Here is a 144,179-nt window from a genome sequence, read left to right as displayed (position 1 = left end):
GGCATTGCCTTTCTTTGGGATTGGAATGAAAACTGACTTTTCCAGTCTTGGGCCACTGCTGAGTTTTCCAAATTTGCTGGCCTATTGAGTGCAGCACTTTCACAGAATCATCTTTCAGGATTTGAAATAGCTCAACTGGAATTCCATCACCTCCACTAGCTTTGTTCATAGTGATGCTTTCTAAGGCCCACTTGACTTCACATTCTAGGATGTCTGGCTCTAGGTGAGTGATCAGTCATGTATGGATATGAGAGTTGGACTGTGAAGAAAGCTGAGTGCTGAAGAATTGATGCTTTTGAACTGCGGTGTTGGAGAAGACTCTTGAGAGTCCCTTGGACTGCAAGGAGATCAGGAGATCAAGGACTGCAACCAGTCCATCGTAAAGGAGATCAGTCCTGGGATTTCTTTGGAAGGACTGATGCTAAAGCTGAAACTCCAGTACTTTGGCCACCTCATGCAAAGAGTTGACTTGTTGGAAGAGACTCTGATGCTGGGAGGAATTGGGGGCAGGAGGAGAAGGGGACGACAGAGGATGAGATAGCTGGATGGCATCACCGACTTGATGGACGTGAGTTTGAGTGAACTCCGGGAGTTGGTGATAGACAGGGAGGCCTGGCTTGCTGCAATTCACGGGGTTGCAGAGTCGGACATGACTGAGCGACTGAACTGAACTGAAGCTCAGTGTTCATTGCCTATGACATAGACATGTGTGTGTAGCATCCACTAAGTCCACTCCTCATCACCCCATGGAGCTTGAGAATCCATGCAAACATTTTGTGCTACGACTTATAAATAGACTGTCTAAATACATTTTGCCCCATTGTCCTCTTACCAATCAAATGTATGGAAGTGCAGAACACAAACCTTATTAACTGGTTGCTTGGCCTGATACCCCCTCCCCCAGCTTAACAAGAGAACAAATCAAAAACATCCTGAAAAGGAGGGCAGGAATCGCTGCTACTCTTAAAGACCTAAAGCAGGAGTTGGTAAATTACAGCCCACATGCCAAATCTGGCCCACCAGTCTAAATAAAGTTTTATTGAAATACAGCCACTCACTTGTTTACATATTGTCGATGGCTGTCTTTGTACTACAGCAGCATAGTTGAGCAATTATAACAGAGACTGTATGGCCACAAAGCCTAAAATACTTACTATTTGGCCTTTTGCAGGAAAGGTTTGCTGACTCCTGATCTAAAGATGTCAGAGTATGCGATCTCCATAAATGACTCCGTCTGGCTTCCTGGAAGAAACCAGATGGATCCTGAAGCATGGCAATAAACCACCACAAACTCGACCAAGCAGTAGCCCCAGTTGCAGCTGTCATGCCAGAGGCATTGATTTTGTTAGTGGAAATTAACATGGCCTCAGGCACATGCTATGTGGCCATTGATTTGATAAATGAATTCCTTTATACTCCTACCAGAAAAGAGGATCTGAAACAGTTTGCACTCACGTGGAACAGGCAACAATATGCATTCACAGCTTCGTCTCAGGGATGTACGAACCTACCCCCTCACACACAAAAGAGAACGTCCCATAGACCAGCACATTCAATCTTCCCTTGGCATTGATGATAAGTTGGGTTAGATAAAGAACTGGCTAGCACAGTGGATGCTTTGGTACGACACATATGCTCCTGAGGGTGAAAGGGAAAATCAGAGTTTGCCATATCGATACAAGTGTTAGGAGTACAGCGGTCAGGGGCATGCCAAGACATCTCCTCCCAAGCAAAAGGTAAACAACTGCATCTTACACCTCCCCCGCCATGGAGAAGGAAGGAAGCCCAGAGCCTGACAAAACACTGGTAGATTTTGTCAAGTTCCGGAAGCATCATGTTCCATACTTTGCAGTGGTATTCTAGCTCACAGACAGGATGAAATTAAGTACTGTGTATCTTGAGCAGAGACATCTTGAGCAGAGACAGAGCCATGAAGGAGTCTGCAGCAAGCCCAGGGTGCAGAGAAGCAGCCTTGCCTCTTGTGCTGTGTGACCCAGCAGAACCTTTGTTACTGACTTGATGCTGGTGGTGGGCAAAGATGCTGTGTGAAGCAAATGGTAAAGAACAGGGCAATCACCACAAGGCCACAGCATCTGCAGTGGCGAAGGATAGACGTTTAGAAAACAGCCTCTGGTAGAGACGGAGCACCATGGAGCACTACGTGACCATGAATCCAGAATGTTCCATGATGGTCTTAGCCTGTCATCATGCCTGCAAGTTGGGCTGGCCCAGCAGCAGCCCGACACAAATGAGTGGGATGAGACTGAACAGCATTTGGCCCAAAGAATGCAAGCAGGCTGCATGAACAGATAGCCTAGAGCCTCATGAATTCACCCTCAGCTCATCCGGTACAGGAGCCAGTATGACCAGCTGGAGGGAAAACCCGAGCTTGGTTTACAGATGGGTCAGTGCAACGGGCTGAATATGTGTGTCCCCCCAGTTTCATACATTGAAGCGCCCACCCTCAATGTGAGGATATTAGGAGAAGGGCCTTTGGGAGATGATGAGGTTTAGATTGGGTTCCCTGGTGTTTTAAACAGTAAAGAATCTGCCTGCAGTGCAGGAGACCCAGGTTTGATCCCTGGGTCAGGAAGATCCCTTGGAGAAGGAAATAGCAACCCACTCCAGTGTTCTTGCCTGGAGAATCCCATGGACAGAGGAGTCTAGTAAGCTACAGTCCACGGGGTAGCAATGTTCATCTGCCGGCCCTAGAGACCATGCTGAGTGCTGATATAACAACATACCTCAAAAACTACAACTGGCAGCTCAATCCTTCCATCCTGAAGAGCTAGAAATTCCTTGTAAGAAGAATAGACATATTCCAATTATGGGTTTGACCTGCCTACCGATAATTGAAGCTATGGCCTCAGTCTATCCAAGGACCTAATATGTTTGAGTCCTACCAACTTAATATGTCCCACCAACATGGACCTTACAGAACATTGTTATCATAGGGAACACACGAGCTATTGTTATTGTCACTGAGTCTTGTCCAACTCTTTGCAACCCAGGGGACTGTAGCCCACCAGGCTCCTCTGTCCATGGGATTTCTGAGGCAAGAATACTGGGGTGGGATGTCATTTCCTTCTCCAAGGGGTCTTCCCAATCCAGGGATCAACCCATGTCTCTTGCATTGCAGGCAGATTCTTTACCATCTGAACCACCAGGAAAGCCATCATAGGAAACACATTCTGCAGCCAAGGAAGTATAGAAGTTGGCCCACATGGAACCACTTGGACATATCACATATGAAGCCCCTCAGAAGCTGCCAGCCTCATAGAGCGATGGAAGAGCTTTCTGAAGGCTCTGTTGAAGCACCAACTTGAATGCAATACTCCATGAGGATGGGTGGCACACTCCAGGATGCAGTGACCCCATTGAGTTAAAGACCTTTGTACAGTATTGTCTGCCCAGAAGGAGTACTGCATAGGTCTAGGAGCCAAGAGGTAGAAACAGGAATGGCCATATTTAACATCCCTCCCAGTGTCCCAGGGAAGAACACTGTGCTTCTCATCTCTCCAAAAGCTGGATTTTCCAGAGCTACAGGTCCTGTTTGCCAGTGGGGGTACACTATTGCCAGAACCAAAGCAAGAGCCCCATTAAACTAGAAGCTATGGCTGCTACCCAGTCTTGTCAAACTCTCTGGGTCCAGGGACCAGCGGGGAAGTGAGGGATCTGGATCTGGACAGCGGTACTTGTCCCTGAAACCCAGAAGACAGAGCTCCAGGTCTGTCTTTTGGTCCCTCCCAGCCAACTGTGAAGGTAAATGAGTAAATGCCGCATCCCTGGGTATTTGAGCAGCTGAGCCCCTGAGACCAGCAGGAGTGTTAGCAGAGGGTGAGAGGAATCTAGGCACAGTGGTGGTGCAGAGAACACGGAGCCCCCGGTGGGGACCCAAGACCAGCTGCTGTTCCTTGCTTCTCCCTTGGCTCTCCTAAGTTTCCCCCAGGAAGGGAGGAGCTCACGGGAATATTGGGGAAGCTGCTGGAGAATGCGAATGAAGACGCGGCTCTGAGTGGCGCGAATAGCCGACTGCAGACACAGACGCCCACCGCAACGGCTGTGGAAGAAAGTCCTGCTCCCGCGGGGCTGCCAGTGGGCAGCTCCCGGCTGTCAGCGCCGCAGGCTCGGCCTCAGCTGCAGGGTGACCTCGCCCGACGGCCTGCCCTTCCTAGGCTAACACATCTGACTGCCCACTGTGGGGAAGATAAATCTGGCCTTTTCCACCCAGTGGGGGTAACTCTGATGGGCAAGCGTTCCCTGCGTGGTTGGCCAAGCTTTGGGTAGGTCCCCATAGCAATCCCCCTCAGCCCAGCCTTGCTTTCCTTCCGTCTTCTCCGCGGTCCACGCAGGATGAGCTGCTCAAGAGGCCAGGAAGGAGGGCGTGCTGTCCAGGGTGGGAGGTGCGGTCTGCAAGCTGTCTCTCCCTGCCAGCTCATCCCAGATTTGCGGGGGGAGTCAGAGGTCACGGCCTTCTTGGAGCAGCCTTCGTTCAGTGGCTGAGCAACAGCGCTACAGAGGCAGCCCTCCACAGAAGCTGCTCCACATTACCCTCCTATGAACAGTATTAATTTCCTGAATTTAGTATCTGTTAAGTGAGAAGGGGCTGACCCCTCCTCATTACACTGCACACATTCTGGGTTCTTTTCCAAACAATGATTTGAGTTTCACGTGGCTCCAGTTCTTAGCACAACCATTCTGACCCCATTCAAGACACATCTGATAGAAAATATTGGCTGCAAAGTTCCCCTCTGGGTGGATGAGTCTTTATCAGACCTCATGGGTGTTGATCCCTAACAAATACCTTGTAACCTAAGCTCTGTTTTAGTGCCTGCCCCCCGAGAACACAAATCGCAACAAACAAGAGGAAAATTAAGTGAATTTAAGTCACCCCAAGTCACACCCCCAGCATAAATAGAGACATAATGGTTCTGCCATAAGTATATGAAATCAGCCAAGTACACTGTAAACTGTTAAGTCTCCCTTCTGTTTATTCAATGACAGTGGCAAAATCTCACATTTTTCATCAGAATAAAATATAAAAGGTTGTCAGGGTCACATCTAAGTGATTTGCAGCCCCCAAACCTGTTAAGAATGCTATCTTTGTTATATTATGAAACATTTTTAATTAATCTCCATTCAATGGACTCCAGTTAACTAACAGCCTTTATCCCTCTCTGTAAATCACATGGCTGTGCGGAAGTCCTGCTCCTCCCGGTGGGCCTGCATACTTTCCTTCTCATGGACCATCAGCTCGCCCTAGAGAACAGGTGTCCCGTAATACAGGGGTCCCCCGTCTCTGGGATCTACCACCTGATGATCTGAGGTGGAGCTGATGTACTAATAATAGAAATAAAGTGCCCAATAAATGCGATGCACTTGAATCATCCTGAAACCATCCCCTCCTTAGAAAACCTGTCTTCCACAAAACCAGTCCCCGGCACCAAAAAGGTTGGGGACCGCTGCTAACCTGACTTCCATTATGTCACTAAATTGCCTTCCACAGAAGTTGCTCCAAATTACAGTGTATGGAATTAATTCCCTGTATTTAGTATCTGTTATGTGAGAAGGTACTGGCCCTTCCTCAATAAACTGCACACATTCTGGGTTATTTTCCAAACAACGATCTGAGTTTCACATGGCTCCAGTTCTTAGATGACCCTGGAGTCATGCACAGATCATACATGTGTGAATCCAACTAGATGTTAAAACAACAGGCATGTTGAGGTTTGACAGAAAACAGCAAAATTCTGTAAAGCAACTACCCTTCAGTAAAAAATTAATTACTTAAAACAACAGCAGCAGGCACTGGTAGAGCCTGTTGAGAGCTGAAAAGTCTGCGGCCCACTAAGGACATTTAGACTTCAAACACTTTTCTTCTGGCCCAAGAAAATATTTTTGTGACTCAGATTAAACATGGGCTGTGAGTTTATGATCCATGGTTTATACTTGAAAGATACTTGTTGAAAAATAATTATTGCCTCTGAATATGAAAAGAAGCATTCCCTAAGCAAAGCCAACTGCCTCATACAGCTGGCCCTACAGTCTTTACTCCAAAAATGTCAGATGAAATGGGCTGGCAGGAACTCCAAGATGGACAGAGGGCTCAAAAATTAATAAGCATTCTCTTCTTGGGAAGCAAAAGTAGGTGTCATATAAAGACATGAGTGAATGAGCAAACGGTGACTGCTTTTCTGCGCTCCCTTCCTCCTTACCTGCTACAGGCCTGGAGCTCTCTCACTTTCAGAGCCTGGGAGTGACGGCAGATGCATTTATAAATACACCCACACTTGTCGTGAATCTCAGCAGCTTCATTCCACATCCCTGGAGGACTGACTATAGGAATCCATTAAGTTAATGAGGGGTTGGGCGCAGCTATATCCGTGCAACACGTGACAAGCAGCACCCCCTAATTGAATCAGGAACCTTCTGCAGAGACTCTGAGGGAAAAGTTCTGCTTTCCATTTCTTGAAAAGCAGAGCGCTGGGCACACAGCTGGGCATATAAGGGGAAGGTTTTACTAGGACCTGATGGCAGGTGTGTGAACTCTGAGAACACGAATACTGTATGAACAGGTCCCTTTTCCTCCTCCGTCAAGGAATCCGGTTTGCTGTTTCCCCTCCTTTTCTTTGGGGAGGGGAAGAGTTGTCAAGAGAAAGCCTCTGATTTCAGGTCTAATTGTATTGTCAGGGTATCTGGGGGATGTGGGGATAGTCCCCATTTTTGGCTTTTTTATTTAAAAAGCTAGCAAAGACATGTTTTCCTGTGGTTGTGCCCAAGTCAGGGAGAGGGTCAGGTGCTCACTGATTATTGATTTTCACTGAGGATGTAAGGTGTCATTCTATTACCGATTTTCGTGTTATTTGATTCTTTGAAGAACCGCTCAAATTTAATTTCTTCGCCAGACCTAGAAGGGGCATTAAGAAAAGGACTCCTCTGAAGAAATAGCTCGGGATTTTCCAACCAGTTTTTGATGATCCATGTCCGTCTCCCCTTGGTCTGTTTGCCTTGGAATGCTGATTTCCAGAGATACTATTGTATCTACTTTTTCATCTCAATTTCAGTCCCATTGTTTCATTTGTTTGCTGGCTGCGCTGGGTCTTTGTTGCTACAGGAGGCTTTCTCTGAGTGTGGCCAATGGGGGAGGGGCGGGGGGTGGGGGCGGGGCCGGGGGGCTAATCTTCCCTGCGGTGCACAGGCTTCTCTTTGTAGTGGCTTCTCTCGCTATGGGGCACAGGCTCTAGGTGCTGGGGCTCAGTAGTTGGGGGACAGGAGCTTAGTTGCCCCAGGGCATGTGGGATCCTAGTTCCCTGACCAGGGATTGAACCTGTGTCCTCTGTTTTGGCAGGTGGATTCTCAACTACTGGATCACCAGGGAAGTCCTGCAGTTAGCGCTGTGACTGAACCTAGCTACTGAGACAGCTCAGCAAGCAAGATGTAGGATCCTTGCTCCTTTGGGCGACTGTCTCCTGCTCGCTATATTCCTACGTTCCCATTCTCCCAGTTTCCCTCTTGGCTCTCCCGGGCCCTGGTACTGCCGCAGCTCAGAGATGCAGCTTCACTGGGCACCACTCCCCTGCAATCTTGCATGCTCTTCGATCTTGAAGACTTGATGGTTTTGAGCTGCGGTGCTGGAGAAGACTCTTGAGAGTCCTTTGGACTGCAAGGAGATCCAACCAATCCATCCTAGAAGAAATCAGTCCTGAATATTCATTCATTGGAAGGACTGATGTTGAAGCTGAAACTCCAATACTTTGGCCACCTGATGTGAAGAACTGACTCATTTGAAAAGACCCTGATGCTGGGAAAGATTGAGGGCAGGAGGAGAAGGGGACGACAGAGAATGAGAGGGTTGGATGGCATCACCGACTCAATGGACATGGGTTTGAGTAAACTCTGGGAGTTGGCGATGGACAGGGAGGCCTGGCATGCTGCGGTTCATTGGGTCGCAAAGAATCGGATATGACTGAACGACTGAACTGAACTGAACCATCTTGCACAGTGCCACCTGGTGGTTCCCCTCTGCTATTACAGCAGGACAACAAAAGCCCAGAGGCCGGGGCACCTCATCAAATGAAAGGAAACAAAGCTTTGAGGACCATTGCATGAAAGAAATCAAATGACTGATGGAAAAAAATTCCTCCTTTTGTGGAATGGCCATAAATTCACGAGTTGTATGAATGCAGAGTAAGGATTGATTCAGTAGGGACTAGTTTACAAACATCAAAACTATATACCTATCCACATCTTTGAAAACACCTTTTATACTGTATTTTGTTAGTGACTGAGGGTGACTTTGGAGTGGTTAACCACTCTCTATGGAAGTCCTCTCTTTATAGGCTTCTGAAAGCAAAACTGTAAATGGTTTTCTATTATCTAGCAAATTATGATGAATCATCAATATTATTGACACTTAAGAGTTTATCCTTTCAAACAGCTGCAGCAACCTCAAAAAGAAAATTCCTGCTTCATACAAAGCATCTCCCTCTCACAATGGCTAGCTCAGTACTGTCGTCCTGGGTCCTGGCTGATATTTCGCCACGTGAAAGAAAAGAGAACTAAGTGGCAGTAAGCTTTTTAGCATTTATCTTTTTTTTCCCCCACTTTAGCTGTGCTTTGGAAATAATTGAAAATGTTTGTCGGTGTGATTTTTAAATTTCTCTATTTTAAAACATAGGTGCTGCTTAGTGATTTCTGCTTCATAGTTATTTGTGGTCAATGTCATTCTAGAAATGGAGGAAAAGAAGATCTTTAGCCACCAGCCTCATCTATCCCATTGATGTCCTCGCCCAACACAAGCCCCTAATGGAGCTTGAAATGAAGGCAGCTTTGCTTTGTTTCTGCCTCTTTTGTTGGCACACCTCTGCTGCAGGCCGGCTGTGGTCTAAGCCTGGGGCACTCATTCTGCAAGAAGGCTATCTGCCCTTCCCAGTGCCTGACAAACAGAAGGTAAGGGGGAAGGGAGGGGAATGCCATTCCCTTGGCTAGGCCTGGAGCTGAACTGCAGGGGGAAAGGCTTATAAAAGACACAGGAGCCAAGAAGTTACCAATTCGGGTAGAAAAGCAGGGTGACAGTGCTGGAATGTGGCGGTGGGAGGGCTGCTATGAAAGGCCAGAGGAACTCACTGGCATCTGAAAAACTGCAAAATGAGACAGAGAGTCACAGATGTAGAAAATAAAATTTTGGTTACCAGGGGGTAAGGGAGGAACCCCATGAACAATATGAAAAGGCAAAATGATAGGATACTGAAAGAGGAACGCCCCAGGTCGATAGGTGCCCAAAAAATAGAAAGTTAAGAAACACCTGGAGTAACAGGCAAATTTGGCCTTGGAATGCGGAATGAAGCAGGGCAAAGGCTAATAGAGTTTTGCCAAGAAAATGCACTGGTCATAGCAAACACCCTCTTCCAACAACACAAGAGAAGACTCTACACATGGACATCACCAGATAGTCATCACTGAAATCAGACTGATTATATTCTTTGCAGCCTAAGATGGAGAAGCTCTATACAGTCAGCAAAAACAAGACTGGAAGCTGACTGTGGCTCAGATCATGAACTCCTTATTGCCAAATTCAGACTTAAATTGAAGAAAGTAGGGAAAACCACTAGACCATTCAGGTATGACCTAAATCAATCCCTTATGATTATACAGTGGAAGTGAGAAATAGATTTAAGGGCCTAGATCTGACAGATAGAGTGCCTGATGAACTATGGACAGAGGTTCGTGACATTGTACAGGAGAAAGGGATCAAGACCATCCCCATGGAAAAGAAATGCGAAAAAGCAAAATGGCTGTCTGGGGAGGCCTTACAAATAGCTGTGAAAAGAAGAGGTGAAAAGCAAAGGAGAAAAGGAAAGATATAAGCATCTGAATGCAGAGTTCCAAAGAATAGCAAGGAGAGATAAGAAAGCCTTCTTCAGCGATCCACGCAAAGAAATAGAGGAAAAGAACAGAATGGGAACGACTAGAGATCTCTTCAAGAAAATTAGAGATACCAAGGGAACATTTCATGCAAAGATGGGCTCAATAAAGGACAGAAATGGTATGGACCTAACAGAAGCAGAAGATATTAAGAAGAGGTAGCAAGAATACACAGAAGAACTGTAAAAAAAGATCTTCACGACCCAGATAATCACGATGGTGTGATCACTCATCTAGAGCCAGACATCCTGGACTGTGAAATCAAGTGGGCCTTAGAAAGCATCACTACGAACAAAGCTAGTGGAGGTGATGGAATTCCAGTTGAGCTGTTTCAAACCCTGAAAGACGATGCTGTGAAAGCGCTGCACTCAATATGCCAGCAAATTTGGAAAACTCAGCAGTGGCCACAGGACTGGAAAAGGTCAGTTTTCATTCCAATCCCAAGAAAAGGCAATGCGAAAGAATGCTCAAACTACCGCACAATGGCACTCATCTCACACACTAGTAAAGTAATGCTCAAAATTATCCAAGCCAGGCTTTAACAATACGTGAACGGTGAACTTCCTGATGTTCAAGCTGGTTTTAGAAAAGGCAGAGGAACCAGAGATCAAACTGCCAACATCTGCTGGATCATCAAAAAAGCAAGAGAGTTCCAGGAAAACATCTATTTCTGCTTTATTGACTATGCCAAAGCCTTTGACTGTGTGGATCACAAGAAACTGTGGAAAATTCTTCAAGAGATGGGAATACCAGAGCACCTGACCTGCCTCTTGAGAAACCTATATGCAGGTTAGGAAGCAACAGTTAGAACTGGGCATGGAACAACAGACTGGTTCCAAATAGGAAAAGGAGTACGTCAAGGCTGTATATTGTCACCCTGCTTATTTAACTTCTATGCAGAGTACATCATGAGAAACGCTGGCCTGGAGGAAGCACAAGCTGGAATCAAGATTGCTGGGAGAAATATCAATAACCCCAGATATGCAGATGACACCACCCTTATGGCAGAAAGTGAAGAGGAACTAAAAAGCTTCATGATGAAAGTGAAAGAGGAGAGTGAAAAAGTTGGCTTAAAGCTCAACATTTAGAAAATGAAGATCATGACATCTGGTCCCATCACTTCATGGTAAATAGATGGGGAAACAGTGGAGACAGTGTCAGACTTTATTTTGGGGGGCTCCAAAATCACTGCAGATGGTGATTGCGCCATGAAATTAAAAGACGCTTACTCCTTGGAAGGAAAGCTATGATCAACCTAGACTGCATATTCAAAAGAGAGGCATTACTTTGCCAACTAAGTTCCGTCTAGTCAAGGCTATGGTTTTTCCAGTAGTCATGTATGGATGTGAGAGTTGGACTGTGAAGAAGGCTGAGCGCCGAAGAATTGATGCTTTTGAACTGTGGTGTTGGAGAAGACTCTTGAGAGTCCCTTGGACTGCAAGGAGATCCAACCAGTCCATTCTGAAGGAGATCAGCCCTGGGATACCTTTGGAAGGAATGATGCTAAAGCTGAAGCTCCAGTACTTTGGCCACTTCATGGGAAGAGTTGACTCACTGGAAAAGTCTCTGATGCTGGGAGGGATTGGGGGCAGAAGGAGAAGGGGACGACAGAGGATGAGATGGCTGGATGGCATCACTGACTCGATGGACGTGAGTCTGAGTGAACTTCGGGAGTTGGTGATGGACAGGGAGGCCTGGCGTGCTGCGATTCATGGGGTCACAAAGAGTCGGACACGACTGAGCAACTGAACTGAACTGAACTGATGCTACTGGAGATCAGTGGAGAAATAACTCCAGAAAGAATGAAAGGATGGAGCCAAAGCAAAAACAATACCCAGTTGTGGATGTGACTGGTGAGAGAAGCAAGGTCCGATGCAGTAAAGAGCAATATAGCATAGGAGCCTGGAATGTTAGGTCCATGAATCAAGGCACATTGGAAGTGGTCAAACAGGAGATGGCAAGAGTGAACGTCGACATTCTAGGAATCAGCAAACTAAAATGGACTGGCATGGGTGAATTTAACTCAGATGACCATTATATCTACTACTGAAAGCAGGAATCCCTCAGAAGAAATGGAGTAGCCATCATGGTCAACAAAAGAGTTTGAAATGCAGTACTTGGATGCAATCTCAAAAATGACAGAATGATCTCTGTTCGTTTCCAAGGCAAATCATTCAATATCACAGTAATCCAAGTCTATGCCCCAACCAGCAACACTGAAGAAGCTGAAGTTGAACGGTGCTATGAAGACCTACAAGACCTTTTAGAACTAACACCCAAAAAAGATGTCCTTTTCATTATAGGGGCTGGAATGCAAAAGTAGGAAGTCAAGAAACACCTGGAGTAACAGGCAAATTTGGCCTTGGAATGCAGAATGAAGCAGGGCAAAGGCTAATAGAGTTTTCCCAAGAGAACACACTGGTCATAGCAAACACCCTCTTCCAACAACACAAGAGAAGACTCTACACATGGACATCACCAGATGGTCAATGCCGAAATCAGATTGATTATATTCTTTGCAGCCAAATATGGTGAAGTTCTATAAAGTCAGCAAAAACAAGACCAGGACCTGACTGTGGCTCAGATCATGAACTCCTTATTGCCAAATTCAGACTTAAATTGAAGAAAGTAGGGAAAACCACTAGACCATTCAGGTATGACCTAAATCAAATTCCTTATGATTATACAGTGGAAGTGAGAAATAGATTTAAGGGCCTAGATCTGATAGATAGAGTGCCTGATGAACTATGGAATGAAGTTCGTGACATTGTACTGGAGACAGGGATCAAGACCCCATGGAAAAGAAATGCAAAAAAGCAAAATGGCTGTCTGGGGAGGCCTTACAAATAGCTGTGAAAAGAAGAGAGGCAAAAAGCAAAGGAGAAAAGGAAAGATATAAGCATCTGAATGCAGAGTTCCAAAGAATAGCAAGGAGAGATAAGAAAGCCTTCTTCAGCGATCAACGCAAAGAAATAGAGGAAAAGAACAGAATGGGAACGACTAGAGATCTCTTCAAGAAAATTAGAGATACCAAGGGAACATTTCATGCAAAGATGGGCTCAATAAAGGACAGAAATGGTATGGACCTAACAGAAGCAGAAGATATTAAGAAGAGGTGGCAACAATACACAGAAGAACTGTGCAAAAAAGATCTTCACGACCCGGATAATCACGATGGTGTGATCACTCACCTAGAGCCAGGCATCCTGGAATGTGAAGTCAAGTCGGCCTTAGAAAGCATCACTGTGAACAAAGCTAGTGTAGGTGATGGCATTCCAGTTGAGCTGTTTCAAATCCCCAAAGATGATGCTGTGAAAGTACGGCACTCAATATGCCAGCAAATTTGGAAAACTCAGCAGTGGCCACAGGACTGGAAAAGGTCAGTTTTCATTCCAATCTCAAAGAAAGGCAATGCCAAAGAATGCTCAAACTATTGCACTCATCTCACATGCTAGTGAAGTAATGCTCAAAATTCTCCAAGCCAGGCTTCAACAATACGTGGAACTTCCAGATGTTCAAGCTGGTTTTAGAAAAGGCAGAGGAACCAGAGATCAAACTGCCAACATCTGCTGGATCATCAAAAAAGCAAGAGAGTTCCAGGAAAACATCTATTTCTGCTTTATTGACTATGCCAAAGCCTTTGACTGTGTGGATCACAAGAAACTGTGGAAAATTCTTCAAGAGATGGGAATACCAGAGCACCTGACCTGCCTCTTGAGAAACCTATATGCAGGTTAGGAAGCAACAGTTAGAACTGGACATGGAACAACAGACTGGTTCCAAATAGGAAAAGGAGTACATCAAGGCTGTATATTGTCACTCTGCTTATATAACTTCTATGCAGAGTACATCATGAGAAACGCTGGCCTGGAGGAAGCACAAGCTGGAATCAAGATTGCCGGGAGAAATATCAATAACCTCAGATATGCAGATGACACCACCCTTATGGCAGAAAGTGAAGAGGAACTAAAAAGCCTCTTGACGAAAGTGAAAGAGGAGAGTGAAAAAGTTGGCTTAAAGCTCAACATTCAGAAAACAAAGATCATGGCATCCGGTCCCATCACTTCATGGGAAATAGATGGGGAAACAGTGGAGACAGTGTCAGACTGTATTTTTTTGCGCTCCAAAAACACTGCAGATGGTGACTGCAGCCATGAAATTAAAAGACACTCCCTGGAAGGAAAGTTGTGACCAACCTAGATAGCACATGAAAAAGCAGAGATGTTACTTTACCAACAAAGGTCTGTCTAGTCAAGGCTATGGTTTTTCCTGTGCTCATGTATGGATGTGAGAGTTGGACTGTGAAGAAAACTGAGTGCCAAAGAATTGATGCTTTTGAACTGTGGTGTTGGAGAAGACTCTTGAGAGTCCCTTGGACTGCAAGGAGATCCAACCAGTCCATCGTAAAGGAGATCAGCCCTGGGATTTCTTTGGAAGGAATGATACTAAAGCTGAAACTCCAGTACTTTGGCCACCTCATGCGAAGAGTTGACTCATTGGAAGAGACTCTGATGCTGGGAGGGATTAGGGGCAGGAGAAGGGGATGACAGAGGATGAGATGGCTGGATGGCATCACAGACTCTATGGATGTGAGTCTGAGTGAACTCCGGGAGTTGGTGATGGACAGGGAGGCCTGGCGTGCTGCGATTCATGGGGTCACAAAGAGTCGGACACGACTGAGCAACTGAACTGAACTGAACTGATGCTACTGGAGATCAGTGGAGAAATAACTCCAGAAAGAATGAAAGGATGGAGCCAAAGCAAAAACAATACCCAGTTGTGGATGTGACTGGTGAGAGAAGCAAGGTCCGATGCAGTAAAGAGCAATATAGCATAGGAGCCTGGAATGTTAGGTCCATGAATCAAGGCACATTGGAAGTGGTCAAACAGGAGATGGCAAGAGTGAACGTCGACATTCTAGGAATCAGCAAACTAAAATGGACTGGCATGGGTGAATTTAACTCAGATGACCATTATATCTACTACTGAAAGCAGGAATCCCTCAGAAGAAATGGAGTAGCCATCATGGTCAACAAAAGAGTTTGAAATGCAGTACTTGGATGCAATCTCAAAAATGACAGAATGATCTCTGTTCGTTTCCAAGGCAAATCATTCAATATCACAGTAATCCAAGTCTATGCCCCAACCAGCAACACTGAAGAAGCTGAAGTTGAACGGTGCTATGAAGACCTACAAGACCTTTTAGAACTAACACCCAAAAAAGATGTCCTTTTCATTATAGGGGCTGGAATGCAAAAGTAGGAAGTCAAGAAACACCTGGAGTAACAGGCAAATTTGGCCTTGGAATGCAGAATGAAGCAGGGCAAAGGCTAATAGAGTTTTCCCAAGAGAACACACTGGTCATAGCAAACACCCTCTTCCAACAACACAAGAGAAGACTCTACACATGGACATCACCAGATGGTCAATGCCGAAATCAGATTGATTATATTCTTTGCAGCCAAATATGGTGAAGTTCTATAAAGTCAGCAAAAACAAGACCAGGACCTGACTGTGGCTCAGATCATGAACTCCTTATTGCCAAATTCAGACTTAAATTGAAGAAAGTAGGGAAAACCACTAGACCATTCAGGTATGACCTAAATCAAATTCCTTATGATTATACAGTGGAAGTGAGAAATAGATTTAAGGGCCTAGATCTGATAGATAGAGTGCCTGATGAACTATGGAATGAAGTTCGTGACATTGTACTGGAGACAGGGATCAAGACCCCATGGAAAAGAAATGCAAAAAAGCAAAATGGCTGTCTGGGGAGGCCTTACAAATAGCTGTGAAAAGAAGAGAGGCAAAAAGCAAAGGAGAAAAGGAAAGATATAAGCATCTGAATGCAGAGTTCCAAAGAATAGCAAGGAGAGATAAGAAAGCCTTCTTCAGCGATCAACGCAAAGAAATAGAGGAAAAGAACAGAATGGGAACGACTAGAGATCTCTTCAAGAAAATTAGAGATACCAAGGGAACATTTCATGCAAAGATGGGCTCAATAAAGGACAGAAATGGTATGGACCTAACAGAAGCAGAAGATATTAAGAAGAGGTGGCAACAATACACAGAAGAACTGTGCAAAAAAGATCTTCACGACCCGGATAATCACGATGGTGTGATCACTCACCTAGAGCCAGGCATCCTGGAATGTGAAGTCAAGTCGGCCTTAGAAAGCATCACTGTGAACAAAGCTAGTGTAGGTGATGGCATTCCAGTTGAGCTGTTTCAAATCCCCAAAGATGATGCTGTGAAAGTACGGCACTCAATATGCCAGCAAATTTGGAAAACTCAGCAGTGGCCACAGGACTGGAAAAGGTCAGTTTTCATTCCAATCTCAAAGAAAGGCAATGCCAAAGAATGCTCAAACTATTGCACTCATCTCACATGCTAGTGAAGTAATGCTCAAAATTCTCCAAGCCAGGCTTCAACAATACGTGGAACTTCCAGATGTTCAAGCTGGTTTTAGAAAAGGCAGAGGAACCAGAGATCAAACTGCCAACATCTGCTGGATCATCAAAAAAGCAAGAGAGTTCCAGGAAAACATCTATTTCTGCTTTATTGACTATGCCAAAGCCTTTGACTGTGTGGATCACAAGAAACTGTGGAAAATTCTTCAAGAGATGGGAATACCAGAGCACCTGACCTGCCTCTTGAGAAACCTATATGCAGGTTAGGAAGCAACAGTTAGAACTGGACATGGAACAACAGACTGGTTCCAAATAGGAAAAGGAGTACATCAAGGCTGTATATTGTCACTCTGCTTATATAACTTCTATGCAGAGTACATCATGAGAAACGCTGGCCTGGAGGAAGCACAAGCTGGAATCAAGATTGCCGGGAGAAATATCAATAACCTCAGATATGCAGATGACACCACCCTTATGGCAGAAAGTGAAGAGGAACTAAAAAGCCTCTTGACGAAAGTGAAAGAGGAGAGTGAAAAAGTTGGCTTAAAGCTCAACATTCAGAAAACAAAGATCATGGCATCCGGTCCCATCACTTCATGGGAAATAGATGGGGAAACAGTGGAGACAGTGTCAGACTGTATTTTTTTGCGCTCCAAAAACACTGCAGATGGTGACTGCAGCCATGAAATTAAAAGACACTCCCTGGAAGGAAAGTTGTGACCAACCTAGATAGCACATGAAAAAGCAGAGATGTTACTTTACCAACAAAGGTCTGTCTAGTCAAGGCTATGGTTTTTCCTGTGCTCATGTATGGATGTGAGAGTTGGACTGTGAAGAAAACTGAGTGCCAAAGAATTGATGCTTTTGAACTGTGGTGTTGGAGAAGACTCTTGAGAGTCCCTTGGACTGCAAGGAGATCCAACCAGTCCATCGTAAAGGAGATCAGCCCTGGGATTTCTTTGGAAGGAATGATACTAAAGCTGAAACTCCAGTACTTTGGCCACCTCATGCGAAGAGTTGACTCATTGGAAGAGACTCTGATGCTGGGAGGGATTAGGGGCAGGAGAAGGGGATGACAGAGGATGAGATGGCTGGATGGCATCACAGACTCTATGGATGTGAGTCTGAGTGAACTCCGGGAGTTGGTGATGGACAGGGAGGCCTGGCGTGCTGCGATTCATGGGGTCACAGAGTCGGACACGACTGAGCGACTGAACTGAACTGAACTGAAGGGAGAAAGGGATAAATTGGAAGATTGGCTTTGGCAGATACACACTATTGTATGGAAAATAGATACCTAAGAAGGACCTACTGCATAGCACAGAGGACTCTACTCAGTTCTGTAATGGCCTCTATGGGAGAGGAATCTGAAAATAGAGTGGACATATGTATATGCATACGTATAGCTGAGTCACTTTGCTGTATAGCAGAAATAAATACAGCATCGTAAATCAACTATACTCCAAGAAAAATCATCTAGAAACACAAAACAAGAATTACAAAACTCATCCCAAATGCCCCAAATGGGGATTATGCACACAAAGGAAAGGGGAAGGGGAAGGACATGTACAGAAGGTCTTCCCGAGTTCTCCAGCTGCCTTGGGACTCGCTCCCCTCACTCCCCTTCCTCCCCTCCCCCTCCCTCCTTCCCTCTTCCCCTTCCTCCCCCTCCTCTCCTTCTGTCCTCCCCTTCCTCTTTCCTCCCTCCCCCCTCCCTCCTCCCCTCCCTCCTCTTCCTCTCTTTCTGTCCTCCCCTTCCTCTTTCCTCGCCTCCCTCCCCTCCCTCCCCTTCCTCCCCCTCCTCTCCTTCTGTCCTCCCCTTCCTCTTTCCTCCCCTCCCTCCCCTCCCTCCCCTCCCTCTCCCTCCTCCCCTTCCTCCCCCTCCTCTCCTTCTGTCCTCCCCTTCCTCTTTCCTCCCCTCCCTCCCCTCCCTCTCCCTCCTCCCCTTCCTCCCCCTCCTCTCCTTCTGTCCTCCCCTTCCTCTTTCCTCCCTTTCCTCTTTCCTCCCCTTCCTCGCCTCCCTCCCCTCCCTCCCCTCCCTCCCCTCCTTCCCCTTCCTCTTTCCTCCTCTGTCTCCCCTTCCTCCCCTCCCTCCTCTCCCTCCCTCCCCTCCTTCCCCCTCCCCTTCCTCTCCTTTCTCTCTCCTTCCCTTCCTCCTAGGCTCAGGAAGCAGGAGCCCCACAAACAGCTGAGTCAGTGACTGTGGCCGAGGACCTCATGGACCCTACCAGAGACAAAATAACCCACAACAGGCCCTTTGGATCTGAGATCCCAGTTTTTCCTTTTGGAAGAAAATTGAACGAGGAATTTGCCCTTCTTAATCTCTCCCAGACCCATGCGCTGCTATATTGGGAAGACCATGCGGCATTTCTCCGACTCAGTGTGTGGGTAACTGAAGTGCTCGCTGAGGCAGCTGCTATGAGCCCAGTCTACTCTCAGTGATGTCAGGGGCTGGGGGCTGGGGGCTTCTCTCAGGGCTGCTCGGGAAGCTTAGGAAACGGCTTTCAGGCAGAATAGTGACCCCCACCCTGAGGAATTTCCAGAAACCCATGAATGGGCTATATTCCCCCATTGGCTTAAGATTACACCTGGGGTTCCGCTGCTGGACTTGTGCGTGTGTGTGTGTGTGTGTGTGTGTGTGTGTGTGTGTGTGTGTGTGTTAGTCACTCAGTCGTGTCTGACTCTCTACAACCCGATGGACTGTAGCCCGCCAGGCTCCTCTGTCCATGGAATTCTCCAGGCAAGAATACTGGAGTGGGTTCTCATTGCCTTCTCCAGGGGATGTTTCCAACCCAAGATTAAAACCTGGATCTCCTGCATTGCAGGCAGATTCTTTACCATCTGAGCCAACTATCACCAAAAACATGTTGCTATAAAGGCAGGAACCTGCTACTCTCTATAATCATTCTGAATTGTCAGAATTATGTCCCTCTCGGTAAACGTTTAGTCTAGGCTTCAATATATGTGGGATTGCAAAGCGCCATGAAGAATGTCTGTACCATAAATACATGCAACTCTGCTTCGTGGTAGAGATAATCTCAAACAATCATTCACCACATAAATGTTGAGCAGTAATAATGCCCTTTTAGAGTGTGGAAGAGTTTGAGACAATTTGGATTTAATAAATTTCTTTTTAAAAAATGTCTGGGGAAATTTAAATTACTGCTTTCTTTTTCATATCAATAAATTTCCTCCTAGCAAAAAAATGGAAGCTATTTCAAAGTGTGTAGTCATCACATAGGTGCATTTCAGATGAGGATTCTTCTCAAAGAGAGCAGTGCGCCACCGGATGCCCTGAAGACCTGGCCAAGAACTTTATTTGTGAAGATGGGAAAAGAAAGGATGCCTTTATGACCTCCACGTTTCTTTCGCCCTCCACCCCTCATTCTAACAGATCAGCAGTACTGTTGCCAGCATCAGGCCATCCTCAGCAGAATCTGAGCAATGGTTGCGGGGAGGGGGCTTCCCAGGTGGCACTGATGGTAAGGAACCCGCCTGCCAATGCAGGAGACCTAAGAGACGCAGGTTTGTTCCCTGGGTCGGGAAGATCCCTGGAGGAGGGCAAGGCAACCCACTCCAGTATTCTTGCCTGGAGAATCCCATGGACGGAGGAGCTTGGCAGGCTATAGTCCATAGGGTCGAGAAGAGTCAGACATAACTGAAGTGACTCAGCACGCACGCAGGCACAAGGCCAACGGGAAGTGGTCCCCTTGGCCCCTGGGAGTTACAAGATTTGTGGCCCCCCTCCTCTCCCTGCAAGTGGCTCTCTGAATCGCCCTGGTGCTCCAGAAGCTGCGGCTGGGCTGTGATACAAAACAATCAACAGAGAAGTCCAGGTTAAGGGATGATCAGGCAGAGAAGGCGATGGCACCCCACTCCAGTGCTCTTGCCTGGAAAATCCCATGGATGGAGGAGCCTGGTAGCCTGCAGCCCATGGGGTCGCTAAAAGTCGGACACAACTGAGTGACTTCAGTCTCATTTCTCACTTTCGTGCATTGGAGAAGGAAATGGCAACCCACTCCAGTGTTCTTGACTGGAGAATCCCAGAGACGGGGAGCCTGGTGGGCTGCCATCTATGGGGTCGCACAGAGTCAGACATGACTGAAGCGACTTAGCAGCAGCAGCAGCAGCAGTGACATCAGGTGAGAGGACAGGAGTGAGAAGCGTCTCCAGGGCTCCCAGGATTAGTGGGGCAAGTTTTTGTAGGCTGTGCTTTCCTTCATTGGAAATTGCAACATGAATATTAGGTAGATGCTTGAAAAACATCAAAGAAAGACTGGAAATTATTTGCAAAACCAATTTTCTTTACTTAATATTTGTGTTTATATTGGGTTATTGAGAAAGAGTATTAAACTCTGGCAGGAAAAAAAAATTCAGTGCAGAGAAAATAGGCGCAACAAATTTTAATGACATTTTTCTTGATCATAGAGTCATTTATGATCATTGTAGAAAATTTATAAAACAGAAAAAATTATGTAGAAAAATACAAATCAGCCTAAGTTTCACCATCCAGCGATAAGCCCTCCTCACATGTTATACATAGTCTTTCTTTTTTTGTGTTATCCTAAGTGATAAATCAAAGTCCATATGGGATGAGCACTTTAGGCTAGGAGTCCATGTACTTTAGATACATTATCTTAATTTGTGCTCACTGAAACTCGTGAGTTAAGTATTGCTATTTTCTTCATTTCATATTTAGGAGACTGAAACTTGAATTGAGATCACACAAAAAGGTGAGTTCTGAACAGTGATTCACTTTGCAATCAACTCTAAACCAGAACTCCTCAAAGTGTGGCCCATGGACCAGTGCCAGTGTGTGGACTGTCTGTTATGAATCCCTGCCCAGACAAGTACAGAAAAGTAAAGACAAGCACTTAGTAACGTCTGTAGCAATTTCATATTTGCAACATCAGGGGCTCCTCTGGATGAAGAGGTTTGGGGACCCCGGACACACACAGTGAGACACGGTGTGAACTGCATTCTAGTTACCCAGGAGGTCATGCACCGGTCTGCAATCAGTGAGAAATTCGAAATGAAATGAAATGAAAACCCTGGTCTTGCACCAAGAATACTTTGAGGAGCACTGCTCTAAACCACGTAAACCATGTTTTTCAGTGCAGGTGTTATCATTTATTGTTCAGCTATGGAGAGCCAGATGGATCAGGAGGGCCACTGAAAACACAGTTTGTTCCTCACAGTTCCAAGAGGAGGGGCCACAACATGCCGCGCAGGGCCACTGAGGGGGGCAGCAGGGTCAGGCGGGAGGCAGAAGGCGTAGGAGGAAAATGTGGGCAAGAGCCGTTGTTGTGGTTTCCATGGAAAGGAACAGGTGAGGCAGGATAAACACTTAGAATTCTCTGGTTTGCATAATTCCAACCTCTCCAGGGTCAGGAAGGACTCAGATGTCAAAGTATTAAAATCAAAATATCTGCTTAAGACAAACAATTTGCGTTGCTGCCTAGGGTGATAACAATGAAATAAAGGTAGGAAAATTAGCTGCTAAGAGATAGAAAATGCAACAATATGAAAACAGCTACAGAAACTCTCTGCTGCCCCCACACACATGGTCAGCAGCTTCTGGCAAGTCCTTGTTTCAGACAGTCATTGAAGGCAGGCTGGATGAGGGCTTGGGTGCAAAGCTGGAGGTAGGAGAAAAAAGCCTGCCAAGGTCTTTTCCATCCCCGTTGCGGCAGAGCCTGCCCGTTGTCCCTCACATCTGTCCTTCCCTTCTTTCATGACACACTTCTCAGCTGAGCACACAGAAGGCCAGGATAAAGATTTGCTTCACCCTTCCCTTGCAGCTAGGTGTGGCCACATGACTGTATTCAGAAGAGAGTGGACAGATGCAGAAGCCAGTTTTAGACAGACGCAGACAAACGTGGCCAGTTTTTAAAACTTTTCGTCCTTTTTTTCCCCTGTTGTTCTTCTTTAAAGGCGTAGTTTTATTTATTTATTTCCCCCCCACCGTTTACTCTCTTTACTTCAGTAACCCTAGAAAATATCCCCAGAGAAAAGCAGACCACAATATCCTAGTACTTATTGTACTGACAGGGTGTACTCTCTTCCAGAAGTCCTGCCAGGAGATTTGCTGCAAATCTTCACCTGTTCAGACCCACATTTTCAACTTTTTAAACTAATTTTTGTTGGAGTATAGTTGCTTTACAATGTTGCATTAGTTTCTGCTGTATAGCAAAGTGAATCGGCCGCTCGTATACTATGTCCCCTTTTTTGGATTCTTCCCCGTTTAGGTCACCACAGAGCACTGAGGCGAGTTCCTTGTGCTGTGCAACAAGTTCTCACTAATTACCCATTTTATACATAATGTCGATAATGTACATATGTCAACCCCAGTCTCCCAGTTCCTCCCAGCACCCCTTTCCCCATCTTGGTATCCATACATTTGAAGAACTTTCTTTTTGTGTTTATCTCTTCCTCCACTTTATTGCCTGAAACCTGGGTGTGATGGATCATGAGGAAAGGGCCTCACTGTAGGGTGGGAGAGAGGAAAGGTGGGAGGACCCGAGTCTGTAAGAATCTCGGAGACTTTGTGGACAAACCAGCCCTGGCTATCTGCCTGGAGACTTACACATGAGAGAGGAGGGGCAGCGGGAACCTTGTTTTAAACAAGCCATTGGCATTTTGGGTTTACTGTTGTGTGCAGCTAAACGTCATCCAAACTCAGATACTCCCAAAACCACTGGTCTCTTGATCCTTCTGAAACTTTCCCAATCTGCTTCATCAAGCCTGCCCTGGGGGAACTGCGAAGAGAAGGTGTCCAACCACGAAGAATACATTTGAGGAGAAGTGAAAGAGGACTTGGAGAAGGCGATGGCACCCCACTCCAGTACTCTTGCCTGGAAAATCCCATGGACGGAGGAGCCTAGTGGGCTGCAATCCATGAGATCGCTAAGAGTCAGGCACAACTGAGCGACTTCCCTTTCACTTTTCACTCTCATGCGTTGGAGAAGGAAAGGGCACCCCACGCCAGTGTTCTTGCCTGGAGAATCCCAGGGACGGGTGATCTGGTGGGCTGCCGTCTAGGGGGTCGCACAGAGTCGGACACGACTGAAGCGACTCAGCTGCAGCAGCAGCAGCAGAAGAGGACTCCTAATGGGATGCTGTACAAGAAGCCCACTTGGGGCCGTGGGGCACTCCCCTTTAGCCAGGGTTTTGTGAGGAGATCTCAGCAGGTGGATATTACGATGAATGCTGCCACGGCTTTGGAGACTCTCATCTGCACTTCAGAACTGGTGTTTCACCAGCCTGCTCACCAGGTGGGTGTGCTATGCAGCTTCCTGTTGCCACTGGTCACCGTATTGAGCTGGAAATTGCTGTTAAACAAGGCCATCATTAAACGCTGAAGTATATAAGGTGAAAGTCACTTAGCTGTGTCCAAGTCTTTGCGACCCCATGGACTGCAGGCCACCAGGCTCCTCAGTCCATGGAATTCTCCAGGCAAGAATACTGGAGTGGGTTGCTATTGTCTTCTCCAGGGGATCTTCCTGACCCAGGGATTGAACCTGGGTCTCCCACATTGCAGGCAGATTCTTTACGACCTGAGCCACCAGGGAAGCTCCAAAAGTATATAAACTTGCATTAAATTAACTATATTAAAAACAAAGGCAATACATACTTGCGAGGCAGCACTTCCTAATTTTATTCTCCACCTTTTCCCTATGTTCTTGAGATTATTTCATGTGTGGTCTCTACCTGATAGAAATACCACATCAACTCTTCTCAACCTTGCCTTCAGTGAGGTGATGGCTGTGGCTTGAGATTAGCCATGGCTGAGACAGGTATTGAGTTGGTTTCTGCCATGATGGATAACATGGGACCAGACGAGAAACAAAAATCCGCGGCCCGCGAGAATTTACAATCTCACTGAAATGTCATGAAAAACTACGTAGAATTGGTTACGTGCGGGAGAGCTAGCACTGAACTCAACTAGGAGACAGGGGGGCTGGATTCTGTTCCAGTTCTGAAATTAGCAGTGGGGCTGTGGTCAAGTCTCCTGGACTCTGGGTCCCAGGGTTTTCCAGCTGTAAATGGCCTTCTACTCAGGACTCCAAGCTGCACGAGATCAGAAACTGTGCCTACAGATCCCTACTACATCCCCAGGCGGAGGCCCAGACACATGGTGAGTGATGCAGCGATACTTGTTAGGTAAATAAACGGCCAGGCACTGCTTCTACCCGCTCTTCCAGCTCTGAAAATATGCAGGCCCACGATCCAAACTGAGGCCAAGAGAAGTGACTTAAGACTGAAGGCCAGGGAGACTGACCCAGGCCAGTTTCCTGGATGACTCCAGGGGTGTCAGGGGTGAGAGGGCCACACCGGACTCTAAGCACAGAGAAAGCTGATTCTGTGACCTCAGTGATAATTTCGCTGAAGCACTGGTCAGAACAGAGAAAGGGCATTCTTTTGTTTTGACCCTGAGGAAATATTTTTAGCATGTGTGTCTGACAAAGGACTGTTCTCGTGGATGCCTTTATTCTTAATTGTATGATTTTTTTTTTTTGGTTAAACCTATTTTTATTGAAATAGTTTATTTACAAAGTTGTGTTAGTTTCAAATATACAGCAAAGTGAAGTCATCTTTTTGGTTTATCTTCTCCATCTGGTACCTGACTTCACGCTTTGGTTCAAATCCACCTTAATATTTTTGTGTATGTGTGTAATTTTACTAGAGCACTAGTTAAAAACCAGAATAAAGATTTGTTTCACGCTTCCCTTGAAGCTAGGTGTGGCCACGTGACCATATTCAGAACAAAGTGGACAGATGCAGAAGCCAGTTTTAGACAGACGCAGACAGATGTGGCCAGTTTTAAAAACTTTCTTCTAGTCCTTTCTTTTCCCTGTTGTTTTTCTTTAAAAGGGTAGTGGCTACAAGAAGTGACACAGATTGAGGGCCAGGGGTGGCCGACTCAGGCCATAGTTGGCTTACAATGCTCTCTTAGTTTCCGGTGTACCACAAAGTGACTCGGTTATACACGGATTCACTCATTTTTAGATTCTTTTCTCATACAGGTTATCACCGAGTACTGAGTCGAGTTCTCTGTGCTATACAGCAGATCCTTATACATTATACATAGTAGTATATATTATATATAGTGTGTGTATATTCATCCCAAGCTCCTGATTTGCCCTCTTCCCACGTGTTTCCCTTTGGTAAAAGTGTTTTGTTTTTTTTTTCAATATCATCAAGTCTATTTCTATTTTGTAAATAAGTTCATTTGTATCATTTTCCAGAATTAGACTCCACACATGAGAAATATCATTTATTTATCTTTCTCTGACTTACTTCACTTTAAGCATGACAATCTCTAGCTCCCTCCATGTTGCTGCAAAAGGCATTATTTCATTCTTTTTTATGATTGGGTAATATTCCATTGTATATATGTGCCATATTTTCTTTGGGTTTCCTACTGGTGGGAGTGTAAAGAACCCACATGCCAGGGCAGGAGACAGAAGAGATGGGGGTTGGATCCCTGAGTCAGGAAGATCCCCTGGAGGTGGGCACAGTCACCCAAACCATTTTCACCTGGAGAATCTCGCGGACAGAGTAGCCTGGTGGGCTATGTTCCCTAGGGTGGAACGACTGAAGTGACTTAGCACACGAACACACCGTATGGTCTTACCCGCTCCTCCGCGGATGGGCATTCAGGTCGTTGCCATGTCTTAGTTGTCATGAATTCTGCTGTAAGGAACATCGGCGGGCACGTATCTTTTCAGATTCGGTTGTTAGTTTTATCTAGTTAGGAAATCATTTGCTTATTTCACAGGAATACATTGTCAAGAATTTAAGCCAGAGATGGTTTATGATAAGTAAATTTTATGATTCCTAGCCCCTAAATGTTTATAATATAATTTCAACATTTTGTCAGTAGTTGAATGGTTACAGATTTCTACACTGAAAGTCAGTCACCCAAAGCTTAAATGTTCCATTTCATTTTCTTCCAGTATTAAAAGCTGCTAAAAATTTTGATACATGAGTTCTCTCGTCTTTCGTATAAGACAAAATCACCCTCAATACCATTTGAAGGATTAGAAAATTCCTAACAAAAATGAACCATTTCCCTACTTTCTGCTAGCATCTCCAGTTCCCTGGGGAGCAGTTCCCAAGGCCCTTGCAAGATCTCCTGCTGATAATCCCAGAAACAGTTAGAGCAATTGCCTGGACACATTTCCTCCCTTAGACTAATGTACAATGTTGCCATTTACAAAAGCTACAAGTGAAATGCAAATATACCCCCTTTACTTTGTCTTGTTGTTGTGGTTGTGTGTGTGCACTCAGTGGTGTCCAACACTTTGTGAACCCACCGGACTGTAGCCCGCCAGGCTCCTCTGTCTCGTCCATTGTCTGTTCTCACTATAATATTCCAGCTCTATACACACACACACACACACACAACACCCCTACCTCACTCTGCCTCAGGTATAGCTGTTCACAGCTTCTGCTTCAGAGATGACGAAGTCAGATCATTACCACCTGGCAGATTCTTTTTTTTTTTTTTTTCACTTTATTTTACTTTACAATACTGCATTGGTTTTGGCATACATTGACATGAATCCGCCACGGCTGTACGTGAGCTCCCAAACATGAACCCCCCTCCCACCTCCCACCCCACATCATCCCTCCGGATCATCCCCGTGCACCAGCCCCAAGCATCCTGCATCCTGCATTGAACATAGACTGGCAATTCATTTCTTACATGATAGTATATATGTTTCAATGCCACCTGGCAGATTCTTAACACTCTAAACTGCTTTCAGAGAGTTCAAAGCAGCTGGGTACCAGGTCAGAGTTTTGAATGGGAAAATTATCATATATCACTGAGTTATAAAAATAAGTTTGGATTGACTGAAAGGCCTACACTCTTCCATGTGGAAAGATGAAAATTGAGATTTATGATTATGGTGTTTCTACTGATGAAGAGTGTGCAGGGAGTGAAGATAAATTTGTTCCTTTTATCTTGACATCCCAGAACTAAGGGGATACGGCAAGAATCAAAGGCAATGCAGGCTTACAAATCCATTTAGTAATGCCCGGGTGCTAGAGGGGCCCTTGGCAATCATATCCCAGAAGTTGCTGAGGCTCAGGGGAGGTGGACTGAATTAAAAGTTCCTCTCTGCTGGGTGAATCATCATGGCAGTTTCGCTCTTTTGAGCCTTAGATTCTTCAAATGTAGAAGGTAGGGACCCATGTGAAATGACTGCCAAGATTTCTGAGAACCTGAGAAGCAGTTCTGGTGAAAGTTTACATACATACCTTGGGGGGGGGAGGGGTTAGTTAAATGTGTAAACGGTACTCACAGTTTTGGATTTCCCTGAATTTCAGTTCTGGGTGCCAGGTCCCACTCCTGGTCCCCGAAAGGGGAGCCAAGCCCTTAGCTAGTGTCAGGATGAGAAGGGGCTGTCCCATGACTGGGTATAACTCTGTCCGACCCCTCTGGGGCTCTGCTTCCTGCTTCTCTTTTCCTCCTATTAAATATTCCTGGGGACCTGATGAGGTGCCTGAATAGCTAATAGATTTGATATGCATGAGTGGTCAGTCATTCAATCCCTTTGTGACCCCATGGACTGTAGGTCACCAGGCTCCTCTATCGATGGAATTTTCCAGACAAGAATACTGGAGTGGGTTGCCATTTCCTACTGCAGGGGATCTTCCCGACCCAGAGGTCAAACCCCTATCTCTTGCATTTTCTGCACTGGCAGGTGGATTCTTTACCTCTGGGCCTCCTGGGAAGCCCAAGAGACACTATTAATTTGAGCTAAAATGTTACTGGTTGGTAATGACTTTTGACTTGCTGCCACTCCCATAAACTCCTATATTTTAACCCAAACCGTTCAATGACTTAGCTTAAAGTCATGATTACTTTGGGACCTTCTAGTTTCTCCGACAAACCAAGGCAGGAAAAAGTAACGTGTAAACAGAGCGTTCAGAAAGAAAAGAGGCTAGCGCCAAGCATGTGCCCACTCACAGTTTACCCAGCACCAGCAGACTTGACAATTCCTATCCAATCATTCTTTCTCTTCCAGATCCCAGGAACACACTCAGTTTTCAGAGAGAGCTGCAAGGGGCAGTGAATGTACACAGACCACTGTAAAAGCAGCTGGTTCATGAGGATTCAAACCCAAGTGCTTAGGGACAGCATCCCAAGATCAACTATCATAAGGGTTCCCTGCAGCTCTCCGAGTGAAAGCCCATCTCAATGACTCTCGGTGCAAACTCCCTGTTACAAAGCTAGTGCTACTTCCCAGCAGATATACTTGAAGAATGCTGCTCTGTGGGACTGGTTACAAGATTTCTCTATAAGAGAGCAGTGTCCAAACTGTCTGGCACCAAGAACCGGTTTTGTGGAAGACAGTTTTTCCAAGGACAGGGCAGCAGGGGTGGGGGGGTGGTTTCAGGATGATTCAAGTGTATAGCATTTATTATGTGCTTTATTTCTATTATTATTGCATCAGTTCCACCTCAGATCATCAGGCATTAGATCCCGGAGGCCGGGAACCCCTGCTATAAGGGATGGAACAGTTCGCCAAGTTTCTGTTCCTCCTGGCCATTTATAATGACTCCTCAAGTGAGTCCAAAAAAGGAAGCTTCTGATGCTGGAATGATAACACAGGTCACCTAATAGAAAATGGAAATAGACTGTCCTAGCAGTGCTTATAACAGTGGGTTTACCTGAACTGGGATGAATTAAGGATGGTAGCAACCTCTCCATGATGTTCAGCACAGTAAGAATGTAGTTGGTAGAGAAGCAGAGAGTAAAGGCCAGCCAGTTTCTTCTTGCTTTGGCAGGGAGAGGGCTGATCCCATTGATCAATTGTAAGCCATTTAAGAGACCATAGCTATATTGCAGCTCACATCCCCGGTGTATGCGTGCTAAGTTGCTTCAGTCATGTCTGACTCTTTGCGACCCCATGGACTGTAGCCTGCCAGACTCCTCTGTCCATGGGATTCTCCAGTAAGAATACTGGAGCGGGTCGCCATGCCCTTCTCCAAGGGATCTTCCCCACCCAGGGATGGATCCTGCCTCTCTGTAGTCTCCATTACTACAAATGTGCAGGTCTGTCTTCCTCCTGAACCGTGAACCACTAGAGGGCAGAAAACGTGTGCCTCTTTGTAGGCCATCTCTAGCTCCTAGCACAGAGCCTGGCACAGAGTAGGTGTTCAGTAAATATTCCCAAGTGATGGAGTGAATGGGGGAATGATTGAAACATGAAGCAGCATAGCAGTTGCCTCCCGTCCTGCCTGCTCCTCTTCCAACATCCGAACCATTTATCTCTGAAAAAACAAGGTTAAATGATATCAAATACAACTCCAACACCCAAGGAGGCAGAAGGACTCAGCACAGCCAGTGCTTTGGAGGAGAAATCATAAAGGTCAATTCGTACCACCCCAGGGCTCCTCCGAAGGGGCTCGCTGCAGTCACCTCTGCTCCAAGCCCCTCTGGGACCTCGCTCCGTGTGGGGGAGCCGAGCTGCCTCTCCCATTCATTCTCCAGTGCTTTCCAGAGAGGCCCTTGCATGTAACCTCCCTTTGCTAGCCAGCTGATCATTTCTGGGAAGTTTTCTGATTTCAGGATTGTTTACAATTAGCACAAGAAGAAGAAAAGTTGGGTAATTATCTAATTCCTGTAAAACTTAATGGGGCCCTTCCCACCCCAGGCTAATGGGTGATGCAAAATGTAATTTGAGTTACGCTGTCTAATGCTGGGGAAGTGTAAACTATTCAGCGGGAGAGGGGAGTATTAACCCTCGTGTGAGGCAAATTTTCTAGCAGACATTTAGATCAAGGTAGGATCCGCCCCCCACCCCGGGGGGTATTGATTTTGCCAGAAGAGGGCAAGAGCTGGGAAGATGAAACCCAGCTCAGAACTAGCACCCGGACGGCCCAGGCAGGGTGAGAGCTGTGTCTGCCGCTGTGGACAGAGGAGCCACTCCGGCAGGAATCGGGCTTCTAGCCAAGGCTCCAATAAAGGAACTCAGCGAGCCCTCTCTGGACCCAGTCTCCTTGGGTCTGTCAATGGCGACCAAGAGGACCGCCTTGCGGGGCTGATCTCTCTCGGGGGTGGGGGACGAGCACCTAGCCCACAAATTGCAATCAGCGTCCCCGCCGAAGTTGGCCTGTCTCGGATGTCTTCTCCCCTCCCCTTCCCCCACCACCCCTCCTAATTCGTCAACTGCTGAAACATCTGCCTGGCTGAAACCAGCTCCTCGCCGCGCGTCGGGGGCTGTTCCCAGGTGTTGGTCTTTGTGTGGAAAAACTTTGCGAGAAACCGAGGGCGCTGGACAAAGATTGAGAGAGGGAGGGCGTTTGCCAGGCGACGGGGCACGCCGAGCGGTGCGCGCTCTTCCCTGGGGCTCCGCTCGGTACCCGGACGCACGCGGTGCCCTGAGCCCAGCCTCCCTAAGCGGGGAGTGGCTGGCTCCGGCCACATTCCAGCGCCCTCGGGAGCGAAAAGAAGGCAGGCGGGAGAAGCAAAGGCCGGAGGCTGGACACTGGAGTTGCCTAGAGTGGGAGGAGGAGAGCAGGGGCGCGGAGCGAAGCTGTCAAACTGCGCGCTGAGCCCCGCGCGGGGCGGGGGAAGGGAGGGGAGGGGAGTGGAGAGGAGGGGCGGACGCGAGCTGAGAGCGAGCGAGCGAGCGGGCTCGCCGCGCCTGAGCAACCCTTGTCTGCTGCCGCCGCCGCCGCCGCCGCCGCTGGCCCGGACTCGCCCGGAGCGCAGCGTGTCTGCCCGGCTGCGCGCCGAGGCTCGGGCGCCTGCCGCTGCGCCCCCCAGCTCCAGCTCTTCTCGCCGGCCCGCGCGGGTCCCGGTGGGCGCGAACCCACCATGCAGCTGCAGTTCCGGAGCTGGATGCTGGCTGCGCTCACGCTGCTCGTGGTCTTCCTCATCTTCGCAGACATCTCGGAGATCGAAGAAGAAATCGGGTAAATAAATAGCTGCGCCGGGGCCCGCGCCGAGCCCGGGCGGGATTTCTTCCACACCCCTGCACTCTGTATCCACCCTTGCACCCGCTTTGTTTGCGCGCCGCGCCCCCCTATCACTCGGCAGGAGAGGTGGGGAATGATTTGGACCCGGGGCGGCGGTGCCGGGGGCCCGGGACTGTCTGCGCAGCGGAGGGCGGGGGCGCGGCTGCCGCGGGAAGTGCCCGGGCCGGGAGGACTGGCAGCCGCCAGCTGGCCCACGTAGGGAAGCTGACTCGCCCACCCTGCCTCCCTTCCTTGGCCTGTCCGCGCGCGTTGTCGCTGGGGTCGAGGGAGGGCCCCGGGGAGTGTCTGGGGCGGGCGGAGAGGCCGAGAGTGGAGGAGGTTGGAGTTTCTTTGTCTCCGGCTCGGCCGCTTTCTCGCCTTAGCAAAGTGGGCAGGGGGCGCGCGGGGATCTCTGTGCTGGGGGAGGGGATCCCCGGGGCCAGGGCGAAGGGCGGGGGCTCTCCGCGGGCTCCCGGGAAGGCGAGGATCCCCAGGACACCCAGATGGGCACACGCGCCTCCCGCCTGCCCGGGAGCCTTGCACCGGGGCGGGCCGGTAGCAGCGCGCAGGGGTTAGCTGACACCCTTCCCCACCCTCACCTGGTTTTGGACGTTCAGCTGATTCCGCCGCGCCCCCTGCTCCCTCGGGTTCTTCTGCTCTCTGGGCGCGGAGACGGAGACCTCTGGGCAAAGTCTGTACCGCCCCCCGCGTGTCCTGGCTGGGATTTGGGGCGGGGTTGGGGCGAGGGGTTCCCAGGCACACGGTCTAGCCCTCGCTTTTCTCCCAGTCCCTCTAAGGGCGGGACCACGAGCCCCAGTCCTGGCACAGGACTTCGAGGAGTGCGCACTCGCGGCGCGGGACGCACCCGCTGTGGGTCCGGGAGGCTGAGGCTCGCGCCCCGCCCCGCGGCCGCCCGCACGCTGGCCAGCCCTTTTCCACAAAGAACCTCCACCCCGTGGTGGGCAAGTGTGGGGAAGGGGCTATCCAGGGTTCTGAGAGGCCCTTTGGAGAGCCTCCTGGCCCAGGGCAGAGAGAAAGTGAGGTCACAGAGTGGGCAGAAAGAGTGCCCTTCCTCCGTGGGGCTAGCTTCGGGCAGGCTCCCTCCCGCTGGTCCCGCGCCGCGCGCGCCCCTCCATTGTCCCGCTGGGTATTTCATTCACTCTCGGCGATAGTTGAGGGTCGGCTGAGCCGACAGGTTCCTCCGAAGGGAAATGCCAGCCCTGGCCCCGAATGCCAAGGCACTAAGGTCTGAAACCCGGGCCGGGCTCCGCTGCCTGTTCGCGCCTTTGCTCCTCGCCCCTGCCCGGGTTGGGAACCCCAGAATTTCTTCTGGGAACTCCACTGCTCTCTTCCTCTCCCTCCTCCTCCTCCTCGATTTCTCCAAGAGCTCAGAAAACTTTCACAAATACTGTTCACGTAATACACGACAGGCTCCGACGCGGAGATAAGAGAAACACTCCTTTCCATAGCTGTTCGTCTCAAAACTGTGGATCGGCAAGGAAATCCGGCAGGACAAGTTTTGGGGTGACGGAGAACGCGGTGGGGAGGGCCTTCCTCTCGGCTCCCCCCGACACACACACACCCCCATTCTTCCCCAAGATGTGGGCTCTGCCTGGCCCAGGCCACTTGCTGACCTTGACCTGCGAGGGAAGGAACAGCGACTGCCCATTGTGCTAGGAAAACTTAAGAGCTGGGCGCTGTCAGGCCTTGCTCGCCTGTCCATCCACTGAACTTTTACCGAATTTTCTTCTAGAGGCCAGTGACTTTTTAATTTTTAAAACGCAATCAGGAAATCACTTTGCATATAATGCTGCGCTTTCCTGCCAAATACCTTGTAAACCCACTCCCCACCTTAGGTTTTTCAATAGGGTATCCAGAAATAAGCTCCAGGATGGGAGTTAAGAGGGGCATTTGCCATACGCTTAAAAGCCAGGGCTCCTCTGCTGTGGGTGTGTTTCCTTAGATCTGTTTCATTGGGGCTGGGGAAGGGGCACATTCCTGCTTGGGCCCACTGTGGGGAAAATTGTCAAACAAGTCAAATGTGTTACCTCCTGTGGCACTACCTGCCCCACCCCGAAGCTCCGGTGCCCCTGTCCTCAGGCTGACCCCTGACTTCCTCCCCCTCAGCCCTCCTCCAGGGCCACCCCCAGTCTGCCCCACACATGGTTCACTCATCTGGAATCTGCCATGACTCGGGGAGGAAGAACATGGAGCAGAGGACTGGAATCCAAGCTTACAAGCCAAGTTGCAAGCTCAGTCACTTATTTAATCCTTGGGAGCACCCCAACTTTGGACAGCCAGCGGGGGCTCAGTGCAGTAAGTGCCGTGGCACAGTAGCCAGTGAGGGGCGCCAGGCATCGACTCCTGTCTTCCTCAACCTATGCCCTGCCTTCCCGGGAGAGCTGGAATCAAACTTCAGACCCTGGGGCTATGGCGCCAATCCTGCCTACCCTTCCCCAACTTTATGTTGACCTGTGCTCCAGAAGATTGCAAATCACCTGCCAGTGCTGGTCCCTGGGAGAAAATAGGGGTTCTGTTAAAGGATGACTGTTTCTGGAAGACAATGGTAGGACCTTGTGATCTGTTAAGAAGGGAGGAAGGGAAAAAAAATCTCTTTTTGGAGTAAATTTTCCAAGGATTAACAAATGAGAAGTAAAAGAGGAAAGACGATTTCATGTGTGTTATCTAGAAGAACAAAACTGAGGTACATTTTTGCTAAGCTCTTGATTCCTTTTAGTATTAAGCCTTTTGATGTGGTGTTCTCAGAAGTTCTGTCCTGCCCAAGGAATCGTCTAAGGGATTGTGAAGGGCACGGCTTTCTTCCAGGGGCTGCTTCCCTAGAGACACGTCTCTTGCTAAGTAATGATTTTCACAGTTCCATTTCTAACTTACTTGCTTGTGGAAGTGCCTCCCTGCAGTTGAATGGGAAAAGAAAATATAAAAAGATGGGTTCTTTGCAAAGGTTTCAAAGAGTGAATTCAAATTCTCAATCAGAGATTGGGTGAAACTTTAGTAAAAGCTCCCATCAACTCATGCAGCACCCCCAAATTTTAGAGTCCACTGGACAAAGTCATAAGCCAAACTTTTTCTGATCATCCCCTGAGCTTTAGTCTTGAGTGTAACCTTCAAGAGAGAGTTGTGAGCATGGCTGTCCTGCCCACCATGGTGGGCTCAGAAGCTGACACAAAGAAGGCATTCAGTAGGCATCTGTTGGATAAATATCCCCCTGGGGTCTGGCCCAGTGATGGACATGCACGGCATCCTTAGGGAACTAACAACTCACAGTCTTGGAACAAGAAGGGCGTGCAGGGCTCCGCCTAAAAAACCTCCTCTCTTTTTGTATTTGGGGTAAATTTGACCCAGAGAAGTAGCATCACTTATCCAAGATTACACCCTGGCTGGTTAAGGACAGAGCAAGCCTGCTCGTTGGAGCTGGTCTCCTCACTTTTAAACCCATGCCCCAGTCCCCAAGTGAGTTCTCTAGTCATAAAAGAATAACAGAACTCTGGACAAACAGGATGTGCACACATGCTAAGTCGCTTCAGTCGTGTCTGACTCTTTCCAACCCCAGATACTGTAGCCCACCCGGCTCTTCTGTCCATGGAGTTCTCCAGGCAAGAATACTGGAGTGGGTTGCCATGCCCTCCTCCAGGGGATCTTCCCGATGAACCCATGTCTCTTGATGTCTCCTGCGCTGGCAGGCGGGTTCTTTACCACTGGTGCCACCTGGGAAGCCCCAAAGAGGATGTAGCCAGTAGTAATAATAATAGAAAGCATGGCAATGGCAAAGATGAAGACAATGATGGTCATTAACGTTTATTGATTTATTGAGTGCTTGAAGCAAGAGCTATTCCAAGGTTTTGTAGATGTTAACACATGTCATCCTTGCGGAAACCCAGTGGTCCCCTACTAAGTGGCCCCAAGAGCTACTATTTGTTGAGCACAAATAGTGCCAGACACCGTACTTACTGGTTTAAAGCACTAGTTCAGGGGACTTCCCTGTCGATTCAGTGGTTAAGACTCTGTGCTTCCACTGTAGAGGGTGAAGGTTTGATCCCTGGTTGGGGAACTAAGATCTCACATGCCCCCAGGATTATTTTTGGCATGATAAGATCAAAAAATAAATTTAAAAAATGAAGTCAGTAAATGACTTTTAAAATAAATAAATGAAGCGCTAGTTTACTCGGTCCTCACCACACTTCTTGGAACCAGCTAGGTACTGTGGCTACCTTTAGGTCATCAGTGAAGACATTGACGCTCTGAAAGACGGTATAACTCGCTCATGATAAAGCCAGTGACCCTAATTCTATGAGAAGCCAAAGTCCCTGTCTTGATTGACACCCTAGACTGCCCTTTCTCTGAATTCTTTGCCCTCTGTAGTAGCATTACAGAATAGGTCTCAGATCTGGGCTTCCTGACTCATTCCCCTGTTTTCCAAAGGCCCAGTTTCCCTAAGGATGTGGTCTGACTTAGTAGTAACCACCCGCACACCAGCAGTTTAGAATGAGGGCAGGTGAGTGATGAAGACTGAGAAGGACTTGGGGCTCGTCTCCCAAAAGTGCCCCCGGTCCGGTCAGGTTCAGTGTGGCACTGTCCCCTGGTTAGCAGACAAGTCCGCTGGCCATGGGCTTGAGCCTCCCAGACTCTCGGGTGGGGCCTGGGACTAGAGCTTCTGAAGGAGGGAAAACTCCCATTCCATTGCAACTCTGATTCCGATGTCAGTTGAATGAACCTTCCTCACTTCTGCACACCATGCAATTGAGCATCCAGGCTCCTGGACTAGGGCTGACAGTAAAGATGCTTAACAACTGGTCCCTCTGGGGCTCCACCCTCATAGAACGGACATCTGATTGGTCAGAACTGATGCCGTCTAGAACATCATGGCCAGGGTCCTGGTGCACCCCAGGCAGACATCAGACGCTGTCTGGGAAGGTAATGAATGAACCAGCTCTGATCATCAAACCCGTGAGCTGGCAACTACTGCCATCAGCCAAGGATGAGTGAGGTGCACCTTTTGGTGGATGAGTCCAGGTGGGGATGAAAGGAAATGACTTTGGACAGTTGCAGTCCAGGCACTCCGTAAGAAACACACATACCTGTACAAGACGAGGCAACGTTTTTTATTTTTTTAAAGCCCAATCTTCGCCCCAATCCTTGTGTACTTCGCTCAAGTATAAACATGATTGGAGGATAAAATAGGACAGAAAGAAAGTCTGGTTTTTAACTGACTTGCTCCAAGTCCTTCTTGCCAACTGTTCCTAGCATCAAATTTAAATTGTAAATAGATATCCTTCTTAGAAACCAATTCGCCACTCAGGGCCTCTTTCCCCTTGTAAAGCAGGGTTGCTAGGTCTTAAAATTGCTTAGGTTTTACAAATTGGGGACGTTGTAGATTACAAATTATAAATACTTCTCAGAGAGGGTGGGATTCTATAAAGGCTCCCATTGCTTCTAGTGTGGCATACGAGATAATACGTGATCTGGCCCCTGCCTCTCTCCTCAGTCGCCCTGGGCTCCAGCCATGCTGCATTGCTCACAGTTCAGTGGAACGTACCATGACTTCAGGCAAGTGTGCCTTTGCACGCGCACTTACTGCTTTCTGGAACAACCTTCTTGCACACACTGTTCTTCCCGACCCCACCCCATCCATCCTGCCTTCTTCTGACTCCTCCTTTAAGGCTCAGAGCTAGTATCACCTCCTCTGCAAAGCATTACCAGACCCCAGACCTTCCTTGGACAGTCTGGTGTAGCTGCTCCTCCTCTGTATACCCTTAGCATCCCAGTATCCTATGGAGATGGACTCAGTGATTATGTTTTTCCCCCTTCTCCCGGCCCCTGGTGATAAGTATTGTCATTTGATTGCTAAGTCATGTCCAACTCTTTGCACCCCCTTGGACAGTAGCCCGCCAGGCTCCTCTGCCCTTGGGATTCTCCAGGCAAGACTACTGGAGTGGGTTGCCATGCCCTCCTCCAGGGGATCTTCTCGACTCAGGGATCGAATCTGCATCTCATCGAACCTGCATCTCTTGCGTCTCCTGCATTGGCAGGCAGAGTCTTTACCACAGAGCCACCTGGTGATAAGTATATGGTTTAGTAAATAGAGCCCATAAAGTATTTTTAGAATGAACAAACTTGGGCCTCAGTTCAGTTCAGTTGCTCAGTCATGTCCAACTCTTTGTGACCCCATGGACTCTAGCCCACCAGGCTCCTCTGTTCATGGAATTCTCCAACCAAGAATACTGGAGTGGGTTGCCATGCCCTCCTCCAGGGGACTGTCCTGACCCAGGGGTCAAACCCACATCTCCTGCGCTGCAGGCAGAGTCTGCCATGGAGCCACCTGCTGATAAGTATATGGTTTAGTAAATGGAGCCCGTAAACTATTTTTGGAATGAACAAACTTGGGCCTCAGTTCAGAGTTGCTCAGTCATTTCCAACTCTTTGCGACCCCATGGACTGCAACACACCAGGCTTTCCAGTCCATCACCAACTCCCGGAACTTGCTCAAACTCACGTCCATCCAGTCGGTGACACCATCCAACCGTCTCCTCCTCTGTCGTCCCCTTCTCCTCCTGCCTTCAGTCTTTCCCAGCATCAGGGTCTTTTCCAATGAGTCAGTTCTTTGCATCACGTGGCCAAAATATTGGCGCTTCAGCTTCAGTATCAGTCCTTCCAATGGATATTTAGGACTGATTTCCTTTACAATTGACTGGTCTCGGGCCAAGCACATGGCAAATATAAGCATTCACCCTTCTGCTCCCAAAGGCCTGTGTGTGTTAGTTGCTTAGTGGTGTCTGACTCTTTGACACGCCATGGACTGTAGCCCGCCAGGCTCCTCTATCCATGGAATTCTCCAGGCAAGAATATTGGAGTGGGTTGCTGTATCCTACTCCAGGGGATCTTTGCGACCCCAGGGATTGAATCTAGGTCTCCTGCATTGCAGACGAATTCTTTGCCGTCTCAGCCACCAGGGAAGCCCTCCCCACCAAAGGTCTACACAATTGTAAAGCAGCTAAACACCCTCCACTTGCTCAGAAAGCCCCTTGCTTTTCACTACATGTGTATCCAACACGGAGGTTGCTGCCCAGTTGAGGGCTTTTGCCATCTCAGATGTTGGGGAGCAGGCCACGGGAATGAAAGGGACTTTCTAGTTTGTAAGAGAGGGGGACCCAGTGCTAAGGCTCCTGCTGCCAGTTCAGATAACAAAGCAAAGATGTGGAGCTCCACTTCCAAGACCCTGTCCAGTTCTTTTTCTCCAGAGAGCTCTTCCTAGCTCTGCCACTGCCTATAATGCCAGCGCCCCCACCATCCTCCTCTTGCCTGGAAAGGAAGTGCACGCTCTGTCCATCTTTATCACCTTAAGAGCCTCCACACTGGCAGTGAGAGCAGGCTTAACTTGAGGCCAGCTGTTTCCTTCCAAGGGCTGGTCCCTGGAAAGGATGCCGAACAGAAAGGATGTGCTGTGTGTTTGAAACGTTGAGGGAGAAAGAAATAAGAGGTCAGATCGATGCATTGTTGTTCAGTCGCCAAGCTGCATACAGCTCTTCGCAACCCCATGGACTGTAGGACACCAGGCTTCCCTGTCCCTCACCACCTCCTGGAGTTTGCCCAAGTTCATGGCCATTGATTGATATGCATCATCTCAAAGATTTTCTCTATGAAGCACCTTTAAGTGGTGTTTTGATAAACACTGGTCAAACCAGGGAATCATGATGGATCGGCCAAGACTTCTAAGCAGCTGCGAGGACCCTCCGTGGGGTTCAGGAGCCTGGCACTTTTCAGCTGCCTCAAGCAAAAATGACTTCATAAGGCAGGTGGAAGGATATAGTGAAGAGAGTTGCGGGGGCGGTGCCCTTCCCTGGTGAAACAGTGGTTAGGTATCCCCCTGCCAATGCCGGGGATATGGGTTTGATCCCTGCTCAGGGAAGATCTCACATTCTGCGGGGCCAACTAAGCCCATGTGCCACAACTTTTGAAGTCTGTGCTCTGCAACCAGAGAAGCCGCTGCAATGAGAAGCCCATGCACCCTGGCTAGAGAGTAGCCCAACTTGGCGCAACTAGAGAAGAGCCTGCACGGCACACAGCCAGTAAATAAATACAAAGAATAACAGGGATGGGCAGAAACGCCAGTGGGGGCGGCGGGAGGGGAGTTGGTCAGGAGGCAGCCTCCCACGAGGAGATGGGCACAGATCCATGTCTCCAGGAGAAGCCCCAGGGTGAGACCCTGGGGTGCCATGTGCAAGCAGGAAGCCACCCCCAGTGTCTGAGTGACTGCTGGTCTGGGGCTTGTCCTTAAGTGTTGAGATTAGTCACTCTGCTGGGCGGCAGCTGGGCTGGTTTTAAATTCTCCCCGGTCTCCTGCAATTCGTCACTTGGCTAGGAAACTGCCCAGTGTCCTGACGGGACCTGTTTGTCCCAGCATTTTCTTAGCTTCAGCTGTCGCAGACTTTGCAGTGGCAAAGGGAACTGCTCCAGAGGTGTCTGTATTCCGTGGTGGCAGGGAGTGGCTCCTCCTGGACACTTCTAGCACTTGGAATCCTGGTTGGCTGCTGCTGGAAGCCCCGAGTCCCTGTGCGGGTGTGTGTTTGAGTTCCGAAATTGCTCTTTGAGAAAGAAGCTCTCTGCTCTTTCACAGAGGTCTCCAGCACTTGGCTAGCATTATTGCAGGAGCACGGAGGCACACAGCTCTGGTTCCTGGTCCCCTTTCAAGGCTCAGGGCTACAGTTTCTCCTCGCCTCTTAGTTGATGGTGGGAGGCTGAAATGACCCTGAGGTCAGCGGTTCCCAATGCTGATCTGCAGATGGGTGGTGACACAGAAGGAAAGGAAAGAGAAGATAAGAGATACATTGTAGCCATGACGATTCTGTTAGTTTCACATTTTCAACCTGTCATTTTCTGAGAACTCTTCTATTTTCTGAGATGATTTTCTTTTGGGTGTTGATGTCCTTTCTTTCCTGAAAGAGGGTGATGGTAGATAGTAGTGTTACATTTTTCCTAAACTTAGCACCAACCTTTTTTTTTTTGGTTGGGTGCAGTAGGGGATCTTAGTTCCCCACCCAGGGATCGAACACACGCCCCCTGTGCTGGAAACATGGTATCTTAACCGAGGGACCATCCCGGAAGTCCCTCAGCCCCAATTTTTTTGGAAATGTTATTGATGGCTGAAATCTATAGTCTGGGATCTGAGTTTACCTTGAAGAGTAAACAGAGGGCATTGCTTCCAGAAACAGGGGCTCACTCCTCACACATCTTTTCTCAGAGGAGGCTGATGGCAGCAAAGAATAACAACGGTCTTTTATTATTATTATTATTATTTTTGGCGTATCTGTTGTGTGCATATGACAGCCTAAGCACCTTAGCTCTGTTCGCACCTGTAATATTCCCAACAGTCCTATAAGGTCCGTGTTGTTATTAGCTCTGTTAAACAGACGCGCAGCCTGAGGCACAGAACAGTTAAGCAACTTGACCAGAGTCACACAGCCAGTCAGTGGCAGAGCTGGGATGTGCACCCAGGTTCCAGGAAATCAGAACGACCTATAACTGATGTATGAAGTGACATCCAATGAGGGAAATATGCATGCTCGTTCCCCCAAAGGATAAAGCTGGGACAGAGAGAGGTCTGCAGGAAAGAGAGAAACCCAGGGAACAGCCACACTCGAGGAGAGCTCCGGAGACAAGACGCTAGAGGCGGGGCTGTAATGGAATATGGCAGCCCAGGAGATGGAGGCAATTCAGGGTGGCCAGCTCCACGGCATCTTGTTTTGGATGGTGCTCCCCACGCCGCTTTCCTCCTTCCCTCTCTCCCAGCCCCCTCTTTGCCCCCACCAGGTCTCATCAGAGTGGCTGTGGAGCATGTTTGTTTGATCAATTCACTATAGGAGACACACACACACACACACACACACACACACACACACACACTGAGGAAGAGAAAAAACAACACAAATGATTAAAGCCTGGAATAATTTTTTTTCTGGGGAAAGACAGAAGGGCTAGGGTGGTCAGCTTCCCGGATCCTGGCAAGGAAGAAAGGAAGCAGGTGGGGAGGAGACTTCTGCAGGGAGGTTGTGGGGCCCAGGGAGCCTCTTTCCTAGGGGCTGATATTGTACTCGGAGCTGCCAAGTTGGTTCATCTATAGATGTACTTGGAGGCCCAGAGAGGGACCAAGTCTTGCTGAGGTCACACAGCCAGTGACAAGGAAATGAGGTGCCAACCAGCTTTGCCCAACTCCATCACATGCCTTTCGTAGTGACTTCTGTGTCCCAGAATCACCAGGCTGCCTGCGCCTGTTCCCCCTGCCTCCCACCTCCCGCCCTGAGCCATTTCCTGTACCACAAAGACGGTTTGCAAAGGGAAACTGGAAACACTGGGACTTCAGCAAGGGCTCATGGCCGGTCAGATGAGCCTCCCGAACACCATGGCGACCCCGTACTTGGGTGCAGCACTTCAGCCCACGTTGAGAAGAGGCACACCCCCTTGGACAGTCCAGTGACGCGTGGGTGCTTGCCATTAGGTTTCCCGTCTCCCGTTTCAAGCACAAGAATATTGGCTGCACTCGGAGGAGTGATCCGCAGGATTAATTCACATCTTCTTGCTTAGTAAATGCAGAGTGGGGAGGCTAAAATACCTGGAGAAAATGAACTGGTAATCTGATCGGGCAGGTGACACGTTTACTCTTCTCCTATAAGCAGCAAGCTCTCCCCTACTGCACTCTGAGGCTCCTGAGGTTTGGGAGCTGACTCTTAGGTGGACTCTGCCTTATGTCCAAACTACACCCCAGTCCACAGGATTGGTTTGAAAGAGAGGTAAAGGGGAGGGCGAGAGAGGAACCCGCAGCGGTATGAGGGTCCTGGCCGGAGCTGGGAGCCTCTTCCACCGAAGCAGCAGGGCAGCAGCCCTCTGACAAGCAGCTCCTTAAAGAACAGCCAGCCTTGGGGATGCAGCCAGCCCAAGGTGCCACAGCCCCAGCCCCAGCCTACGGGTGCCCGGGCCAAAGCTCTGCCCTCCAGCATCGGTAGAATATGACCCCCTCAGGTCTTCATTGTAAATCTCTCCCAGCTGCCAGCCTAGGACCTTCCTTTTCTCCTGGCTGTAAGAACTGGGGCTTCCCTGCCTGCAAGGCAGGAGGCCCGAGTTTGATCCCTGAGTCAGGAAGATCCCCTGGAGAAGGGAATAGCTACCCACTCCAGTGTTCTTGCCTGGAGAATCCCATGGACAGAGGAGCCTGGTGGGCTACAGTCCAGGGGGTTGTAAAGAGTCAACTGAGCGACTGACACCCACGCAAGAACTGGCAAGTCTTCCCTACGAGCCAGACTCACTGTTCATGCTTCGAGACACTGGACCGCGCCGCTGGAGTCCCTGGGAGCTGCTACGGGAAGACTAAGGCACTGATCACTGATGCCATACTTATTACCTGTGTGACCTCAGGCAGGTGGCTTCACTTCTCTGAGCCTCGGTTTCCTAAACTTTCTAAAGGAGTTAATGGTATCCTATTCATAGTGTTCTGAGACATCAGTAAAATATAACTGATGGGAATGTGAAATGGTGCAGCTGCTGTGGAAAACAGTGGGGTGGTTCCTCATAAAATTTAAAATAGAATTACCATCTGACCCAGCAATTCCACAGCTGGGTACATACCGCAAAGAATCAAAACCAAGCCTCTGAACAGGTATTTGTACACTTGTGTTTATAACACTATCATTTTCAGTAGCCAAAAAATGTCCATCAGTGGATGACTGGAGAAGCAAAATGTGGCATATACGTAAGAAAGGAATGTTGTTATTCAGTCACTAAGCCATGTCCACCTCTTTGCAACTTCATGAACTGCAGCACACCAAACTTCCCTGTCCTTCACTGTCTCTCTGAGTTTGCTCATTCTCGTGTCCATCAAGTCGGTGATGCCATCCAGCCATCTCATTCTCTGTCATCCCCTTCTCATCTCTCTTTCAATCTTTCCCAGCATCAGGGTCTTTTCAAATGAGTCAGCTCTTCGCATCAGGTGGCCACAGTACTGGAGCTCCAGCTTCAGCATCAGGCCTTCCAATGAATATTCAGGACTGATTTCCTTTAGAATTGACGTAATCTCCTTGCAGTCCAAGGGACTCTCAAGAGTCTTCTCCAGCACCACAGTTTGGAAGCAGCAATTCTTCGGCGCTCAGCCCTCTTTATGGTGCAGCTCTCACATCCATATATGACCACTGGAAAACCATAGACTAGATGGACCTTTGTCAGCAAAGTGATGTCTCTGCTTTTTAATATGCTGTCTAGGCTTGTCATATCTTTTCTTCCACGGAGCAAGCGTCTTTTAATTCCATGGCTATTTAATTCATAACATAATGTCGTACCAAAAAGCATAGTGGGGAAAGAGCAGAGGGAGAAGAAGAGGAAAGAACTGGTACTAAAATCAGAGAAACGTCAATGTGAACCATTACTTGGTTATGAGTATATTTGGATACGCTTGCTAGAGGGGAAGGGCAAATTCCCAAGGCCTGGGATTTAGGACTGTGTATGTGCATGTAAGTGTATGTGCAAACGTGCACTTTTTGTGGACACTGTAAATACTCATTGGCCTGCCTTCCTGTCTAACTTCGGTGGAGGGACCCATATGGCCTAGAAAAAGTCCAAACTGCATGGAAGTCATGGAGTGGTGGGGAAGGGGAGCAGGGGGAAGGAAGGGGAGGCCAAGGGTGCAGACGACCCAGATCACCCGCCCTCCCAGCCCAGGTTCCCAGAGGTCCTTTTCCTTACCACCTGTGTGTGAAAAGCTTTCGTCAGTGTCTGTGGCTCAGGGGTGAGTCTGAACAGAGAGACCCAGAATGCTCATCCCTAGAGATCTTCCTGCTGGGCTGGGGCTTGCTGAGAGGCAGCTGTCTATCCCCTTTGAGGCTCAGGCCAGACAACGCCCATACAACCGCAGACCTGAGCTAGTGCTCCAGTTTCCAGGGGCACGAAGTGCCAGAGCTGGGGGCTGTTACAAACAGTGCTGGCCCCACCCTCGAGCTTCTGATTCAGCAGGTGAGGCCTGAGAACTGGCATCACTAACAAGTTGCAAGTGATGCTGATACCTTTGGCTCCTCCCTCCGAGAACCCCTACTGGGAGAACCTTGTCAATCAAAGTGTTATTCTTGGCCCACCACAGGGGCCTCATCTGGGGGTTGGGTAGACAAGCAAAACCTCAGGCCTCACCCCGGAACCCACATCTGATTAAATTGAATCTGCATCGAACAAGACCCCAGGCAAATTGTATACACGCTCCCTGCATTGGTGGGAATAATTGGTCTCTTGGCCTTTCAGCAGAGCCCCAGCCCAAGGCAAAGACCTTGACCCGTCAAACCAGGGGAAAGTTGTCTGAGGATCCCTGTTGCCCATCAGAGTTGGCCTTCACCCTCAGATGGATGTCAGAAACATCAATAGTGGCTATTATTACAGCCAGGCGCCTGTGTGCACACCAGTTTCCATACACTATTTCACACGTGTATTACAAAGCCCTGGACAAGACTTCCCGGGTGGTTCAGAGGTTGAGACTCTGAGCTTTCCATGCAGGGGGGCACAGGTATGATCCCTGGCTGAGAAACTCAGATCCCACCTGCCACATGACGAGACCTAAAAAAGCATGCACACATTAAAACCCTGGAAAGAAACCATTTTATGGATGAGTAGACTGAGACTTGCGTAAAGTAACTGCTTAATAAACACAGAAAAAAAGAACTGAATTTCATCAAGGTCTAGCTGGTCGTTCCCAGAGTGCCAGGGTTTAGCCCTGTGGATTAACCTGCTTCTCTTTCTTTCCCCTCCCAAAGTGAGGGCCTGGCCATGAAGTAAGGCAAGGAGAAATCTTAAACAAGTGTTGAATTGACGTTTTAAGTGAGCTTAAGGAGGCTGCAATGTCTGTATCAGAATAACCATGATCCACGGCTGGGGCAAGTGATAGAAATTTCCAGAGAAAACTGCTCAGCCACCTGGCCTGTGTCATTAAGCCCTCTCATGCATTTGGCCTGATGTGATCATTCACACAGCTGACGGCCCCACTTCACAGTTGGCACGCACAGTAACAGTTCCCTAGAGTTCTTGGGGTTCCTGAGTGGTTTTGGTGGCCTGCCCAGCCAGCAATCCAATTCCAAACTCCATTCTCAGTTATAAAAAGCAGAGGAATTGATGAGGGAGGCCTCTAGGGGTGATCGAAGGCCAGTAGAGGGGAGCCTTTTAAAACCAATCTGCTACTTCAGATAAAGACTGCCTCGAGACAGGCTGGAAGCCAGGACTTTAATTTTATTTATTTTTGCCGTTACCTTCTATTTAGGGCAAGGGATATTGGTATTCTATTTATGGCAGTGATATTAAGGGTTCCTTTGATGATAAACCCATTTACGTTTTTAAGCTAGTCAGTTTAAAGAAAATATCGTCAGTAGAGTGGGATCAGCGAAACACAGGGAGGTAGACCCCGAAATGACTGCAGTTGACGCCGTGACGCTGTGCTTGCTTGACTTCTCTTTGGGACCCTTATCTGCCCCCTTGGCAGCAGAGCCGTGACAAGTCCTTGTAGAACTTCTACAGAGAGTGAGTTAATCTTCCAGATTAACTAGTTCCAGATACAATGTCTCACTGTATCTGGGGAATTGCCCAGTGCACAAAAAAAGAATCCTCCAGTGAAACAATGTTGTGGACAACTCAAAAGGCGTGGGCGGTTGAGCTCCTCCCCAGCCCCCAGCAGCACTGCTAGGTGAGACCCCTTCGCAGCCCCCCAGGCTCCCAGCATCCTCTGCTGTTGCTGCTAGGTTGCTTGAGTCGTGTCCAGCTCTTTGTAGACTCCATGGACTATAGCCCCCCAGGCCCTTCTGTCCATGGGACTTCCCAGGCAAGAATACTGGAGTGGGTTGCCGTTTCCTCCTCCAGGGGATCTTCCTGACCCAGGGATCGAGCCCACGTCACTTATGCCTCCTGTATTGGCAAGTGGGTTCTTTACAGCTGGCACCTCCTGGGAAGCCCTGTTTTTCGCAACTCACATTTCTTGCATGGTGCTTTTCCTGCCTGCCAGACTGTAGCTTTAGGAGGGCTAGGACCATTTCAGATCTCTGCTGCGTTGGTTCAGTACTTTCAGCCCCTTGCACAGTGCCTGGCAGAGAGTAAGTGCTGGTTTGGAGAACAAAGAAAGGAAAGGAGGGAGGGCAGGAAGGAGGGAGTCAGTTCCAGAGAAATGCTCAGAACAGCCCCTGCCACCTGCATTCCATAATCATTTATTTACTCCTTTCCATGGTCAAAGAGAAAATAGAGTGGGTTACATGGGCTCCCGTGTAACTGTCTGATTTGAGACCCGTTGAGGGCTGTCTGGTTTATAGAGGAAACCTACTTTTCCTATTCCCTCGGTTCCATGGACAGAGACCAGCTCACTGGTAAAGTTTTCCTAGCAGGGTAATTCATGGTGCTATACAAGCTCCATGGCCTGGTACACAGAAGCCAGGAGGATGTGGATGTGGCCAGAATTGGGAACCTAGTAAGCTGGCTCCTGGCAGGCTGAGATCATGCTGATAACAAGGAGATTAATAAGGGTCTGCAACCTCCTCCATCCTGTAGTATCCAGGAGGGTTTTTCAATCAATGCTGGTCTAGCCGGCTTAATGGCACCTAATCTTAAACCTTCTGAAGCTGGAGCATTTGAGAGTTGAGATCAATTGAGATAAAATAAAGTAAAATGTGTTGAACTTTTTGGATTTGGGGTCTTCATCAGAGTTCCATTGTGCAGTGTTGTTTTTATTTTCTGTCTTGAAAATAGGCAGAGATTAGCCACTGGAGAGGGTTGTTCTGCCAGGATCAGATGATGATATATTTGCTTTTGTTCTTTTTTTTTCCTCTTGGACAAGATGATTGTTCATGAGGGAAAGATCCATTCCGTCCTGTTCATCTTCATATACCCAGGACATGTCACCTCGTAAATGCTCAATGACTAAATCTCAAATACAGCGTTTTGGTGTAGCCAGCACACTCTGTGCCGTGGGCCACGTCTGCGGGAAGAGTCAGTCTTCCTGATTTGGTGCAGAAACAGCAGCCTTACAAGGCTTCCAAGGACCCTGGAGAAAACCTCAGGAAGGCTCACGGGTACGTGTTACCATGAGCCCTGTGTAGTCATCACAAAACATCTCATTTGTCACATGCAGGGCTCACAAACCCTGTGCAAGATGCTGGTGACACGCAAAGATGTTGTTGTTCAGTCACTAAGTTGTGTCCAACTCTTCATGACCCCATGGACTGCAGCATGCCAGGCTCCCCTGTCCTTCGTCATCTGCCAGAGTTTGCTCAAATTCATGGCCACTGAGTCAGTGATGCCATCTCATCCTCTGTCCTCCTCTTCTCCTTTTGCCTTCAATCGTTCCCAGCATCAGGGTCTTTTCCAATGAGTTGGCTCTTTGCATCCAGTGACCAAAGTATTGGAGCTTCATCATCAGTCCTTCCAAGGAATATTCAGGGTTGATTAGCAACATTTGTTGGATTATAGAGAAAGCAAAGATGAACTCAGCACAGAAAAAGTGCTCGAAGAGTTTGTGATCTGATGGAGGAGAGAATTCTTGTGTGATGATGAGAAACATGTCGTCATCACAGGTGAGTAAGAGTTGGGAGAGCTGCCACCTCAAAGGCAGGCCCTGAGTTCTGAGGACCTCGATTTCCCCATCTGTAAAGGAGGTTCCAGAAACCACAGATCTTCTCCAGCTCCCCAGCATCACCACTGGGTACCTGCCCTGTTGAGTGAGTTCAGACTTGCTGGAAACATCTAATCCTTTTGCTATGCCTCCAAATTCCTTGCCCTGAAAGGCTAGAGCAGGATAATAAATAGGCGCTGAGCTATTTTCACCTACCACCTGCTCTACATTAAAAGAAAGTCACTCTAAAGGAGGGAGGAAGGCAGACTTACACACTGAGGGGCTTCCACATGCCCAGCATCTCAGTAGGTGTTCTCACATCTCAGGGAAGCCTCTTGATGAGCAGGCAGGATGAACTCACAGCATCCTTATTCCCCACATCTCAGTACCACTTGGAGCATCATCCGGTCACAGCAGGACTGGTGTTCCAGATAAATCATGCTCAGTATACCATGCTTCCCTGATGGTAAAGAATCTGCCCTTCAATGCAAGAGACCTGTGTTTGATCCCTGGGTCAGGAAGATCCCCTGGAGAAAGAAATTGTTACCCACTCCAGTACTTTTTAAAATATATTTATTTTTTAAATTGAAGGTCAATTGCTTTGCAGAATTTTCTTGTTTTTCTATCACAGATTGACAAGAATCGGCCATAGGTATGCCCATGTCTCCTCCTTCCTTAACCTCCCTCCCATTTCCCTCCCCATCCCACTGTTATAGATTGTTACAGAGCCCCTGTTTGAGTTTCCTGAGTCATACAGCAAATCCCCATTGGCTCTCCATTTTACATGTGGTCATGTAAGTTTCCACGTTACTCACTCCATACATCTCACCCTCTCCTCTGCTCTTCCCATGTCCATAAGTCTGTTCTCTAGTTTCTCCATCGTTGCCCTGTGAATAAATTCATCAGTACCATCTTTCTAGATTCCATATATAAGCATTAGTATATGGTACTAATATGGAAGTATACTAAGTATACTTCCCCTTTCTGACTTACCTCACTCTGTATAATGGGCTCTAGGTTCATCCACCTCATTAGAACTGACTCAAATGTGTTCCTTTTTATGGCTGAGTAATATTCCATCGTATATATGTACCACAGCTTCTTTAGCCATTCATCTGTCAGTGGACATCTAGGTTGCTTCCATGTTCTAGCTGTTGTAAAGAGTGCTGCAATGCACATTGGGGTTCATGTGTCTTTTTCTTGCCTGGAGAATCCCATGGACAGAGGAGCCTGGTGGGCTACAGTCCATGTAGTCACAAAGAGTCAGACATAACTGAGCAACTAACTTTCACTTTCATACTATGTTTTAGAAAACACGTGGGTGTGTATAATAAAATATAGAAAAGCTGGCATCACTCGGAGCCCAGCTGGACCATTTTGGAAGCCTTCTTCCTTCAGTCATAATCAGGAAGATTCATTTTTGCCAGCAAGAATCTCAGCCTAGTGACAGTCGCTGGCCTCAGGGGTGAAACTTGCCATGTCATAGAAACAAAAACTGACCATGTGGTGCTGATGGCTGATGACTCAGACCTACAGGAGCGCCAAAGAGGAAGCCCACACAGGGCGGGGAGCGAGACCTTTTCTGGAGAAGGTGGGATTGGTGCGGGACTTGAAGGAATGGTCCAAGACTTAGCTGCAAGAAGGAAGAAGTTGATGATTCAGATGGGGAGAATGGCCTGAGCCAAAGAAGGTTCATGTGCTCATCAAGGAGCTGCTGCTACCTGTGGGGCTTGGCTGGAGTAGGGGCTTCAGGAGGATCTGAGGGTGGAGGAAAACAGGATGGAAAGGGGTTGCAGAGTTAAGTTGTCAGGGGCTCTGGAACTCAAAAAACTGAGATTCTTTGAGGGGTTGCTTTGGTCTAAGCTGGGCTTGAAAGAACTCTAAAGAGCCTGTGATACATTTCAGGAGATCCATAGCCGCTCAGTTGAGTCCGACTCTTTGTGATCCCATGGACTGTGGCCCACCAGGCTCCCCTGTCCATGGGATTTCCCAGGCAAAAATACTGGAGTGGGTTGCCATTCCCTTCTCCAGGGGATCTTCCCGACCCAGGAATCGAACCCAGGTCTCCTGCATTGCAGGCAGATTCTTTACCATCTGAGCCACCAGGGAAGCCCATGGACCTCTTGAAATTTTAGGCATTTTTCTGGACGGAGGAGCCATACATTTTGAAGGATTCTCCAGGGAACCCACAAAGCTGAAGAGGAGCTGCTGTGAACAATTGGGACCCTTGAAATGTTTTGAATGTGCAGATTGTATGTTGCTGAAAGGGGCAGAATCTGCGGGGGACCACCTGGGTCATCTCTAGAAGCAGCATGGAGGGAGGGCTGGGGGGCAGGGGGCTGCGAGTGGAAAGGAAGAGAGAACTAGGGAGTCTCGGTTACAGAGAAGAAATGACAACACTCTGGGAACGTCCGGGATGGCTGAGCCCACTGTGTGTATCAGAATCCAGAGGGGTAGCTGTGCCTTAATGAGTTTAACTTTAAACGTGATGATTTTAAGAGGACAGAGTTCATCTATGTGGGAATGAAGACATTTAAAAATCATTGAGTCACCAATTATTGGAGCTTAGGGACAAAAGAAGCCAGCCAGCCCGATTCCCGGTATTTTCCAGGCAAGACAATGACACTCCAAGATGGGGATGGACTTCTCTGAGGTCCCCTAGATGGTAGATAACTGTGACCAATATGTAAGGAATAATATTTAGGGGAGAGGTCAGAGCTGAGATGGAGATTGCACGCCAGCTGGAGGGAGACAATTGAAGCCATGAGTGTAGCCACCTTTAACGTTGCTGAGATCCCAGGATTAAGCTACGAGAGTTGGAAGCAGGAACAAAAGGAGAAAGGCCATAGTGAAGGACCAAGAAGCGCGAGAACCAAGAGAGCAAAGCAGTCGCCTGGGTGGTCCAGCGTGGGCACAAACACCCCCTGCAGGAGCCTGGGATGAGGGTGCTCCAGGGCCACCAGCTGGGGCATCAGCAGGCTCCTGGGGGCCAGGAGGAGAAGGGGACGACAGAGGATGAGATGGCTGGATGGCATCACCAACTCGATGGACATGAGTTTGAGCAAGCTCCAGGAGTTGCTGATGGCCAGGGAGGCCTGGCGTGCTGCAGTCCATCGAGTTGCAGAGTCGAAAATGACTGAGCGACTGAACTAAACTGGTGCCGTGTGAGTGATTACTTTCCTCGCTGTGGTGAAGTGATGTGAAATTTCAGAGAGCTCCCTGATCAAAGCGGGCCATGATTACAGTCCGGCCTTGCCAGAGGGTTGAGAAGCAAAGAGAAGCAGGTCAGGGGCAGACAAGAGTCAGAAGGAGAATGTTTTACAAATAAAAAAGCGTATTTGTAAACATAAGGTAAGGAAACAACGAGGGAAGAGAAGGAAAGCGGGAGGTTGTAGGAAAATGCCACAACCTTGAGGCAAAAGTAGGACCAATAAACAGGTGAGGGTGAAGATTCACAGGCCATCTTAGGGGGCGAGGAGCTCCCAGAAACAACATAAATTTTCAGTAGGGAAAACTGGGATCCATTAACACATCGGGCTCCTCTTGCTTTGGGACCCTGGCTTGTGCACACCCTTCTGCCTGATGCTCTTCCCATAGCCCTTCTGAGGCTGCCCCCTTGTATTTTAGGGTTCTGAAAAAATGCCACCCCCAATCAGCCCTTGCCTGCCCACTCCCACATACATCCTCAGTCTCGAATCACCGCTTCTCCTGGCTCCTCCTTGGCCTCACCCCACATATGGCTGAGTGGCTATGATTCTGTTCTTTGTTGGGGTGTTTCCTGTGTATGCGTATGTGTGTGCTTCTTGTCTCCAAATCTGTTTTAAGCACCTTCAGACTGGAGACCATCTCCATCCCCCACGGGGAGCCCAGAGCCCAGCCTGGGGCCCATTACAAAGTGGGGGCTCCATGAACACACACTTATTGGAACAAAAAGAAGAGAAGGCCTCTTCTCAAAAAGGTTTACCAGGAACAACAATGAAAATTAAATAAAAACAGGATCTGCCAAGTTGTTTACACAGACTCCTCATCTCTTTTACTCTTCACGGCTTACTCATTTTAAGGGAAGAGGAAGCTCCATTTTAAAGAGTCCACTACTGATGGGAGAGTCAGGGATCTCATCAAAGCCTGTGTTCTTTCTGGCAGCCTCATTCTCTGACAGTTTTGGGTCAAAGAGGCATTTCCATCAAGAGAACTAGAGGCTAGATCTTGTTCCCTGGTCCCTGAGGCCAGGTGCTAGGGAGGCCTTGTGCTCCCCTCCCTGTTCTCGCCGGCAGCATCACACAGTTCCGAATGTACCCATGCAAAGCATTCACATGCGGGTGTCTTACTAGGTAGAAAAAAAGCATTAAATTTCGCGTCCACTTGTCACTCCACTGCGGTCACTCCACTGGGAAGTCTGCAGGTAAAGAGTTCTCTTTGCATCTTTATTTACTTCCGGCCTCACTGGGTCGTCGCCACCACGCGTGCGCTTTCTCCAGTTGTGATGCCCAAGCCTCTGGGTGCAGCGGCTTCTCTTGTTGCGGAGCACGGGCTCTAGAGTACAGACTCAGTGGTTGGGCACATGGGCCCAGAGCCCTGCAGGTGGCATGGGGAATCCTCCAGGACCAGGGATCAAATTTGAGCCTCCTGCTTTGGCAGGCAGACTGTCAACCTCTGGACCACCAGGGAAGTCCCTTCTCTTTGCATCTTGATTATTCTAAGCCCCAGGGAGGGGCCAGGGTGTCCGCCCCTTCACCCTGGCCTTCTCCCCTGGCATTTCCTACAGGAATGTGATAGCAGGAGAAATGGGAAGAGGATGAGGCTCTGAGGGAGCCCCCAGATACCGAGCCCTCAGTGAGAAGTTGGGCCAGTGTCCCCTGGGCACCACCCAAAGCCCAGACCCTGGAGGTAGGGAGCCTGTATCTGTGATGCCACCTTGGGCCCCAGCCCACCCTGGCTCAGGGCAAGAAGAAAAGCAAAGGAGGCAGCACCCTGTTAACCCACCTTTGTTCCTCTCCCTTGCGCTTGTTTAGAACAGAAACCAGTTTCCCAGCCTTCTGCACAGCCTGAACATCCTGTCTGAAGCTGCTGGGAACATTCCAAGTATTAGGGCCAAAGTCTCCTGGAGTGAGGGGGTAGGAATCGAGTCGGATAGGATGACCCCAGGTCCCTTGCACACTCCCCAGGTGGCCTCACACCGCTTCCTCGTAGCTGTGGCAGGTGCTGGCTGGTGGCAGGGGATGTTGCAGGCAGGTGATGCTGCGAGCATTTCTGGAGTCAGGTATGGTGTCCCAGGTAGAAGGGCCGCCTGGCCCTGCTCTCTGGCTTCTCTGGTTTGCTCCTGTTACACTAAGCCCCAGTTGTGATTGAGCTCAGGCTTTCACCTCCACCCCCACTGCCAGCTTTTGCAGTAGTTCCTGATTTGGCGATGATCCATCAGACAGAGTTAGGGTCAAATCCTGCGACGCTTGGATAGGATGCATAACATCTCTAAGCAAAGTAGGGGTCATACAAAGGCCCACCTCTCAGGGCTGCAGTAGGGACAGAGGAGAAAAATCCACAGTGAGAACTTGGTCTGTGTGTGCCCCGTGGTAAGTGCCCCGTGGTAAGTGCCCAGGCAGTGTTAACTCTGTGACGGTCACTCCTCCACTGTCCACCCAAGCAGAGTCCTCCTCAAGCCCCCATTCAGACACCTGGTTCAGCATCAGCCTGGGCACAGCCTTGGGTGCCACCATCTTCCCTGCGCCCACCTGCACCCACCCCCTCACCTGCTACCAGATGCAGTGGTGTTTTTTTGGGTGAAGTCAGTTTCCCTGCCCTCAAGCACCAGGGCTGGCGTTCATTTTCTCCACCCTCAACTCTGGCCCTGGGCTTTGCTGTCTGACCTTTACTCCAAAGCAATCCGAAAGGAGCTCACAGAGAGGACCTGGAGGGCAGATTCCGTCCCCAGTTCCTGTCCAGAGCCGTGGAGTCCTGTAGAACACGGGGTGGGGATGTGGATGGAGACCACAGCTGAGCCCTGAGACTTTAGGGCCGAGGATCCTTCCAGACCCCAGGCCCGCTTCCTCTTACTTGTCTATCGGTCGGTGACTCAATCAGCGAGTCCCAGAAGGCAGCCTCGTGCCACTTCACAGAGCGGAAGGAGCTCCCAAATTTTCACCTCCAGAACGGAGTATTGCCTGTGGGGTGGGGAGGGCGGTGCCCCTGGGTAGTCCTCTTCTGCTGTGATTGACTGTATCAGTCAGCATCTTGTCAGCTGTCACTGAAAGAGAAGTAGTAACTAACCCCTGCCACTTCCTGTTGGGCTTCCCTGGTGGCTCGATGGTGAAGAACCTGCCTGGCAGTGCAGGAGACCCAAGAGATGCAGGCTCGCTCCCTAAGTCGAGAAGATCCCCTGGAGGAGGGCATGGCAACCCACTCCAGTAGTCTTGCCTGGAGAATCCCAAGGGCAGAGGAGCCTGGAGGGCTACCATCCACGGGGTTGCAAAGAGTTGGGTGTGACTGAGCGTGAACACATGCCACTTGCTATACACCCGCGGGTCCTGTAGGCTTGCTGTACCTGCCGTAAGTGAGGCTTCTGGGTCAGGAAAGGTCATGGGGAAGGTGACATGAGCTGACTTTGCTACCTGAGTAGTAGTGGGTCTGGCGATCCCAAACTCAGATGCCTTCAAGGTCTAGGCAGGTCACATCAATAAGTGAAACAGCTCAGTGTAAGACAATAGGAAGTGGTGTGGACTCCCACTGAGGCACAGCTCCACCAATTCACATGGGTCAGGGCTGCCAGTTCTTCTCATTGTTCAAAAGAAGCCAAAACTTGGTAAAAATTCATCCGGATTTTTCCATACAGTGTAACAGTTCAGCACGGACATGCACACACTGCTGTATTTAAAATGGATAGCCGTCTATGGGGTCACACAGAGTTGGACACGACTGAAGTGACTTAGCAGCAGCAGCAGCAGCCAGCAAGGACCTACTGTATAGCCCAGGGAAGCCTGCTCAGTGTTATCTACCACCCTGGATGGGAGAGGGGGTTTAGGGGAGAATGGATACATACATGTGTGCCCGAGCCCCTTTGCTTCTTACTTACAGCTAACACGACATGGTTCATCAGCTATACTCCAATATAAAATAAAAAGTCTTTAAAACGAACAAAGTTTTTGGCCAGCCCAATGTTTTATATTTTATAATGGCTATTCCCTTGAGTTTTTACCATTGGCATTTTAATTATAAAAGACTTAACGTTATACAAGTCTCCCCCCACCCATCACCAAATACATATTTATGCCAGATACGACCTGGGGCTGGCAGGTCATAAATGCTGACTTAAGTAAACTTGGAAAACAGAATAAAGGATTCTGGGGAGAGAGGATAATGTTCAAAGGCACGATCTTGTGACCTGACAAATTCCAGAAACTGCCCCTTGCTCCGTGGAGGCAGCTGGTGGGCGTGTGAGAAGGTGAAGGTGAGGACCAAGAGGGCCAGCTCGGAAAGTGTCTCCTGTGCTGTGCTAAGGATCTGTGCTGGCTCATTTTGAGAGCAGTGGGACTTGATGAGGGAACCCAGAAGAGTTTCGAGGAGGAAGCGCCGTGCATTTTGGAAATCTGGGTCCCACATGGGAGCAGTTGGCAAGGAGTGCTTCTCTGCAGACAGGGAGCTAAGACAGAAGCCACGGCAGAGGACCCAAGGGAATGGCACCTGCTGTCCTCGAGGGGGAGCGTCTGAAGGCTGGGTGATCTAGAGGGGAAGCCTGGGAAGAGAGGGTGCAGAGTGCCCGCAGCACCCTGATTCTGCATGACTGCCATTCCCTGAGAGAAGGCTGGGAGAGAGCGAGTTGAGGTGTGAGTGACGGTCAGGTCTGAGGTCTGTGGGGGGGTGTCTGGGCTCTTCTGTTATTCTGGCGCCTGGAGCGCTCCATGCCTGAAGGTGCATTGGGAGTTCTTGGCATGTAGGTGAACAATGGAAGGGGGAGCTTCACAAGGCCTAAGGGTGGGCTCTGAGCAACTGGGATACGTAGGGGAGGGGCTGAGAAGGAAGGGCGGGGAGGGGCTGAGAAGGAAGGGCTGGGAGGGGCAGCTGAGAAGAGTATCAAAGAAAACCCGAAGGTGTTGACACGTGATGAAGACGGAGGGGATCTAGGACCTAGGGGACGCTTCTGGGTCCATTCAGGAGAAATATGTGTAGTCAACCCACCCAGGGGCTAGGCCATGCTCTGCGGGTCCCACAGGGGCTCCATCCAGCACAGCCTCGTGGCTCTTGGACAGGCCACACCCAGGCCTTGGCAGCATGACTGTCAGACATGCCTCTTGTGCTGTTTAGCTGAGCACGTCTTGCTGAAGAAAAGAAAGGGCATTAATTTACTCCTGGGCAGGGCTCCCCTCTGGGCGGCCTCAGAGCCATCAGACAACGCAGCAGTGGCAGCGGGAATCATGGTTCTGCAGCCCAATTTCTTTTGTCCATACATGCATATGTGCTGAGTCGGAGCCAGGCTTCTCTGTCCATGGGATTCTCCAGGCAAGAATACTGGAGTGGGTTGCCATGTACAGTGGGTTGCCATGCCCTCCCCAAGGAGATCTTCCTGACCCAGGGATCGAACCCTGTATCTTATGTCTCCTGCATTGGCAGGGTGATTCTTTACCAGTAGCACCACCTGGGAAAACCTTTTCTTCCGTCCACTGTGCTTTATTTCTCCCTAATGGACTGCCCTTGGTGGAAGACAATCTCCCTGAGGACAGCTGTTCCAAGGGGGTCAGTGGCCTGCGGCAGTGGTTTATTCTGATTCCCAAGGCAGCAGCCATCACCTTCAATAGCAATATTACAACTAACATTCACGTCTGCCCGGGGCTTCTCGCTGTGATTCCACCATAGGACCCTGCTTTGCAGAGAAGGAAGGACGTCAAGACCTCAAGAGGCCAAGGACTGCAAAGCTAGAGCCTGATGGGAGTCAGAACTCCACCCCCTCCTTGATAGCCCCACTGTCCCCCTTCCCGACGACAGCGCGTTTCCATGAGTGATGACTGCTGCTTGGGACCAGCAGAGTGGCGAAGGGGGTGCATCAAACATCTGGAAGGAAAGTGACTTTAAAGTCCTCCCCAACCCGGAGGCCCTCCAGGGATTTTTTCTGGGAAAGGCTGCAACTGTGTTAGTAGGGACACGGCCTCTGAATGCTGATCCGTCAAGAAGTGAACAAAAGAGAGAGAACAAAGGCCGGCTTCAGACAGAGGCCTTTCAAGTCCCAGCGAGCTGGGTTCAAGAGCGCGGCATGTGGGATGGGCGTTCTGCTTCTCTTTAAAGAGCACGGATTTATCCACACCATGTGACATGAATGAAATGAGTTTTCAGGGCTGCCAAACCTCTCCATGAAGGTTTTGCAGGAGGCAAGGCACTGTCCGTAGTGGACACACACGGAAGTGCGGTGGCTTGAATGTTTTTGTCCCCACCAGATTCACACGTTGGAACCCTAATGCCCAGTGTGATGGTTATTAGGAGAGGGGGCCTTTGAGGTAGTTAGGTCATGAGGGTGGGGCCCTCATGAATAGGGTTAGTGCCCTTATGGAAGAGGCTCCAAAGACCCCTCACCCCTTCTGCCTTGTGAGGATACAAGATGCCTGTGACCCGGGAGGGGCCCTCATCTGGCCACCCTGGCACCCTGATCTCAGACCTCTAGCCTCCAGAGTGCTGAGCCATCAACCAGTGTTGTTTATAAGCCTCCCAGGCGATGGCATTATGTTCTGGCTGCCCAAATGGACGAAAATGCGGTTGAATGAATTTCATATAAAACTCCTCCTAAGCACAACTCTTCATGGCTAGATCATATTTTATCCTTATTGGTGTGGTCCCAGTGGAGAATCTGACTTGAGTATTTTCCCAGTTAGCTCATCACATGTCTCGCAACTACTTACTGAATAACCTTTGCATGTGTGTGTGCTGGGTTGCTTCAGTTGTGCCGACTCTTTCATGACCCCATGGACTGTAACCCACCAGGCTCCTCTGTCCATGGGATCCTCAAGGCAAGAATACTGGAGTGGGTTGCTATGCCTTCCTCCAGGGGATCTTCCCAACCCAGGGATTGAAGCTGTATCTCCTGTGGCTCCTACGTTGCAGACAGATTCTTTACCACTGAGCACTGGGGAAGCCCTGAATAACCTTTGCTTCCTCTTAAGTCTCAAGCATCTCCCTGACTGTATATTAAATCCTTATGTGCAGTAGGCGAAGGGCAGGGTACAGGGGCCAGCGTCCTGCAGGCACACGTGGTTTGACCCATGCAACTCGAATCCCTGCTCTGCCAGTTTATTTGCTAGGGTTGACCCTGGGCAAATCACTTAACCTTTTTGAGCCTGTGTGTCCTATTTATAAAACCAAAATATGCAAATTAACATGCCACTGGTACAGTGCCTGGCACAGGGTGAAGCTCAAGCAAAGGAAGTTATTCATCATCTTCACTGCTCTCTTGGAATCCACATCCCCATCCTAAGGATGGGTTTTGTTAACATGTCTGTTTGCCACTGGGATTGTCACCTGGAACACTGAAGCCATCGCTCTTGGGGAGTAAATTCTGGTGGAGAGGGGGCGAGGAAGCTGTTGAAAAAAAGTTCAACCATATTTAGTATTTGAAAATTTTGTAAAACTAATATATTTTGTAAGAAAAATATTTTCTGTATTTTGAAAGAAAGCAATGCTGGACACAATTTTGTTGGGTGTGAATAGAAAAATTGAGATTTTAATTGGGGAGGGTGCCCTCTGTCAGGGGAACAGAATCAAGGAGGAATTTTGTGTCATTATTAGTAGAACCTTAAAGTGTTTGAGAGGAGATGATTTAAAATAATGGATTTCCAGAGCCAGAAGGAATCTGAAAGATGCCCTGAGGACTCTAACCTTTCTCTCCACTTGGAGCCATTTATCATGTCTCTTCCCAGTAGCTTATTTCCTCCAGGGGAAGAAGGTTTGTCCAGGCCCAATCTGTGGCCAGACCCAGGAAGCCCTGACTTTACTAATCCAGGAAGGGAGACATGCCACCATCATCAAAAGTTGACAGCGTTCAAATAAAATGGAGACAGACTTGCCCATCACAAGATGTTCATACAAGAGCACTTTTGATAGCGTGACGGGGACATGAACCAGAATGGAATGGGAGGGGAGATGGTGAAGCGAGGAGTCACTGGTAGTGCAGACGTCTGCAAATGCTGGCAAGAGACAGAGAAGTAGCGAGGGGTGTATGGAAGGAGGGTCGGGCCGTTTACTGGAGGTGAGACAAGCAAACGTACATAAATGCGAGTGGGGATGAGCCAGCCACATGGCGACGCGACCAGGCGCTGGTCTGAGCCAGCCTGCTGGGTTCAAACCGTGTCACCCCTGCTTGGGGGTTGTGTGGCCCCGGGCAGGATTTCCCCCCTTTCTGTGCCTCTGTTCTCATGTAGAAATGCATCATCATTTCTGCATCCTCAGGCTACCGTGAGGCTTACAGGAACTAATACAAAATTTGCAGACTGGAGTCTGACATATACAAAGACCAAGATAAAGACTAGAATTATCAGGCAGCTGGAAGGAAGCTGTAAAAAGATGAGGAAGAGAGAGGAAATAGTTGATAGAGTAATAATCACGGAAGACTGCAAAGGATGCATTTCAGAGCACAAGTGGAGGTATCGGGTTTGGGTAAGAGGACAGCTGCCTTCTCTGTCGTAACAAAGGATGGGAGGAGGCAGCTTCCTGCTATTTGTAAATATTCACAGACCTTTCGTGATGTCCAGGCTCTAGAGGCATAGCAGTCACTGAGACAGGCACAGTACTTCTGTCGTGGAGCCTGCAGTCCTGTGGCAAAGGAAGACCATGCACGTAATACATGAAATAGTGATGAAAGTGTTAGTCACTCAGGCATGTCAACTCTCTGCGACAATATGGACTGTAGCCCGCCAGGCTCCTTTGTCCAAGGAATTCTCCAGGCAAGAATACTAGACTGGGGAGTCATTCCCTTCTCCTAGGGATCTTCCTGACCCAGGGATCGAACTTGGGTCTCCTGCATTGCAGGCAGATTCTTTACTCTCTGAGCCATCAAGGAAGCAGTCATTTATGGATGTGAAAGCTAGACCATAAAGAAGGCTGAGCACTGAAGAATTGATTCTTTTGAACTGTGGTGCTGGAGAAGACTCTTGAGAGTCCCTTGGACAGCAAGGAGATCAAACTAGGCAATCCTAAAGGAGATCAAACCTGAATATTCACTGGAAGGACTGATGCTGAAGCTCCAATACTTCAGCCACCTGATGCAAAGAACCAGCTCATTAGGAAAGACCTTGATGCTGGGAAAGATTGAAGGCAGGAGGAGAAGCGGATGACAGAGGATGAGATGGTTGGATGGCATCATCAACTCAATGGACATGAGTCTGAGAAAACTCCAGGAGATAGTGAAGGACAGGGAGGCCTGGCGTGCTGCAGTTCATGGGGTCACAAAGAGTTGGACATGACTGAGCGACTGAACAAGTGATGTAAAGATACAAGGAGATGGGAGAGAGGAGGACCTCCATGGAGGAGGAGGACAGCAGGTGCAGTGTTGAATGGGACGGGCAGGGAAGGCCACTCTGAGAAGGTCCGATTTGATCAAGACTTGAAAAAAGAGGAAAGGGAGGAGGGAGCCATGGAGTATCTGTTGGAAAAACTTTCCACGGAGGAGAACAGCTAGTGCAAAGGCCCTGGGTCTGGAGCACGCTTGGCAGCTGTGGCAGGTGGGCAGTGGGGGTGGGAGTGAGGCTGTGGTTTCCCTTCTTCCTCCCTGAGCCATGCTACCGGAGGGGCTGAACCCTTTTCTCTCCAGAGAAGGAATGGCCTCGGCTTTCTTGGCTCATTTATTCATCCAGTAGTCATCTTCTCCAGTATTCTTACCTGGAGAATCCCAGGGATGGGGGAGCCTGGTGGCCTGCCGTCTATGGGGTCGCACAGAGTCAGACACGACTGAAGCAGCTTAGCAGCAGCAGCAGCAGCAGCAGCAGTCATCTTCAGAAGCACATTGAATCTGCAGGAGACACGTGACCTCCTCCGCTCCGTGGCAATACAGAGATGAGCAGGACCTTGTCCCAGGCTTGCCCGCAGTCTAGGCAGTGAAGCCACATGCTAGGTGAAGCTGCAGTGGTAGCTGAGTATAGGAAAACCTTGCTATAGGTGTGACCACGATACCAGGACAGGTTAAGGGACCCTGACTCACTGTAGAGCAGTCTTCAGAATGGGTGGGAGGGACAAGGGACTCACAAAAGGCTCCACAGCCAAGAATTACTGGAGATCCACTGGAGAAGGAAATGGCAACCCACTCCAGTATTCTTGCCTGGAACATCCCATGAACAGAGGAGTCTGGCAGGCTACAGTTCAGGGGGTCACAAAAGAGTAGGACATGACTTAGGGACTAAATAGCAACAAATTACTGAAGAAATCTTCTTTAATGATAGCTTTCACCAGTTCCAACTGCATACATAGATACGTATCCAATTCAACCAACTACCTAGATATGTATCACCTCTGAGTTGTAACTGCCTTGGTTTCTAGGGTTTTGAATGATCTGGATTTGTGATGCAGCATTCTCTTAAAAATCTTTGTATTATAAAGTCTGTCTTCTTTATAAGATGAGTGTAAATTGGAGGGCCATTCCCACATGAACTGGTCATCTCAATTCATGCGTCCTTTCCTGCCTCAGTTGCGGTCTCGGTTTATTCCATAAGTGTTCTGGTCTGGAAGACAAATTCTCTGGTCTCTCTTCTGGTTGTTGGTGACAGTTTCATGATGAGAAAGAGGAAAGATCAGGAGTAAGTGTTAGGGAAATGCTTGGCATCGCAGTGGCTTGTTTATTTTTCTGATGTGCAGATGACTAGCATATGAGACTGGGGAAATTGGCTGGAATCAAAGCCTTCAGCTCTCACGGATGTTTTCTGAGGTTGAGCAGAGGGGAGAGCCAAGAGTGAGCCAGTATCTTTTTGTTCCAGCTGATGGAAGCTGATTCACAAACAAAAGTTTGCTGAAATCACATCCAGCGGATACATCAAACCATATTAAGCATGAAGGGAGAGGGGATGGCAGAAGGAGCTGAGTGTTCGGGAGGAGGGTGTAAGAAGACAGAAGCCCGTGAGCTTGCTGACATGACATCCCATTGGCACTTACAACACCCAGTAACCAGAGATCTCAGTCATCATGGAAACACCATTGTCAAGGATACCACTGGTCTCTTCAGAGCTCTGTGCCCGGTGGTGTTTCAGTATCTGCAAGGCCCAAGGGCTCTGGGGCAATGATCAAACCTGCTGAACAGCAAAAGGCCTCTCAGGGACTGCTGAGTGAGACTGTTAGACCTGAGAAGCCGGAAGTGGAGTGGATGGACCTGGAGGAAGGTAACCACATTGGTGCCAGACACGGGTGGCACTGGGAATAACCCTAAATTTGGTGCAAGCATCATACTATCAGCAGTGTCCTTTGCTGGCTATAAGGCTGAAGAGGAGAAGGGGACAACGGAGGAGATGGTTGAATGGCATCACTGACTCAATGGACATGAATTTGAGCAAACTCGGAGATAGTGAAGGACAGGGAAGCCTGGTGTGTGCAGTCCATGGGGTTGCAAAGAGTCAGACACAACTGAGTGACTGAACAACAACAATAAGGCTGAAGCTGCTGAGAGGGAGCCCCCTATACCATCACACGGGATCCTGGCTGGCAGTCCGAAAGTGCCTGGCCTGTTCCAGCTTTCACTGTGATCCACATAAGGAGCTGGCAGTAGAGGAGTTTGTGGTCCGCACTGTTGGAGCTGTGACTTCAGGAAAGCCTTCCTCTGGCAGTAGAAGCCTACCTCCACCAGAAGGATGTCATCAGGAGACATATGGCAAAGATGCTACGTGGAGGGGCATTTTGCTCCTAACATCCTAGAGAAGACTATTCAGGAAATCGGTCCTGAATATTCATTGGAAGGACTTAGGCTGAAGCTGAAACTCCAATACTTGGGCCACCTGATACAAAGAACTGACTCATAGAAAAGACCCTGATGGTGGGAAATATTGAAGGTGGGAGGAGAAGGAGATGACAGAGGATGAGATGGTTGGATGGCATCACCAACTCGATGGACATGTGTTTGAGTAAGGCCCAGGAGTTGGTGACAGACAGGGAAGCCTGGAGTGCTGCAGTCCATGGGATGGCAGAAGTTGGACATGACTGAGCGACTGAACTGAACTGATCCTAGAGGACAAGTTAGGAAAGCGTAGCTCACAGGTCAGATCTGGGCAGCTACCTGTCATCATGTGCCTCTCAAGTCAAGATGATTTGACTTTTTCTAAGAACAAGTACTTATTTATTTATATATTTGGCTGTCCTGGGCCCCAGCTGCCGCATGTGGGATCCTCGATCTTCACTGCAGCGTGTGGGATCCCCAGCCATGGGAGTTTTTAGCTGTGTCCTGGGGGATCTTTAGTTGCATGAGGGATCCCAACCAGGGATCAAATCCAGGCGCCCCCCCCCCACACTGAGAGTGCGGAGTCCCAGCCCCTGGACCACCAGGGAAGTTCCTGCATTTTTAAAACGTTGCAAAAAGTCAAAATAAGGATAACATCAATATCAAGTTCCTTACGACGTGTCACGTGCTGTTCTACATCTCTGCACTTATTAGCTCGTTAAATCTCTACAGTCACTCCATGAACAAACGTAAGCCTGGAGCAGTGGTCCGAGATCACACAGCTAATGATTAGCTCAGTTAGAATGGAGACCCTGGGAGTATTATCTCAGAGCTTGTACCCTTAACTTGCTTCCCCTTATGACAAGTTCTCCAGCACTGTTAGGGTGGACAGAGTGTAAGTCTAGGAGAGAGATTGAGGTAACACAGTCTGGCAAGTTCACCAGAAAGAAGCAAGGGGACAGAGTTTCTGTTGGGAGGGATGAAAAAATCCTAGAGATGGTGATGGCTGCACGATCTTGTGAACAGAGTGGATGCCCCTGAATTGTACACTGAAAAAGGACAAAATGGACATTTTGTGTTTTGCATATTTTTCCACAAAAAGCCTTTGACTGTGTGGATCACAACCAACTGTGGAAAATTCTTAAAGAGATGAGTATACCAGACCACCTTACCTATCTCCAGAGAAACCTGTATGCAGGCCAAGAAGCAACAGTTAGTAGTAGACATGGAACAACAGACTGGTTCAAAACTGGGAAAGGAGTCCATCGAGGCTGTATGTTGTCAACCTGCTTATTTAACTTCTATGCAGAGTGCATCGTGTGACATGCCCAGACTGGATGAAGCACAAGCTAGAATCAAGATTGCTGAGAGAAATATCAACAACCTTACATATGCAGATGATACCACTCTAATGGTAGAAAAAGAGCCTCTTGGTGAGGATGAAAGAGGCGAGTGAAAAAGTTGGCTTAAAACTCAACGTTCAAAAAACTAAGATCATGGCATCTGGTCCCATCACCTCATGGCAAATAGATGGGGAAAAAGTGGAAACAGTGACAGATTTTATTTTCTTGGGTTCTGAAATCACTGTGGATGGTATCTGCAGCCACGAAATTAAAGATGCTTGCTCCCTGGAAAGAAAGCTGTAACAAACCTAGGCAGCAGATTAAAAAGCAGAGACATCGCTTTGCTCACAAAGGTCCGTAGAGTCAAAGCTGTGGCTTTTCCATTAGTCATGTACAGATATGAGAGTTGAACCATAAAGAAGGCTGAGCGCCAAAGAATTGATGCTTTGGAATTGTGATGCTGGAAAAGACTCTTGAGAATCCCTTGGACAGCAAGGAGATCAAACCAGTCAATCCTAAAGGAAATCAACCCTGAATATTCATTGGAAGGACTGATGCTGAAGCTTAAGCCCCAATACTTTGTCTACCCGACGCAAAGAGCCGACTAATTGGAGAAAGACCCAGATGCTGGGAAAGATTGAAGGCAGGAGGAGAAGGGGGCGACAGAGGATGAGATGGTTGGACCTGACTGACCCTAGATCATCCTTTTCCTTGCTTTTTTCCTCACCATGTGTCCGGGGCACCACATATGTGTCCTTGGATGGCATCACCAACTTAATGGACATGAGCTTGAGCAAACTCCAGAAGATAATGAAAGACAGGGAAGCCTGGTGTGCTGCAGTTCATAAGGCTGCAAAGAGACAGACATGACTCAGAGACTGAACAGCAACAACCACAAAAATAAAAAGCCAGTTTAAAAACCACGCGTGGAGCCTGTTGGGAGCTCTCACTCTTCATGTGACTGACGCTAAATCATTCTTCCCCTTCGTCTTCCCTTACCACGTGTCGTTGGAGAAGCAGCAGGCAGGAACCCCAGTGGTTTCTGTGCACAGGCTGAACACACACACTTCGTATCCTCCTGAAACTGTGAAGGAAGAAGCAGTCACCTGCAAATTCATGACTTGTGCTTCATTTTAATCTTCTATTCTCAGGACTAATCAGCTGTTTAAGTTGGGTCCAGACTCTTAATTAAAGCTGTCAGCTCTTGAAAGTTCATTTACCGAGCCTGACTCTCCAGTGAGAAACCAAGGATGTGGGAGATTCTAACACAGCTGTGAGACTCCAACACACTAGAACGTGACCTTACCTACAAACAGCTGGGCTTGGATGAAGAGGCTAAACAGAAACACAGTTTTCACCTTTGCTCATTGCTTTTCACTGAAAACAAATCCAACTGTGCCTGTCATTCTCTTGTAACATGCTATTTTTATTTACTATCTTGGCTACTGCTTGGAAAGAGTATTACGTTTGTGGTGGAAAGGAGACTAACTTCTCAAAATGTAGCGCTTTGGAGTAATCAACCTCCATCCTAACTATGGCTGAGAATATTGGGCAGGTCACGTGGACATTGGTTGTTAGGAACATTGCACCTTGTTTTATAGAGTTCTTTATAGTGTGCAAAGTGCTTTCCCATATATTTTTTTCACTTGGATGATCTAAGCATCTTTGTTTCTATGATTTCAGAAGTTGATTAATTATCTTTAGCAGATTTTTCTCACCAGATCATCTTCTTCTGTCACTCAACCAAGCAGGTCTCAGCATTCCCCTGTCACAAAGGATGCAGGCTTATTTTAATAACAATGGAGGCCAAACCTAATTAGACAAAAAAAAATCCCTTGCCAATTCATGCAGTTCATTTTGAGCCAAACATCTGCAGCCTGAGTTTCTTTGAATGACAGTATGCCCCATTCTCTGGGTATCTGAGAGGTGAAACAGTGTCTTGCACAGGTATAAATAATATGTGGGAACATACTATGTAAGCTACTGGAAAGACTTAGGAAGAAAAGTCCCACTGAGTAAGGTACTGTGCAAGGCTAAGAAGGTGAACAAGGTAAGGTCTCCCTGTTTTAAGTTTTATAATTTAATAATAATAGATAATAATATCTATTATGTTATTTATTAATAGACATAATAATATCTATTTTAGATAATATCTATAATAATAGTTTATTGTTATTTGAAATAATAATAATAGGCCAACAGATCCGGAAATGGCTGCCATTGAAAACGGTGTTTTTTGTACTCCCAGATCCCAAGAAAGGTGGCATGCCACATCATGCAGGGCTGAGGGAGTAGCCCCAGGTCCCTTAAGAGGCAGAGGGAGGGGAACTGTGGACAAGAGCCTTTACTGTGGCTTGCAGAGGAAGCAAGGGTGAGGCTGGGTGAGCAGCTTAGGACTGGCTGTCTTGGATAACTTCAGCAGACTATGGGGCATAGGAGCTGACCCTGTGTGTCTGGGATGACTGTAATCCCTGGGTTTATTAAACAGTAGATGCATAGACGTCCAGTACCTAGCTCTGCGTTGATTATGGCAGGTGGGCGGTGACCCAGGGTGTAAGATCCCAACAAGGGAGGTGGTGGGGCAGGGGAGGGGTTGGGCTCCAGATTGGTTGGTTTGCATTGGAAAGGTGCCCTCCCAGGCTGGTGGTTTACTATCTCTAGGAATCTGCTAACCCTGAGAAGCTGCCCCTCCAAAGTCAGCAAGCCCCCAGATGTCAAAGCATCAGATACAAGAAAAGGCATGGTTAGTGCACGCCACCCGGGGGCCTCCACTCTAGTGTGGCCGGCAGCCAAGGAAGCAGAAGCCCGAACCAGATCTCGAGACCTTGGTTCCTTCAACTGAAAGAGGAGGAGTTTGGACTAGGTGGATGACAGCGTTCCTTTCATGTCCCCTATCTGTGACCCCATGCAATAACTAAAGATGAAAAGGTGACCAACGCTGTAGCGGAACGCTGTGGAAGGAGAAGGGAAAGGTGGCTGAGAAGTGAAAATTGGGTTTTGAGCGGAAGCATAGGTGTTGGGCTTGGAGTTTGGCATGGGGTTGGGCTTGGGAAGGTGATGGAATGGTTGGCTGGTGAGGGAAACGGGGGCGGGGAGGCACCAGGTGGAAGACAAGAATCTGAGCAGAGGTTCTCAAGCGGAGGTAATTCTGCCTCCCTGCCCCAGGGGACACCTGGAGGCATTTTTGGTTGTCACAGTTTGCGGGGTGTGGGGAGGGCTGCTCCTGCCTTAAAGCAGGTAGAGGCCAGGGCTGCAGCTAAACATACTGCAGTGCCCAGTTAGCTGCCCCAACACCCGACACCAACCTGAAACATCAGCAGTGCTGAGGTCGAGAAAGCCAGGGTTAGAGGAAGCTTTAGAATGAAGCCCCGGGGAAGGGACAGGCTACCAGTTCCAGTATTCTGGCCTGGAAAATCCCAGGGACTGTACAGTCCATGGGGTCGCAAAGAGTCAGACACAACTGAGCGACTTTCACTCACTTTCCTAGTATGAAAAAGTGCCTGGTTTGTGGCACCACAGTCAGCAGGCCTGAGTGCTCCTCAGAACCCGGCCTGGAGGCAAGAGAAGAGAAAGATGGTAGGAGGCAGTTGTACTCAGCATCGCATCCTCTCCAAACCCCTGGTTACAGCAAACCAGATAGATACCCAAATGCAGGGTTCCCCTCACCTGGAGCCCTCTCATAGTCCAAGAAGGACACTGGAGAGAGTTTGTTGAGCTTTGCTGTTTGTATAAGCAGAATTTAAAATTTTTATGAAGCCAAATCTGTCTGCATTCCCTCTTAGGGTTTCTTCTTACACTTCTGATTTTAGGAGTCCTTCAGATTCGCTCCTCATACCTCATCAGGATTTGATAAATATTCTCTTCCATCTTCATACCGATTTCATATGGGTTGCCTTCTTTAAATATTTAACTGTTTAATTCAGTCTTTTCCAGAGGTGCTACAAGAGTTCTTGGCGATAATGTCAGATGATTTTATGAATTCCATTGATAAATATTTTGGGGGGTAATGGTTTTGTGTTCTTTTCAAATGAATATATATTCATGATATGAAACCCATATTTTCACCGATGGTGTTGCTTAGGTTAAGAAGTTTTCAAAAGATGAGTCAATTTGAAAACTTAAGTATATAGTAGAATGGGTGATGGCAAACTGCTGACAGGAATAGGAGCGTTATTACGGTCTGAGAAACACTAGTTAGATCCACTTGAAATTTATAAAACTCAGGAAACACTTAACCTGATTTCCCTCCAACTCACCTCCAGATTATTAATCAACTACTTCAAACCATTTATCGAATTTCTCATGATAATTTTTAAAAGATAATACATCAATTCTAGACAATCTTTTTGTTCCATTAACCTTTCATTAATCTTGAGCTATGACCACACTTTTAATTACAATTCTTGACTTAATATCTGGCCCAGCAACCCTTCCCTCCCAACAAGGAGTGCTGATTTTGAAAACAGGGGTCAGGGTCAGGGCATGGTGAAAGGTCAGTGACTTGTGGACAGCAGCATGCCCAGGAGAGCCCCTGGGCTCTGACCTAAGTATAATAGATTATGGTTACAAGCCGGAGCTGGCCGGGTAGTCCTAGACCCTTGAATTAGAAGTGCGAGTGCTCTGCCATCCCAAGGGGAAATGAAGAGAGACAAGAAAGAGATATTATGCATTGATTGCAATGTGAGGAACCAATGATACTCTGTGCAATTAAAAACTAGACTGTGTGTGATGAAATCTGAGACCTGAAGAGATGCCTGCAAGGAGGCACAGGGTGAGTCATAGCACCCTTCCTGCTGCCGCTCATCCGGCTATGAGGCAGAATGATTCTTATTGCAAACAGTGTCGAAAAGACATTTCAGTCTATCAGGAGAACATAAACACACGTGCCCTCACATACACACACGCACAATGTTATATCTACAAGTATGTGAATCCTAAAGAAATTTAGGATTTCTGGCTTCAAACTTAAAACCAGTGAGGAAATAGGCATTGGCTTCCCCCTCAGAGTTCCTATTAAATCACAAGGTTCTTTAAATACACAGTGATTTTGCAGTGATTTTAATTGTTTCTTTGAAGTATACCAGCACCTCGGCTGAAGGTCTAGATGGAACTTTTTTTTTTTTAATTTTTTATTATTTTTTTTTAATTTTAAAATCTTTAATTCTTACATGCGTTCCCAAACATGAACCCCCCCTCCCACCTCCCTCCCCACAACATCTCTCTGGGTCATCCCCATGCACCAGCCCCAAGCAAGCTGCACCCTACGTCAGACCTGGACTGGCGATTCAATTCTTACATGACAGTATACATGTTAGAATTCCCATTCTCCCAAATCATCCCACCCTCTCCCTCTCTCTCTGAGTCCAAAAGTCTGGTATACACATCTGTGTCTTTTTTCCTGTCTTGCATACAGGGTCGTCATTGCCATCTTCCTAAATTCCATATATATGTGTTAGTATACTGTATTGGTGTTTTTCTTTCTGGCTTACTTCACTCTGTATAATTGGCTCCAGTTTCACCCATCTCATCAGAACTGATTCAAATGAATTCTTTTTAATGGCTGAGTAATACTCCATTGTGTATATGTACCACAGCTTTCTTATCCATTCATCTGCTGATGGACATCTAGGTTGTTTCCATGTCCTGGCTATTATAAACAGTGCTTCGATGAACATTGGGGTACATGTGTCTCTTTCAATTCTGGTTTCCTCGGTGTGTATGCCCAGAAGTGGGATTGCTGGGTCATAAGGTAGTTCTATTTGCAATTTTTTAAGGAATCTCCACACTGTTCTCCATAGTGGCTGTACTAGTTTGCATTCCCACCAACAGTGTAGGAGGGTTCCCTTTTCTCCACACCCTCTCCAGCATTTATTGCTTGCAGATTTTTGGATCGCAGCCATTCTGACTGGTGTGAAGTGGTACCTCATTGTGGTTTTGATTTGCATTTCTCTAATAATGAGTGATGTTGAGCATCTTTTCATGTGTTTGTTAGCCATCCGTATGTCTTCTTTGGAGAAATGTCTATTTAGTTCTTTGGCCCATTTTTTGATTGGGTCGTTTATTTTTCTGGAATTGAGCTGCAGAAGTTGCTTGTATATTTTTGAGATTAGTTGTTTGTCAGTTGTTTCATTTGCTATTATTTTCTCCCATTCAGAAGGCTGTCTTTTCACCTTGCTTATATTTTCCTTTGTTGTACAGAAGCTTTTAATTTTAATTAGATCCCATTTGTTTATTTTTGCTTTTATTTCCAGAATTCTGGGAGGTGGATCATAGAGGATCCTGCTGTGATTTATGTCTGAGAGTGTTTTGCCTATGTTCTCCTCTAGGAGTTTTATAGTTTCTGATCTTACATTTAGATCTTTAATCCATTTTGAGTTTATTTTTGTGTGGGGTGTTAGAAAGTGATCTAGTTTCATTCTTTTACAAGTGGTTGACCAGTTTTCCCAGCACCACTTGTTAAAGAGATTGTCTTTACTCCATTGTATATTCTTGCCTCCTTTGTCAAACATAAGGTGTCCTTATGTGTGTGGATTTATCTCTGGGCTTTCTATTTTGTTCCATTGATCTATATGTCTGTCTTTGTGCCAGTACCATACTGTCTTGATGACTGTGGCTTTGTAGTAGAGCCTGAAGTCAGGCAAGTTGATTCCTCCAGTTCCATTCTTCTTTCTCAAGATTGCTTTGGCTATTCGAGGTTTTTTGTATTTCCATACAAATCTTGAAATTATTTGTTCTAGTTCTGTGAAAAATGTGGCTGGTAGCTTGATAGGGATTGCATTGAATTTGTAAATTGCTTTGGGTAGTATACTCATTTTCACTATATTGATTCTTCCGATCCATGAACATGGTATATTTCTCCATCTATTAGTGTCCTCTTTGATTTCTTTCATCAGTGTTTTATAGTTTTCTATATATAGGTCTTTAGTTTCTTTAGGTAGATATATTCCTAAGTATTTTATTCTTTTCGTTGCAATGGTGAATGGAATTGTTTCCTTAATTTCTTTTTCTACTTTCTCATTATTCGTGTATAGGAATGCAAGGGATTTCTGTGTGTTGATTTTATATCCTGCAACTTTACTATATTCATTGATTAGCTCTAGTAATTTTCTGGTGGAGTCTTTAGGGTTTTCCATGTAGAGGATCATGTCATCTGCAAACAGTGAGAGTTTTACTTCTTCTTTTCCAATTTGGATTCCTTTTATTTCTTTTTCTGCTCTGATTGCTGTGGCCAAAACTTCCAGAACTATGTTGAATAGTAGCGGTGAAAGTGGACACCCTTGTCTTGTTCCTGACTTTAGGGGAAATGCTTTCAATTTTTCACCATTGAGGATAATGTTTGCTGTGGGTTTGTCATATATAGCTTTTATTATGTTGAGGTATGTTCCTTCTATTCCTGCTTTCTGGAGAGTTTTTATCATAAATGGATGTTGAATTTTGTCAAAGGCCTTCTCTGCATCTATTGAGATAATCATATGGTTTTTATTTTTCAATTTGTTAATGTGGTGAATTACATTGATTGATTTGCGGATATTGAAGAATCCTTGCATCCCTGGGATAAAGCCCACTTGGTCATGGTGTATGATCTTTTTAATGTGTTGTTGGATTCTGATTGCTAGAATTTTGTTGAGGATTTTTGCATCTATGTTCGTCAGTGATATTGGCCTGTAGTTTTCTTTTTTTGTGACATCTTTGTCAGGTTTTGGTATTAGGGTGATGGTGGCCTCATAGAATGAGTTTGGAAGTTTACCTTCCTCTGCAATTTTCTGGAAGAGTTTGAGGAGGATAGGTGTTAGCTCTTCTCCAAATTTTTGGTAGAATTCAGCTGTGAAGCCGTCTGGACCTGGGCTTTTGTTTGCTGGAAGATTTCTGATTACCATTTCAATTTCCGTGCTTGTGATGGGTCTGTTAAGATTTTCTATTTCTTCCTGGTTCAGTTTTGGAAAATTGTACTTTTCTAAGAATTTGTCCATTTCTTCCACGTTGTCCATTTTATTGGCATACAACTGCTGATAGTAGTCTCTTATGATCCTTTGTATTTCTGTGTTGTCTGTTGTGATCTCTCCATTTTCATTTCTAATTTTATTGATTTGATTTTTCTCTCTGCTTCTTGATGAGTCTGGCTAATGGTTTGTCAATTTTATTTATCCTTTCAAAGAACCAGCTTTTGGCTTTGTTGATTTTTGCTATGGTCTCTTTTGTTTCTTTTGCATTTATTTCTGCCCTAATTTTTAAGATTTCTTTCCTTCTACTAACTCTGGGGTTCTCCAACTCTTCCTTTTCTAGTTGCTTTAGTTGCAGAGTTACGTTATTTATTTGACTTTTTTCTTGTTTCTTGAGGTATGCCTGTATTGCTATGAACTTTCCTCTTAGCACTGCTTTTATAGTGTCCCACAGGTTTTGGGTTGTTGTGTTTTCATTTTCATTAGTTTCTGTGCATATTTTGATTTCTTTTTTGATTTCTTCTGTGATTTGTTGGTTATTCAGAAGTGTGTTGTTCAACCTCCATATGTTGGAATTTTTAATAGTTTTTCTCCTGTAATTGAGATCTAATCTTAATGCATTATGGTCAGAAAAGATGCTTGGAATGATTTCGATTTTTTTGAATTTATCAAGTTTAGATTTATGGCCCAGGATGTGATCTATCCTGGAGAAGGTTCCATGAGCACTTGAAAAAAAGTGAAATTCATTGTTTTGGGGTGAAATGTCCTATAGATATCAATTAGGTCTAACTGATCTAATGTATCATTTAAAGTTTGCGTTTCTTTGTTAATTTTCTGTTTAGTTGATCTGTCCATAGGTGTGAGTGGGGTATTAAAGTCTCCCACTATTATTGTGTTATTGTTGATTTCCCCTTTCATACTTGTTAGCATTTGTCTTACATATTGCGGGGCTCCTATATTGGGGGCATATATATTTATAATTGTTATATCTTCTTCTTGGATTGTTCCTTTGATCATTATGTAGTGGCCTTCTTTGTCTCTTTTCACAGCCTTTGTTTTAAAGTCTATTTTATCGGATATGAGTATTGCCACTCCTGCTTTCTTTTGGTCTCTATTTGCGTGGTATATCTTTTTCCAGCCCTTCACTTTCAGTCTGTATGTGTCCCTTGTTTTGAGGTGGGTCTCTTGTAAGCAGCATATAGAGGGGTCTTGTTTTTGTATCCATTCGGCCAGTCTTTGTCTTTTGGTTGGGGCGTTCAACCCATTTACGTTTAAGGTAATTATTGATAAGTGTGATCCCGTTACCATTTACTTTATTGTTTTGGGTTCGAGTTTATACACCCTTTTCGTGTTTCCTGTCTAGAGAATATCCTTTAGGATTTGTTGGAGAGCTGGTTTGGTGGTGCTGAATTCTCTCAGCTTTTGCTTGTCTGTAAAGCTTTTGATTTCTCCTTCATATTTGAATGAGATCCTTGCTGGGTACAGTATTCTGGGCTGTAGGTTATTGTCTTTCATCACTTTAAGTATGTCTTGCCATTCCCTCCTGGCCTGAAGAGTTTCTATTGAAAGATCAGCTGTTATCCTAATGGGAATCCCCTTGTGTGTTATTTGTTGTTTTTTCCCTTGCTGCTTTTAATATTTGTTCTTTGTGTTTGATCTTTGTTAATTTGATTAATATGTGTCTTGGGGTGTTTCGCCTTGGGTTTATCCTATTTGGAACTCTCTGTGTTTCTTGGACTTGGGTGATTATTTCCTTCCCCATTTTAGGGAAGTTTTCAACTATTATCTCCTCAAGGATTTTCTCATGATCTTTCTTTCTGTCTTCTTCTTCTGGGACTCCTATAATTCGAATGTTGGAGCGTTTCATATTGTCCTGGAGGTCTCTGAGATTGTCCTCATTTCTTTTAATTCGTTGTTCTTGTTTCCTCTCTGATTCATTTATTTCTACCATTCTATCTTCTATTTCACTAATCCTATCTTCTGCCTCCGTTATTCTACTAATTGTTGCCTCCAGAGTGTTTTTGATCTCATTTATTGCATTATTCATTATATTTTGACTCTTTTTTATTTCTTCTAGGTCCTTGTTAAACCTTTCTTGCATCTTCTCAATCCTTGTCTCTAGGCTATATATCTGTGATTCCATTTTGATTTCAAGATTTTGGATCATTTTCACTATCAATATTCGGAATTCCTTCTCCAGTAGATTCCCTACTTCTTCCTCTTTTGCTTGGTTTGGTGGGCAACTCTCCTGTTCCTTTACCTGCTGTGTATTCCTCTGTCTCTTCATCTTGGTTATATTGCTGCGTTTGGGGTGGCCTTTTTATATTCTGGGAATTTGTGGAGTTCTCTTTATTATGGAGCTTCCTCACTTTGGGTGGGGTTCTATCAGTGGCTTGTCAAGGTTTCCTGGTTAGGGAGGCTTGTGTTGGAGTTTTGGTGGGTGGAGCTGGGTTTCTTCTCTCTGGAGTGCAATGGAGTGACCCGTAATGGGTTATGAGACATCAAAGGTTTTGGGATAATTTTGAGCTGCCTGTATATTGAAGCTCAGGGGAGTGTTCCTGTGTTGCTGGAGAATTTGCGTGGTATGTCTTGTTTTGGAATTTGTTGGCCCTTGGGTGGAACTTGGTTTCGGTGTAGGTATGAAGGCATTAGATGGGCTCCTATTGCTTAATGTTCCCTGAATTCAAGAGTTCTCTAATGTTTTCAGGCTTTGGATTTAAGCCTCCTGCTTCTGGTTTTCAGTTTTATTTTTACAGTAGCCTCTAGACTTCTCCATCTATACAGCACCGATGATAAAACATCTAGGTTAAAGATGAAAAGTTTCTCCACATTGAGGGACACTCAGAGAGGTTCACTGAGTTATAAGGAGAAGAGAAGATGGAGGGGGTAGTTAGAGGTAACTGGAATGAGATGCGGTGAGATCAAAAGAGAAGAGAGCAAGCTAGCCAGTAGTCACTTCCTTATGTGCGCTCTATAGTCTGGAGCGCTCAGAGGTATTTACAGAGTTATACGGGGAAGAGGAGAGGGAGGAAGTAGACAGAGGTGACCAGGAGGATCAGAGAGAGGAACGAGTAGGAGAGAGACAAATCCTGCCAGTAACCTGTTCCTTAGGTGTTCTCCACCGTCTGGAACACACAGAGATTCACAGAGTTGGATAGAGGAGAGATGGGGGAGAAAAGAGACAGAGGCCACCTGGTGGAGAAAAAGGAGAGTCCAGAGGAGGAGAGAGTGGTCAAGCCAGTAATCTCGCTCTCAGGTAAACTGGGATAGTGATGTTTGGGTTTTTAAATGTACAAAATTGACCACAAAAACCTAAGAGCAAAGATTAAAAATCTGTTTTTGAAGACAATGATCTGCTTTTCTGGTTGCCTGATGTCCTCTGCCAGCCTACAGAAGTTGTTTTGTGAAGTTTGCTCGGCGTTGAAATGTTCTTTTGAGGAATTTGTGAGGGAGAAAGTGGTCTTCCCGTCCTATTCCTCCGCCATCTTTCCCTCTCCCTCTAGATGGAACTTTTAAAAACTGAGAAGAGTATGAAAACCATCTCCTTAAACCACATAGCCTACAAATCAGTGGGGAAAATTATTTAATTTAACCATTAGTCTTGATCTTGGGTGGCCTTGCCCTGCAACGGCTTGGGTTCCCAGCCAGAGATTGAGGCCAGGTCGTGGTGGTAAAGGAAATGACAACCCATTCCAGTAATCTTGCCTGGAGAATTCCATGGACAGAGGAGCCTGGCAGGCTACAGTCCATGGGGTTGCAAAGAGTCAGGCATGACTGAGCAACTATCACTCACTCACTCATGATGGTGAAAGCACCAGATCCTAGCCACTAGACCAGTGGTCAGTGACCAGGGCCTGGCCTTCAGCTTTGCAGAAAAGAATTCCCACGAAGATGAAGATAGTGAAGCAAGTCAAGTATTATACTAAGAAGACAAAGAGTTACAGTACATGCGGACAGACACATGGGTGGACTCGGGGAGAAACAGAGTCGCTGAGCCACACCCTCGTGGCGCTTTGAATTGCTTCTGTGGGTCATTTCTTCTGGGTTTCCTTTGGCCAGTCATTATGATTTGCCTGGTTCTCAGTCTCTGTCTGACACACCTCTGGATCCTCCCGTGCGCGCATGCATCTCTTAGCCAAGATGGATTCTACCAAAAAGGCGTCTGGGTAGAACCTGCCTTACCGTGACTCCCCTTCGGCCTCCAAGGAGCCTTTTCTGTGCACGTGTGGTTGGGGAGGTCTCTTGACTTCGGGAATGAAACGTGTGGCCTGAGCAGGGCCCAGCCTCCTCCCTTAATTGTCCTGCTACACTCATCTTGGAGTTTCACTCAATAGGGAATGAATCTCCAATAGCTTTGCCCTGGGTCGGGGAGGTCCATCTGCCTCCTGCCTCAGTCTCACATCCAACTTTTAAAAACACACACAGAGCACAAAGTGGGCTGAATACCAGGGCAGACAGACTCATCTCTCCCCTGACCCGGTGCAACTGGCAAAGTAGGGTGAAACTTCATGGCCCTATAGCCCCCACCCAGAACAGAATGCGACAGAACTGAAGACACGGTGGGACTGGAAAGGCCTTAGAGTGCTTTGACGCCCACAGCTTATCCTCCAGAGGAAGAAGCAAAGGACACTAATACTCACCCATCTCCTGCTCCCCTACAAAGTGACACTGCCATTATTTTTCCTGCCACCAAAAAGCAAATCATTTTCACCCTTGGTTGGAGGCACTGGTGGAGTCGGTCTCACTGCCTCTGTTGAACTTCTGAGATCTTAAGTTTGGAGACAATATGGTGGACAACAGCTCAGCACAAGTTGTTGTTGCTGTTGTTCAGTCGCTCAGCCGTGTCTGACTCTTTGTGACCCCATGGACTTCAGCACACCAGGCTTCCCTGTCCATCACCAACTCCTGGAGTGTGCTCAGACTCACGTCCATTGAGTCAGTGATGCCATCCAACCATCTCACCCTCTGTCGTCCTCTTCTCCCGCCTTCAATCTTTCCCAGCATCGGGTTCTTTTCCAGTGAGTCAGCTCTTTGCATCAGGTGGCCAAAGTGTTGGAGCTTCAGCTTCAGCATCAGTCCCTCCAGTGAATATTCAGGGCATAATTCCTTTAGGATAGACTTGTTGGATCTCCTTGCTGTCCAAGGGAGTCTCAAGAGTCTTCTCCAACACCACAGCTCAAAAGCATCATTACTTTGGCACTCAGCCTTCTTCATGATTCAATTCTCACATCTGTACATGACTGCTGGAAAAATCATAGCCTTGACTATATGAACCTTTGTAGGCAAAGTGATGTCTCTGCTTTTTAATACAGGTTTTGTACAGGTTTTGTCATATCTTTTCCTCCAAGGAGCAAGAGTCTTTTAATTTCTAGGCTGAAGTCACTGTCCACAGTGATTTTAGAGCCCAAGAAAACAAGCTGCCACTATTTACACTTTTCCCCCATCTGTTTGCCATGAAGTGATGGGACTGGATGCCATGATCTTTGTTTTTAGGCCAACCTTTTCACTCTCGTCTTTCACTTTTATAAAGGTAAGTGAAAGCAAAAGACGAAGGGCAGATGCTGAGTCAGGCTAGAGTTAAGGCCGAGTCATGCTACAACAGGTGCTGAGTTGTGCTAAAGCATGCTAGCCTGTGGGGTTAACCAGAGGGGATGAATCCCAGAGGAGTCTGTCTCGAAGTCAGATAAAATTCTCAAGTGGAAACCTAGGTGGGAATTGAAACAGTGCTCAAGTGGGAGGCAGGAAAGGACCAGAGGTCAGCTTCCCCCTCAAAGACGGATTTGTGGCTAGATCAGGATGCTGTCCATTCTGGAGAAGCCGGGGCAATAATGCATCCTCCCTTTGTACTTCTCCAAGGTGGGCTGCAGGACTCTTGGCGACTGAAGAGGGCTTTGTAAAAAAGAGCTGGATTTATAAATAATGCATTTCCTTTGTCTTGCAGGAATTCTGGAGGCAGAGGTACAATCAGATCAGCTGTGAACAGCTTACATAGCAAATCTAATAGGTTTGTAAATTAGATTTTGTGTTCATTTGTTTTTGCTGTAAGGCAGCTATTAATCTGCTTCTCCTCTTTGCTGGATGGTGCCCTTCTTACTTAGCAAATAGATCTGTTTCGTTTCACTTTGGCTTTGCATTTCTCTAATCAGCGTGTGTGTGCGGGCGGGGGGAGGGGGCTGTTGATAGAAGAGCCCAGGAAATGGCCCCAGTCTAGAGGCTGGGAGATGGAAAATTCAGATGGGTAAGAGTCTTTCTGAAAAGGAGCCCACCCACTTGGAGGCACTTGAGCCACCAATGAGCTTATTCATAACTTGAATTTTTGCCAAATATTGGAGACTCTGAAAGGAATCAGGATTTTCACCCAATTTCATAGGGAGAGATAAAGATGGAAACTAGAGCACTCAGAAACTTTGTTGAGACCTCTTAAAAATATTTAGGAAGTCATCTCAGAACTGTTAACCTTGATTATTGAAAGTGAAGTGAAAGTCACTCAGTCATGTCTAACTGTTTGTGACCCCACGGACTATACAGTCCATGGAATTCTCCAGGCCAGAGTACTGGAGTGGGTAGCCTTTCCTTTCTCCAGGGGATCTTCCCAACCCAGGGATCGAACCCTGGTTTCCCACATTGCAGGTGGATTCTTTACCAGCTGAGCCACAAGGGAAGCCCATGATTACTGAAGGTGCACTCTAAATCTTAAAGAGTGTTTCCCCAAATGACAGTCTTTGGCCAGAGGACAGCTTGATGCTGGAGAGTGAGAAAATGCTTTACAAGCCAACAGACCCAGACTTGCCACTGGCTATGGTGGGACCATGTCTAGTCCCAATTCAGAGAATATCTTCCTCTTCCACACCCTCTTTATGTAAATGGGGAAACTGAGGCTCAGAGTGATAAAGTAATTTGCCTGTAGTCTCACAGCTTGTGAAATCTCTCCACTACACCCTCTGCCTCTGTTCATGAAAACAGCAAAAATTGCAAAGGGTCAGGTCTTCTGTTTCCTTTGATAGCTCCCTATAGGCCTGTCAGCTGGAGGAATACTCAAAACCCTTGAATTTTCTGTTCTCTGCCAAAGGTGCATAATTTTGAATCTCTGACAAGTAGTATCAGCCAGAGGAGTCAGAAGTTTGGGGAATGGAGGTATGTGGGGAGAAAGCGAGTCCCCCAAGTAAATTTCTTCTCTACCTACAAAAAGCAAAATAGAGCCCTGGGTTTAGACCTGTTAAAAGGATTTCATCTCTTTTAGCATGGCTGTTCCAAGGTAAATGCAGAGGACATAGATGTTTGGTTTGAATCCTTTCAAGCTCCAGACTTTGGCATCACAAATCCACTTGTCATTCTAACTGAGAGAATGTGCCGTCAGCACACACAAAAGGAACTTGCGATGTGACCCACATGCACCACTGTGGTTCCTGCGCTGCCTTTAGAGATGTAATTGTAACCTGGTTTCTTAGAAACCCACTAGCATAGATTTCCAGCAGCTGAATTCAAGCAGGTCCTGTAATGCCTGAGTCAGGTGGGAAGATGATGGTACGCACCCAGAATTATGTATGAGTGGCCTCAGGCATTCAGAGCCAGCCAGCAACTTCATCCATCCAGGCTCCCCTAGGGTCAAATTCAAATTCAGCAAGCACTTATTTATTGAGCATCTGCTATGTTAGGCCATTGGGGAATGCAGAAACGAGTGAGGGAGGTCCCCTGCTGCCAGTCTAGTGGGGAAGAGAAACAGAGCACGAATAACTCTGGAACAAGGCGGGTATTTGAAGAGGCATCTTACAAACGAGGGATAATGAGATAAGGCTACATCCCATTGCCCCAATATGAGTTTTTGTTTTCCTCTTTATTAAGTTTGCAAACCATCTTATGACACGAAGTTGTTAATGCAAGTGCTCTGCAGAGTTTTGCAAAAGTGGCTTGAAGACGGATTACTATTCCGACAGTGACTGCTAAGTTTCACTCAGAGGAAACATTGTGGGTGGGAGAGGGGAGAAAGACAGTTTATCACTCCTTTCCTGTCTCCCAGAATATATGTAGGTTATACCTGAGGGAGAGAGTTGGTGCATTCTAGAAGATAAATAGACTTCCTTCCCTTCCCAGGTAATAACTGCAATTTTGCTCCTCCGAAGAAGTTTACATTCAAGCTCGTGCAAAAACAAAACTATTAGGCTTGTCATTGGCTTGCTAACAGATCATGTCTCCCCTCTTCCTCTTTTTTTCCCCCCACTTTCAGAGCTGAAGTTGTGATAAATGGCTCCTCATCGCCAGCTGTTGTTGACAGAAGTAATGAAACCATTAAGCACAACATCCAGCCAGCCTCGGCCAAATGGAGACACAACCAGACGCTCTCTCTGAGGATCAGGTAGTGGTAATTACCTCTAGGACAAGAGACAGACTTGGCCTTCTTCGGCACAAGCCAGCAAATTGCTGCTCTCCATCACCTAAGGAAGTCAGGATAGAAATAAAATGTTTACCTCCAGCTGAGGCAGGTTTCATCTCTAAGCGATCAATTGGAAATAAAAACCCAAGACAAGCCCGGCAGCCCAACATGTGTGTGCGGTGACTGGAGTGGGGAGGGGGCAGGAGCAGCCAGCTGAGGTCCTGGGTTTGGAAGGAGCGAGGCTCCGGATCAGCAGCAGAGAGAGCCTGGCAGGGGTAGGGGGGCAGGCATAGAGATCACAGATGGCTTCTTTCCAGAGGAGCCTGAAGCAGCAGTCCTTGCTGCTTCCATCCATCCCCAGCTTTCAGTGGTGAGGGTCTTCCCGTTTGCCTCTGGAGAGTTATCCCCTCCCGTGGTCCTTGGGTCAGCAAGCCCCTCCCTAATGACATGAAAATAAAATGTCTCATCCTAGCAGCAGGTGACCCAGGAGCTGACGGGACGCCTAACCACAAAGGGAGGGTCTGCTTAACCAAAGACCAGCTCTTGTCTTGATCTTTAAAAACAAAAAAAATTGATTAATTTATTTATTTTTGGCTGTGCTGGGTCTTGCTCACTGCACAGAGCCTTTCTCCGGTTGCAGTGCGTGGGCTTCTCATTGCGGTCGATTCTCTTTCTCTCATCGCGGAGCATGACCTCTAGGGCACGTGGGCTCAGTAGTCGCCGCGTGTGGGCTCAGTAGTCCCCGCATGTGGGCTCAGTAGTCATCCTGTGGGCTCAGTAGTGCCCGCGTGTGGGCTCAATGGTAGCCCCGTGTGGGTTCAGTAGTGCCCGCGTGTGGGCTCAGTAGTCGCTGCGTGCGGGCTCAGTAGTCGCCCTGTTTGGGCTCAGTAGTCCCCACGCGAGGGCTCAGTAGTTGCCATGTGTGGGCTCAGTAGTCGAGAGCCTGGGCTCAGTACTCGTGGTGCAGTCTCAGCTGCCCCTTGGCATGGGGAGTCATCCCGTATCTGGGATCAAACCCATGTCTCCTGTGGATTCACCACCACTGGGCCCCCAGGGAAGCCCCTTTTGTCCTGACCTTCACAGAGTGATGTTTTCAGAGCGGTGTGGTCACCGTTGGGCGGTGGGAATGGGGAGCTGTGGTGGAGGGATTCCAGGGTCAGCACGGTGGCCACTTGGCTTTGACAGAGCCGCAGTAGACCCGGCACAGACTGGTCAGTGTAGCCCAGCCATTCCCTTGCAGACGGTGTGGCGGGAGCTGACGTGAATCAGACATGCTCGCAGGAGACCCAAGCGTCACAGAGCTAGAGCGCGGCAGTGAGATGCTGGCAATGGGCAGTGGTACCTCAGAAATAGGTGGGGAAAGCGCTTCATTTTGCAAGGGGACTACGAGAGCCAGCCAGGAGAGAACTTGCCAGGAGCAGTGGGTTTTGAGGGATACTTGGCAGTTTGCCAGGCATGCCACGCTGCTGCCTAAAGTCTGGTGTCTGTGCTCAGCATTGCTGGAGCACCCCTTGGGAGGAGGAGAGGAGGGGATGCTGGTGTGGGAGCCAGGACCAGGCAGGAAAGCTCTGACATCACGGGGAGAAGGCTGAGAACTGGGGGGTGGGGGCCTGGTAGTCAGCCTTGACCTTAGCCGCTGGAAGGGCCACCACGTGGAGTGGGGAGCTGCCCCCTTCAGGTGCCCCCACCCCCTGGTTCTTGAAGCTTGGCTTTGGGACCTGAGGAGGTGTTGGGAGTAGGAAGGATGAGCTGGGAGGGCTGGCAGCTGAGAAAGTGCCTGAAGGAGTGGACCCTTGTCACCTCCCTTCTGCCCCCTCGTTCAGGGTCTCTTCTGAGGTCCCCGTGATGGGGGCCCCAGCCTTCATCTTACACCCCAACAGCTGCCAGCCTGCCCTTACTGACCCCTGGTCAGCAGTCCTGGGGAGCACTAGGCCTGAGGCTGCTGTAACAAATTTCCACCAACTTGATGCTTCAGAAAAAAGAAAATGCATTCTCTTACTGTTCTGGGGGCCCGAATTCTGAGCGTGGCCTCTGAAGGCTCCAGAGGAGACTCTGTCTTCACCTCTTCCAGCTTCTGCTGAGTCCAGGTGCTCCCCATCGTGTGGCCGAGCCACTCGTCTCTGCCCCGTCTTCACAGAGCCTTTCCCTCTGGGGCTGTGTGTCCCCTCTCCTGTCTCTGATAAGGGCACTTGCCATTGGATTTAGGCCCAGCGGGGTAATCAAGATGACCTCGAGATCCTTAATTTAATTACATTTGCAAAGATGCTGTTTCCAAATATAGCACCTTGCCGTTCCCAAGGGTTAGGAAAGTGAAAGTGAAGTGAAAGTCGCTCAGTCGTGTCCGACTCTTTGTGGCCCCATGGACGATGCAATCCATAGAATTATTTAGACCAGAATACTGGAGTGGGTAGCTTTTCCCTTCTCCAGGGAATCTTCCCAACCCAGGATTGAACCCAGGTCTCCCACATGGCAGGTGGATTTTTTTGCCAGCTGAGCCACAAGGGAAGACCAAGAACACTGGAGTGGGTAGCCTAGCCCTTCTCTAGCAGATCTTTCCCATCTAGGAATCAAACCAGGGTCTCCTGCGTTGCAGCCGGATTCTTTACAACTGAGCTAGTTAGTAGGTGGACATATATTTGGTCTGGGCTGTGTTGTGCTTAGTCATTCAGTTGCGTCTGACACTTTGCTGCCCCATGGACTGTAGCCTGCCAGGCTCCTCTGTCCATGGGGGTTTTCCAGGCAAGAATACTGGAGTGAGTTGTCATTTCCTTCTTCATGGGATCTTCCCAACCCAGGGATTGAACCCACGTCTCCTGCATTGCAGGTGAATTTTTTGCCAGCTGAGCCACAGGGGAAGCCCAAGAATACTGGAGTGGGTAGCCTAGCCCTTCTCCAGCAGAACTTCCCAACCCAGGAATCGAACCAGGGTCTCCTGCATTGCAGGTGGATTCTTTACCAGCTGAACTACCAGGGAAGCCTCATATATCTGGGGGAGCTCCTATTCACCCCAGGCTTCCCTGGTGGCAGAATGATAAAGAATCTGCCTGCAGTTGAGGAGACCTGGATTCCAGTCCTGGGTGGGGAAGATCCCCTGGAGAAGGGAATGGCAATCCACTCCAGTATCCTTGCCTGGAAAATCTCATGGACAGGAGCCTGGTGAGCTACAGTCCATGAGGTCGCAGAGTCAGACATGACTGAGCAACTAATACTTTGACTTTCATTCATCCCAGTGTGGCTCAGTGGTAAAGAAACTGCCTGCCAATGCAGTAAATGGAGGTTTGGTCCCTGGGTTGGGAAGATCCCCTGGAGAAGGAAGTGGCAACCCACTCCAGTATTCTTGCCTGGCAAATCCCGTGGACGGAGGACCCTGGCAGGCTCCAGTCCACAGGGTCTCGAGAGTCGGGTACGACCGAGTGGCTGAGCAACATATGCGCAGCACCTGTGAATGAAAACTTGCTGCCAGAACAAGCCCACCTGTGATCTCCACTTGCCCTTTCTCCCACCACCGGGTAGAGAAAAGGATATCCCCACCCCTTTGGAGAAGAACAGACTGTGGCCTTCGTGGGGAGCCTGCAAGCACACAGCCACCTCAGCAGGAACAGCGTGCCTTCACCCAGCGGGGAAAAGGATCTCCTTCATCTTCCTTCAATTAGTCACCAACATTATTCATAATAAAGATTCTGTGAGTGATTTGGAATGCTGTTTAATAATTGGTAGTAATTTCTCATAATTAGTTAGAAATTAATTCAGGCACAGAGGAGTTTCTCTATGGGCTTTCTGGGGGCTCTTTGCTTTTAAATACTCTGGGGTAAGCAATTGCAAAGGTTTCAGCAATTTCCAAGCCATATTAGTTTGTCAATTGCGTCATCTTTGGTAAAGGTTCAGTAAATAAAAACAATGCCTCTGTTTTCCATTAGGAGACAGAAATTATTCATCAAGGGTGGTTTTCCATGCATGAAAACACAAGATTCAGGTCATTAATAAGGCAAAACCAGTGGAAACAGAGCGTCATGCCCTGCCAAGCATTCTAGCCACCCTTGGACAATGCCAAAGGCTCCCAAACCTGGACCCACCTAAGAGTCCCCTGTGGAGCCTTTAAAAGCATGTTGAGACCCGGGCCAGGATTTCTCAGGCGTCAACCTGGACCTTCTGAATTCTTTATGGTTCCTCAAGGATTGAATGTGCACCCCACCAGGATACATCACAGGTTGTGACCATCTCAGAGCCCATAGACAGGGATCAGTGTTACCGTCTGTTCAATGGGGCAGCAACCTTGCAAATCCTTACATTTGCAAAATGTGATGGTCCTGTCCCTCTGGAGCTTGGTGGAAAAGAAGAACAGTCTCATCCTACCTGTTCTATATGGGGCTTGCTTGCTACAGGAAGTGAAGTTCATTCCAGCTGGTCTGGGTACCAGGCTTCCTTCTCCTAATGACTTGAATCATTTCTAAAAACCTTTGGGGCAGTGTATGTGTGTGTGTGTGTGAGTCACTCAGTCATGTCTGACTCTTTGCAACCCCATGGACTGTATAGCCTGCCAGGCTCCTCTGTCCATGGGATTCTCCAGGCAAGAATACTGGAGAGGGAAGCCATTCCCTTCTCCAGGGCATCTTCCTGACCCAGGGATGGAACCGAGGTCTCCTGCACTGCAGGTGGACTCTTTACCATCTGAGCCTCCAGGGAAGCCCTTGGGACATATACAGTTTTTACAACAAAACCTCCAGTTAGGATCCCCAGCCTCTTGGGATAAAATTCCCCAGGGGATTCTGAGAGGATTCCGGTCCCTTTTCAGACCACATCCCATCCCATTTATGTGCTCTGCTAGATGATTCTGGAACTTTCCCCCAGAACTCACCCTGGAGCCAAGAGAGATGCCCTCTTGTTTTGTCCTCAACACATGCTCTGTGGGACCAGACCTCTCTGGGCTTCGCAAATCACAGTCGACAAACTCCAAGCTAATAGCGGCGAGGAGGGCCAGAAAGTGCACAACCCAGAAAGGACCAGCGCACAGGCTTCAGGCCGTGTTCTCGGGCCCACCGAGGGGGAGTGTTGACACACCGCCACTGCACCCAGACAGGGCTGCCAGGGAGGAAAATGGGCTCTGAGGAAGAAGGGACAGGGGTCATCTCGGTTTCCTGTTCCTGATTCAGGACTGCTTGTCAGATGGTGACCCTGAATCCCACTCAGAGAAGGGGGTCTGACATAGGATGACTACAGTCTGGGCTTGCCCAAGATTCAGGGACACAGTTTGCCCCGGGGCACAGAGCTTTCAGTCTAAGACCGTACTTTCCTAGGCAACCCAGCTCGATGGGTCACCCTTCCTTCCAGGTCCCTCCGTGATGAACTCGCTTTGAGTCCTACTGACGTCATTTCCCAGGGCGGGTGTCTTGCCTCTTAGAAAGGGGGTGTGAGCACAGCCACCAGATGGGCCTCTGGACCGTTTTGCCGGTCTCTGCCTGCAACCCATTCTCAGAGGGCATCTGACCTCTCATTTCACCTGGGTGCAGGTCTGCGGCAGTTCTGCAGAGTGACGGAGGAGAAGAAAAGCCAGGCAGGCAAAAGGCAGTTAGCAACAGCAGACTTTTTTCTCATGTGTGTTTGGCTTTTGCAGGAAGCAAATCTTAAAGTTCTTGGATGCTGAAAAGGACATTTCTGTCCTCAAGGGGACCCTGAAACCCGGAGACATTATTCATTACATCTTCGACCGAGACAGCACAATGAATGTGTCCCAGAACCTCTACGAGCTTCTCCCCAGAACGTCTCCACTGAAAAACAAGCACTTTGGGACGTGTGCCATCGTGGGCAACTCCGGGGTCTTGCTGAACAGCGGCTGCGGGCAGGAGATTGACACCCACAGCTTCGTCATCAGGTAACCGCAATAGCTACTCTGGATCCAGAGTGGCAGGCACTGCCAGTTATCCCAAGAGGCTGAAACAAGGCTGGGTGGCTTAGATCCCTGTGCGTTAGAATTGCTCGGGTAGCCTTGAAAAGTCCCAAAGTCCAGGCTGTGCCCCAGACCATTTAAATCCATCTGAAGGGTCAGAGCCCAAGGAGCCTGAGGGCTTCTGAGGTACAAGCAAGATTGAGTATCCTGATCTAGAAGAGAAGCAGGCAGACTCTGTCCCACGGCCTGTTTTTATCAATAAAGTTTTATTGAAACAACAGCCAAGCTCATTCATTCTCGTATCCTCAATGGCTGCTTTCTCACGGCAGTGGATTAGTTGGGCAGAGTTGAAGAATCAAAACAGAGAGAGCATACAGCCCACAGGCCTAAAATAATACCTGGCCTTTTACAGAAAACTTTGCTGACCCCTGGATAGAACCCAGGACAAAAAGTCAGTTAAAAAAAATAGTCTCTTGGCCAGTTTTTGGTCCAAGTTTATAAGACTCTTTTAAGGTGTATTCTACTAGTGTCTTTATTACCCTGTAGACAAAACCTGGGGAGTGAGGGGGCAACAAGGCTGGGTGGCTTAGATCCCTGTGCATCAGAATTGCTCGGGTAGCCTTGACCATTCTTCTCTCCAAAGTGTCAGCTCTCATTTCCCAGTCACCTGGGGACACATTTGGCCCTGACATCTGACCCCCCACCCCAACCCAGACAGACTCAGAAACAAGGCCTTGCTGTCCCCTGATCAAAAGCAGGGCACACAGAGCCTCGAATTTCATCCCAAACACACCCCAGCCCTGGCGGAACCGCATCTCACGTTTCTATTGGGACCGTCTTGATGCAAAGAGAGCCTTGTCCTCGGCTTTGGGAAGCGGCCTTATCACAGAGCTCCCTGGACCTCAGGACGTGGGACTAGATGGTGTACTGACTCCTGTGTCCGCTGTGATGGACGAGCCTCCACAGCCCAGCAACCTCCCATGTTTTAATTTGTTGTCCTCTGCCTGGTTCTGTCTGTGCCTGGCATCCCCACTGGCTCAGTCTCTTTTTTTCAAAGCCCTCGAGTCTAAAGATTGGAGACGGAGGGGAGAAGGGGAGGGAAGTGGCAGGTTTGTCTGATTAGAAGCCAGAGAAGAGGTGAGGGTAGGTGAAAGTGTTAGTCGCTCAGTTGTGTCCGACTCTTTTTGACCCTGTATGGACTGTAGCCCGCCAGGCCCTTCTGTCCATGGGATTCTCCAGGCAAGAATACTGGAGTGGGTTGCCATGCCCTCCTCCAGGGGATCTTCCCGACCCAGGGATTAAACCTGGGTCTCCTGCATTGCAGGCAGATTGTTTACCACCTGAGCCACCAGGGAAGGCCTTGGTAGGAAGAATATTAAAGATGCAGAGGGTCCAGTCACCTCCTGGGGACCAGGGCAGAGGTGGCCTGATTCTCATGGTGATCTTTCTTTGCTCCACCCAGCCTGACCCCAAGATTTCCAGAGGCCACGGCAGGTTCTAGCCAACATTTTGTTTGTTTGTTTTGGACACTTGCACAGAGAGATGAGCAGCGTGGTGTCTGGAGTCTGGTCTTGGCTCTGCTATCCTTTTGTCACTTGACTCAGAGTGTGTCACTCCCCTTTCTGGGCCTCAGTTTCATCATCTGTAAAATGGGTATGTGGGCCGGTGGTCTCTGAACTTCAATGAGCATATGAACCACCTGAGCTTATCAAGAGGCAGGGTCATCAGGGCTGGGGTGAGGCCTGACTAATGCCCTTGTGCTGATGCGTGGACCACACTTGGAGAGATTTGGCCACAGCCTGCTTTGCCTCTTCTGGGACCCACATCCACAGCAGTCTACACACACTTAGAAAAGAGGGAGCCACTTGGAGCAACGTGTGGTTGTCCTTTGACCTTGACTCCTTGGCTCTTGCAGATCTGTGTGTCTGTGGGGCAGACTTGTGAGATCTTTAGGGACAAAAGTCAGACGGCTCGGCTGTGTACACACCCCCATTTGATGCCAGATGCCAGCACCCCTGTCATATAGGCCATTTGCCATCTCACCCTGCTTGCTTCTCCAGCCTCATCCCCACTGCACAATATGCCCCTCTCAGACCAGATCACCAGCCCTCCCGTATGTACCAGCACAGGTCCACACCTCTCTGCCCCAGGAATACATTCATTGGGGCTAAAATGCCACAGTGTGATGTTTTCTAAGCTGCCCGGTTATAAGACTCAGCTGAAAAGCTTGTAAAAATAACTATCAATTCCTCAACTCGCCTGCTGAGTCCAGATCTCCAGGTGAGGGACCTGGGGAGTCTGTATTTTTAACCAGTGCCTGAGGTGATTCTCCAGCTTTTGCAAGCTGGAGAAACACTCTCCTGAGGAGCCTCATCCACAAACGGGCTTCTTCTCTTCCATCCTCCTAGACTTCCCGCACGGTTACCCCCTCCAGAAGACCACCTGAAGCGCCTCCTCCCTGGGAGGATGCTGGAAACTGAACATGTACTGAGCTCTCCCTGTGGTCCAGCAGCTTTTTAAGTACTGTGGGTGTCTGGGGACTGCTTTCATCCCTGGGAGGGGGCCCTGCTGTGTTCTCCATCACAGAAGCTGTTGTGGCTGTTCCTTAGCCAGCGGGGAAGCTCTCAGAAAGCACAGAGACGCTGAGCAGGTTACCTGGAGTCACACAGGTAGAACGCACTAAGTCGCTTCAGTCGTGTCTGACTCTGGGTGACTTTATGGACTGTAGCCTAGCCCGCCAGGCTCCTCTGTCCATAGGATTCTCCAGGCAAAAATACCAGAGTGGGTTGTCGTTTCCTCCTCCAGGGGATCTTCCCGACCCGGGGACTGAGCCTGCATCTCTTACGTCTCCTGCCCTGGCAGGCAGGTTCTTTACCACTAGCGCCACCTGGGAGCCCAGGTAGAAAGTGTCAGAGCTGAATTCTGAACCCAGGAGTGTGTCTTTGGAGCCCAGGCTCTGTCACCTGATGTGAGCTGGTCACACTTGCCTATAACATGGTCACCATGTGGGCTGAGGGCTCTTCTCCAAGATCCTGAGCACCAGAAGGCAGGCACTGTACCATTCGTGGGCCCAGCAAGTTTCTATGAATGTGCTAGAGAGAGAGCATGCTCAGTCATGTCTAACTCATTGCGAGCCCATGGACTGTAGCCCACCAGGCCCCTCTGTCTGTGGGACTCTCCAGACAAGAATACTGGAGTGGGTTGCCATTTCCTCCTCCAGGGGATCTTCCCAAACCAGGGATCAAACTCGCATCTCCTGCATCTCCTGCATTGGCAGGAGGACTCATCCACTGCTGAGCCACCTGGGAAGCCCACGAGTATGCTAAGGACCCGATAAATATACGTAGCAGGAGATCTTCTTCATAGCAGGAACAGGGACGCCAGAAGGGACCAGAAAGTGCAGGAAGATGCCCTGGGTCTTTGTCTGGAGATGAGGAGGAAGCCAAGAGAGTGAAGGATGGATAAAGTGAAGGATACGCAGTGGTGCCTCAGCTTTCCCCGAAGGATCATTCATTGCCGCCTTTCTCTCCGGCAGGTGCAACCTGGCCCCTGTGCAGGAGTATGCCCGGGATGTGGGGCTCAAGACCGACCTGGTGACCATGAACCCCTCCGTCGTCCAGCGGGCCTTCGAGGACTTGGTCAACGCCACGTGGCGGGAGAAGCTGCTGCAGCGGCTGCACAGCCTCAACGGCAGTATCCTGTGGATCCCCGCCTTCATGGCCAGGGGTGGCAAGCAGCGGGTCGAGTGGGTCAACGAGCTCATCTTGAAGCACCACGTCAACGTGCGGACTGCATACCCTTCTCTGCGCCTGCTGCACGCCGTCCGCGGGTGAGCGGCCCCGGGGTGCGGGAGGGGTGGGGGGGCGTATTCCTTTCCCAGCTGCGTCTGCAGCCCCCACTCACTAGTTGTCTAATTTCTGCAAGTCACCTGGCCTCTCTGAGCCTCGTGCCCTGGAGAAATGGGTCGGTAGATGGGCAGCATGTGGAATGCTGGTGTTGACCGAGGGGTATTGCTTGCCCAGAGCGCCGCGTGGAGAATGATCCTCCAACTGCTGTTGAGCGGGAAAGGAACCATAAGGGGGCAGGAACAGAAGCAGAACTATTTGTCAGGAAGCTCTTGCAGGAGTCCAGGCTGGGACTTACAGTGGTTTAGACTGGGATGTTGGGCGTGAATGTGCCACAGTGTGGCCTGATTTGCTAGAACATTTGCAGTAGTATCTAAGTGTTAGTCGCTCAGTCATGTCCAACTCTTTTGAGAAAGCCACAGACTGTAGCCCGCCAGGCTCCTCTGCCCATGGGATTTCCCAGGCAAGAATACTGGAGTGGGTTGCCATGCCCTTCTCCAGGGCATCTTCCTGACCCAGGGATAGAGCCTGCATTGAAGGCAGAGTCTTTGCTGTCTGAGCCGCCAGGGAAGCCATTTGGAGTAGAGGCAGCAGGACTTGCCAATGAATTCTGTTTAAGGACCTCAAGGGGTGAGAGAAAGAGAAAAATCCAAGGCGACTTGTCAAGATTAGAGGTAGAGCAGATGTTCGGTCAATGGTGTCATTTTCTGTGATGGGAGAATTTGGGGGAAGTTTGTGTGTGTTTCGGCATGTTGAGAAACAGAGCTCTTTCTCGGACATGTTAAGTATGAGATGTCTGTTACAAATGTACCCCACCACAGTCCTGCCCCCCATCTGGGTCCTGCATCTAATGACTCGTCCAGTCCCCTGGCAGTTCGCAGTCTTCCCCTGGCGTGGTAAGACAGTTTCCGAGGGATATAGGGATGATCTTCACTTGGGCCTTAGCCTCAGTTGGTGTGACCTGGGAAGCCCTCTGAACCGCCCAGAAGGGACTCATGCTATTCTCATAAAGGTGACCCCTCGAGGCACCCGAGCCTGTGACCCACACTGGTCTCATTAGAGTAGGTATCAGTACAGAAACGCATTGCCCCCAAGAAAGACCCAGAGAAACATGCAGTGAGAGACACTCATGGCTGATGGAGCAGAGAGATACCTGCATGGACCAAGGCTCACTAGCCACATCCCTCATCCTGGAGGCTGACCTGTCAAGCCTCCCTTTAGCGCCCACTTCAGCCCCCTACAGGGAGCTGCCCTGGTGGCTCAGACAGGAAAGAGTCATCCTGCAATGCAGGAGGCCCAGGCTCAATCTCTGGGTCTGGAAGATCCCCTGGAGAAGGGAGTGGCAACCCACTCCAGTATTCTTCCCTGGAGAATTCCATGGACAGAGGAGCCTAGCGGGCTACAGTCCATGAGGTCACAAAGGGCCAGACATGACCGAGCAACTTTCAGCTCAGCTCATCCCCTCCCAGAGCGGGGCTGTTGCAGCATCCCGAACTCATCGGTTCAGTCTCCATGCCTTTAACATCATTTCTTCCTGGAAGGAGGTCTTTATGTGATTTGGAGGTCAGAGGATATAAGGGAAGGAGATGAACTGCCTTTTGGTAAAGAGAGAAAAAGTCCCTTGGCTGGGGAATGGGCAACCACCTGGAAGAAACGATGCAGCCAGAGCTATTTCCAGCTATAATTGACTCACTTTCACCTGTCAAAATAGCATTAAGAGCCAGTAATAAACCCTTTAAACAAACAGGCTGTTAATCCTGAGATTGCCACGTCTTCCTTTGCAGGAACTCCCAGGAGGAAATACTGCAGGAGACAAATGGGGAGGGCTTCTCCTTTTAGCAAGCGGAGGAGGTGGGAGATGAGAGCTCTGGGGGCTTGGGACTGGTTTCTGCCAAGGACCCCCTCCCTCTGTGGGGACTCTGGGCCTTGTGGGGTTTGTATCCAGGAGGGATTGTTGAGAAGATGAACAGTGTCTGTATTGAGAGGAAGAGCTTGCCTCTGTCTTGATGGGAGCTCATCTGGTGTTTACTGCAAGAAGCATGGGCTGATAAGGGGCGCAGAACAAACGCGTCTGAGAAAAGACCAAGGGGTCATAGAGAAGAAGGCTGAGGAGGAAGCTGGCTAAGAGGCGATCTGGCCTAGCATCAGAACCATGGGTTTGGGAGGTAGGGACACGTGGGTTCACATCCCAGCTCGGTTACTCCCTTAGTTTCGTAACAAGCTCGGCCAGGTGGCTTGTCTCGCAAGCCCCGCTTTCTCTCTGTATCCACTGGCGAGCAGTAGCTGTGACAGAAGGTCCCGTCATCGGTACAGGGTGTCCTGTGCCGACACAGGGGAGACAGGCAGTCAGGCACGGCTGCTGTGACCCCAGCAGCTGCCTCCAACCGCCGGCCGAGGGAGTGGACTTGTTCTGTAGGCTCACAAGGTAGAATCAGGATCAGAGGGTGAAACCACAGAAAGGAAAGTACGTTTAGGCTCCGTTTGATCAAGGTTTCTAAAGAACAATGGACCAAGTCAAATTCACCTGTCAGGAGCTCTTCACCTCAAAGTTCCAAGATGGACTATAGTTTGCAGAATAATCTCATTTCCTTATTAAAAGTCTATTTATGAGGTTTTTAATCCAGTCTCACCCCTGTTTATGAGGTGGGACCGGATAAACACTATTTATTGTGGTAAAATATACACCGCATGAAACTTAACCACTTTAACCATTTTTACAGTTACTGTAAAGTTCAGTACAGTTCAGTAGTGTCCAGCATATTACATCGTTGTGAAACAGATCTCCAGAACTTTTTAATCGTTCAAATCCAAAATTCTGTACGCATTAAACATAAGTCCCCTTTTCCTCATAAATCCAAGCTCTGGTGACCACCATTCTACTTCAGTGTCTATAAATTTGGCTAATTTAGATACCTCATATGTGTAAGTTGCTCCGTTGTGTCTGACTCTTTGTGACCCTGTGAACTGTATCCACCAGGTTCCTCTGTCCATGGAATTCTCCAGGCTAGAATATTGGAGTGGGTAGCCACTTCCTTCTCTAGGGGATCTTCCCGACCCGGGGATCTTCCCGACCCAGGGTTCGAACCCGGGTCTCCTACATCGCAGGCAGATTCTTTACCATCTGAGCCACCAGGGAAGCCCATTAGTTCCCCTAAAAGATACTTTACATAAGTAAAGCAATAGAGTGTCTTCTTCTTTGTGACTGGCTTGTTTTGTTTAATGTGATGTCCTCAGGGTCCATCCATGTTGCAGCATGTGTCAGAATTTCCTTGGTTTTGCAGGCTGAATAGCATTCTGTTGTATACAGATGTCATGTTTGGTTTGCCCTTTCATCCATCAATGGACATTTAGATTGTTTTTACCTCTTGACTCTTGGGAATAGTGTTGCTATGAAGATGAGTGTGCAGATATCTCTTTGAGAACCTGCTTTCTGTTCTTTTGGATATACACTCAGAAATGGAATTCTTGGATTATACAGTGGTTCTATTTTTTTATTTTTTTAGGACCCTCTATAGTTTTCCACAGTGGCAGCACCATTTTACAGCCCATCAACAGTATACAAGAGTTCCAGTTTCTCCACATTCATACCAACGTTTGCTATTTGATTTCTCCACATCCTTACCAACATTTGTTACTTTGTTTTTTGAGAGTATCCCATTTTAACCATTTTAAAGTGTACAGTTCATTTAGAAGAAATTCACTATCACAGAAAAACATAGACGAATCTCTATAATCTTGGGTTTGGCAATGGTTTCCTAACTATGACTTGAAAAGAACAGGCAACAACAACAATAATACAGTAAATAAAAATGGACTTTGTCAAAATTAAAACTCTGTGTGTGCCAGAAAAACAACACATCAAGAGAGTTAAAAGACAAACCATAGAATAAATATTTGCAAATCATGCATCTACCAAGGGATTAACATCCAGAATATATAGAGACCTCCAATAACTCAACAACAAAAAAAACAAACAACTCACTTCAACAATGGCCAAAGATTTGAATAGACATTTCTCCAAAGAAGATATACAAGGGACCAATAAGCACATGAAAAGGTGCTCAACATCACTAATCACTAGGGAAATATAAGTCAAAACCACAATGCCTTGCCACTTCACACCCACTAGGATGGCTGTTATCAAAGCAGTGGAAAATAACAAGTGCGAGGAAATTGGCATCCTCGTGCTTGCTGACGGGACTGTCAAGTGGGAATTGACTCTGAGACACCCTGTGCCTCTGCTTTACAAATGAGGAATCCAATGCCCAGACAAGTTTTGTGACTTGTATGAGGTCACCCAGCCAGTGAGAATCACACCCTGCGCTGAACCACGGCTCACTTTAATGCAGTGTCCCAGGTGCAGCAGATTCACATCCACCCACTTCTGTATTGGGGCACACTGTGAGTTCAGGGGGCTGGGAGCTGCTGCACTGCACAAGTGGTCTCCGCAAACCGCAGTGGGGAGCAGCGTATCGAGACTCCACGTGCACAGCACCACTGTCCCAGACACAGGACAGCTTCCCCACCAGGCAGAGCAGACAGGAAGGTCAGCACACCTCGGAACAAACGTATGAGACAGAGTCTGTTTCCAGACCCGTTTTACTCATAAGGAAACAGGTTCAGGAATGCTACGAGAGAGGATCACCCGAGCTCACTCAGATGGGCAGGAAGGGGATCGATCAGAATCCACAATAGAGGTTAATGTTCTCTGCTCCTCCCACCGCCACCCTGTTCCCGTGTCCTTGATGTACAGACTGATCTCTGTCTGTTGACCGCTGATGCCCCATGGTCACTGATTGACTACCAGCCTCCTGTCCAGCCAACTGTCCCATTTTTTTACCTGTGACTTGCATGAAGTCAGGGGCTTCCCAGGTGGTTCAGTGGTAAAGAATCCGCCTGCCACTGTGGGAGACGTAGGAGATGCAGGTTCAATCCCTGGGTCAGGAAGATCCCCTAGAGGAGGGCATGGAAGCCCACCCACTCTGGTCTTCTTGCCTGGAGAATTCCATGGAGAGAGAGGAGCCTGGTGGGCTACAGTGCACGGGGTTGCAAAGAGTCAGACAAGACCCAGCAACTAAACAACAGCACAGACGCACCTGAAGGCGTCAGTTGTCTGATTAGCAAATTCACAGGTGGTGTGGCTTTGGGGGAATTCCCAATACATGGGTCCTCGGCGCTGAATCCAAATTTCTCTTGTCAGGCTGAACTGAAAGTGTCAGTCACTCAGTCATGTCCGACTCTTTGCAACCCCGTGGACTATAGCCCACCAGGTTCCTCTGTCAGTGAAAATCATCTCCAGGCAAGAACACTGGAGTGGGTAGCCATTCCCTTCTCCAGGGGATCTTCCCAACCCAGGGATCGAACTTGGGTCTCCCACATCTCAGGAGAATTCTTTCCCATCTGAGCCATGACAGAAACCCTTGTCAGGCTGAAACAATGAGCCAATCTAAGAGGAAGACATTTCATATGAATGAATGAATTCAAGACTCTCTACTTGGGTTCCAAACGACTGTATGGGTACAGAGGGATCGGCAGTATAAACCATCGGCAGAGGTGTGGTCGCCCAAAGGGATAACATGATCTTAACAGCACACATCCTTAGCAATGGATGGATGGAGAACATCTTTGACAGTCAGGGAGTTCAGTTACGGCTTGGTCAAATCCCACTCGGAGAACCTCATTCAGTTTTGGGTACCAGGCTGGAAAGGGGCCACAGTGGCAAAGAAATTCAAAAGGTGAAAGGATTTGGAAAGAGAAGTCTCCAAGGACCATGACAGCAGTTTTTCTTCATTCAGCAAATACTTACAGACACCTTGAGGGTTCCAGGCCTGTGCTGGGGAAACACAAAAATCATTAAATGAAGGCTCCTGCCTTGAAAGAGTCACTGATTTGGGCTGTGAGGCTGCAGGTGTACAGTGAGTTCTGGGAAAGAATCTATAGCAGCAGTCCCCAGCCCTTTTTGGTGTGCGTGCATGCTAAGTCACTTCAGTCGGGTCCGACTCTGTGTGACCTTATGGACTGTAGCCCGCCAGGTTCCTCTGTCCATGGGATTCTCCAGGCAAGAATACTGGAGCAGGTTGTTATGCCCTCCTCCAGGAGATCTTCCCGACCCAGGAATCAAACCCATGTATCTTATGTCTACCTGCATTGGCAGGCTGGTTACTTACCAAGCACCACCTGGGAAGCCCAACCTTTTTGGCACCAGGGACCAATTTCATGGAAGACAATATTTTTCACGGGCTGGTGTAAGGGATGGTTTTATTGTAGCACATTACATTAATTGTGCACTTTAAGGCTGCCACTGATCTGACAGGAGGTACCAGTCCATGACCTGGAGGCTGGGGACCCCTGATCTAGAGTGAGTCTGGTTTCCTATGGACACTGGGAAGAACATTCCATCAAATACGATCATCTGAAATGATGGTTGCCTCTTAAGAATGGATGAATTCTGCATTCTTGGAGACGTCCAGTCTGCAAGGCCTGCCCCTTCCTGGGCTGTGGAAAGGGAAATCCATATTATACAGCGAGTGTGTTAATTTGCAAGGGCTGCTCCTGTAACAAAGCACCACAGGGGGGGTGACCTAAAGAACAGAAATGTGTTGCCCTACAGTTTGGAGGCTAGAAATTCTTCTGGGGGCTTTGAGGGAAGAATCTGTCCCACGTGTCTCTCTGTGGCTTATAGATGGCTGTCTTCATCATCCTTCCTGTGTGTCTGTCTCCAGCTTTAAGGACATCAGTTGGATTAGATTAGAACTCAGTCTCATAACCTCACTCTAAGTTGGTTATCTCTGTAAAGACTTTTATCTCCAAAGGTCACATTCTGAAGTACTGGGAGATATGACTTCAGCATACGAGTTTTGTTTTTTTTTAATAGTTTTTTTTTTTAAGATTTTTTTTTTATGTGGACCATTTTTAAAGTATTGAATTTGTTACAATACCGTTTCTGTTTTATGTTTTGCTTTCTTTGGCCACAAGGCATGAGGTAGTGGTTTGCCCCAGTCTCCTCCAGCGAACACGGATATGGAACGTGACAGTGTGTTCCATGGTGGAGGTTTAGTCGCTAAGTTGTATCCAACTCTTTACCACCCCTGTTTGGACTGTAGCCCTCCAGGCTTCTCTGTCCATAGGATTTCGCCAGGCAAGAATACTGGAGTGAGTTGCCATTTCCTTCTGTGGATCTTCCCAACCCAGCGATCAAACCTGGGTCTCCTGCATTACAGGCAGTTTCTTTACCAGCTGAGCCACCAGGGAATCTCATGGTGGTGTCACCTAAAGAAAGGGAGGAAGGACTGGAGTGTTAAAGCACGATGGCATTTGGTCATTTTTAATGGATTGTCTCCATTTTTTTTTTTAATAGTAGGGACATAGTCCAAAGAAAAAGTCAAATAGTACAGAAGGATTTCAAGTGAAAAATGAGCCCTTCTCCACAGAGACAGCCTGTTAAACTGGTTTTTCTATGTGTAACCTTCCAGAGATCCACTTTCACACCTTAGGGAGCATGTTTTAAGCACTGCATTTGCTAACTTCTGAAAATTATTCCATAGCGACATGCACCACTTCATCCTGCTTCACAGCTGCCTAACAGTCCACCATATCTGGACCATAATATCTGTAAGCAGAATGCATCAGTGGGCATCACAGGCTTTTCCAGTCTTCTGCTGGTATCATTATTACGGAGATCATCCAAGTCTGAGATCTACACACATATGTGTGTATGTAGGCTTGCTTTTTAGATGCGCCGTTGCTACAAAGAGATGGTTTTGCTACACACATTGTGAGTTTTCCTAGAGACTGCCAAATTGCCCAACCTGGAGGTAAGTACCAATTTACACTCCCACATATGATTATTGAAAATACCTGTTTTCCCTTAACCTCGCCAACATGACATATTATTAATACCTGCTATCTCTGCCAATCTGGTGAAAAAATGACATCTGACTGTTGTGTGAAATTGGATTCCTTCCATTGTGAGTGAGGTTAAATATATAAATATATATTTTCTGTTTGGAGTGGCATCAGTTTAGATTCTTGGAGAAGGCAATGGCACCCCACTCCAGTACTCTTGCCTGGAAAACCCCATGGATGGAGGAGCCTGGTGGGCTGCAGTCCATGGGGTCGCTAAGAGTCGGGCATGACTTGAGCGACTTCACTTTCCCTTTTCACTTTCATGCACTGGAGAAGGAAATGGCAACCCACGCCAGTGTTCTTGCCTGGAGAATCCCAGGGATGGGGGAGCCTGGTGGGCTGCTGTCTCTGGGGTCGCACAGAGTCGGACACGACTGAAGTGACTCAGCAGCAGCAGCTTAGATGCTGGAATCTAGACTGCAGGTGCCTTTCGTTTTGCTTGCTTTTGCTGTGCTAGGTCTGTGTCGCTGCGTGGGCTTGTCTGTAGTTGCAGCCGGTGGGGCTGCTCCCTAGTTGTGGCGCGCGGGCTTCTCGTTGCAGCGTGGCCGAGCACAGGCTCCAGGGCGCGCGGGCTTCAGCAGTTGCAGCATCTGGGCTCAGTAGTCGCGGCTCACGGGCTCTAGAGCACAGGCTCAGCGGTCGTGGCACACAGGTATAGTTGTGAGATCCAAGGCCTGTGAGGTCTTCCTGGTATGTCAAGCCCGTATCTCCTGCATTGGCAGGCTGATTCTTTACCACTGAGCCACCAGCAAAGCCCTAGCCAGAAGGTTTAAACCCCCAGGAAATGGTTTTGCCAGGTGCTTGCATGGCCCCTAGGACAGATGCAATATCTGTGCGAGAGTGGCTGTCTTTTGACTCCCTGAGCAGGGAGCTACTCGACCCGGATGTAGCAGGAAGAACCCCTTAAGTAACCAGCATCTTGTTCTCCCTCCTTTCTTTGGGCAACATGCTGTCTAGGATGCTGTAAGCCTACCTTTCACACGTGAGGATCCAGTGTCTGCCTAGAAGGGTTTAGAGTAAGGCTGGACTCCTTCACCTCTCCTATCAGTTCCCCCAAAGGCAGACACTAGCCTCTACTTGCTCATCTTCACTCATTGCTTCATTAAATAAAGATTGTGAAGCACCCACTTTGTAGATGAGCTATACTGAGATCTGGGGTAATATGGAAGCAGAAAGTCAACCTATTGTCATAGCAATTTAAATTGTAGGGGAGGAGAAAGACAAGTAAACAAGTCATTATAGCATGGTCGGTACTAGAATAGGAAAAGAACAGTGCACAGGACACAGACGCACCCAGGCAGGTCCTGGAAGGCTTCCTGCAGGAAGTGGCATTGAAGCTGAGACTGTAAGGAGTTGCCAGCCAGGAGAAGTAGGAGGTAGTGGTGTCCTGGAAGAAGCCGGAAGTCCCTAGTAATAGTGTGGCTGTGCACACCAGATGGTGGGAGGGATTTCAAGCCCAAATCTCAAGGACTTCACCAGTCGAGCTGAGGGTGCTAGCTGTCCTCCTGTGGATCTCAGGAGTCACGGGGGCTCTATTGGTGGTATGGTCAGACTTGAGGCTAGCCTGGCTCACTGAGAGCACCAACTTGGGTAAGCATGGAGGCCTGGGGACCAGGCATCAGCCTCAAGTACCCCCAGGGCTTGCCCAGCTCTGCAGGTTTACCCCAGCCTCTGAAACAGACCTCCGATCTCCACTTCCACAAAGCTGGAAGGCCACATCCTGAGATCCCCCCAAGATGCCAGAGCTCTCACGTGCTCCCAAGGACAGTGATAGTCTGTGGGGTCCCTGGACCACCACTGGCTGCCGATGTAGATGATGAGAGACCAGGCTGTCTGAGAGCCCTGCTCCTGGCTTTGCTGCTGATCTGTGCAAAGCATCACCAAGAGTCCCTCAGCAACCACCTGTGACACATTGCTGTTCCTTGGGGATGATATGAGCCATATCCCACGAAGTGCTTTCAGCTTAGAGAAAGCCCTCTTGGCCACTTTTTCTGAAAGTGGCAACCACCATGCTTGCCATGTGCTGAGCACGGGAATCCAGGGAGAAAGACAAAAAAGGCACTTTGGTGATGGTTTTTGGCCCTCCTCAATTATTGCCGTCCATGCTCGTAAAACATGGCGCTTAATCGGCTTGGCAATTGGGGTAACCGCTTTGAAAAATAATTACTGCCTTCTTGGAGATTACTTTGCCTTCTAATTAAAACCTCCAGACTGGTATATTAAAGGTGCATTGTCAATGCAGCATCCCGGATACACCCAGCTAACCTCATTTGGGAAGGCAAAATTAATTAGTTTGTGTTTTAACACCTAGCTGTTATCCTAACGAAAAGAAATCGTCTACAAGTCGGCCACGCACACTGTCTCTAAATTGGCCAGGGCGGCTGAGGAGAAATAAAGGAAATGGAGAGTGATTTGTTCCTGCATAACTCCGCCAGCTTCTAGAACACGCTGCTCGTTAGACGGCGGCCCCATGTCCCTGTCAGACCTCGCTGGGGAGTTCTTGTTTACCCAGAGAGGCAGAATTGGAAATGAGAGGGTCCCTCCTGCCGCTGAGCTCAGTTCACTCTGGAGCCTCTTTTGCTCCTAATACCTTTCGCTGAGCAATCCTGGGCAGCAGATCTGAGAGGCTGGGCATTTCTCTTCCTGTCCCAGCCGGTCAGACTCACAAAGCTGTGTGCACTGCTAGCCGCCCCCCTCCTTTACTACTACCTCCCCTTTTGCAATTCCATTTAAGTCCAGCACTTGCCGAGCACCGTGGAAGCCAGGATAATCAATTCTAGTTTATGCTACAATAACAATCCCCGGAGCCCTTGTCATTTCGCACAACAGAAGTTCCTCATCCTTGCAAAATGTGATATAGGTTGGTGGGGGCTCTCTTCCAACCAGCGATTCAAGGACTTAGGATTTTTCTATCTTAGGCTGACATCTTTCCAGGATTCACTGAGGTTATCCAAGGTAGGAAAAAAAGCACTGGAAGAACCATTAGTCCCGCAGGGGGCATTTCCGGCTGCAGCCCATTGGCCAGAACTGGTCACGTGACCCCAGCTCTTTGACAAGGGATGTTGAGAGATGTAGGTGAGCCCGCAGAGAACTGGTGGAGCGATGCTGTCTCTGCCACAGGGCCTTGGCTGCAGCACACACTGAGCCAGGGGCCTCTGATCGGCCCACAAAGGAGCGTAAGGCGTGGGGGAGGTCACAGCGTAGTGGGAGTCCAACCCAGACAGTCATGAAGGATCAGCCCGGGTTGAGAAGCACAATAGGAAACGTGGAAACAAAACTCATGGTAACATCGGGGAGAATGACTAACTCAGTTTGAGCAGAGAAGAGAGGGGAACAAAGGGAGCGTTTCCAGGAAGACGTGATTCATGAGCTTAGTTTGGGGGCCGGGGCCGGGGCCGGGGGGGGGGGGGGGCGGGGGGGGGGAGAGAGTTCACCCAGAGGACATGTCGGGGACAGGCGTATCTATGAGGAGGGCACAGCACAGGTCTGGGTAACCTCAGACCCACCTAGGAGCTACTTGGATGTTTCCCCACTGATTTCATTTTTCCCAGCCCCTCTCTGGTCAAAGCATCGATGGCCAGAAAAAAAAAAAAAGTAATTTCTAAAGGCCTTACCCTGCTAAAGCCTTGCAATCAGAAAATAAACCGCAAATCCCGAATATGGCATGTGGCTGTTGTTAGGCTTGAATATTTCAGAAAGTGAGTAATCTGTGAGATGCTCGCATGCAGGGACACAGCCTGTGGTTCGTGTGTCTCTGGATACCATCAACAGTGGCTGCAGCTAGCTCATCTCAGCCCTGACACCCTCCCCTACAGAATCACTATGGAGCAGAAACAGCCCAGGAAACAGGAGTGGGGAAGCCGCATTTATCCGAGCTCTGTGTGACCAGCTGCGTGAGAAGTTTGCCTCTTCTCGGGCAGGTCACCCTGGATTCTCATTTTTTCCTCTGTAAATTGAGAGACGGAAAAGAGTTCGATCCAGGAGACCCGTGGATTACTCACAGATGTGGTCTATTAACTCACTCAAGAGGGACCCACGTGATTTATTTTTTAAATGTTTTAAATTAGTTGCCAACATTTAAAAATTCGGAGAATTTGCTTGAAAATCCAGATTTCGGATAGCTTTGAAAAAATTAGAAAATTTGACAGCACCACACAGGACAACCTTAAAACTGGGTGCCCTATTAGATGCCACAGGCCATGCTGCTCCCTGTTGCCTTGGCAACACAGAGGTCAGTGTCAAGTCTTCCCTCCACACGTGTCCCAGCTCGTTCAGTTATATCCCCTTGCCAGGTTGCTACGCTGGATGAGCTCCCTAGACCCAGCTGTCTTTAAAGCTCTGTGACTACGCCTCATGCTTACTTTTAACCATCTCTTTTCTCTAAACAAGTCTCCTTCTTAGGTTCTTGTAGCAGAACTGCTTGCCAGTTAGAGCAGGAATTATTAGCCTTGGCTGTACAGTTGAATTTACAAGGGGAGTTTTTTAAAATGTCAGTGTCCAGGCAGCACCTGGATGGTGGGAGCCAGGCCTCGGTCCTCTTAAAGCTGCAGGCGATTCCAGTGGGCAGCCTAGGGTGAGAAGGGTTGAGTTACAGCTGAAAGTGCAGTGGACTAGCTCAGGAGGGGATGAGCTGCCCGTTGCTAGAGGTGGTTAAGCCGACGTAGATAAGCACTTCGCAGGGACCAGCTGCTCTCTTGTGGATTCTTCTCCTCCTTGCACTTTCCCTGCCTTCACCCCACAGGGTGCCCCCAGGCTCCGCTCAGTGCCACTGAGCATGCACATCACACTTACAGGGCTTCGGGACATCCCTGACTGTCCAATAATTAAGACTTCCAGTGCAGGGGGCACAGGGTTGATACCTGATCAAGGAAGATCCGGCAGGCCGTGCAATATGGCCAAAAAATATTTTTAAATCAAAAAGTGAAGGGGCTCAGCATAGGGTAAGTGGAAGGTTTTACTAGAGATAAAGAGGTTGGACCACACTCTCATTCTAAATCCAAGCAGGAGAAAAACCATGATGGGAAACAAGTGATGACAATGAGAATGGCTGTTTTCCCACTTCTGGATTATATGGAACTTGGAGGCTGTCTTTGTTGCTGTTGTTTAGTCACTCAGTTGTGTCTGACTCTCTGTGACCCCATGGACTGTAGCCTGCCAGGCTCCTCTGTCCAGGGGATTCTCCAGGCAAGAACACTGGAGTGAGTTGCCATTTCCTTCTCCAGGGGATCTTCCCAACCCAGGGATCGAACCTGCGTCTCCTGCATTGGCAAGTGGGTTCTTTACCACTGAGCCACCTGGGAAGCCCCTGGAGGCTGTCTTGGTGATCCCTTGGTCTGTGCCCCATCGTTGTATAAACGTGAAAAGTGGGTTCAGCTGGGAGAAGCGACTTGCTCAAGGAACACACAGGTGGCTGTTGATAGAACTGTCACTGAAACCCCTTTCAGCCTCTGTCGCTTAGTCGGTGAAATGGAGGTGGATTCTTCCTTACTGTTTTCCTGTGCAGGTAAACTGAGGCCCTCTATGTATGGAGGGAGCTCAGAGCCTCACTCACAGGAACCCCTTAGCCTAAGGCTCCACTCTTTCCCATACAGGAGACGTGGGTTTGATCCCTGGGTCAGGAAGATCCCCTGGAGAAGCAAATGGCAACCGACCCTAGTATTCTTGCCTGAAAAATCACATGGACCGAGGAGCCTGGTGGGCTACAGTCCATGGAATTATAAAGAGCTGGGCATGAGTTAGAGACTAGACAACAACAAGCACTCTCCCCCACCCCGCCCTTGTCTCCTCTAACACTCCTGGCAGACTCCTTTGCAGAACCCAGCCATATTGGGCAGCCCACATCAGAGGGTCGTGGGGCCTGTGGGCAGGGATGGGAAGGAAATCTGATGATGCTTAGGAGGCAAGGAGGTCAACCCCTGCCAAAGCCAGGCATGGTGCCAGGCAGTGGGCATCACGCAAGAGGCGGCCCCTTATCAGAGCTGGCCAGAGCACCAAGATCGGCCACACCTGTGTGCGTCGTCTGTGGCTGCTTAGTGCTAGGAGAGCAGAGGCCAGGAGTGTGGCCGCCACCTGGCCCTTTACAGAAGAGGTTTGCCAGCCCCTGCTTTAGATTTCAACAGGCCTGGGCTTCCCTGGTGGCTCAGTGGTAAAGAATCTGGCTGCCAATGAAGGAGACACAAGACACTCAGGTTCAGTCCCTGGATCGGGAAGATCCCCTGGAGCAGGAAACGGCAGCCCACTCCAGGATTCTTGCGGGGAGAATCCCACGAACAGAGGAGGCTGGTGGGCTACAGGCCATGGGCTCGCAAAGAGTCGAACTCCACTGAGCACACGCTCACTGTTATGTACTGAGCTCGAGGCAAGGTTGTTTTCTGCCTCGGTGACCTTGAGCAAGCCACTCCCATCTCTGAACCTCGTGTCTGCATCTGCATGTATTCACAGGCTTGTGTTCTTTACATCCAATCACATATATGAAAGCACAGAGCCTAAGGGCAGTTCCAGTACTTGATAAATGATGGCTGTCACTATTTACAATAGCTAGGGCATGGAAGGAACCTAGATGCCCATCGGCAGATGGATGGATAAGGAAGTTATGGTACATATACACAATGGAATATTACTCAGCTAATAAAAAGGAACACATGTGAGTTAGTTCTAATGAGGCTGATGAACCTCGAGCCTCTTGTACAGAGCGAAGTAAATCAGAAAGAGAAAGACAAATACTGTATATTAACACATATATATGGCATTTAGAAAGATAGTGCCAACAATCCTACATACAGGGCGGCAAAGAAGACACAGATGGAAAGAGCAAACTTTTGGACTCTGTGGGAGAGGGTGGAATGATTTGAGAGAATAGCATTGAAACGTGTATATTACCATATGTAAAACAGAGGACCCGTGCAAGTTTGATGCATAAAGCAGGACACCCAAACCCAGAAGGATGGGATGGGGAGGCAGGGGAGAGGGGTTTCAGAATGGGGGGAACACATGTATACCTGTGGCCGGTTCATGTTGATGTATGGCAAAACCACCACAATATTGTAATTAGCCTCCAATTAAAATAATTTAAATGGTGGCCATCAGTCCTCTGTGAAAGGACCTTGGAATCGGCCACTAGATTGGTATCCACAGGTGCTGGAGTGGCAAGAGGCAGGCTGTGGAGCAAGAGAAAAGTTTCCCCCTTCCTGGAAAGGATAATTCATAAACTCATGTTAATTTTTTGTGTTTCTTTTTTTTCCACTTTTTTCCTCCAGATACTGGTTGACTAACAAAGTTCACATCAAAAGACCCACCACGGGCCTCCTGATGTACACCCTGGCCACGCGTTTCTGCAGCCAGATCTACCTCTATGGCTTCTGGCCCTTTCCGCTGGATCAGAACCAGAACCCTGTCAAGTACCACTACTACGACAGCCTCAAGTACGGCTACACCTCCCAGGCCAGCCCCCACACCATGCCCCTGGAGTTCAAGGCCCTGAAGAGCCTCCACGAGCAGGGGGCTTTGAAACTGACTGTCGGCCAGTGCGACGGGGCCACGTAAGGTGGGCGCCCGGTGGGACTCAGTGGCTCACATTTGCTGCCAGCTACACCACAGGCAGATGGGAGTCGGGGCGGCACAGACTCTACAACAAGCAGGCTAGTGGTTTTCTTTGTTCAAGTGTAAAACAGTGACCAGAATATATATATCTATTCCTGCATATATATATTGACCTGAGTATTTATAACTGTGTGGTGTTCATCTAGCATTAGGCAGATAAGCCACAAGAAGAAGGTGTGGAGACCCCACCTGGACCAGATTGAGACTCGGTGCATCTTTGGGGGCAGAAGGACTCGACGTGAAAAGAAGCCAGTCCCACGACTTGGGATGACATGCTGCCTCCCGGATTGGAGAGGTCTTTGGGCTCATGGGTGATCAGAGAACCACCTGTGGACAGCTGCCCTGAGCCTCTGAGAAATGTGGATTCTGGGTGAGCCAAGACCCAGAGGGGACAACTGGACCCATGTCTAACATGGTGCTATTCTTAGAGAAGAGGGAGGTTGGAATGTTCAGCCCAGCAAAGGAGCACATGGTCACCAAGGAGCAGAGGCCAAGTCAGAGCTGAGCACTTGGTTCCGTGAACTTAGAGTTGAACTGCCCACGGGATGAACCATGGTTGACCCGCCTGTCCCAGACTGGCCTCCATAAATCTGGGGAGAAGGCTGGAGAAGACACGGTGGACAGGTCATAGTCCAGCTTTGCAAGAACCCCCAGGAGCCTGGCACGGAGCAGGCAGATGACACCCAATTGCTAGGGTGTCCCAAAACGTGTTTTTGAAAAATCACAACTTCCTATCAAGAGAGTTGGTGCTCTGACCCAGAATAAGGCAAAAGAGTGTCCCAAGTGTGGTGGTGGTTCTTTAAAATGACTTGAGTCCATCATGGAGGAAGGGAGCCTGGGCTTTCATCCTCAGGGTTAGCCTTCTTCCTTGCCCTGTTAGAATGTCCCCAGAGGGACAGTCCTGTTCCCTTCGGCCACCAGGGAAGCCGCCGCTAAAGCTTGAAAGGGCACGGCAAAGATAAATGTCATCCTTTTAAAATCGCCTTTCTGGTTGCCTCAGGAGCCCCAGAATGCGAGGCCGGGAAGAATGGTAAGCGTTGCGCTCCATTTGCCTGCAGCCAGTTTGTTTGCTTTCTGCATCATGCTCGCTGCGGGGCCTCTGCAGCTACACTTCTGTGTCAACGTCACTTTCTTGTTGCTTTCTTATCCTGATGGTCACACTAGCCAGCACTGAGCTCCAACACTGAGGTTTTCAGCTCTCCGGGGAGAGGCTTCAACGTCCATCCCCACCTCCCTGTTTTCACAGAGGCAGTGATTTTAGAATTTGGCACAAACCCTATGAAGATGAAGAGTTCAGACTTTTTTTTTTAAACCAAGTATCCAAATGCAGTATCCAAATACTGGATATAATCTCCGTGGGGAATCCTGGGCTCCATGCAGATAACGTGGGGCTAGAATCACAGGTCACGTGTAGATGAGCGTTAGCCAGCTTGATTTGTTAGCTTCATTCTCTTGTCTGATAAATAAATGTTTTAAAATCTATTTGAAAGATAAGTTTAAAAACAACAGCATTGTCTTGAAGGTGAAGGGAGTTAAGAAAAGGGATCAAGATCTGCTTCCAAGCCTAGGAGGCCAGACATAATCAATGATGATTCAGAGCGGGACATTTGCTCGAAATTAATGCCTGATGGGAAGCCAGTGGGGGCGGTGGAAGGATGCTCAGAACCTCTTAACCCCACAGGCGGACGCTCCAGCTCCGAACCACATCCGCATCTCTGTGTTGTTGCTGTTCTTGTTGACACTTGAAGTCTGAGATTTGGGATTTGCATTGTAAAGTGAATATTGTAAAAAGCAACAGCCCTCACAGCCTCTGTGGGAACAGAGTGGTTTGGACTTCTCACAAGAAGTGGAAATTAACGTCTCGTATTTTACACTTCTCCAGGGCCTTTCACCCTGAGGATCTCAGAGGCCCTGGAAGATGTTTCCTTGTGGAAGCCTCCAGCATCTTTGGGAACAGGCAGAATTTCCAGCCTCAGAGGATTAGCCAAGGCCTTGGGTTCCAGGAGGTTCCAGTGGCGAGTGCAGAGAAGAGCCTCATGTCAGGTCCAGAGTCAGCCCTGCGTCCATGTACCCATCAATGCCGCTCCCTGCAGGGGAATCAAGGGGCCAGAGCTCTTTTTAAAACATGGCTTTCTTTCTGTCTCTTCTTGGTCTTGGTTCCTTAAACTGAAACTACTAGAGTTGAAGGGGTAGGGACCATCTGCCTCTGGGCTCTCTCTAGAGAATGCTGGGGACCCAGGACAGTCCACCTGTCACCACTCCCAACCTGCAGGCCCTGTGCTGCCAAAACACTTTGGCTATGTGATGGCAGGAGCTCCAAGGCCTTGGCTTCCCCTCCACAGCCACCCTTCTCCATCTGAGCACCACAATTAGGAGGCAGCCGTCTTCTCCTCCTACTTAGAACTCAGTTTGCCTGAGAGTCCACTGTAGCGTCTGACCCAGCCTGGCTAGCCTGCAGCCCCAAGGAGTCCCAGTCTGTACCTGGTACCCGGTACCCTGATCTGCTGCCTTGTAACCACAGTGGCCACAGGCCTCCAGGAGCAGGTGCAGTCAGCAACCTCCCCCTGACCCTCAGCATCCCCAGTTCCCTCATCCTCACCCACCCTGAAGCCCCTCAGCCCTTCTGCATTCTCCTCACGCCCCCAAATGAGCCCCACTCTCAGCCTCCTCCTTTGCTGGAGAGATGGAGCCATCTGAAATGCAATGTCTCCTGTGGATCTCTTGACCTCTTTCTTCCCCTTTCACTGCCCTCCTCCCATTTCTGAGGGAACACCCGTCCCCTTGCTGGTCCTTAGCCACTCTGCCCCCTCTGTGTTCTCTCTCCACCAATAGACACACACCCACCCGTCCTGACCCCCGTGGCCTCACCCCTTCATCCCCAGGCCCAGGAGGGGCTCTCTGGTGCTGGTGCCACCTTTCCTCTCAACCCCCTCTTGTCCTCCACGCTCCTGGGGCCAGAGACTCCAGGTCAAAAGCCCCTTCTCATCACCAAGCTCTCTGCATTGCTCAGCTCCACACCGACTCCTGGACGTTCCCTGTCCCCAAGGTGCCCGGAAGGCCACATTCTCATGATTTTCCTCCCCCTTCCCATTGCCCCTTCATTGTTTATTTATGTATTTATTTATTTATGTATTTATGACTTATTTATTGACACCCTCACCTTAATCTAGAGAGTAGCCGTGGTAGACCTGACTGTTGTATCCTTCTCTCCTCCTTGGCCCACACTCAGACCTTCCCCACCGTGGCGTCCTCTCCTCGGGCCCCTTTCATCGCAGCCCTGCATGCTCTGTTAGCACCCCTCGCCTTCCTGTGAAGTCAGCCTCCACTTCCTGCAGCTCAGCACCTCCCTCGAGCTCCAGACTCGACTGTGCACTGCTTGCTGGTCATTCATCCCGTCTGCTCTGGTGGCGCCAGAAACTCAACATCTCTGAAGCCAAATCCATCACTTCTGCCTCCTCTTCTTCCACAGTCTCTCCACCCAGTTCTGAAACCCTGAAGTCATCTTGGTTTCTTCTCCATGCATCCCCTTGTTGCTCTTGCACCATCCTTGCCTTCTGGTTGCTCCGGCAATTTCAACGTCGGTCTCCTCGTGCCGGATCCTCTGGGCCTGCTTGCACGTTCTCTGTCTATCCTAAACATTCATAGAGATTTATCTTTTTAGTCTCCAGCCATTCACAAACTCTTAAAATAACGTGCAAGTCTTTGTCCTGACGTTACAGGCCATCCAGTAAGGCCCGATCCTTCCTTTACACCCTGCACTGGTCCATCTAGAATAGTCGTCATTCCTCAGAAAGGGGCCCAGTCTTCCTGTCTCTGTGCCTTTGGTCTTGCTGTTCCCATCCCCTGGAACACTCTCTTCTGGTTCCTTCAAGGCCCATGCAGAAACCACATCTTTCATGAAGCTCCCCAAATCGACCGACCACTGGGATCTCTCCGTCCACTGAACCACCGTAGCACTTTATTTGTACCTTTCTCACGGCACTTACCATATTCTGCCTTGTATTATAGTTATTGTGCACTTGTCTTATGACGTTCTTAGATTGTAAGCTCGCCAAGGGCAGGGACCGTGTTTTATTCATCTGTGTCCATCATGGCACTGGGGGTGGTGCATAGCACACAGCAATTGCTCAATAAATGTTTGTTGGATTAACTCCTTAATGCCTATCAAGGGCTGTATAATTAAGAAAATCATTTTGCTTCATATGATGCCACAGGAACCTCCAAAGAATCAGTGAGTTGAAAAGATACAGAAATCATTATCCCCACTGTGTAGATCATAAGACTGAGGCAAAAACCACGGGAAGCCACGTAGGTCACCAAGAGAATTTGCATCCAGGTCTTCTGGTTCCCACTCCAGGGCTTTTTCTATTAATCAGTGCAGCTGAGTCGCTGTAAACTGAAAACTGATCCGAGGCACAGTCCTGGCTCTCATGAGTCTGGGCATCAGTCAGAGTCAGGCGAACCTCAGTGTGAACCGCCGCTTGTGTGCCCAGCAGCACAGGCGAAATCTCGCTCTGTTTTGGAGAGGATAAGAGCCCTTCGGGTTTTACCAGGCCCAGGGGGTGGAGCTGTGGGACCTCATAAATCATTCCCGCTGCTGTTGTCACAGGGCAGAAACTGGCCATCCAGATGGCAAGAGAGACTACCAGCTGCAAGGGGGCTGCTGTTTGATAAATCTCGTCATGCCTAATTCAGGCTCCTCTTCCAGAATGAATAGAACAGGAAGGGGAGTGAATGATGCCAGTCAGATGGGGCTCCAGATGCGCGTGCTGCCTCCTGAATGCCCTCACCGCATCCCCAGTGACACTGATGGCCTGCCCCAGCCTGCCCGGCTCTCTTCAGCACTGCTGGGTGTCATCACCCCCTCCCATTTTATCCCCATCCTTTTGTTTTCTCCTCTCTGGGGCTCTTTCCCTTGGTACCCACCAAAATCAAGATGAAGCTCGGAGAGCCCAGTTACAGCTCTTTTGGGGAACCTGAGGCCTGGCCCGGAGCAATGGATCGAGGTGGCAGAGGGGCCCTCAATGCCCTTGAACAAGGAGCTGTTCTTGTGGTGGGGGCAGGGCATCCACAGCAATGGGAGATCTCCGTGGTTACTGTAGAGAAGCAATGTTTTCATTGCCCTTGAGCCTCATGATGAGAGTAGGAGTCTTATTTCCATCCTTAGGTGGTGGGGCCAGTTTCTACATACAGTGCATCAAGCTCGCCAACCTCATCATCCAGATCTGTAGGCAAAGTTCAACAGAACCAGCCAACAAGGACACTGAAGGCCCTTGGTGGCCTTTCTCGGTCTTCCTTGCCACTTCTCCAGCCATCCTTCTCATGTCCCCCTTGAACCTGGGGTGGGAAATGGGGTTCCCAATGGGTTCCAAGGAGTGTGTCAAGAAAACCCCAAATACTGTAGCCATGAAGATGAATCCAGCATTAAATATGAAACATGCTTCTCTAAAACTGATCCAGCACCAGCTGTCCACAGCCAGACCTTGGGGAAGTAATAGATTATGAGGAGCTGGCAGCCAGGCTCTGGGGAGACAGCCCTGTGTCCCGTGTGGACCAGGCAGGGCAGGCCCGGCCAACGACGAGTGCAAATTCCAGGTGAGTCAGGGTGAGACTGATGCTGCAAAACACTTCTTCCTTTTAGTTCAAAGCACCGTCATTTTCTAGACTGAGGTGGTCACACTGGAGTTGCTGGGCCGCCTTTGAGATGGGATGGCTGACTCAGCACCTTTTGAAAGGAAGCTGGCTATTGCAGAGAAGACCATCTGGGGGTGATCTGCTTCACGCAAGGAAAGCCAAGATTGTGCTTTCTCATCCTGATGGCCAGGGTTGGAGCGCGTGTAACTCAGTGTAGCAACTGTGGCAGCTCCTCATGCTCAGGAGTATCTCTGGGCAAGAACTCTGGGACGGGTACCAGAGGATCCAGTTCAAGAGCCCGGAGGACATGGATGAGCCACTCGACATTGGTGCCCTCTCAGCTGTAAAATGGAGAAGACATCTAACTACATCTAACTAGCTCCTTGCAGGAGTTATTGTGAAAATGCAGATAAAGGAAGGGGCAGAGAGAGAAGTCTGGTGGGCGTAGGTGGGAGCAAATGCATGCAGCTCTGAGTTTCAGAATTCTGCTCACACAGTTGCCCTGCTCAAACTTGTCAGTGGCTTTCCTTCCCCCTGGGGAGAAAATTCAAAGCTTCTTTTCATTGCTCATGTGGTCTTGAATGCTCCTCTCCCCTCTGGCTCACTACATCTCAGCTACATAGGCTGTTTTGCTTCTCCTAGAACTTGCCACACCACACTCATTCCGGCCTCAGGACCTTTGCACATTCTGTGTCCTCTGCCTGCAAAGCTTGTTCTCCAGATCCTTGCAGGATACCTACCTCATCTTTCAAGTCTCAAATTAAATGTTACCTCCCAGAGCATCCATCCCTGGTCTCTGAGTCAATCACTCTCTATTACACACACATTGTCCTGCTAGGTGGTCTTTATAAACCATCTGAATCATCTCGCTTATTTCGTAGTTCTCAACCCTGGGCAAGGGCTTCCCAGGTGGCGCTAGTGGTAAAGAACCTGCCTGCCAATGCAGGAGACAAGAGACTGGGGTCTATCCCTGGGTCGGGAAGATTCCCCCAGAGGAGGAAATGGCAATACTCCACTCCAGTATTCTTGCCTGAAGAATCCCATGGACAGGGGACCTTGGCAGGCTACAGTCCATAGGATCACAAAGAGTCAGACACCACTGAAACAACTTGGCAGGATGCATGCAACCCTGGATAAAATTCATAAAAGGCCCCCTTGCCAAGGCCATGGTGGGGACAATTTTAATCAGTATCTCTAGAGATGAATGAGGGGCTCAGTATTTAAAAAAAACAAAAACAAAAAACTTCCAGTGCACAGCCAGGGTTGGGAAACCCTGACGTATTTGCTATTTGCTCCCTTGTTTATTGTCTGCCTACTCTTCTAAAATGTTCAGTGGGCACTTGTTTTGCAGAGCAGTTTCTTGTACCCTGGGAAACGGAAGTGGCCACCCTCCAGGGTTACGATGGATGCCCCTTCTTGGGGTGCTGGCAACAGATTACAATGTGACCGCTTTCCTGGCCCTCTGAGGGGGCACCGAGTAGCTCTGAATTCTGCTGGTGACACTTAGTCCCTGTGGTCTCCCAGATGGATGGCCAGCATAAACCCTTCAGCTGAGCTCCAGCTGCTAGGTGTCCAGTCCACTCATATCCGCCTCTACGTCTTCAACTTGTCTGTTCTCTGTGACAGCCTCTGCTACTGAGGGGAAGAAGCCCCAGGCACTGAGTCCACATACCTTTGAAGGCAGCTCCCCTTTCCTCTACACACACACACACACACACACACACACACGCACACACACACGCACACACACTGGCCCCTCCCCTCTCATATACCCGAAGATTGGTGACCATCCAGTCCTGGGGGAGCTGTTGGGTGTCATCCAAATGCACCGTACCCCACCCCCAACAAAAGGCCAGTCCACAGGAACAGGTAAGGAGGGGCCAGTGTGCCTGCTTTCAGTCATTCATTCAATTTCAGGGACACACTGAGCACCAGCAAGGAGTTAGCCCTGTTCTGGGCATTGTGGGAGATCCAACCCCCGCCCCTGGAGGCTCAAGTCTAACGGAACAATCATGCACAACCAATGGGCTGCCTGCCTGCTAAGTCGCTTCAGTCGTGTCTGACTATTTGCAACCCCGTGGACTGTAGCCTGGCAGGCTCCTCTGTCCGTGGGCTCTCCCAGGCAAGAGTACCAGAGTGGGTTGCCATGCCCTGCAGGGGATCTTCCCGACCCGGGGATCCAACCCATGTGTCTTCTGCCTCCTGCGCTGGCAGTCAGGTCCTTTACCATGAGCGCCACCTGGGAAGCCCAGGCAACAGCAGAGTGAGATAAAAGGGAGCCACCTATCCAAGCTGGGGGGATTTAAAGCAGCTTTTGCAGAGGAGATGGTGGATGAGCTGGGCTTTGAATGAGTGAATTTTTGAGAGATGGACAGACTCTAAGACTACACACTCTAGGAAGTTTTCACCCTCCTTCGTGACAGCAAAGGACAGGGGATGACTCAAGCCGCCACCTGCCATATTGTTGCCAATTTCCGCCAGTTCACAAAAGCCACCGAAGGCATCAGCTGTGCCATCACTGGTCCAGCCACCCCTCTAGATCCAGATGCTGTCCCGGGAGAGAACGCCTGGCTCCATGAGATCCGCGACTTGTGTGTGGGTAATGGTCTCTGCCGAGCCAGGCAGAGGAAGGACAGGCAGCTGCCCTCTCCGACGGCAGCTGAGGTCCTCAGAGTCAGCCTGTTTCTTGCAATCCAAGCCCGCTCTTCATGCCCTCATCATCTTCCCATGGTGCCTTCCTCGGAGGTATGGCTACCTAGACCTCAGTGTTCCACTTCTAGTCACGGTTTCCTTGGCTGGTTTGCAGCTGTTCTCACTGTAAAACCTGTCACCCGTCCAGTCCTTGAGGAAATGCTACAGCAGTTCCCAGAGTGGCAGTTAACCACAGAAAACACTGAAGCCCCATCCTCTCCGGGTCCTTCCTGGGGAGGATGGCAGTCCTTTGCTGCTCACCAATGGGCGTCAAGTGGATAGAAAGGGGGCACTAAGGACGCAAGTAGTGGCAGCTCTTGCATGAGCTGGGGGAGGGGGTGGGCACGACTCCATTCCTTGTCTTGCAGAAGACCCTCTAACTGGAGTGGGCTAGGGGGTAGGAGGGGAAGGGGGGGCTGCTGAGCGTGTTCCTGGCTGCACCCTCTGCTCTACCCAGGCAACAGTCAGGCTGGGCTCCTGACCTCCTCACTGTGGCCGTGCACTGTGTGCCCTCCTCCTAATCTCGCCTTTCTCCCAGTCCCTGCTGTACGGGGATCTGCTCTCCTGATTTACTTAACACTTTTAATTCCACCCAGGTAACGGGCAGAATACATCCATGTATATATAAGGACAATCTTAAGTCTTTACAAACACCCTGAATAGTTTCTTAAGAAATTATCACCAACATGTTCAAGTATTATCAACATGTTCATTACTTATCCTAATATATGTGTGTCCTCCAAAGCAATAGATTATCTGACCACATCGACCCAATGGTAGAAAAAGTTGGAGTGAGAAGTAGCCAGACACCTTAATGCATTCTGGCATGGGAATTCAAAATTATACAAGAAAGATGCCCAACCCAGCAACCACAAGCTCCTCCGACTATGTCCAAATGAGCTCTGAGTCTGACCCCCTCACGTCCGGAGCCACTGGCGTCACTGTGCCCAGTCTCTAGCTACAGCATCTCCATTTCCCACTCCTTGAGGCCTTGACTAGCCTCATCCTCCCTAGTTCGTGTCCATTCGTCATGGCTCTCTTCCGTCTGGCCGGGTACACTGAGTGGACCCCAGAATGACTGGGCACCCTGGCTCATCTCTGACTCTCTCCAAAGAAATTTCCCCTTGGGTGGCTTAAAGTGAAAGTTGCTCAGTCGTGTCCGAATCATTGTGACCCCAAGGACTGTACAGTCCATGGAACTCTCCAGGCCAGAATACTGGAATGGGTAGCCTTTCCCTTCTCCAGGGGATCTTCCCAATCCAGGAATTAGGCCCAGGTCTCCCGCATTGCAGGCAGATTCTTTACCAGCTGAGCCACAAGGGAAGCATTGGGTGGGTTAGATGTGTAAAGATAGGGATTTCCTGACCTTACCCTTAGGTACTCTACTCTCAACCAATCAGATGTGAGCATTGGAGGAAATTTCACTCAAGCTGCCGAGGAAAATGGAAGCTCAGATCGAAGGAGCCACCCGGACAGTTAAAAATACTGAAACTGTTCTCTCAACCCCAATCTGGTGTGGGGAGCCATGAACAAATCATGGAGGAGACACACTCCTGTTACTTCTTGAAGCCTCTCTTCATATTTGCTTCTTTATCTTAATTGATTTTTGTGTGTGTGTGGAAAGTAAGATAACAGATTCAGAGTTTAAAATAAGGTTTTGTCTTAGGGAACCCTCCTACACCGTTGGTGGAAATGTAGGTTGGTGCAGCCACTGTGGAAAACAGTATGGAGATTCCTCAGAACACTAAAAATAGAATCACCATATGATCCACTAATCCCACTCCTGGGCATAAATCCAGACAAAACTATCACTGAAAAAAGATACATGCAACGCTATGCTCATAACAGTACTATTTGCAACAACCAAGACATGGAAATAGCCAAAATGTCCATTGACAGATGAATGGATAAAGAATACGTGGTACATATATGCAATAGAATATTACTCGGCCATAAAAAGAGTGAAATAATGCCACTTTCAGCAACATGGAGGCAACCGGAGATTAGCATACTAAGTGAGGTAAGTCAGAAAAAGACAAATACCATATGGTTGCAATTATGTGTGGACTCTAAACTATGATGCCAATGAACCCACCTATGAAACAGAAACAGAATCGTGGGCAGAGAACAGATTGGTGGTTGCCAAGAGGGAGGTGGTTGAGGGGATGACGGTGTGGGAGGCTGGGGTTAGCAGATGCAAGCTTTTATATATAGGATGGATAAACAACAAGATCCTCCCATATAGCACAGAGAACTATATTCAGTATCCTATGATAAACCATAATGGGAAAGAATATTAAAAATGTATAACGGAATCACTTTGCTGTACAGCAGTAATTGATACAGCATTGTAAATCAATGATACTTCAATTAAAAATAAGCCTTTGTCTTTACTGAAAAACTGCATAGAAGAAGAGGGTGAAGGGAATTCACACAAGTCGAAGACTGACAACCGCACGTTCACTGCTGAATGCATCAAAATTATAGGCTTTCTCTTCCACCAAGTCACAGCCTGAGATCCCCTCCGTGAAGTGCCTTGTGGTCTGTCTGGGAGGAAAGGCTCATGCTTTTCTTCAGATAATAGAAAGACAAATCTTATCATTTAGCAGACTCTGAAAGGGCTATTTGAATGGGGTGCAGACGACATTTATTTAAAGAGAGCCAGGAGGTTTGCCCAGTAAAACGTTAAAGAGATACCATTTCATTGCAATTATAGGTTTCTTCCTCCCACCACAGGTTACGTGGGTGCATCTCTGTCTATTATGGAGTAAATCTCTTTATTTCAGCCTCCCCTTCTCCACCTACAGTCTCATGTACATCAGTATTAGGAAGATTATTTTGCCACTTAGATTACATTTTTCTTTGTTCAATTCATTCTGCTTGAGATCATTCTGCTGTCAAGAATTCTCTGTCCAATGGCAGCAACAGAGAAATAATTTAAAATTTCACTTCTTACCCGGATGCCTGACTTCCCATCCTCTATTCCTCAAGCTCTCCTGGCTAAATCTGAGCTAAGATTTCCCAAGTGTCTATCTTTCAGATTTTCAAATGTTCCTCTTTTTATTAGGAAAGCATAAGATCATTCATTCTGACCAATCTTTCTGTATTTTTCAAACTCAGATATGTTTGTACGATTCAGCCAGGAAAACAGAAACCTCTCTAAGTATTTTGAGCGGGAAGAGATTTAATGCAGGGAGTTAGAGATTTGCAATACTATCGGACAAACAGAGATGATAAAATCAGGGAAAACCAAAACTAACTTTCAAGAAATAAGAAAGTACAGAGACCCCCTAAAATGGCCATGGGTGGTCATCGCCACAAAATACATCATCTTTAGGGGGTGGTCTAAGAAGACGCTGGCAAAAGCTCGTGTCTACTGTCTTCTGAAGTCATGTGATTGTCCAAAAATAATGACTTCTGCTTTCTATTTTCTGCTTCTGAATCACACTGAATGCCTCCCATTATGAGTCCAAATCAGAATCCTGCTGATGAGGGATGCTGGGAAATGTAGTTCTCAAAATCCAACCCCACAAATATAGCAGAGACTTTATAAGGAAACAGGAATGAATGTTAGTTTCCCACAACAAACACCCCAAGTGTCCACATTTTTCCAAGTACTCTGTTAGTGGAGATAGATATAGATAGAAAGATAGAGACGGCTATTCTACATTTTCCACATGAAGAAGTGGAGCTCAGATTTGTTAGGTAATTTGTCCAAGGACATACAACCAACAAGTGAGACCTGATCTCATTTCTGAGCCCACATTCTTTCTACAACATTCTCCTGTCTCATATAAGGTTTAGGACACAAACTTTCATAACCTATAATATTCTCTTGCAGTGCATCTTCAGAGACTATCCAGGAATAAATTTTTCCTACTTCAGGAGCCAGTTTACATGTCTTATTTCACAGCATTTCCGTGCAGGTTTGTCTCCCTCTCTCCAGTGATATTCTGCCTCAGATGTCCTGAGGCTGGATGCCCACATCTCCTCTACCAGTTTCTTTTTTTAAGAATTAATTTATTTATTTTAATTGAAGGATAATTATTTTACAATTCTGTGATGGTTTTAGCCATACATCAACATGAATCAGCCATAGGTATACATGTGCCCCCCCATCCTGAACCCCACCTCTCTCAATTTCAGCTGATCCCTAGTTGTCTGAGGTTTGCTCACTTTCAACTTGATATTGTTAACTTCCAAGCTGGTACACAGAGGAGTCCCCACAAGCCCCTACTTTAGCTTCTAAGGCACCACTTCAGAAGGTCTGTGATGACCTCTGAAAATCTCTGAGTCTCCAGTACAGTCTTTCAGGAAATACTAGAGTTTCCCAAGATTGCTGTCAACGACATAGGCCATTCAGGTTCAACTTGGCTATCTCCTGATCTTTTTCAGAGATAATAGAAGTCCCCTGCCACCTGCTGCGGCTGCTGCTGCTGCTGCTAAGTCGCTTCAGTCATGCCCAACTCTCTGTGACCCCATAGACGGCAGCCCACCAGGCTCCCTTGTCCCTGGGATTCTCCAGGCAAGAACACTGGGGTGGGTTGCCATTTCCTTCTCCAATGCAGGAAAGTGAAAAGTGAAAATGAAGTCGCTCAGTCTTGTCCGACTCTTAGCGACCCCATGGACTGCAGCCCACCAGGCTCCTCCATCCATGGGATTTTCCAGGCAAGAGTACTGGAGTGGGGTGCCATTGCCTTCTCCTGCCACCTTCTAATAGGAGTCAAACTAGATAGAGAAGAGGAGTTGAGGGGGAAAGAAGTGGCAGCTCCATAAATTACTCAGCTGGGCTAGCAGGTGCCTATAATTTTCCTTCTGCCCTAGAGACAAAAAGACAATTCTTGGCGATGAGGAGCAGGGTCTCAGCACCTAATGATATCATCAGTCAGGATACCACTAAAATGAGTTTATCTCCAATTTCCCATCCTGAACAAAGGCATTTTTCTTACCCTGCCCATGGACATGAAGTATATACACTCTTAAATCCAAGCCCCCACCCAGCTCACAAGAGGAAGAGATGAATGCAGGAATTAATGCAGTTTGGTAAATAGTGGGGTGCTTCGCAATTTGCTTTCTCAGTTAAGAAGAAAAGCAGAAAAACTAACAGGAGTGTCTCCCCTGAATCATATCTAGAGATGAGGGTAGAGGACAGAAGAGAAGCTCATGCTACAAAGTGGTGGCTTTTCAAAGCTATTTAAGGTAACACCATAAGTCCCCGACATATAAACCTTCAAGTCTCAAACTTGCAAAGACGTGAATGTGCGTTCCATCAAAGCCAGATGTGTGTGAGTGAAATCACAGCTTGCCCTCCGTCTCCTGTCGCTGACGACCCCTCATCTCTGCCCTCTCCCACCTCCTCTCCCTCCTTCATCACCAACTCTTCTGGCCTGTTCACTCGATGCCAGCCCCTGCATGCCAGCTGTTGTGCTGTACTCCTGTACTTTCCAAGGGATTGTACTAACTTGCCAGGAGAAATAACAACTTCAGACATGTAGATGACACCACTCTAATGGCCGAAAGGGAAGAGGAACTAAAGAACCTCTTGATGAAGGTGAAAAAGGAGAGTGAAAAAGCTGGGTTAAAACTCAACATTCAAGAAACTAAGATCACAGCATCCAATCTCATCACTTCATAGCAAACAGAAGGGGGGAAAGGAGAAGCAGTGGCAGATTTTATTTTCTTGGGCTCCAAAGTCATCATGGATGGTGATTTCAGCCATAAAATTAAAAGACACTTGCTCCTTGGAAGGAAAGCTATGACAAACCTAGACAGCATATTAAAAAGCAAAGACATCACTTTGCCAACAAAGGTTCATATAGTCAAAGCTATGGTTTTTTCAGTAGTCATGTACAGATTGGATAGTTGGACCATAAAGAAGACTGAGCGCCTTCAAACTGTGGTGCTGGAGAAGATTCTTGAGAGTCCCTTGGATTGCAAGGAGATCCAACCAGTCAATCCTAAAGGAAATCAACCCTTAATATTCATTGGAAGGACTGATGCTGAAGCTGAAGCTCCAATACTTTGGCCACCTGATGTGAAAAGCCAACTCACTGGAAAAGACCCTGATGCTGGGAAAGGTTGATGGCAAAAGGAGAAGCAGGCAGCTGAGGATAGAGTGGTTAGATAGTATCACTGACTCAACAGACATGAATTTGAGCAAACTCCAGGAGATAGTGGAGGACAGGGAAGCCTGGTGTCCAGGGAGTTGCAAAGGATTGGACATGACTTAGAGACTGAACAACAACAATTGTAAGAATAAAAATATTTTCTTTATTTTTTTTGTTTTTTTTTAATGTATTATTTGTGTGAAAAGTATTATAAACCTATTACAGTACAGTCCTATATAGCCGATGGTGTTAGCTAGGTACCTAGGCTAACTTTGTTGGACTTAAGAACACACTTTCAGAACAGAATTCATTCATGTGTAGGGAATTTATTATAAACTGACAGGAAAATCAACAAGATTGATGAAAAGGTGCTGGAAGAAGCAAGGTAAAATCGAGACACCAACTTCACTCCTGCCTATGCAAAATCACTTCAGTCGTGTCAACTCTGTGCGACTCCATAGACGGCAGCCCACCAGGCTCCCCCGTCCCTGGGATTCTCCAGGCAAGAACACTGGAGTGGGTTGCCATTTCCTTCTCCAGTGCATGAAAGTGAAAAGTGAAAGTGAAGTCACTCAGTCGTGTCTGACCCTTAGCGACCCCATGGACTGCAGCCTACCAGGCTCCTCTGTCCATGGGATTTTCCAGGCAAGAGTACTGGAGTGGGGTGCCATTGCCTTCTCCAACTCCTGCCTATACCAGCTGGTAAATCTCATCTCAGCCTATTTAAAAAGAACACACACAATGAGGGGGATCTAACCTTTTTCTAGAACAGGGGCACAAAGAAAAGCAGGCACTGCCTGTTTATGACTTACGCATCACCCTTGCCAACCCTGAGACTCTTAAGAGCAATGACTTCTATTATGGAATTACAATGAGGTGTCCCAGGGAAACATTAAACCATAGGTTAGATTCCAACCAGACTTTTACTCCTGCATGTGCTAGAGGCAGAAGGCTGGCCTAGATGGTGTGGAGGACGTTGTTTCAGCCCCATAATTCCACCCCCTGGTTCCTATGCATTACATCAGGTGACTCCCACCAGAGCTCAACTCAGAAGGGCCTTAGCTCTACCCCAGGGAACAGGAAGATGTCAAACATTCGTATGTAAATCTGTTTATAAGGGCTAGACCCCGGATGACTTACCAGTACCCAGAGTTGGTTTAAAAGCAGTGTCAATTAACTGAGTCCTAATAATCTTGCAAGGACTTCCCTGGTGGCTCAGTGGTAAAGAATACACCTGCAATGCAGGAGATGTGGGTTGCATCCCTGGGTCGAGAATAAACCCCTGGAGAAGGACATGGCAACCCACTCCAGCATTCTTGCCTGGAGAATCCCATGGACAGAGGAGCCTGATGGGCTACAGTCCATGGGGTCACAAAGGTCAGATACAACTCAGTGACTAAACCCACCACCACCAGTAATCTTCCAAACCAGAGTTCAGAAGCCAATTTCCCAGCAAACGCACTCGCTTTTCTTCCCTTTGGAAAGCACATATACTGGCTCATTTCTACTGGAGACAAAGCCTGTGAGAGCCCAGTCCAGGCCGTGGCTTCAACGTAGTATCCCTGTGTTCCACACACACCAGCCCTCCCCAGCGTCTGCCTCCACTCTGACATACCCCCCAAGAGAAAGGAAAGAACTGGCTAAGTTACAATGTGTGCCAGAAATCAGCTCCTTTATGACTCCCTATAAAGAGAACAAAGTGGGCTTTCATCAAGCTTTAAATAAACCATTAAATAAACTCTTAAAACCTTAAGAGACACTCTGCCTCTTCTATGTTGAAAAACTTTGTAATAAAGCCACACAGCGGTGGGAGATGGGAGGGAGGCTCAGGAGGGAGGGGACATACCTATACCTATGGCTGATTCATGTTGATATATGGCAGAAACAAACACAATATTGTAAGGCAATTATCCTCCAATTAAAAATAAATTTAAGAAATAAAATAAAAAGCACTTTAAAAAAGCCACACGGTGCTTCTCCTTCCCACTCTGCAGGTTTATATTGCCAGTTATAGCAGAGGCTATGTTTTAGGTCTTGAAGGCATATTGGGTGAATGAATTTGTGATCTGGACAATGAGAAAGGAAAAACCCTTGTCTACCTATATTGACCCTACTCCACCAAGCTTCCTTAAATTAACTATGCTCTGTCATCTACAAAAAAGGTTACAGAAAGCTAAAAAAATCTGCTCATCACCCTTACTAAAGAGGAGAAAGACAGCGTGAGTGAAAATGCCCTTTTCTGCTTCCTGAATGATAGTCGGACAGAGCTGTCCCAAGTTCCAATAAAAACAATTTGAAGTAAGACACAATTCTAGGTGTGGGCATCCCAATTAGAAATGGAGCTTTTTGAAAACTATGAGAACAAGTCTGCATCAAGATGGGGATTTAAAGCATCCATGTACCTCTACCTGCTTCAATATTAAAATACTTTAAAAGGGATACAAATTCGTTGGCACCTACGGAATGGGAGAGAAAATGAGAAATTGGAAAGATGAGAAGCAGATGGGTGAATGGGAACTGACTTGGCTAAGCTGTAAGCTGGCAGCGGGAAAGGCGGCTACAGGTGCACATAACTGGGGTATGAAGATGAGGCTAAAAACAGGAAAATTGGTTAAAAGACCATAAAGAAGTGATTGGGCCTCCCTAGTGGCTCAGACGGTAAAGAATCAGCCAGCTTTGCAGGAGACCCAGGTTTAATCCCTGGGCTGGGAAGATCCCCTGGAGAAGGGAAGGACTCTGCCTCCAGTATTCTTGCCTGGAGAGTTCCATGGACAGAGGAGCCTGGTGGCCTACAGTCCGTGGGGTTGCAAAGATGGGGATGAGGCTAAAAACAGGAACATTTGTCTAAAGACCTTAAAGAAGTGATTAGACCCTCAATTCCCTCTCCCCTCTAAGAAACTGGGTGATGGCTCCACGCACACCTCAACTTAAAGCAGATGAAACCAAAGAGCAGGCACAGGACAGAGGGACCGAGTGACCCGACGCACACTCAGTACTGAGACTCCCTGCCCGCTATTCCAGCTCCTTCCAGAGATGGGCTGCTATGCTTCACTCCCTCGGTGAAGGGGTAGAAGAGACTTCTTCTGGGACATGACCAACTCAAGAGAGAAAGACAGAAAGATGCTGAGGTCAGAGGTCAGTCAGATCTTGTACACTGAAGCTCACAATCCAAAAGCCTGTGGCACAGGGAACTCAGTGTTAGGTGGTAGCCTGGATAGGAGGGGAGTTTGGGGGAGAATGAATACATGTTTATGTATGGCTGTGTCCCTTCGCTGTTCACCGGAAACTATCATGACATTGTTTGTTAACTGATTATACCCCAATACAAAATAAAAAAGTTTAAAGTTTGAATATAAAAAAAAACAAAAGCCTGTGGCAAAGGCAGCAGTGAGCATTCCATTGGTCATCCCGGTGGTCAGTGAGCCCTCCGTCTGCCGTCCATGCTTTCCAGCCCGCTTGCATTCAGTGCTAACTGTAACTAGATCTGGCCAGCTGACTGTAGGCAGACGTGGCATGGTACTTCTGGAATGAAGCGTTAAGAACCAGCACGCAACCATCTGGCTGTCTGTTCCCCTACGAGGTGCACAAACAGGCCACAGGATCCAGATGAAACATCTCCAGGATAAGACACCCTCCGTCAGCCTGGGTCGCTGAGCGTGGAATAGAGTTCCATAGCAACCTTCACTGCCTGTGTTATGTGCGAAATTAACCTTCATTGTGTGAAGCCACTGGAGACTATTTCAAAACACAAGTCTAGTCTCTCCTGACTAACATAAAGCCATGCGCACACACGCAGGGTATGCAAACACCATTTAGGTGTACAATGGCAAAATGCAAGCACTCAAGGATGCTCAGGTATCTGGTCCTTCACCCTTCCAATTGTATCTCTTGCTGAAGCCCCTCTTAGGGAATCTTTAGAGAAATCTTTTTTGACTCCTGAGAAATATACCACACGGTCACCCAGCATCCCTGGTTCTCCCAACCTGGTGCCTTCATTTCTAACGCAGATATATATCAGGCCACAGAGCACTATGTTCCCCACTTCCAGGAAATAATAGCTCTCCAGGGGGTCCTCCAGATGGCTGTGCTCCCCTACAGAGTGTGGATTGGGGTGCAGAGCAGGTCATATCACATACCAACAATTCTCCCCACAAATACCCTCTCTTTCCAATTTCCAGTTTCAATTACTTTATACCTTTGAGATGGGTGACGGATGAAGGGTCAAGACACTGGTTTCTAGGTCACTGTCTTTGTAAACCCTGTTCAGATGTCTAAATCCTGGCTTTGGAATATGAAGGGGCTTGTCTGCTTTTGTTTTGTTCTTGGCTTTCGGCATCTCAGCTAAAAGAAAGAAATTCAATGTGCTGTTACAGGTAATGGTTCAGGCAGCTTACTTGAAAGCCCATGCTACAGGGTCAGATAATGTCAGTGACCTAAGTTTGTACAGCTCCGTCTCCGAGGAACCAGAAAATAGACATCTGGTAACTCGAGAGCCATGATTACGGCTGATTGAAACTTGAAGAACAGTAAGAAGATGTGGGCCATATTTTAGCAATCTGAAACAAGATGAAATTCCATTATCTGCCTCTTGCTTCTGGTTTACAATCTCATTAAAATCAGAATTCCAGATTAGCTGCATCTGTGTTACCATGACATCAAATGGTTTGTTGTTAGAACTGTTCCCTTGCCAAGAAGTTAAACTTCATAGCAATGGGCCAATGGAAACAGAGTTGGCACAGAAGCTCTCCTGGGGTTAGAACATGTTTTGCAAACTGAAGTGTCCTTCTTCTGTGACTGGGAGGTTTCCCAACAATGCCCAGGCTTCTGAAGGTCAATTGTTGAACAAACTGAATCACAGTTACAAAGTGTTATTGCAGAATGGAACTTTGGAGACATTTGAAGCTGAATCAAGTGAGTTAAGAACACTCAGTCTTAGGTCCCAGGCTCATGGCAAACCATTAATTTATCTCACCACGTGGCAGCACCCACAAAACCCAGCCTCAATCAGTACCCATCAATGCAAGATGACAGCAAAGATGAAACTGAATGGCCAGTTCTACCTGAGTCCCTGGTTGTTCAGGTGAGGAACATTGTCCTATTACTTGTTCAAGGTCAAACGCAGAGAAAAGACAAGACTTCTCTGTTCCATGTTCTTTCAATCACTCCACCCTGAATAAATGGGAAAGCAAGCATTTCTCTCTTACATACCTGTGGTCCATTCTTCCCATCAAATCCCCCCAAACACTCAAGGCTAGTTGCAGATGTGACTCAGATGTCATACCTACCAGTCTCTTCCGAGCCACAGTACTTCTGCTTTTCCATTCTGGGGCTACCCACACCCCCGGTAAGAAGCATCAAAATAAGACCTAATACTTTTGAATGGGCCAGAACCACTAAATTCATTATTTCTAGAGCCTCCTGACCTTAACAGAAAGTCAATGTTATGCTTTCAAGTTAAAAGGCCCAACTTATTCCTGGAAAAGTAAAAATGGAATACTTCCAAGTGCCATATTATGGATGCACTAAGCTCTTAGAGCTGATTGCATTTGAGGTCTTGAGTCTAGAAGGGAACCAAAGAAAACAAAAATCATCCCTTCAGACTCTTAGCACCTTTCTGAATCTTTTCCAGATGACCTTGCCTACGTCAGTCCAGAATAGAAAGTAGTTGTAGGTTAGAGGTGAACCTGAAATGCAAACATAGACAAATAGTTCATTCTATTCTTGGATTGCATATTACTGCTCCATATGGGGGTGGGGTGGGGGTGAGCCAAAACATATGGTACTCCATCTGTAAGATGGAGCTGGCTGGGTCCCACAAATGGCTTTTAATGCAAGTAGATTCAGCCTGATTTGGTCTGCCTCCAAAGAAGGCGGAAATGCCAGTGATTCAAATATTGTGTAAAACCATTGAAATTAATGGCACAAAACAAGACTCATTTGTACTCTGCCTAATTTAAAAGATGTCTGCCTGGTGTAAAGTAATGAATTAGCTATGGGGGTGTTTGGACTGAGTGTTCAAAATCCTCTTGGAAGGAACAAAATGCCTTTCTTTTTCCTTCTTTCAAGCCATTCTCTGTTATTTTGTACCATTTCCCCCCAGGAAATCCACTAAGCATTTTGGCTTCTGTTGTGGGCTGAATTTCATGAAGTTCACAGCACTGGACACAGATGATTCTACTTTAACTACCCAAGGTCAAGTTGGGAGGGAGAATTCAAGAAGATGCTCTTTCAAAAGCTGCCTAGTGGAGCCATATTGTTCATGCTTTTCCAGAAAATCTCCAACAACTACTCATCATTAGCATACCCAGTGATTGTGAGATTGTGCCCTTCCTGAATGCAACAGGAGAGAACTTGAAGTTCATCCTTGGATGATTGCACTGGGCTTCCATACCGCACACTCCATGGGAATATCTCCAAAGGCTCAAGTGTAGCCCCAGCCCCATTCAGTCAATAAACTAGCCATCCACTCTCAGGATGATGGTGGTAATTAATTAATGCACGGGATTAATGCATGCTGAGATCCTGCTCTGTGCCAGTCATCACACTATGCATTCCATGTAATATACAATTCCATTCTTACAATAATATCAAAAGATAGGCTCTGTCTTCCACACTTTTTAGATGAACAGGCTGAAGTTTAAAAAGTTGCCAGAGTCAAAGAGATAGTGACTGGCAGATCAAGCACCCCGGTGTTTCTGCCCCAAATACTATGCTGAGATTGAACAGGAAAATGTGGTGCAGGTACCATTGTGGGGTTCACAGGTAACCCTGTGAGCACCCACCTAAGCTGATGCATCTCTCCATGGGACAGCTCAGCCTCTTCGCTGTTGTTGTTGAGTCTCTCAGTCATGTTCAACTGTTTGCAACCCCATGGACTGCAGGATGCAAGGCTTCCCTGTCCTTCACTGTCTCCTGGCATTTGCTCAAACTCATGTCCATTGAGTCGGTGATGCCATCCAACCATCTCATCCTCGGTTGCCCCCTTCTCCTCTTGCCCTCAATCTTTCCCAGCACAGGGTCTTTCTTCGCCAATGAGATGGCTCTTTGCATCAGGTGGCCAAAGTACTGGAGCTTCAGCATCAGTCCTTCCAATGAGTATTCAGGATTGAATTCCTTTAGGATTGATTGGTTTGATATTGCAGTCCAAGGGACTCTCAAGAGTCTTCTCCAGCTCCACAATTCAAAAGTATCAATTTTTTGGCACTCAGTCTGCTTTATCATCCAGCTCTCACATCCATACGTGCCTACTGGAAAAATCATTGCTTTGACTATACAGATCTTTGTCGGCAAAGTGATGTCTCTACTTTTTAATACAATGTGTAGGTTTGTCATAGCTTTCCTTCCAAGGAGCAAGCATCTTTTAATTTCATGGTTGCAGTCACCACCCACAGTGATTTCAGAACGCAAGAAAATAAAATTTGTCACTGCTTCCACTTTTCCCCCATCTATTTGCCTTGAAGTGATGGGACTGGAGGCCATAATTTTAGTTTTTTCAATGTTGAGTTCCAAACCAGCTTTTTCACTCCTCTTTCATCCTCAAGAGGCTCTTTAGTTCCTCTTCACTTTCTGCCATTAGGGAGGTGTCATCTACATACCTGAGGTTGTTGATATTTCTCCTGGCAGCCTTGATTCCAGCTTGTGATTCATCCAGCCCAGCATTTCACATGATGAACTCTGCATATAAGTTAAATAAGCAGGGTGACAATACACAGCCTTGTCGTACTCTTCCCCAATTTTGAACCAGTGAGTTCCACTTAATTTAAAGTACTACTTAACTCAAACTAGGAATGACAAGAAAAGCAAGCACTCTCTAGTCATAACCATCAGTCAAAGCAAAGCAGGGAAGAAGCCTGCACAAAATCTCCATGGCACCATTCCCACCTGGATAGGACTGGTTTCCTCAATACAGTATTATATAACTCAGATCAAGACCCCCTGATGAAGGCCAGAGTTCACCAGAAACCCCACACAGCCCATCTTTCCCTTTGAAGGGAAGACTCTAATTTGTGGTCCATTCTTGACTGCCCTAGTCAAGTAGTTTTCAAATCTATTTGGCAACAGAGACCTCACCTCCCCAAATGACACTGACAAATGGGAACCCTTCATCTTAAGAGGAAATAGATGGCTCTTAGCTTTCTGCTCCTCCAAAGGACAAACTCTAAAGATTCTAAGAAATTTCCAAATATCACCATTGGAAATCCAAAGTTTTAGACCCATTTTCCACCTCCCACCTGTAAGGACCCTGGCAGACCCAGAGTCATGGACATATCCCCAGTTCCTTGCTAGGAAGCAGAGTTCTTGTGGAAAGTATCAGACTTAGTGTTAACAAGAATCATTTTTATAATTGCGCCCATCAAGCTAACTATACCACTTAGGTGATCACAAAAGGTGGTGTTCAAGAGAGCCCAAGCCTGAATCATTTCCAGGAGGGAGTGTTAATAGAACCCTTTGATCAGAAGCAGCCTTTCTTCTGCAGGAGGCACGGGGCACCTGCCTTGTATATTACTTGGTTTGAAGGAGGTCACTGCATCTGTTTATTTTGTATTAAATACCTTCTGGAGCTTTCAAGATGGAGATGAAATTTATAAAGAAATTAAAAGAAAATGGTTTTAGATCCTCAGCACCCATTCTAAAAAAAAAAAAATTATCCTAAAAGAATTAAATATGGATTTCTTGAAAAGGTGGATGAGGGATTTCCTTTGCTGGAAAATCAGAGTTTCTTTTCTTTCTTTCTTTCTTTTTGTGGTCCCTTCTCTGCTGTCTTCATTTCGACACCCAGCATGAGGTTTAGCACAATTCATTTCAGTTTCCCTGTCACAGAGCACACCCACCAGAGTTCTTCTTGGAGAAGCTATTTGTCTGTGGCTGGCCCAGCAAGCGTCAATATCGGCGAGTTCCATGGGCACGGTTATAGAGGTTTATGAATGGTGTGAGGACATGCTGAGCTGAGCTGAGTTGGAGCTTGGTCCCAAGGAGAGAGCCTGCCTGCCCAGGCTCAGGGCCATCTCCTGCTTCTAAAAGAAAGTGCCCTACTGGGCCCAGGTCCTGGAAAACTGATGCTATGCTGAGTCACTGGCCCTCTGCCAAGCTGCACCCCTGCAGCTGCACACACAAGCTGCACTCTGCTCCTGCGCATGCAAGCCTGTGTGCCCTACTCCCCAGTTCAGGACCACCCTCCCTCCTTCTCCAACACTGAATCTGTAAAAAAGGCCAGAGCTCTGCCACCTGAAGAAAGGGCCCTTCAATCTTGAAACACGCGTTGCAGACACGAATCGCAGTCCTCCATTCGGTGCGCAGGTAATAAAACCTGCTTCCTCTTCCTATAATTCAAGTTTATTTCTATTTTGAGCTATCACTCCACGAGGCTGGGAGAAACTCTAACTCAATCAATTCACTTCCCTGTGACTGTGCCTAAATCCTAGGGACTTACTTGGTGCACAACTTGGGGGCCGGGGTGCCATCTGGCCCTTGCTGCCAACTGCCAGCTTGGGCCCCACCACCAGCACCTCCTTCATTTCTCTTCTCCACGTGCTCAGGCCAGCTCTCCACTGCTCCTCTGCCTGTGGAGGGGCCAGGGACGACTCTGCTCTTCTGGGACTTGGGGTGGGGCCTTGGCCTGAGGGTGGTCACCCAGCTTCCGGGTTCTACCCCTGATGTCTCCATAAACATGCTCACTCACCTTCCCTGAAACTCAGTCAACTGTGGACGCTGCTGGATTTGTTCAGTTTGACATAACTTGCTGCTGCTATGACTGCAAGATAATCACAGTGGAATAGAGAAGACAAAGAGGAATTATCAAGGGACAAAAACAGTCAATGCTTTTAAAAATAGGACACCGCCTTCCAGGTGACCGCACAGCAGCAGCCCTGAGGTGTTCCATTTGCTGCCCTTTTTATTTTTCTTTAATTTTTTAATTGGAGGATAACTGCTTTACAATGTTGGGTTGGTTTCTGCCATATGACATCACAAATCAGTCATGTCTGTCTGTGTGTGTGTGTGTGTGTGTGTGTGTACATACATACGCCTCTCTCTTAAGCCTCCCTCCTCCCCTCATCCCACCCACCTGGGTTATCACAGAGCACCAGGCTCAGCTCCCTGTGTTATGCAGCAGCCTCCCACCGCTGTCTGTTTCACACGTGGTAGTGTATATATGCCAATGCTGTTTTCTCAACTTGTCCCACCCTCTCCTTCCCCCACTCTGTCCACAAGTCCATTCTGTGTCTGCATCTCTATTCTTTTCCTGCAAATAGGTTCATCAATGCAATTTTTCTAGATTCCATATATATGCACTAATGTATCCAAGCATGCTAAGTCTCTCAGGCATGCCCAACTTTGTGACCCCACGGACTGTAGCCCACCAGGTCTTCTGTCCATGGGATTCTCCAGGCAAGGATGCTGGAGTGGGTTGTCATTTCCTCTTCCAGGGGATCTTCCCCACCCAAGGATCGAAACCGCATCTCTTATGTCTCCTGCATAAGGATTCTGGCCACAGAATCCTTATTGTTGTTATTGTTGTCCCCTTTATTGGCAGGTGGGTTCTTTACCAGTAGCACCACCTGGGAAGCCCATATGCGTTTATATGCAATATTTATTTTTCTCTTTCTGACTTCATTCTGTGTGAAAGGTTCTAGGTTCACCCACCTCAGTTCAATCGGTTCACTACCTCCCTTTTTAGAAGGTGGTGTAAGAGAGGGTTGGAGACAAGGCAGCCTGTGGTCATGGTGGGGACAAACCCGTCTCTGGAAGACAGGGTGGGAGCTGGGAAGGACAGCAGGCTGTTTTAGGAAAGAACATGCCCCCATGCAGACGGGCTGGCCCTCCCAGAACTCCTGGGGTTTGTGCGGTGAGCTCGTAAGGCACTTGGATCTCCTTGCAGCTGATGCCTTCCTTCTGCCAACACAACACCCACCACATGATCAGGACAGGCATCCCAGGGTTCCTGGGGTCCTCCCAACCATTCAGGGAGTGGAGCTTGTGGCTGCTACTGCAGTGAAGCCTTTCCTCCTTTAGCCTTCCCCTGCCAGGTATGAGTCTTCCAAACCCAAACAGGGCTGCTCTTCCTGCCGGGGGAGACAGTGGTGATTCTGTGGCCAGAATCCTTGAGGTGGTGAGTTCTGGAGTCAAGAGACAGGTTCAGAATTCTTGCCACGACTCAGCCTAGTAGTGTGATCAGGTCTCATAGAAGCTCCCCTTTATCTAAACTCACAGTTCAGTTCAGTTTAGTTCAGTTGCTCAGTCGTGTCCAATTCTTTGTGACCCCATGGACTGCAGCACACCAGGTCTCCTTGTCCATCACCAACTCCGAGTTTACTCAAACTCATGGCCATTGAGTCGGTGATGCCATCCAGCCATCTTGTCCTCTTGTCATCCGCTTCTCCTCCCGCCTTCAATCTTTCCCAGCATCAGGCTCTTTTCCAATGAGTCAGCTCTTCCCATTAGGTGGCCAAAGTACTAGAGCTTCAGCATCAGTCCTTCTAATGAATATTCAGGGTTGATTTCCTCTAGGATCGACTGATTGGATCTCCTTGCTGTCCAAGGGACTCTCAGGAGTCTTCTGCAACACCACTGTTCAAAAGCATCAATTCTTCATCACTCAGACATTTTTATGGTCCAACTCACACATCCATACCTGACTACTGGAAAAACCATAGCTTTGATTATAGGGACCATTGCTGGCAAAGTAACATCTCTGCTTTTTAATACTCTGTCCAGGTTTGTCATAGCTTTTCTTCCAAGGAGCAATCATCTTTTAATTTCATGGCAGCAGTCACCATTTGCAGTGATTTTGGAGCCCAAGAAAATCAAGTCTGTCACTGTTTCTATTGCTTCCTCATCTATTTGCCTTGAAGTGATGGGACAGGATGCCATGATCTTAGTTTTTTGAGCATTGAGTTTTAAGCCAGTTTTTTCACTATCCTCTTTCACCTTTATCAAGAGGCTGTTTAGTTCCTCTTTGCTTTCTACCATTAGGGTCGTGTTGAGGTTTAAGCCAGCTTAAACTCACAGATGCCCATGAGAATGGAACAAGGACATTTGTGTGGAATCCTTAGCATGGTGTCTGGCACATGGCAAGAGCTGATGACCCAGGAAGTCAGCTCATTCCATTATTACGACCACCAGCTTCACCCCAGTCCATCGCCTCACCCTTCTCCCTGGACAAGCAGATCTGGGGGCGGGGAGGTCCTCCAAACTCCTCTCCTCCCAGGACCGAGGCTTAGGCCTCTGCTGACCCATCCCCAGGGAAGCCCTGTCGTTGCAACCGGACCCAGGGGGCCCTGATTTTGTAGTGTGTTTTGGAGTGATGGGCTGACTACAGTTTGCTCACTTCCTCCCCCTCCACTCCGCCTTAGCAGTCCTCACTCTGCATGGGGGACGTGTTCTGAGTGGCCCAGTTAGCATCAGGAAGCCAAGACCATGTCACTTCTGTGCCAGCCACTTCTCACCAGGCCATCTTACAGCCTTTGCTATAAACTGACCTTTCCAGGCCAACTAACTGAGCCCGAATGTCTGAGAGTGTCACCTCGGCCCCAGTTTATGGGTGATGAGGTCTGCAGAACAAGGATACCTGACCCCGAGTCACAATATTTCTGAGGCTCAGGTGGCCAGAAGTCAGAGCCTGAGCGCTTATTTCTGGTGGTTTGGGGAAGAAGCTGTGGTTTTCCTTTGGGAGAGTCTGTCCCTGGTTCTGGGAACGACCATTCCAGTGCCTCTTTTACAGGGTATAGACACAAGTCCCACAAGTTAGTATCCAGATGAACAAATCTGGAAGCCATTTCTCCAATTGGATTATGGACCTCCAGTTTTGAAAATTTAGAAGATGATCTCTGCAGCAGTCGGGGATATCTCTCCAAAGATGATTTTGATGTTAGCTAATTTCTTTTCTTTTTAATTAATTTGTATTGGAGTATGTGCTGGGCCGTGCCGTGCTGTCGTGTCTGACTCTTTGTGAGCCTTTGGCCTGGAGCCCGCCAGGCTCCTTGGCCCACGGGATTTCCGAGGTCATAATACTGGAGTGGGTTCCCATGCCCTCCTTCAGGGGCTCTTCCTGACCCAGAGATCGAACCCAAGTCTCCTGTGTCTGCTGCCTCGCAGGCTGATTCTTAATCACTGAGCCGCTAGGGAAGCCCTATTGGAGTGCAGTTTGCTTTATGAAGTTGTGTTAGTTTCTTGCTGTACAGCACAGTGAATCAGTCAGATGTACACATGTATTCGGTTTGGGGGATTTCTGTCCCATTTAGGCCACCGCAGCGCCCTGTGCTGTACAGCAGGTCCTTGTTAGTTATTTATACGTAGCAGACAACGTGTATCTGCCAGTTCATCCCACACTCCCTTCCCCGCTTGGTCGCCATATATTTGTTCTCTACATCTGTGGCTCTATTCCTGCTTTACAAATAAGTTCATCTATACTATTTTTCCAGATTCCACATATAAGCAACATTATACAGTATTTGCTTTTCTCTTTCTGACTTACTTCCCTCTGTATGACAGTCTTTAGGTCCATCCACGTCTCTGCAAACCACACAATTTCATTCCTTTTTACAGCTGAGTAATATCCCGTTGTATATATGTACCACATCTTCTTTATCCATTCCTCTGTCATTGAACATTTAGGTTGCTTCCACGTCCTGGCTATTATAAATAGTGGGGTGGGATTGGGGATAAGGGGATGGGAACACCAGACTGACTCGGGTGTGGAAGGAAACATCTCATTAATTGGGCAGGCGTGGGACTAAGTGAAAAGGTCATTGTGGGGAGGGCAGTGGGGACAGAGACAGGAGTCCTGTGAGATCTTGGGGTGATGCCCTTCACAGGAAATGAAATCCCAGAGCCGGTTTTAAGGTTTTATTTTCTTTCATGAAATGCCTTCAAGTCTCAGTGAACTTTGTAAACAGGTCAGTGTTTGGGTTGGTCCAATAGAAGATAAAGGGGGGAGTCAGTGTTTAAGTCTGGGACCAAGGCAGACTGCAGGAGGAGGGGGACCCTCCTTTAGAGAACCGGGGTGGATTTTCTGGATGTGTGTGGACGTGGACACTGCCTTGCCTGAAAAGCATCTGATGCTGTGGACGTTTGTTTTTTTTGATAGAGGGAGACATACGAATGCATATGAATTCACTGACTCAGAGTCTATTATTTTGTAACTTTTTAATTTATTTATTCTTACTTTTGGCTCTGCTGGGTCTTCACTGCAGCGCAGGCTTCTCTCTAGTTACGGTGAGTGGGGGCTGCTAGTTGTGGTGCAGGGGATTCTCGTCATGGTGCCTTCTCTTGTGGTGGAGCACGGGCTCTGGGGCTCACAGGGTTCCATGGCTGCAGCTCCCAGGCTCCAGAGCACAAGCTCAAGAGTTGTGGCCCACGGGCTTAGTTGCTCTGCGGCACGTAGGGTCTTCTCAGATCAGGGATAGAACCTGTGTCTTCTGCACTGGCATGTGGATTCCTTACCACTGAGCCAGCAGGGAAGACCCTCACAATTTATTTTTAAATACACAATGTATCACACTACGTGACACATTGTGTGCCAGGCCCTGTGACGCACAGGTGGTCAGGATACACGGTGAAGAGACAGTGGTGGTTCTTGCCCGGATGGAGTATCCGTCACCAGGCATTGATGGACAACAACATGCTCATCCTATAGGCAATACATTGGGCTTCCCAGGCGGCACTAGTGGTAAAGAACATGCCCGCCAATGCAGGAGGCGTAAGAGGTGCGGGTTCAATTCCTGGGTCAGGAAGATCCCCTGGAGGAGGGCATGGAAAGCCACTCCAGTATTCTTGCCTGGAGAATCCCATGGACAGAGGAGCCTGGTGGGCTACAGCTCATAGGGTCACAAAGAGTCAGACATGACTGCAGAGACTTAGCATGCAAGCACACAGGCAATATATTGATTAGGGCTCTGCTGAAGGCAACAAAAGAGAAGAACAGAGGCCTGTGAGAGGATGCTACTGGCAACCTAATGTGCAACTTTGATTATTTTATTGAAACGTTATACTTTATTATGTTTTCAACAGCAGATCATTCTATTATTTAAACACCAAATTTTATTGGCATTTCATCATAAAACAGCAATTGACATCTACTAAAAAGGAAGTTCCAGACACTCTCCTGACTTGCTTGCTTCTGAGATACAATTCCAAAACAGAATTCTGACTGTTCCCTCCCAGCCACAAATACAGCGTGGGGGCAAGAGTGGCCCAGAAAAGAGGGCTGGTCAGCAACAGGTGGGTGTAATGGGCTGAACGAGGAACCATCAAGATTTACATGTGGAAGTCCAGAGCCCCAGAACCTCAGATACGACTGTGTTTGGAGACAAAGCCTTAAAAGAGATAATTAAGCGAAAACGAATTCACTGGGGTGGACCCAAACCCAACAGGCCTGGTGTCCTTATAAGAAGAGGAGATTAGGGCACAGACACACAGAGGGAAGAGGGTATGAAGACAACTGGGAGAAGACAGCCGTCTGCAAGCCAGGGAGAGAGGCCTCAGGAGAAAGCAACTCGGCAACATCTTGATCTCAGACTTCCAGCCTCTATTTCTGTTGTTTAAGCCCCTCACTCTGTTAATTTTGCTATGGCACCTGTAGCAAAATAACACAGTGGGAAAAATCTTCCAGAAGGAGGCAGAGGAGCCGTCTCGGCGTGCCCAGCATCCCGCGTCTCTTCTCTGTGTGCCGTGAGTCAGGCCTGCCCCCTCTCCGAGCAGATGTGGGGCCTTTGCTTCTACAGACAGGGGCAGAGTTGGGGGGTGGGCAGGGCAGTCAGGGACCAAGGGCAGCACTGCTCTTTCCTGGAGCCCCATTTATTTTCCCTGATGCCCACTCAGTCCTTTTGCCAGACTGACTGTCACCCCAAAACGGAGCGCCTGATCTATCTTCCTGCAGACTCCGTGAATGTCACATGTTTCTCGCCTTCTCCCCTCTTCCTTCAACCACTGGGTGAATACAAAACAATCTCCTGAAAGTCCCCAGCAGCAATTGTCTCTCCCAGAACGAGGGGCATGGAGCTCATAGTTTAAAGGAGATTACCTCCTCGGATTTAATGAGAGCCACTGTGAAAGCAGTGTCCCTGAGAAAAGGGGGAAAAAACACCATCAAAAAAGAAAAAAAGAATAGCCATCCAATTAGTGTCTCTAACATGGCCTCATTATAATCCACTCTGACATTTGCCAGTGGTGTTAGATTCGAGCTGCAAAAAATGTCTTTTGAAAAGCAAATTGACATTTGCCATCACCCTCCCCCACCCGCTGGAGTCCTAAGACTTCAGCACTTACCGTGGCAGCTGAGATTAGGCAAAGAAGACAGAGGGACCACAGGTGAACTAACTCATGACAGGGAAGGACGAGATGCCTGATGGAGGAGGGGAGAGGGCAGAGAACATCGGAGCTACACGTGAACGATCCTCACCTTCCGTGCCTCTGTGTGATTTCCTTTTTAGGGAACATTTAATAAGAGACAGAAGCCAGATTTGGTTGAGCTGAATGCAGGATCGCCATGGCAACCTTCCTTTGGAGGTTATCCAAGTCAGGTAGTGACAGCAAAGCTGAGTTAAAGGTCATCCCTGCCGAGAAAGATGGGCATTGATAAAGTATTTTAACAAGACCCAGAGGAGCTGGTATTTGAAAGCAACCCACAGAGGATCAACTAGACCCTAGGAATGAGAGGCAAACAGCAGCAGGGTGAGAGGGGGTGTTCTGTGGGGGATTCCATCAGAGCCCCATGCTGGAGCTGTAAACACCTCACCCTCCATGCAGAGAACTTGGGTCTCCACCAAAAGCTCAAACTTGACACGATTCGTATTTGCTCAAAGGAAGGGTTAAAACCCATTGGCCTCTGGATGGTAAGGAAGTACATCTGTGCAATTCTGTGCCCAACACGTTTTCAGGCATTCCTGAAAAGTTCTGAACGAGCCAAATTTTGGCAAATGGAACAGCACTGACCTTCCTTATCACTCCCAGAGATGCTTTATTTAATCTCTTTACTATTAGAACATCACTTTAAAATCTTGGAGTTAAAAACCCTTTTCTAGCACATCGCTGAAGCCAGAAAGCTCTGAGGAAACCACATCAATATGAAAGTGTGGCTGGCCGGGAGGAGAAGATGTAAAATGAGTTTTAAACATAAGAAAATGTGACAGAACTAAGATCCTACATGCTGCGGAGCAGCTAAGTCCATGCGCTGCAACTACCGAATCTACGCACAGCTGGAGAGTCTGTGCTCCTCAGTGAAGATCCCACGCGAGGCAAGGAGAATCCTGCATGCTGCAACTAACAGCCAATGTAGCCAAACAAACAAATATTTTTTTAAAAGAAGAAAATAACAAAATAACCCGACATCCCTCATGAATAAGCAAGTTCAGTTCAGTTCAGTTCAGTCGCTCAGTCGTGTCCGACTCTTTGCGACCCCATGAATCACAGCATGCCAGGCCTCCCTGTCCATCACCAACTCCCGGAGTTCACTCAGAAGCAAACGCCTATTTAAATGATAGCAAATAAACATAGGTACGTGAAAACAATTGTATTTTACTATCTCATAATCAAGGATCTAGCAGTGTGGTAATACTTAGCAGTTGATGGGGTGTGAGGAAACAAGCGTTCTTACACACTCCTGGTAAGAGTGTAAATTGGTGCCACTCGGTGGTAGACAGTTTGTATAAATCTATCAAAATTTAAAATGGACCTCCCTTTGAGATGGAAATTCCACTTCTGCATAGCTGCTCTCATGCAAAGATATATGGACACAGGTGTTCATTCATTGCAGCACTGTTTATACTAGCAACAGATTAGAAACAATGTGAAGGTCCCACAGGAGACAGAGGGAAGAAATTATGAAACATCCATAACATGGAATAATAGAAAGAATGAGACATGTATAGGTGTTGACATAAAATAACCTCCCTAATACATTACATGAAAAAAGCAAGTACAGAATTGTATCATATGCTCACCTGTACTTTTCTGCAATTACAGAATTTCACTGTGTGCATATACTAATTCATTTTAAAATTTAGGCTTAAAATGTCATCTAGGATTTGAATTATGGACCATTTGTTCCACATGGTTGGAGCTTCCCTGGTGGCTCAGGTGATAAAGAATCTGTCGGCAATGCAGGAGACCTAGGTTCAATCTCTGGGTCAAGAAGATCCCCTGGGGAAGGGAATGACTACCCACTCCAGTATTCTTGCCTGGAGAAATCCATGTTGGTAACCCTAGCATCCATTTCTCCTTTCCTCCTTCACAGTACCTCAGGACTCCATCCATCCCTCAAGTAGCCCATGAGATTCAAAGGACATAAACCTACCCAACTCCAGTGGGGGGCCCTGAGTCAGTGGGTTTCAGATTTCAGGAAGCATCAGAACCAGCTGGAGGGTTTATTAAACCAGAGAGTGTCTGACGCAGTAAATCTAGAGCAGGGCCCTGATAAGTTTCATTCCAAAGAAGCACTGATATTGATGGTCTGGGGACCACACCTGCAGAACCCATGATTTAAACCAGAAAATCCTTCCTTTGTGTTAATGATGGCTTCAGAGCTACAGCAGCAACACCATCTGAGATATCTGATGTGAGTGTGATGGGATGTTTTGTGGAAGACCACTTCCTTCTCTTAACAGAGAAGCACAGAGTAAACCACACTTTCTTCCCTCTTCCCCCGAATGTGAATGGGACAGGGATGAAACCCTGACTGTTATTGGGAGGTATCTTATAACCACAAGAGAAATCAACCTTTAGATGCTCCTAATACTGTGAAAGGAGCTGAAAGATGAAAAGCTCGGAGTCCTGGATCTGAGGTCCATGCCACGCTAGGTTCCCCTCCATATGAGCCAATGCATTTGGTTACAGTTCAGGCCCCTGGATCTGAGGTCCATGCCACGGCTAGGTTCCCCTCCATATGAGCCAATGCACTTGGTTACAGTTCAGGCCCCTGGATCTGAGGTCCATGCCACGGCTAGGTTCCCCTCTATATGAGCCAATGCATTTGGTTACAGTTCAGGCCCCTGGATCTGAGATCCATCCCACAGCTAGATTCCCCTCCATATGAGCCAATGCATTTGATTGCAATTCAGGCCCCTCGACGCTGTCTTCTGTTGCTGCTGTGGTTTAGCCCCTAAGCGTGCTCGGCTCTTTTGCGACCCCATGGACTATCGCCCGCCAGGCTTCTCGGTCCATGGGATCCTCCAGGCAAGGACGCTGGAGTGGGTTGCCATGCCCTCCTCTGTCAGGATCTTGCCAACTCAGGGGTTGAACCCACATCTCTTAAATCTCCTGCCTTGGCAGGGGGATTCTTTACTGCTGAGCCACCAAGGAAGCCCTTTGTCTTCTGTTACCTGTAGACAAACACTTTCCAACTGACACAAGCCTAGAAAAGATATTATTTTTAAAAATATTTAAAGTTAAAACCATTTTCTTTATGGCAAAATGCCATAAACTTAGCATAGACTAATAGCAGATTGGGGAAAACATTTGCAACATGTGCTTTCTGTGTCCCATCTCAGTTAATACTCTGGTCAAGCAAGCCTTCCTGCTCTCTCTCAATCCAGTGCCACACAGAAGTAGGTAATGAAGAAATACAACTCTGAATCAAAGCTCAGGGAAAGAACATTATTTAATAAGTAGCTCTGCAGGGTCAAAGCCTACAAAGAGGTTGGAACACTCAGAAAAAGCATCCTTTATAAATGTTTATCCCATCTATCTTCTCTACAAGCCACAGAGCCCGGCAGCTACCTCCAATCTTCTCTGTCTCCATCCATCCTCCAAAACGTTGCCTGATTCTTCTCTTTATGATGCCTGCCCTCTCTAGATAAGTCACTATCGTGTAAAGTCATCCAGTCCTCTTGGCTACCACCAATACTGTCTTTCCATTTACTCCTGGCGCAGTTGAGGTGAGGGAGGGGTGAATGAGAGGAAAGCAGTGACATTTATGCCTGTAACTAATGCAGAGATATAAAAGTGACAAGGATATAGATATATACGAACCAATGTAGAGATGAAGAAGTGACAGCAGAATTTAAGTGACTTAGTCCAAAGTCACACCCGGAAAACCCAAGCTGTCAATCATTACACTAATCTGCCATCAACAGGGGACTGAGAATATTAATACAAAAATCACTCTTACAAATCAGAGAGGAGGAAAACCATTCTAATGGAAACATTCTCAAAGAACATGCACAAGCAAATTGAAGAGAAACAAATTGAAAAAGAGGTTCAAGCTCACTAGTAATAAAATGAATGGAAATTAAAACAATATTTCAGCTAGCAGATGAGCGAAGTTTTTTTAAAATTAATTATAATTCATGTTGGCTGGGGTATGGAGGAAAAGGCACTCCCACACTGTGCTCATGGGAGAGTGACTGAATAAAAATTAGGTAATACCTCCGCAAATTTAAAATCAGCATGCCTTTGACCCTGCAGTTGTGTTTCTAGTCATTTATCTTAATGAGTTCATCAGACAAGCAGAAAAGAAATATGTACAAGAATGTTTGCAAAGCCTGTGTTTTAGTAGTAAAATATGGAAAGAACTTAGAGCCCATCCATAGGGGATTAAACATTGTATAGGAGAGAAAGAAAAAAACAATACTTGTTACAAACTCCCCAGTACAGAACCCCACAGCTGACTTCCTTGCCGACTTGATCTTAGGCCACACTGGACAAACACAGGCTCCATCAGCAGAACTCCATCTTGTCTCTGTACAAGTCATAGCAGGGAACCCCAAGGCAGAATGGGGGATCTCAGCCTATCCCTGGGAGGTGGAGGGGCTGAGCCTCACAGACCTAGCTTCTTCTCCAAACCCCTTCTCTTTGGAGGATTAAGTAAGGCATTAGAGAAAGGCTGAGGCATTATTCTAATAGGGGCCCTACCATCTGGAAACAGGAAGACAGAGAAAAGGGGTTCCCCTTATCCCAACCTTACATAGGTTTCAATATTCACAGAAAAAATGTCTGGAGATGACTATCTATCAGAATAGTCTCAGTAGTGGAACTATTTCCTTTTCTTCTTTAATTCACCATTCTAGCATGTTTCATTAGTGACAGAAGCAGAGCCGGACATGCGGTTGCCTCCTGCAGAAAGAGAAGAGAAGGAAAATAGCTTTACATACCTAGCATGTGCTGGGCTGGGCAGCCTTTATCTGTGCTTTGCTGTGCTGTGTACACATTGGACCCTTTGAGGATGTTTCCCTAATGAGCAAGCAGCCAGAATTCTCACACTGCCTTACCCTGGGGAATTTAGGAAGTCGTAGCATGTTGCAAGGCAGCAGGCCCGCGGTGAGCCTACCATGATGGGGGGCCACCATGGTTGGGGGCAAGGGGAGTCCATGGGAGGCAGAGGTTGCAGAGGGGATAGCCCAAGCCAGATGGAAAGTGTGGCTAGACTCAAGATCTGCAAGGCCAGCAAGAACTTAGGCAGGGTTTAGCCAGTAGGATAGGGGTAGAAATGCATCTCATCTTCAACAGGTATAAGTGGCAGATACCAGAAGGGTGCCTATTAAGCAGAAATGAAAAAGACTCTCTCCAGAGGAATCATAAAGAATCCAGAGGCTGGCAAAAGGATACCTTAGTTGCAATGAAATCCCACACATCTATACCTATACCCAAAAACCATCTTGAAAAGACAGCAAGAATAAAGCATTTAAAAGAAGAAATATTGGCTGGGTAGAGGTTTGAACATTGAATTTGATTAGATATTTCTAGATGACAGGACTAGCTCGTGAGAACTGCTACAAGACTACAAAAGTGCTAGCTGTTCAGTTGTGTCGGACTCTTTGCATCCCCGAACTGTAGCCCGCCAGGCTCCTCTGTCCATGGAATTTCCCAGGCAAGAACACTGGAGTGGTAATCATTCCCTCCTCCAGGGGATCTTCCTGACCCCAGGATCAGTCCCGTGGCTCCTGCATTGCAGGCAGATTCTTTACCATCTGAGCCACTATTGAAGCCCTCAAGATAACAAGACTGCAAAATATATATATATATATATATATATATATATATATATATATATATATACACACACACACAGTGTTGACTAGTTGTTATTCAGTCACTCAGTCGTGTCCAACTCTTGGCAAACCCATGGACCATAGCACACCAGGCTTCCCCGTCCTTCACTATCTCCTGGAGTTTGCTCAAACTTATGTCCATTGAGTTGGTGATGCCATCCAACCATCTCATCCTCTGTTGACTAGAGCATAGTGGAAAAAGAATCCTCACATTTGGCTGATAGTAGAGTGACTGAAGAAAAATTAGGTAATACTTCTCCAAACTTAAAATCTGCGTACGTCTGACCCTGCAGTTCTGCTTCTAGTATTTATCCTGACAAGTTCATCAGATAACAAGAAAGAAAGAAATTCAATCTCTGCCAATAGTGGCAATAAGGGGCATTTCCAGACGGGTTTTCAAATCTGAGTTGGAATGTGTTAATGTCTACCATAGCGTTTCTCCTGTACCCTTCCAGTGTATTTTGAAGGACAGGAAGGAAATGTTTCGCTGTTGCTAGTTGACCTCTTACCAGCATCCTGCAAAGAACTCAAGGAACATTTCTAGAATGAGAAAATGATGTGTGAATCCTAACGCAAGAAGAGATGCTTAAGGCTTTGGAGTCAACTCACTCCATGTCTTCAGATAAACCTATAAGGGTTCTTGGAGGGGGAGGAATAAGCTGAGAGGCTGAGAGTGATGTATACCCACATAGACCATTACAGATTACTGAGCAGAGTTCCCTGTGCTATACAGTAGGCTCTTATTAGTTATCTATTTTAATAAATAGAGCTGGTAGAGCAAAGCCCAGAGACCCCTCAAAGTATATAACTCCAGTATATACCCTCCAGGTATAAGTGGAGACACAACAAAGAGTTGGAACCCTAAATGCTACCCCCAGTATAAGAGTGTTCCGATAATAAACCCCCCTCTCTAACGACTACAAGGAAAACGATCTGCTTCAAAAGTCTGTGGTAAGTAGAAGAGAAAAAAAGAGTCTCCCCTGAGAGTGTGTAACCTCAAGTCAGATTCAGGCAGGTTCACAGGCTGAGTTTAAATTATCTGATTGATTTGAAAAACCTCAAGGTAAGAATTTAGTTCAAATAGCACTGGGTTGTTAATTCCCTAGACACCTGACAGCAAGCAATACCTTTCCTCTCTGAAGAAAGTCATCTTCAACTCCACCCTCAAAGTATTCCCACAGGTAAAGTTCTAAATCAGAGTTCATAACTGACAACAAGAAATCATGAACCAGAGCCAGCTGAAAATACAGACAGCAGAATAAGAATTAAAAACATGGTAAGATACTAGAATTATTAGACACAGAATATAAACTCAGTCTTTTAAAAGTAAACTTGTATGTTCTAGCATACAGATGTCAAATTATAATGCTGCACATCTAATATTTGGGCTTCCCAGGTAGCTCTAAAGATAAAGAATCCTCCTGCCAATGCAGGAGACACAAGAGACTCCGGTTTGATCCCTGGGTCAGGAAAATCCCCTGCAGTAGGAAATAGCACCCCACTCCAGTATTCTTGCCTGGAAAATTCCATGGGCAGAGGAGCCTGGCAGGTCACAGTCCATGGGGCTGCAAAGAGTCAGACATGACTGAGCACACACACACACCTAAAATTTACATAATAATTTTTAAAGTAAAGGAGAGTTGAGTAAGAAGAAAGCATATCTAAAAATAACTAAGCATATTTGGGGTAAAAAAGATTAGAACGTCTAGAAATAAGAAATATAATCACTGAAATTGAAAATATACTGCAGAAACACTGGACACCCACAGCATTGCTGCTGCTGCTGCTAAGTCGCTTCAGTCATGTCCAACTCATGTCCGACTCTGTGCGACCCCATAGATGGCAGCCCACCAGGCTCCCCCATCCCTGGGATTCTCCAGGGAAGAACCCTGGAGTGGGTTGCCACTTCCTTCTCCAATGCATGAAAGTGAAAAGTGAAAGGGAAGTCGCTCAGTCGTGTCCGACTCTTAGCAATCCCATGGACTACAGCCTACCAGGCTCCTCTGTCCCTGGGATTTTCCAGGCAAAAGTGCTGGAGTGGGGTGCCATTGCCTTTTCC

The 144,179-nt window shown here is 47.9% G+C and overlaps 1 protein-coding gene across 1 annotated transcript; it reads left to right on the top strand.

Annotated features, from left to right (window-relative positions):
• On the top strand, nt 29,996-109,832 carry ST8SIA2 (ST8 alpha-N-acetyl-neuraminide alpha-2,8-sialyltransferase 2). The gene is made up of 6 exons (XM_005694935.3): nt 29,996-31,268; nt 78,046-78,108; nt 80,329-80,457; nt 86,087-86,344; nt 89,895-90,188; nt 105,366-109,832. The coding sequence occupies exons 1-6, from the start codon at nt 31,171-31,173 to the stop codon at nt 105,649-105,651; spliced, it is 1,128 nt and encodes a 375-aa protein (XP_005694992.1). The 5' UTR covers nt 29,996-31,170; the 3' UTR covers nt 105,652-109,832.

The sequence above is a fragment of the Capra hircus genome, chromosome 21, assembly GCF_001704415.2.
Source record: "Capra hircus breed San Clemente chromosome 21, ASM170441v1, whole genome shotgun sequence".
Classification (NCBI taxonomy): Eukaryota; Metazoa; Chordata; class Mammalia; order Artiodactyla; family Bovidae; genus Capra; species Capra hircus.
The sequence above is the reverse complement of the archived record's forward strand: the minus strand, read 5'-3'. Positions and strand labels throughout refer to the sequence as shown.

Excerpts from the sequence above, each read along its gene's own strand:
- ST8SIA2 (XM_005694935.3), top strand. The coding sequence starts at position 31,171 with ATGCAGCTGCAGTTCCGGAGCTGGATGCTGGCTGCGCTCACGCTGCTC. Across the intron at positions 78,109-80,328 it reads TTACATAGCAAATCTAATAG|AGCTGAAGTTGTGATAAATG; the intron begins GTTTGTAAATTA and ends CCCCACTTTCAG. Across the intron at positions 80,458-86,086 it reads ACGCTCTCTCTGAGGATCAG|GAAGCAAATCTTAAAGTTCT; the intron begins GTAGTGGTAATT and ends TGGCTTTTGCAG.